The 121,896-nt window shown below is 51.8% G+C and overlaps 1 protein-coding gene across 11 annotated transcripts; it reads left to right on the top strand.

Moving 5' to 3' along the window:
* The first annotated feature begins 22,271 nt into the window (after positions 1-22,271).
* TRRAP (transformation/transcription domain associated protein) lies at positions 22,272-120,510 on the top strand. Of its 11 annotated transcripts, none has more exons than XM_077317189.1 (73): positions 22,272-22,402; positions 24,040-24,202; positions 25,304-25,353; positions 27,227-27,337; positions 28,400-28,504; positions 29,676-29,759; positions 30,509-30,565; positions 31,485-31,610; positions 32,019-32,096; positions 33,056-33,144; positions 34,460-34,556; positions 35,219-35,357; positions 35,550-35,628; positions 37,134-37,368; positions 38,165-38,492; positions 38,624-38,721; positions 38,971-39,165; positions 40,298-40,489; positions 42,605-42,770; positions 43,183-43,439; positions 44,726-44,926; positions 45,635-45,786; positions 46,509-46,708; positions 47,610-47,827; positions 47,921-48,118; positions 48,915-49,175; positions 49,541-49,702; positions 50,178-50,274; positions 50,649-50,770; positions 51,014-51,184; positions 51,660-51,728; positions 56,123-56,176; positions 57,887-58,006; positions 58,760-58,879; positions 59,946-60,110; positions 60,848-61,029; positions 61,985-62,183; positions 62,503-62,631; positions 63,461-63,727; positions 64,803-65,009; positions 65,102-65,260; positions 66,025-66,156; positions 66,260-66,370; positions 67,471-67,617; positions 68,998-69,211; positions 71,050-71,175; positions 72,516-72,662; positions 73,494-73,696; positions 74,931-75,052; positions 76,778-76,991; positions 77,748-77,927; positions 78,128-78,274; positions 83,295-83,414; positions 83,863-84,150; positions 86,210-86,347; positions 87,111-87,223; positions 88,076-88,211; positions 88,845-89,036; positions 92,171-92,366; positions 93,047-93,312; positions 93,918-94,018; positions 94,322-94,369; positions 96,553-96,754; positions 96,852-97,016; positions 99,788-99,878; positions 100,665-100,864; positions 101,908-102,169; positions 109,956-110,181; positions 111,633-111,850; positions 113,682-113,866; positions 116,318-116,521; positions 117,464-117,658; positions 119,042-120,510. In XM_077317189.1, the coding sequence occupies exons 2-73, from the start codon at positions 24,103-24,105 to the stop codon at positions 119,324-119,326; spliced, it is 11,613 nt and encodes a 3,870-aa protein (XP_077173304.1). In that variant the 5' UTR covers positions 22,272-22,402; positions 24,040-24,102; the 3' UTR covers positions 119,327-120,510. The 11 variants fall into 11 exon arrangements, with proteins under 11 accessions (XP_077173304.1, XP_077173301.1, XP_077173303.1 ...); XM_077317186.1 differs by having other exon boundaries at positions 66,260-66,397; positions 78,116-78,274; XM_077317188.1 differs by having other exon boundaries at positions 38,971-39,168; positions 78,116-78,274.
* The last annotated feature ends 1,386 nt before the right edge of the window (positions 120,511-121,896 follow it).

Below are 121,896 nucleotides of genomic sequence, written 5' to 3'. Positions count from 1 at the left end.
AGCTCTGGGTGGGAAAATCCCTGGAGTCTTTGGCGGTGGAGTTGAGAATAGGTCGGATGTGGGGCAGGGAAGGACCTCATTGGAGTACAATGCTGTGGAGTCCCCCCTCCAAAGCAGCCCTTTTCTCCAGGGGGACTGATCTATGTAGTGTGGAGATGAGCTTTAATTCCAGGGGATCCCCAGGTCCCACCTGGGGGCTGGAATCCCTAGTGGGGAAAAAAAGAGAGGAGATGAAAAACTTCTTGCACCAAGGAAGAGGGCCCTTTGGTGCTGACTCCCTGAGAGCAAACAGAACATTTCCTTTATAACTTTGGGTGCTGGTAGTGATTCTCTGTACCACATAGGCCTCCACTATCTCGTACATGTGGAAGGCTGGCAGTTGACAAGTGCCTTTTCCATCTGTGTTTTTTTTTTGTTTATTGTTGGATGTCCTGTTTTTAATGGGGTTTTATCTGGGTATTATTATTATTATTATTATTATTATTATTATTATTATTATTATTATTATTATTATTAAATTTATATCCCGCCTCCCCCTGGAGGCTCGAGGTAGGTTTTATGATGGACTATTGTAACCCGCCATGAGCCAGCTTCAGGAGTGGCAGGGAATAAATCACATCATCATCATCATCATCATCATCATCGATGCAAGCCCCTGAGGTGCTGGGAACACCTGGGACTGGGCAGGATGGGATTAGGCTTGTAGGCCGGGGCTGGGCCATTCCACCATAAGGTGACATCTTGGCAAACTAGCTTAAGCTACAAGCAAAATATCCTCTCTTTGCATATTTGGATGGTATATTAGTATACGGCATATGTAGACGATTGCCTGATCTCTTCTGAAGCTAAGCAGATTTGGTATTTGGATGGGTGGGACCACTGAGAAAGAAGAAAGCAATAACAAAAATGCTTCTGCTTAATCGCTTGCCTTGAAAACGCTCCAGAGTCACGATGAATTGGCTGCAACTCCACGTGACTTCACCCCTTCCACTATCAGGAAAATATACCTTTTACAAATAAGTAAAGGCATGTCCTCTGTTTTGCTGTTGGTACAAGCAGCCTGGAGAGTTTTGCTTCTCTGATTCCACAGGCTAGGAAGGCTCGTGACCTCTGAACCCCCGACAGGGGAATCAGGGTTCATTGCAGTCGGCCTTGGCCACAGAAGCACGTCTGTGTTATATAAGTGTTTGCAAACCTAATTATCGCATTTGCCCATTTGGAAGAGGTATGTTTAGATGTATTCTTACAGCAAACCTGAGGAGAACAGATTGTGCAGATGGAAAAAATGTGCAGGCAGAGGCATCTAGAAGGAAGGAAAAGAATAGAAGAGGGGGGCGGTTGACCTGACACATGACGGCGCCTTGGAGGAGTATGATTTTTGCTTCTCCACCTATACCGCTCTGCCATTCTCCACACATCCCCATTGCTAAGCAGGATGCATTCCCCCAAGACCCTTGCACGGCTGCTAACCGAGCACCTGTTGTGTTATCGCTTCAGGCAATCTTTCCTCAAAGTTGGCATCTCTCATGGAGAGCGGCTTGTTCTCAGACAAAATATCCTTTTATACCCAGGCTATTATGGGAGCAGAGTGTGTGATCATTGTGCCACTCTGTTCTGTCCTGTTCCAACCGCTGGAAGCCAATGTTCCCGTAAAGCTCTGGGGCCTGATGTACGTGCAGCCTCTTCTTAAATGGGATCCATGGACAATGAAATTCTCAGGGCTTGTCGTGGCCTGGTTCTAGTGGCCAAGGAGGTCCATGTCTGTAGATGTGCCAGTAGGTCAAGGGCAGGGATAGGCTCCTGATTGTAGCTCCTGTTGAATCTGTGCATGTAGATGGGCAATGCGTAACCTCTTGCTCAGCTCTGCTCAGAATGGGCTTGGAAGTTACTGAGATACCCCCCCCCCGTCAGCTGCCTAATGGAGACCAAATATGGTTTTCCAGGCAAGAGTTGTTCAGAGGCTGGATAGCCACCCAACAGAGGCTGGATAGCTGTCTGATGGAGATTCTGTGAAGGCTCCAGGGGGTGGCCGGTTACAGTGGATGAGCGACAGGGTTGTGAGTATCCCGCATGCATCCAGAGCTGGAAAGAAATGGGTGGTATAGAAATCTAAATAAATAAATAAAATAAATAATGGTGCAGGGGGCTGGACTAGATGACCCAGGAGGTCCCTCCCAACTCTATGATTCTATGATTCTATGATTCTAGGTGGTTTCCCATTGGCTGCCTCTGTGTCACAACCCCTGTACTTCTTGGAGGTCTCCCTACCAAACACTACCAGGGCTGACCCAAGATCTGACATGATCAGACTGTTCTGAGCTATTCCCATTGGGACGCTCTTTATTTGGAATTAAGGGGGAAAGTTTGCTTCCCAGGTTATGGTTTATTAATTTCTTTTTACAAAAAAAAAATCCGCCTACTTACTGTGTGGGTTTTATGAATGAAATCCATCACTCTTTACTTAGTGTATTTCCTAAGATTCATAATTTCCGAGCTCATGCAAAGCTGAAGAAAGTCAAGGGCAAATCACAGCTTCGGCATCTCCCCCACTCCTCCCCACTCTGGTTCATAACTCTGGGGAGGGAAATTCTTGGTGTTTTCTGAGTGGCATCTGGGCAGGGCAGAGCTTGAGTCATGAAGGGAGCTCGGCAGATCTGCACAATCCAGGGGAACAGAGTTCAGATGTGATTCCTAGAGAACTCCAGGCTTGTTCATTTTGCCAGATGGTTTCTTCATTCAACCCCCCCCCCCCCGCTCTCTGTTGGAGAAAAATTGTTTATTTTTTTTTAAAGAAGAGTTGGTTCTTATTTGCCGCTGTCCATTGTAGCTTTGTCCAGCTCTTCATAGGAGCCACCCAGCAGACAAAAAATGGCCGTTTCCACATGGCGGGAAAGAATGGGAAGTGGTTCTGAACCCGAAGAGGGTCTTTTCTCCAAGTACTTGGGCTGGGCTACACCTTCACTAACTGTCCCCCATCTGTTTCCCTTTCCGTCTTCTGTTCCTTGTGTTACGTGCTCCCTGAGAAGAGGGGGGGAGGAGTCTTTAAAGGGAGCAGGCACCTGGCTACCTTGGGGAGGGATTTAAAGGGAGCAGTGCACCAATCATCATCAGCTGTTTGGTGGGCGCACCTTTCTTCCCCTTCTCAGGCAGCCACTCCTGGGTTCTCCGGGGTTCCTGGACAGAATCCCTGCCCCAATTCCTCATGAAAAAGGCTGAAACAGGGAAAGGTTGATGGCTCCACGTTCTCTTTATTTCCCCCTTCCCTCCAGCATGCTCCGGGGAGTGGAGTCCGGCACACCGAGGACCGTACTAGGTGAGAAGGAAAAAGGGAAGGAGAAGAAGGGGACTTCTACGTTGAATCTCGCCAATGTGAACCATAGTTCATCATTTGATTCTCCACCTCAGGGCTCAATCAATCGCGATGCTCGAAGGAGGACAAATTGTCCTTGCTTGATGTCCCCGCCCAGGCCAAAGTTCTGGTGAGGCTTGCAATCAAATGGTTTCCCGGCCCACCTGCCTGACCCCACAAGTCCTGTGCCACAGCTTGAGGACGCAGAAAAAGGGGGCATCACAAAGTGAACCAATCAGGAGCATGATGCTAAATGCAAGGCCCCGCCCATCTAGATTCGTCTCCTGGACAAAACCCGATTTGTTTCTGTCGGCGCGCAGCGTTTACCCTGGCCGATCCATGGGAAGAAAACCGGAAGGACTAAAAATGTGCAGTGTGAACGCAAGGCGGGAGAATGCAAGTGACACCAAATCAAAAATCGGAGAAAAGCTGGCGTGGCCCCTTGTGTGCGGAAAAGCTCTTCATGTAATATTCTTGAAACTCCGTCGCCACTGTTAAGTCATCAAGTGAGGCCTTTATGGGGATGACTGGAGGTTTTGCAAATATTTAGAGTCATTCAGGCGCATTAACATTAATAGCACAGCAAGGAGCTTTCTGTGGGATATTAGGAGTCGTAAATTGTTGCGTTCGGGGGAAGACAGTTGTTAAAGGGCATTGCTCAATGTATGAGTGAGCTTGGGCTTTGGGGACTTTCAGTAGTTTGGCCTAATCACGGTGGGCAGATGTGCCACAGACTGGGAGCAGTTGAGGTTTATGCGCAGGTGGAAGAACGTGGCTGCAGAGTCCGCTGACTCAAAGCTCAAGGTAGGAGGTGTTGACAAGGAAGAAAATGATGTTGTGTGCAGGCTTCATTTGTGGTGAACGTTTCCCTCTCATTGGCCCAGTTTGTCAGCTGGTTCCATGCTTGGTTTTGTGCTGTTATGTGGAACATAAGAGGGATGATGCTGGATCAGACCAGCGGTCCATCTCACCCTGTATCCTGGCTCACAGAGTGGCCAACCAGTTCCTCTGGAGGTTGGACATCAGGTGCAGAGGCCAAGGCCTACAGAAGAACATCAGAAGAGCCCTGCTGGATCAGACCAGTGGAGGTCCATCTAGTCCAGCATTCAGTCTCAATCAGTAGCCAACCAGTTCCTCTGGAGGGCCAACTACAAGGCAAAGAGGCCAAGACCTTCATGAGAACATCAGAAGAGCTCTGTGGGATCAGACCAGGGGTCCATCCAATCCAGCATCCTGTATCACCCAGTGGCCAACTAGTTCCCTCACCTTGGGATACCAGAATTACATGTCATCTCCAGACTAAAGAGATCTCTGGGGAGAATTGGCTGCTTTGGAGGGTGGACTCCACTGAGGTCCTTCTTCACCCCCAATCTTGCCCACCCCCAACTCCACCCCCTGGGTTGGTCTTTGCCAACCCAGAACTGGAAATCCTACCCTCAGCATCTCCCAGCTGTGAGCTCCCAACTCTACCATCATTTTTGATGTTCCTACAGGGAATTCTTGGCCACTCTGTAGATCTTTCCTCCTTCTCCTTTGTTTCAAATGAATGGTGAAAACCGAAGGGTTTCTCTCTCTCTCTCAGCAAACTCAGCATCCTTAATTGAAGTGGTGATTCTTACTCCCTAAAGACTCCTGGGTCTCGGTTGACCTTGGGGATAAAAGAAGGACACTTTTTGAAACCCCCTTCCCATGATGAAGGAAGGGGAAGCTAACGGTTCTCCTCTAACTATCCATTCTCTGTGAAGTTTCACACACACAAAAAAAATCAATGGGGAGAACCTCCCTCCAGCAAATTGAAGATGGTAAAAAAAAAAGAAGAAGAAAAGAAGGCAGCTTGCCTATATCACACAGAAACACAGAGCTGGATGGGGCCTCAAGGGTCATCTAGTCCAGCCCTGTGCACAATGCAGGAAATTCACAGCAATCCTTCTATGTTTCTCCAGTGTCCAGCGGAAAGCAAAAAAAAATTCCCTCCTGACCCCAAAGGGCTTTGGCTGGAGAGAGCTGCCAAAGAGAAATTCTTCTTCCTCTCCCGTCCAATGGAACTGACGTTTCAGGATGTACACAATGACCCAGAGAGTAATCAAAAAGTAGAATTCTCTGCCAGAGGATGTAGTGATGGCCACAGGGATAAGCAGCTTGAAAAGGGGGCTGGCTGCTAGGTTCATGGAGAAGTCTATCCCGGAGCCAGAAAGGAATGGAAGGCCTTGGCCTATTTGCTCTGTTGTTGGCTTTGGAGGAAGAAGCGGAGTGGGTTGGCCATGGCCTTCCTCTCCCATCCAGGGACTGGACCTCAGTGTCTCAGAACTGACAAGATAGGCTTGTGCCATACCAGCTCCCCTCCCAAAAAACACAGAGTAAATTCTACTCCGTTTGGTCCCCCATTGACTTTTTGCCTTGCATGCCGGCGAAAATTAATCTTCATCACTGTTAATGAAAGCAACACACCATGTTGTTGTTGTTCTTCTTCTTGGCCTTGGCAGCCTTCCAAGGGATCCGTGCGCCCCTTCTCGTGTGGAAGAGATGATTGATCGATGGGTTTGGGCTTTCGCATTTGCAGCAGGGCGCCTCTGGTTTGCTCGCTGCATCTTCCCAGAATGCTAGAGGCTCGGCCCAGCTAGCGGTTTAGCTAGTGTGGTGTTGTGGTTAAGAGCGGTAGCTTCTAATCAGGTGAGACAGGTTTGATTCCCCGCTCCTCCACATGCAACCAGCTGCTTGACCTTGGGCTCGTCACAGTCCTGATAGTGCTGTTCTCACAGAGCAGTCCTGTCAGAGCTCTCTCAGCCTCACCCACCTCAAAGGGTGTCTGTTGTGGGGAGAGGAAAGGGAAGGCGACTGTAAGCTGCTTTGAGACTCCTTCAGGTAGAGAAAAGTGGGGCATAAAAACCAACTCTTCTTCTTCTTCTTCTTCTTCTCCTCCTCCTCCTCCTCCTCCTCCTCCTCCTCTCCCTGGGAACTGAGCTCTGTGATTCTTCTTCTTTTCCTCCTCCTCCTCCATGACTTCATAGGGCTCTTTGTATCCATCCTGTCATTTTATTCAACGGTGACCTTGATGTCTATTTATCCCGATTTTGTTGCAATAGTTTTCTAGGCCGATAAAGGATTTAGGCATTCCTTTCTGCCCTTTCAGGTGGCTGGGTTGGTGTGTCATTCCTGATCTCGGATGCCAAGTCGGCCTTGGCCATGGTTGCTGCCGCAAGTGAAGAAGAAGAAGAAGAAGAAGAAGGAAGAAGAAGAAGGAAGAAGAAGAAGAAGAAGAAGAAGAAGAAGAAGGAAGAAGAAGAAGAAGAAGAAGAAGAGTTGGTTCTTAGATGCTGCTTCTCTCTGCCCGAAGGAGGCTCAAAGCGGCTTCCAATCGCCTTCCCTTTCCTCTCCCCACAACAGACACCCAGTAATGGAGGTGAGGCTGAGAGAGCCCTGACCTCGTCCTTTTAACTAGAGACACTGGGGATTGAACCTGCAACCTTCCGCATGCTAAGCAGAGTCTCCGCAGTTGAACCACGGCCCTTTCTGCCACCCCCATGATCGAGAATGATAGCCTACCCTCCCTTTTGCGCAACTCTACACTCGGCAAACCACAACGAAGGAAATCCCGGAAAAAAAAAATTTTTCGAGCCTTCCGTCGTGACCAAGTATTACATTTCTAGGACTGTAATGTTCTCGTTGTGGGTAGCGGGGAGAGCTTTCCCCATTACGAAGTTAATAAGTCCATTACTCACGGAAGATTTAATTTGCCTCGACGTCCCCATTCGTAACCGTGTTTCAGAGCGACTTGGGTGTAATTGCTCCCGGTGAAAAATGTTTCCTTTCCCCAAGTCATTTGTTTTCACGCAGTGACAGGCCAGGCACGGGAATGCAGTCAGAGGTGGCCCCTGTCGCTGATTTCGGCTTTTGAGTCCTGAACTTCTCAATCGGCAGAAAAGAGCAGACTTCTCTGGATCTCAGTCACTACTGCATGTGAAGACCCTCAGGCAGCAAGGATTTATGTGTCCGGGACCGTTCCCTTTCCCACCCCTCTAGACATATCGTTGACCATTTTGGGAGGAGGGGAGCAGGTCGGCATGACTATATATCAGGGGTAGTCAAACTGCGGCCCTCCAGATGTCCATGGACTACAATTCCCAGAAGCCCCTGCCAGCGAATGCTGGCAGGGGCTTGTGGGAATTGTAGTCCATGGACATCTGGAGGGCCGCAGTTTGACTACCCCTGCTATATATGATCATATCGCCCTACAATTAAAAAAAACATATCAAACATTAATTAACCCCCACCCAATTGGAGAAGCCCAGATTTTCACAAAATTTCTGTTGAGGAAGCCTGAGGTGTCTCCTTCCCCCTCCCGGGCACTGCCCTCCCCAGCTGTCACTCCCCCAAATCCCCAGGAATTTCCCAAGCCTCGGTGGAAATCTGATCCCGCCACCAAGCTTTGTAGCTTGTCTCCACATCGGCTAACAAGATTTCCTTTCCGAGATGAAAAATTAGTCCCTGTAATTACGCAAGTCACCTAGAGCTGCCTGCGACGGTGGATTTGCACGTTGAGGGTTATAAGTAATGGGGTAAATTGTTTTGCAGTGTATTATTCTTGACAAACTTCCTATCGGCAATTAATTAAAAAGAAAAGGGGGGGGCGGAGAAGATTTAGTGGCACCGCTGATCTGATCCTTATCACGCACGATTCAGAAATAATGTGACACCCAGGGAAAAACAGACTCCTGGGAGTTGTCAGATATAAATAGGGTCTAAATAAAAACCCAGTTATTTTTCCCTCCGAGCAGGGGGGGGGGGCGAGGAGGTGTATGGATGGAGAAAGGTTGTTTCTCAAAATTGGGTGTGCAGTTGCCATTGTCTAGTTTTCACACACCGGAGTTCAGATCTTGCATTTATTCCCCGCATTTCCCCCGCCACGGATCTTTCTCCTGGGCGTTCATTCGTCTAGGGCCCATTCCGCACACATAGGATAATGCACTTTCAATGTGCTTTGGCAGCTGGATTTTCCTGTGCAGAACAGGAAAATCTACTTCTAAAGCGCTTTGAAAATGCATTATCTATTGTGTGCAGACTAGGCCTAGGTCAGGCTTCCCCAACAGGGTGCCCGGGTGAAGTGGAGCTAGCAGGCACCTTACCTGATGCCCGACAAGCATTTTTTAGAAAGTTGGCGGGACCCCCGCATGGATTCTTACTGGCCACTGAAGAAGATCTCATTTTGAAATTGTGTTTCTGGCAGCAGCTGAAGATAAGCTATAGAGCTAAGTGGTAGGAGTTTTGCTCAAAAACCAGGCTGGGTGCCGCGTCTCGCACCCGGCTCATTCCACCCCCAAGTTTGCAGAGCTTTCCTTTGCGGCCTCGCTGCCCACCAACGCTGCTTGCCCCCCCCCCAGCCCAAAACTGCTGTTGATGCATGGCAGCTCCTTCCAACTTAGAAGCTGGATTCAAGTCTTTTTCATTCCGTCGCTCACCTCCCATAGGATTGGTAGACTTTTCGAGCCCAAAAGCAAGACGAAATCACACAAGACCCCAACAGGGTACGACGGCTCCATTGAACAGGTGTCCCTCAAAGATTATATTTTCAAATTTTATGCCCCCCCTCCCAAACCTGATAACCCAAGCCTGTTTACAATATCCCAACAAATCTAATTGCTTCCTGGAAGAATTTATTTGCATGGTGCGGGCGCCAAGCAAATATTTAGAGACCTGTCAACACACAGCGGGTCCCTGGCGGGTGCCGTTCCTGGTTTTTCACAGCACCGAGTTTGTGGAATAAATTAGAAGAAATTAGAACAGATAAAAACAGAACTAACCGAGCTTGTTCCCTTTCTCTTCCCCCCCCCCCAGACTCAACCACCACAATATAATAAAGTTAAGCATGCTTAAATCTGGCGATTTTAGTGGCCATCAGTGTTTGAAACTCCGGAAGGGCCATAGCTGATTTGAACTTCCAAACAAAATAAGGGTGCTGGCGCCCAGGTAGATATCGTCCTCTATTACAGCTCATCTCCAGACGATAGAGGTTCAATCCTCGCCATCTCCTGCTGAATGGATTGGGTGGCAGGGCCAACCCTGCTGAGCTTCCAGGGGCTGAAGAGATCGGACCAGGCTGAGCTTTCCAGGTCAAGGCAGAGACCAACAGAGGGGGTCTGCCATTGCCTGCCTCTGTGGAGCAACCCTGGACATCCCCTCCAAGTCCTAACGAGAGCTCACCCTGCTTGGTGTAGTAGTTAGGAGTGCTGACTTCTAAGAACCAAGTCTTCTTCTCCTCCTCCTCCTCCTCCTCCTCCTCCTCCTCCTCCTCCTCCTCCTCCTCCTCCTCCTCCTTCTCCTTCTCCTCTTTCTCCTTCTCCTTCTCCTTCTCCTTCTCCTTCTCCTTCTCCTTCTCCTTCTCCTCCTTCTCCTCCTCCTCCTTCTCCTTCTCCTTCTCCTTCTCCTTCTCCTCCTCCTCCTCCTCCTCCTCCTTCTCCTTCTCCTTCTTCTTCTCCTCTTTCTCCTTCTCCTTCTCCTTCTCCTCCTCCTTCTCCTTCTTCCTCTTCTTCTTCTTCTTCTTCTTCTTCTTCTTCTTCTTCTTCTTCTTCTTCTTCTTCTTCTTCTTCTTCTTCTTCTTCGTCTTCTTCTTCCGAGATCTGACCACATCCCGAACCAGGATCAGTTAGAACCAAAATGTTTAAACTGAGTGCCATGCATGGCGTATTTCCCCAGCTCTTCCCTCCTGCACAGGAGAGTCCCCAATTTCCCCGTGTCCTCAGCTTGCTAAGGGTTTCTCCCCGTTCCTCCTGCCCCAGGAGGGTTCTCCGGTTTGAGACAGAAAGCATCTTTTATCGCTCGGTGTGACGCTCGGCGCCTGCCAAGGCTTTAATTAGCGCATTTGTTGCGGCGTTAACTAGCTTTGCGAGAAGGCATTTAAAAAACACAAAAGGCCCACGCATCTATTTAAAAAAAGGCAATTCGCTTTTGCCAGAATTGGATTTGCCGGGTTGGCTCATTAAAGTGAAAATGAGGTTCGGTCCCTAGAGGCCAGTGCCTCCTTTAAAGAATGGCTCGGGGGTCTGGGCCCGGCACTACAGTTTTGGGCGGCTCGACTGCCCTCTCTGCAAACGACAACGTGCAGAATGAAAACGGGATGGAAATATCTGGTCATCAATTGGCTTTCTCGATCAGCCGTTCTCTGCCAGGCCCCGGGCGCATTGGAAGGGGGCCACAAATAGGAAAATGTGAGCAGGGGATCTTAAGGTCCCTGTGGAGTTTGGGTTACAGTCTCATGTTCCCCAAAGGCCAGTGTGTTGGCACCGAAAAGCCAGCGGCTGCAACCTGGAGAGAAAGCGCACGTCCAGCCATGGGGATTAAGAAGAACAGCTGTTTTTATACCCTGCTTTTTACCACCTGAAAGGGTCCCCAAACAGCTTTCCTGTTCTCCCCGCACAATAACCCACCCCCCTGCAAGGTAGGTGTGTCTGAGAGAGCTCTGAGCCAGTCTGGTGTTGTGATTTGGACTGTGGACTCCTAATCTAGCGAACCGGGTTTGATTCCTCGGTCCCCCACATGCAGCCAGCTGGGTGACCTTGGACTAGTCACAGCACTGAGCAAGCTGTTCTGACCGAGCAGGAATACCAGAGCTCTCTCAGCCCCACCTCTCTCATAGGGTGTCTGTTGTGGGGAGAGGAAAGGGAAGGCGAATGGAAGCCACTTTGAGACTCCTTTGGGTAGAGCTTATAAGGACCAACTCTTCTTCTTCTTCTTCTTCTTCTTCTTCTTCTTCTTCTTCTTCTTCTTCTTCTTCCTCTTCTTCCTCTTCTTCTTCTTCTTCTTCTTCTTCTTCCTCTTCCTCTTCCTCTTCTTCTTCTTCTTCTTCTTCTTCTTCGAACCACACTGTGATTACACTTGTGCGAGAACTGCGAGGCCACCAAGGTCACCCAGCTGGCTGCGTGTGGAGGAGCGGGGAATCCAACCCGGCTCTCCAGATCACAGGCCAGCACTCTTTGCCACTACACCACACTGGCGCTTGGCTAACCAACGCACGCGCAAAGCAAAAGCATGTGCGTGCGCATTCACTGCGACAGATGTTCAGGGCTTGCGCATCCTCGTGTGACTTTCTTGAAGTTTCCCGGGGCTTCTGTCATACCTTCCCCTTTCTTTGCCAGGAACGGTTCATTCCCCAATGCTCATCATTGCATAATTAACATTACAGTGATGAAAAATGAAATGGATGCGCTCACGGTGGCCGCCATGAGAGCTCTCGGAAGTGGAAACCTTCTGTCTCGTCCTGGTCCCAAGGGAACGTGCAGAAGGCATTCGGGGATACCTGATCTCCACAAATGAGCAGGAAAATGATTTATTGAGCACCACGGAGAACTGTGGGTCTCTTTCAAACAAGGGAGGCCGCATGTTTTTCCAGGCGATGTCGTGGAATGCTTATGAAAGATGATCTGTTGTTTCTTCTGACGTGTGTGTGCCCATGAAAGACTACGCCTTGAAGAAAACTTGGGCCTTCAAGGTGCCACCGGATTCAGATTTTGTGCCTATGTGGCTACCCCCAGGACTGGATCTATGATTTTCTCATTGTTTCTCCAGAGAATCAGATTTCTCTGAGAAATTTAGGTTGTGGTGAAGTGTTTTTAATGCTCTTGTAGTCAATAGGCATGTGCACCAGGAAAAAACTGGAACCGTTTCAGATTCGGACGGAATCCGAACCAGCAAAGGGCGGTTCGGGTGATCGGATTCGGCCCGAATAGATTCTGTCCGGATCTGAAACAGTCCGGATTTTTCCCCCTATTGACTACAAGAAAATTTAAGATTAGTTCACAGCAACCTAACCCCCCCCCCCCCGGTTAGTGGTTATTTGGCGCTTTCACACTTGCGAAATAATCCCCTTTCAATCCACTTCAGCGCTCGTTTGCAGGGGGATTTAGCCATCTCTCGCAGGAGAATTCTCTTGCAAAGAGCATCAAAAGGGTATTATGGGAAAGAGCTGGTTTGTCTATCCAGCCACACCTACTTCTTCGGCAGCCAATGCAAGGTCGGGTTCAGGCAGAATCAACAATTGACATGGGAGGTGACAGGAAGGAAATGTTTAGTGCTGAGAATTAAAAAGATGGAGGACTTGGGCAGAGATTCTTGGGCTACTGCAACAACTCAGAAGTCCACTGCATATTCCTTCCTTCCTTCCTTCCTTCCTTCCTTCCTTCCTTCCTTCCTTCCTTCCTTCCTTCCTTCCTTCCTTCCTTCCTTCCTTCCTTCCTTCCTTCCTTCTCTCGCCTCCTTCCTTCCTTCTCTCACCTCCTTCCTTCCTTCCTTCCTTCCTTCCTTCCTTCCTTCCTTCCTTCCTTCCTTCCTTCCTTCCTTCCTTCCTTCCTTCCTTCCTTCCTTCCTTCCTTCCTTCCTTCCTTCCTTCCTTCCTTCCTTTCGTAGGCCGCTCTTCAATTCCTTCGGGCAATAAAACCCGGGGTACAAAAGACCGGCTCTTCCTTATCTTCCCCAGGGACTCCAGCAGTGAGGTCACCCCTTGCCACTGCCTCTTGCGAAATTCCCAAAACGGAGATTCCAGAGTCTGCCAGGTTTTGCGCATCCCCTCCTGGCCAATCCTCTGCCTTGGAGATCCAGTTGGGGGGGGAGTCCCCAGATGTTCATCTTGCTTTTCAGATATTCCAGCAGAATAGTCGCCCCTTCCCGTCGTTGTGGTGCCTTCCCAGAGTCTCTGTTTGCATCGACACTTGCGTTGGTCTGCACATGAGCAAAGTAACCGCCACTCATGACTCACCCAATTGCAGATGATGGGGGTGGGATGGGCTGGTGGGAGGGATGAGAAAGCGAGAGCAGAGAAAACCATTTTTGCAGTTCCTCAAATGTCACCCGGACCTGGGATTACAAGCATAAGAAGCTTAAAACTGACCTGGTAGGAATCTCTACGCAGTTTGGAGGATAAAGCTGTGCGTGAAAACCAGATTGCCTGGGTTGTTTATCAAAATTTGCCAAGTTATTTTGGGGGGAGAAGGGCTGAAATTCATCAGGGCACAATGCCACAGAGGCCCCCCTCCCAAGCTGCCATTTCCTCCAGGGCAAAACCGAAGATCGGAATTCACCCAGGAGATCTCCAAGCCATGCCTGGAGGTTGGCAACGCCACCTACCCCACAGGGTTGTCGCCGTTGCTGTTACAATAAAGCAGGAGAAGGGGGACTCGGACGCTGTCAGGTGCTTTCTGTACCTGCCTCGGGGAGAAAAACGGGGTTTTTTTTGAAAGAAAAGAACGTTAGCTCGGGAAATAATTAGTCTCCCAGGGACTCATTAACGAGCCTGCTTGTGTCGGTCCCCAACGAGGCACGACAGCCACAAGGGGAAAGCGTTCACATACCGGTGCCACCCCTGCAGGAACGGGCCTGGGGAGAAATGCCGCAAAACAAGGGGGGCGGTGAATACCGTGTGAATTGGTTGTCTCCTCCAGGCCTGATCTTTTCTAAGCAACCTGCTGGTGCTTGTGTATTTGAGACCACAGTGTCAAAGATCCCAGGAGAGAGCTGGGAAATTCCTGGAGGTTGCCTTTTCCCGCTAAATGCTGCTCGAGAGATTTAGGTGCAGTGGTCAGGACCACCCCGTCAGGACTGCGCAAAACTCTGCTATCTTAATCCAACGTTCAAATAGGACACCCCTCATTTCCCCGAGCCCCCACCTGGGTTCCAACCAGAAGTTGGGGAGGGGCACGGTGGCATGGGAAGGTCTCCGGTTCGAATCCATCGGGCTGAATTTTGTCGTTTCTCCCTGGCATCAGTTCTCCCAGGTCCACAAACAGGTCCAGCTGGAAGGGACCTCCAGGGTCCTCTAGTCTACCCCTGCCCAACGCAGGATACTCATAACTTCCTGCCCACCCACGGTGACCTCGATTCCATGGCCAGATGATGTGTCCCCACAAACCAGAATCTCTGGCCAGTCAAGCCTGGAGCAAATTCTCCTTCCAACCTGGCATGGAAGAAATTCAGGACCTCCTGCATACCAGGCAGTTGCTCTAAAGCTGAATCACAGCCTTTCCCCACTGCTGCTGCTGCCTGCCAATGGACAGCCACGTACAGGGGCTCTCGTAGCGTGAGAAGGAGCAAAAGGACTTTTTAAAAAGGGGGAATCTATTATTTATTTCCCCCTGATCCGTTCCTTTCACGCCCCGAGATTCGGGTTCTCCCTCCGCCGTTCGCTCTTTTAATAGTGTCATATTTTACAATGTGCAAACAGCGCATTAAACATGCATTAGGCTTAATCAGATCTAAAGTGCTTCCTTTCAGGGGGGCAGGCTTAATCGCCCCTATGCGATGCGGCTCACTGGGGTGTGTTGTGCACTAACGTGACACATTGGGAAAGATGTGCAGTTTGGGTCTTCCTCCCCCCCCCCAATTTTGCAAGCACAGCAAAGGGCAAATGAAGGCCCTCTTTCAAACTTCCTCCTTCCTCGGATCCTGCCCATGGGCTGGCTTGATTGACAGGGAGGGAGGGGACCAAGTCCAAAGCTGCCTTGAAGTTGGCACCCTTCATGTTCAGAGGCAGGGCCAGGAGGCAACCGAACGGGAGGAACCTCAGGCTTCTGTGGCCTGTGGTGGCCTTCCAGAGAAGCTGGTTGGCCACTGGGGGAGCGAGAGAGTGCTGGACTGGATGGACCCTGGTCTGATCCAGCAGGACTCTTCTTCTTATGAAGGTCTTGGCCTCTGTTGTTGGTCCTCCAGAAGAACTGGTTGGCCTCAGTGTGAGATGAAATAGTGGACTGTTCTGATCTAGCAGGGCTCTTCTGAGGGTCTTATGAAGGCCTCAACCTCTGTGCCATGTTGTCGGCGCTCCAGAGGAACTGGTTGGCCACCGTGCAAGATGGGAGCCTGGACTAGATGGACCCACATGGGTTTGATCCAGCAGGGCTCTTCTAATGTTCTAATGCTCAGCCACCATGCCCTGTTGCTGGTTCTCCAGAAGAACTGGTTGGCCTCTGTGTGAGACAGGAAGCTGGACTGGAGGGACCTCTGGTCTGACCCAGCAGGGCTCTTCTGGTGTCCTCATGAAGGCCTCCATCTCTGTGCCTCGTTGTTGGCCCTCCAGAGGAACTGGTTGGCCACCGTGTGAGAGGGGATGCTGGACTAGATGGACCCCGGGACTGACGTTCTTATGGGAATCAGCTTGTCCGGTCGAAAAGCATCAGTGGGGAGGTGATTCTGGGGATTTGAGACCCCCTTTACCCCTTCCCCTCCCCCTTTTAACAGATTCAGACTGAAAGGTGCATGTCTGCTAGCGAGACGCGTTTTAATTTGGCCCTGAGAGATGTCGAGGACGCTGGCCGCTTTCTCGACGCCGCCGGTAGAATCCCCTGAAAACAGGGCTCTTATCGCTCGGATCGTTGCCACGGTAACGGGTTGCCGAACCCTGCTCGGGGAAAGCATCTGTGTCTGTAGTAGTTGTTGTTGTTGCCTCCGCTTCGGCCGCTTCTCCTCGCACCACGTGACCCCGGTTCTCTAAAAAAAAAAAGTGGGTCACCGGTGACACGGTTCCACCCGCTCTCGGCTCGACGAAAGGAACGAACACTGCATCAGACAAATCTTCCCCAATCTGGGAGGTTGTGGAAACCAGTGGGGAGGCCAGTGGAACTGGGAAGGGAAGGCGACGCTGGGAAACAAACCGAGAAAATCTTGATTTTTCAAAAGGGGGGGGGGGCTGAGTCTCCCTTCCTGGTTCTCTGCTTGCCAACCTCCAGGGAGTGGCAGGACGCATCCCGGAATTAGGACTGGTCTCCGGATGATGGAGATACCTTGAGAGGTGTCGTAAATCTGGGAGATCCCCTGGAAACACCTGGAGATTTGGGGGAGGTGGGGGTTTGGGGAGGAGAGAGGGATGCCAACCTCCAGGTGGGACCTGGGGATCCTCTGTTATTACAGATTGTCTCTGGACGATGGATAGCAGTTCCTCCAGGGAAAGTGGATACTTTGGAGACCGGCAACCCTCCTAATGAAGGGCCCTTTCTCTGCCGTTCCCCAGTGCCGGCCCACTCAAAGCTCTAGCATGCTAATAACCTCACTGATTTCCCCCCCTACAAGATGAGCTCTGGGGGAAATCTTTTTAATGAGTGTTTCCCCGATCTTTCCTTTCCCTCGGGGATCGCTCCCCAGTCTGTTGACGTCGCTGTCCTTCTTGCTTCTTCGGTTTCCTCTTCGACATACAACGGATCCTTTGGAACGTCCTTTTCCTTTTAAGAAAAGAGAAGAAAAGCAATCCCAAGGGCGGCGTGGCGTGGCCCCCCGGCGCGAGGGTCTTCCAAAACAACGTGGACAAAACGGAGAGGGGGCAGAGGAGAGTGACGAGGATGATCCAAGGCCTGGGGAACAAGTCTTAAGTGAGCTCTGAGAGAACCATGCAGGCCTCATGGGTCTCCAAGCAGCTAAGAATCCCCTTCCCTTCCTCTCTCCACAACAGACACCCTGTGAGGCAGGTGGACCTGGGAGAGCTCTGAGAGAATTGTGAATGGCCCAAGGTCACCCAGCAGGCCTCCTGTGTCTCCGAGAGGCTTAGAATCACCTTCCCTTCCTCTCCCCACCACAGGCACCCTGCGAGGTGCCATCCAGGTCAATACAGAGACAACCAGGAAGGTGTGTGAGGAAGATGGGCCCAAAGCACCATCCCTTTCAGATGTAGAACCATCACCCCTCCATCGCAAGCTTACGGAAAGCCAGAGCACCACCACCCCCCTCCATCTGGCAGAGAGGAACCTGCTGAAACCAATTGTGAAGTCTTTTTTAGTTGCTAGTCTCTCTCAGTGGAGTGTGTCACTGGCTCCCTTGGGCTGCGTTTATCCGTGAAATTTTCCCCGCCAAGAATACCCCCTTCTGTGCTCAATTAGGCTCCGTGGTGGTCTCAGTCCCTTGAAAAATGGATCTGTCGCTAGGCTGATATACAGTCTCCTCTGGGCTCTGCCAGAGCTGCAAACCTCCAGGTGGGGCTGAGAGATCTCCCAGAATTTCTGCCCAACTCCAGATGGCAGCGATCTTTTGAGTCAGATTTAGGGAGTGGCCTCTATGGTGTTATGCTCTCCTCGCCTGAGGCTTCACCCCCAAATTTTCAGGAATTGCCCAACTAGAAGAAGAGCTGTTTTTTTCGCACCCCTCTTTTTCCTATCTGAAGGAGTCTCAACACAGCTTACGGTTCCTCTCCCCACTGCAGACACCTTGTGAGGGAGGTGGGGCTGAGAGAGCTCTGAGAGAACTGGGGCCGGCCCATCGCTGCCGAAAGGTTTCACTGTTTGAGGACAGGCTGGAAATGCCAGAGAGGCCTCGGCACACAAGACCCTTCCAGGTAAAATAAAAATGGTCTAGGGCAGGGGCGGTCAAACTGTAGCTCTCCAGATGTTCATGGACTACAATTCCCATGAGCCCCTGCCAGCACGGACATCTGGAGAGTCAGAGCTGGGCCGTCCCTGTTCTAGGGCTCTTCCAGACATTTCAAGTCTTGTTCTCCATCCTGGGTTGTATCTTCTAATGCAGGGGTGGCCCACCTGTGGCTGTCCAGATGTCCATGGACTACAATTCCCATGAGCCCCTGCCAGGGGCCCATGGGAATTGTAGTCCATGGGCATCTGGAGAGCTACAGTTTGGTCACCCGGACTGGTTTTGCTGGTTTATCCTTATGCTGGGTCGCCACCTGCTGGCCAGAGTAGAAAATACATGCACAATTATTGAGAATTGGAGTGACTGTAAATCCTGGGGCACCTTGAAGGCACCTTGATTCTGGTCAAAAGCTTTCATGTGCATCTTTGTGAATATCTTCTAAATGGGAAAGGTCTCCTGGCTCCTGCTCAGAATGAGACTTTGGTGGCCTTAAAGGGGGCGCTGGACTCAAAGTTTGTACAAATTTGGACCCCAGACCCCGGAAGCTATTCGGGGTCAGCCCTGGTTGGTCCTTGGATGGGTGACCTCTCACTGTCTCTTGCTTTGTCACATCTTTATCCCTTTTTCTTCCCTCTCCTTAAGGACCTCAAGGCAATGTACTGTATTTTCTCCATTTGAGCCCCACAACGACCCTGCGAGGTATACTAGGTTGAGAGGAAAGGACCGGCCGATCGTTCTTCAGGCTTTTCGTACCCTGCTTTTCACTACCTGATAGCAGCTTTCAACTGCCTCCCCTTCCTCTCCCCACAACAGACACCCTGAGAGATCAATGAGGCGGAGAGAGCTCTGACAGAACTGTAACTGCCCCCTCAGTCGCCCTTTGAAGCTTGATGAGCAAGTGGGACCTGAAGCCCTGGTCTTCGACTGTAAAGTAACTCCAATCCAGGAGTGGCCAAACGGTGGATCTCCAGATGTCCATGGACTACAATTACCATGAGCCCCTGCCTTGCTCAAGTCATATTGGGAAAGGTGGATTTATGTGACAGATGGTTGCCTTTTTGGAATCTGTGGTGGGATGGCTGGCGGAGGAGATGTCTGTGATCCAAACTGAAGGTTGGGCCCTTGTTCCGGCTCTATTATTAACTCCCCTCTTGGATCTTTTTGTGTAAGGAAGGAACACGGAAATTAAATGGGTAGCTGACATTTTTTTTTATCAATTGTATAAACAGCCGGGCAGCATTAGCTGATTTGCAAGGCTGATCCCTCGGATCTGGGCCAGGTGCCAGCCCAAAAGTGGCCTGTGAGGCAACCAGGTTGACCTTGAAACATCAAAACTATTTTCATTTAAAAACGTTTTAAGGGCAACTCGGCAAAGGGAAATTCAGGTCATTCGCCATGTGGGTCTGACGTAATACAGCAAAGTTTCAGATCAGTGGCACCGTCAGTCAAGTTTTACTCAGGGTGAGCTTCCGTGTCCACACAAGCTTCTTCAGACAGTGAAATGGAAACCGCCAGAAGACATCTATGAGGAGAGAGTTAATAAGCAGTAGACTAAAAGGTAAAGGTAAAAGTATCCCCTGTGCAAGCACCGGGTCATGTCTGACCCTTGGGGTGATGCCCTCCAGCGTTTTCAGGGCAGGCTCAATACGGGGTGGTTTGCCAGTGCCTTCCCCAGTCATGACCGTTTACCCCCCAGCAAGCTGGGGACTCATTTTACCGACCTCGGAAGGAGGGAAGGCTGAGTCGACCTTGAGCCGGCTGCTGGGATTGAACTCCCAGCCTCATGGGCAAAGCTTTCAGACGGTTGCCTTACCACTCTTTTAAGCAGTAGACTAGCATCATGAAAATATCTAACAGATACACAGCAGAGGGAAGGCGTTTAGCTGTAGATGTAGAGCCTTCCTAGAAGAACAAGCGGAGTTTGTAAGGTTACCAAATTATCAGTCCTTTGGGCTCCACTCCAGTGTGAAAAACATAGTACAGGGAATAAAAATGTCAAAAGCAGTTGATGGCTGATGTATTCCCAGTTGCAGAGCAGAGGAATTAAAAGAGACCGGTCACTAGCCCCGTCTACCTCTGCCGAAGCATCCCCACAAGGGACAAGCTGGGCTGAGGTTGGTCTCCCGTCTTAAGACCGTAAGCATGCAAGCGGCTACTGGCCAGCTTGGTGTTGTGGGTAGGAGCACCAACGTCTAATCTGGCGAGCTGTTCTGACCGAACAGGAATATCAGGGCTCTCTCAGCCTCACCCACCTCACAGGGTGTCTGTTGTGGGGAGAGGAAAGGGAAGGCAAATGGAAGCCGCTTTGAGACTCCTTCGGGTAGAGAAAAGCGGCATATAAGAACCAACTCTTCTTCTTCTTCTTGCAGCCACATAGCGCTGTCATATCAGTGGCCACTAGATGGCGTTACAGAACAGTGGAATAGAAGAACCTCCACCCTGAAATTACATTATTACAACGAGGATACTTAGGAAGATAGGATTAAGATCTCTCTTTTTTTTTTCTTTTCCTGCTGGATCTAATGAACAGCTTGCCGGAGAATTTTAGCCTGGGAGAAAGGAATGGCGGGGAGGGTTCACTTCTCCCACGTGGGGACGAGGGGGGATCACACCCCTCCCATGTGACATTACAGCGTTCCCAAATTCTTGCCAGTAGGGCCCAGATAATGGTGTCTGAGCATGGCAAAACTGGAGCTGTCCCCTGCAGCCCAATAGTTTTTAAGATCTGCGGCAGCAAGGAGCTTCTCTTTCTGTTAATGTGAACCTCCATTGAGTCTCTGTCCAGAGATTCTGTGTCCCAGGAACTCCATTTCTTTGCTGGGCTGGCTTCCCCTCCAGTTTTGCCTCCTGAGTTGCATAACGAAGAGGTTCACAGTGGCCGCTTTCTGCTTCTCTCAGCTTCCTTGCCTGTCTTTGCCCCGCCAAGCCTTTGGATTTAAATCAGCAATTTTCATCTCTTGAACCGAATGCTCCTTTTTTCCAGGTCACTGAACTTGAAGGTGAACGAAATCAGGTCTTCAGATGAGTTCCTTTTGCTTCATCCGCAGTTCATTTTGTAGCTCAAGAGATTCCTCCCTCTTCTTTTTCAAAAGACAGAAGGTCAAAAGCCTGCAACTTGAAATTAATGATTCCATAGATCAGCATTAAAAAATATTATATGCAGGAAAACCGCTTCTTCTCCTACTGGTCTGAGAGACGTAGTAAAAGGAGAGTTGATTTCTGTACCCTGCCTTTCGCTGCCCAAAGGAGTCTCAAAGCGGCTTACAATTGCCTTCCTCTCCCCACAACAGATACTCTGTGAAGTAAGTGGGGCTGAGAGAGCTTGGAGAGAACTGGGACTGGACCAAGGTCACTCAGCAAGCCTCATGTCTCTCCAAGTGGCTTGCAATCACCGTCCCTTCCTTTCTCCACAACAGACACCTTGTGAGGCAGGTGGAGCTGAGAGATGGACACCCTGTGTGGTAGGTGGGGCTGAGAGAGCTCTGAGAGATCTGGGATCGGCCGAAGGTCAGATGAGGTCAGAATTACTGGCGTTTGGTTGCTGGCATGATAGGCACAGGAAGGCAAACCTGACAAATGACAATTCCGTAGCCCAGGCTGAAACCCCGAGAGCCAGTTGAGGATTGCAAGATGATGAAAAGTCCAACTGCTTGATGGCTGTTTATGGGCCGAAGAAAGGAAACCCCAAATGTAAGATGACCACCCCAAACAATGCCAAATCTAGCATGCAGGGATTGCCAGTCTTAAATATGGAGCACCCCATGGCAGCCTAAGTCTCAAGTGGGAACCCTCTCTACGTTCTCCCTCTCTCGCTGCTTCTTGTGGGGGTGTATTGATGATGCCCCCCTGACCAGTGCAGATGGTGGGAAGGGACTGCATTTCATCATGTTTTAATGTGTTTATTGTACCTTCAACATTGTGGATGTGTTGGGTTTTTTGCAGGAAAGGGCGTTATAAAAACCCAAATTAGGAAGGAAGGAAAAATAGAAGGAAGAGAGGGAAAGACAGAAAGATGAAGAGAGAAGAGAGGGAGGGAGGAAGACGGAAGGAAGGAGAATTAAGAAAGGAAGGAGGGAGGATGGAATAAATAAAGGGATGGAACAGTTGATGGAAACGGATAGAGACTCTTTTTGTCGGCTCTTACTCCCGAGAAACACAGCTGCGCATTAACAGGATCCTTCCCCGTTGTTTCCCTGCAAGCCAGGAGGAGCTTCTTGCAATACAATAAATTCCTTTTTGAAACCGGGAGGGGAAAAGGAAAATCCTTTTCCAGCTCATGCATGCCTCCTCCTCCGACTTCCCCGCCTCGCTGGGCCAGCCTGGGATTGCACCGCTAGCTACGCCCCCTGCAAGGAGAAAGCTAGCAGCTACAGGAAAGCTGATTGACAGGCGGCTCGCATCGCCTGGAAAGCGGGGAGCATAGAGGGGGAAAGCCTAGAGCGGCGCACGGCGCCGACTTCCGGGAGAGGACCGGCCCTCCGTGGTCGCTCTGTGTCGTTGTTTCTCTATGGCGAGGCGCGCGCCGGCGTTCCGAGCGCCGGCGCATCACCGGAAATTAACCTCCGGCGGAGGAGGGGGACCGGAAGTGACGCCAGGCGCTTCCGCCGCGGCCCGGCCTGAGCAGGGAGGCGGGCAGGGACGCTTTGCCCATGCGCCGGAGTGGCCGCAGCGGGGCTGGAGGAGCGACAAAGGAGGGCAATGGGGCGACCGGAGCGGCCTGGGCAGGTGAGGCGGTGAAGAGAGGGGCCGCGGTGGGGGGCGGGGAAAGGGGGCGTGGCTCCGTTGAAGCCCCCCCTCGTTTTCTGCACCGCTGAGCGGGGAAAGCGGGAGGGGCGGGGCTATGCAGATGAACCGAACCGAGGGCGGGGTTATGCTGATCAGCGGCTCGGAGGGCGGGGCTATGCTGATGAGGGGGCGTGGCTCGCGTGTGGCCCTTGTGTTAAAGGGGTCTCGAAGGAAGCTTGGAAGGATTTGGGGCGTGGGGGCGTGGCCAAGGGGCGTGGCTTGGTGCGGGGAGGGGAAGCTGGTGGAAGAAGGCGGGGGGGGGGTCGTCTGCTATTTTGCATATTTATTAATTATTATTATTTGTAGCCAGGGTAGTCAAACTGTGGTTCTCCAGGTGTCTATGGACTACAATTCCAATGAGCCCCTGCCAGCAAACGCTGGCAGGGGCTCATAGGAATTGTAGTCTATGGATATCTGGAGGGCCGCAGTTTGACTATCCCTGATTTATAGTGACTCCCCAATTAGGCTGAAGGTTAGGGGTGGCCCAACGGTGGTTCCCCAGGTGCCCGTGGACTACAATTCCCATGAGCCTCTGCCTGCTGGGCGTCTGGGGAGCCACAGTTGGGACCCCCTTGCAGGGGTTTAATGCACCCACAAGGGATGTGCCTCCTTCCCTCTCCCTTGTTTTCCTTCTTTCACCAAATGAACCGAGAGTCAGACTTGGGATACGGTAGAAGAAGGAGAGTTGGTTTTTGTAGGCCACTTTTCACTACACAGAGGAGCCTCAAGGCAGCTTACAATCACCTCCCTCTCCCCACAAGGGGCTGAGAGAGCTCTGAGAGAACTGTCCATGGCCCAAGGTCACCCAAGCGGCTGCATGTGGAGGAAGAGCGGGGGATCAAACCCAGGTCACCGGATCAGGCTGTCGCTCTTAACCACAGCACCAAGCTGGTCAGCAACTTCCAGACGAGATGAAACATACAAGAATTTTTAAAAGGTCAAGATACTCAGGAAAGAATTCAGGATGTGTGTGTGTATATATATGTATGTTTCATATTATTGAAGAAGAAGAGTTGGTTCTTATATGTCGCTTTTACCTGAAGGAGGCTCAAAGTGGCTTACAGTCGCCTTCCCTTTCCTCTGAGAATTGAAATTGAAATTCCTCTGAGAATAAGAATTGAAATTTCTTATATCATTGAACTGTGACGCTAATTGTAACGCTGGTCTAAATGACTGTAAATCTCTCTCTCAAGAAAGGGAGCCAGCTTGGTGTAGTGGTTAAGAGCAGAGGCTTTTAATCTGGCTCCTCCATGTGCAGCCGGTTGGGTGACCTTGGGCTCATCACATCCCTGATAGTGCTGTTCTCACAGAGCTCCCACAGGTCGGGCTGAATTCAATGTGTCTAGTTCTCGGTGCACGGGTGTTGGCCAGGGAAACTAAGGGGCAGCGTGAAAGTTTAAGGGGCTGGCAGGTGACAGTGGATGAGCAAAAGGGTTGTGAGTGTCCTGCATAGTCCAGGGGGTTGGACTAGATGACCCAGGAGGTCCCGATCGAACCTGATCTCGGGCTCCCACTGTGTGTGCTGGACTGTTACATTTTATCTTGCCTTCTGTGTTTTGTTTCTTTCTTGTGGACAGGCGGGCTGCTGCTTGTGATCTCCGATCCGTTTCTTTTGAGTGCTGGCGGGATCCCAAAGAGAAATGGCGTTCGTTTCCACGCAAGGACCCACCGTGGTTGACCAAACCACGTTAATGAAGAAATATCTCCAGTTTGTGGCAGCCTTAACGGATGTCAACACACGTAAGTCTTTTTTTAGGGTATTCTCTCAAATATCTGGGGTTTGGCCTGCTACAGATGTGATGGGAGACCCCCAGTGGTATCCCCTCTGTGTCGTAGAAACTCACTGGGTGACTTGGCCAGCTACAGGCTCTCTGCCAAACCTACCTCACAGGGCTGTGATGGAGGAAAGACGAGTAGTGTCAAGTCATTTTGGGTCCTTGTCAAACTCTTGACTTGGAAATTGGCAGCCCGTCTTGGGTTCCCATGTCCGTCATGTGTGTGGATGCCCTGGGAGGTAGGTGAGGCTGAGAATGTCTCAGGATCACCCACTAAGCTTCCGTGGCAGAGTGGGGGTGCCGGGGTGGGCCTCCCGGATCTCCGTCCAACTCTTTACACCAGGGGCGGCCAAACTGTGGCTCTCCAGACGTCCGTGGACTACAATGACCATGAGCCCCTGCCGGCGCCGGCAGGGGCTCATGGTCATTGTAGTCCACGGACGTCTGGAGAGCCACAGTTTGGCCGCGCCTGCTTTACACTGATGCCCAGGCGTGTCTGTCGTGGATCAGAGCTTGTGAGTCCTGGTTTAAGAGGAGACAGAGTCGTTGTTAACCGTGTTCGGTGTTGGTGTGAATGCAGTGAACCGTGCCAAACGCCGCACAGCAGGGGGAAAATTCACATTCTGGAGGCAGAGGGTGTGTACGTGCCCCCGGGTGGCTGTGGGTTTTCAGCCCACTGTTGCACTGAGCTGCAAAATGTCGGCTGCCGCCGTCGTCTCGTGAGCCCCGCTTTTACAGAGAAGCAAAATGATGAAGACTACATTCTCGAACCCTGTTAAAAAAACCCGAACAAACAAACCATGTGTGTTTGTGCGTGAGTGAGTGAGTGTGTCTGTGCGTGCGTCTTGGGTGTGTTTGTGTGCGCGTAAAGATGTGCGATTGGGAATCCTGGCTCGGTGTGACTGCAGAGTTGTGGTTTTGTAGCTACTTCCCATTTTTTGGGGGTCGTGAGAGCCCGACTGATAAGATCTGATTGCTTCTTTGAGTCGGCTGACTGCTTTTGACTGCATCGCTCTTGAATGTTTATACTTGTCGGGTTATTTGTCTTTGCTTTTCTCCTGGTCAGCGGACGAAACGAAGCTGAAGATGATGCAAGAAGTCAGTGAAAACTTTGAGGTATCTAGACTGCTTTTCTGGTTTCAGGATTGTCCCCTGGGGAGGGGGGTGTTACTGGAAGGCTTGGTGGTATGCAAGAGGTTCAGCCACCCCCCTGGAAGCCCATAGATTTGGAAGGGCATAACTTGGAAGACGAAGGGGGTGGGGGCATGATAGAAGTTTATTAAAATTATGCACGGGGTAGAGATGGTTGACAGAGAGAACTTTTACTCCATTTCCTCAAATATTATAACTTGGGGGCTTTCAACGAAACTCATGGGCAGTAGGTTCTGGATGGAAAAAAGGAAGTACTACTTTACACAGGGAGGGATTGAAATGTGGAATTTGTTGCCAGAAGGCACAGTGTGTCCTGTCGTTGGCCCTCCAGAGGAACTGGTTGGCCACTGTGTGAGGGAGGATGCTGGACTAGATGGAACTTCACTGGTCTGATCCAGCAGGGCTCTTCTGATGTTCTCATGAAAGCCTTGGCCTCTGTGCCCTGTTGTTGGCCCTCCAGGAGGACTGGTTGGCCACTGTGTGAGGCAAGATGCTGGACTAAATGGACCCCTGGTCTGATCCTCTGATTTTCTTATGAAGGCCTTGGCTTCTATGCTTCTATGCATCAGCCTCCATGCTCTGTTGCTGGCCCTCAAGAGGAACTGGTTGGCCACTGTGTGAGGCAAGATGTTGAACTAGATGGACCCCTGGTCTGATCCAGCAGGGCTCTTATGTTCTTATCAGAGGAAGGCCTCGGTCTCTGTGTCCTGTGGCTGGTCCTTCAGATGAACCCTTTGGCCACTCTTTGAGACAGGATTCTGGACTAGATGGACCATTGCTCTGACCGAGCAGGGCTCTTCTGGTGTTCTTCTCTTGGGAAGGCCTCAGCCGCTAGTCCTGTGGTTGTAAATTCATTTACTTACAACAAACGAAAACTGCATGTATGTTTTAGTACTTATTGATTCCTGCCAAGTCTCCTCTGTTGTGGCCACAGCTGCGTGGCAGAGTGGAATTGTTTTGTGTGTCCCTGCAAGCAAAATCAAACAAAGGAAAACATAGCAAGCAAGTTTGTTTATGGCATTTGAAATTGTCCTGTTTCAGGCACCAGGTTTCCCCTCCCCCCCCACCTCTGTTGTTTTGGTAATTTTCCAGCCGTGTCTCCCACACTGTTGTAGCATTTTGACCACTGTGTGAGACAGGAGGCTGGGCCAGATGGACCTCTGGTTTGATCCATCTTCTGATGTTTGTTTGTTATATTTAAGGGTCAGGGCGGTTCACACAAAACATAGGAACAAAACAGAGAAAGTCGGTAAACATAAATAACAATAGAACAACAATAAACACTGTGAACAGTAAATTCACAACCAAAACAAAGAGGTGGTCCCATGTTTGGTTGGTTTTGGGATGTTAATTTCATGGGAAGTGTTAATTTTGGTTGGTTTTGGGGTGTTAATTTCATGATTAGTGGAAGATGTCGGTTCTGGTCAACATCAACCAAACGCCTGTCGGAAAAGCTCCCTGTTGCAGGACCTATGGAATTGTTCTAGTTCTGCTGGGGCCCTGATCTCCTCTGGGAGCTCGTTCCACCAGGTGGGGGCCAGGAGAAAGCTGGTTGAGGTCAAGCGAGCTTCCTTGGAGCCAGGGATCACCAGGGGAAGGCCTCAACCTCTATTCCCTGTGGTTGGCCATCCAGAGGAGCTGGTTGAACACTGCCCAAAACAGGATGCTGGACTGGATGGACCCTCACTGGTCTGACCCAGCTGGGCTCTTCTGAGGTTCTTATATTTTCCCTTGACCTCACAGGACGTTTGGGTAGGTTGAGGGAGAAATCTTTTCGAATCAGTCTGCAGAATGGAGGTTTTTGCTTCCTTAAAAGCCTTCTCTCCCCCCTTTCTAGAATGTGACGTCATCCCCTCAGTATTCCACGTTCCTGGAACACATCATCCCCCGGTTTCTGACTTTTCTTCAAGATGGAGAGGTTCAATTCCTACAGGAAAAACCAGCACAGGTACCTGGTTAAATCTTGCGGAGGATAGCACAGCAGTATGGCTGGGCAGTGAAGTAAACTGCGTGTAGAGTGCTGCAGAATTGGGATCCCAATAGATGTGTTTACCCTCTGCTTTTTAGCCAGCCTGCAATCCTTAGCAGAATCACGGTCATCTCTAGGTCCATTGTAAGTTAACGTGCCTACAATGGCAGAGCTCTTTGTAAGACTGCAGTGTTGGAAATTCCTTCCTTCCCCATTTCCAATCTCCTTCCTTCCTTCCTTCCTTCCTTCCTTCCTTCCTTCCTTCCTTCCTTCCTTCCTTCCTTCCTTCCTTCCTTCCTTCCTTCCTTCCTTCCTTCCTTCCTTCCTTCCTTCCTTCCTTCCTCCCTCCCTCCCTCCCTCCCTCCCTCCCTCCCTCCCTCCCTCCCTCCCTCTATATTAAACTCTACAATTCTTGGCATTGAAATTAAATCTCAAGACAGAATTATAATTCTGAACAGGCCGCCCCATCTCTTTAGAGCGTGAGGGCCACATAGGTCTATCTTTCGACCATCCGTGGTGTTGTTAATCAGTACGTTGTCCTAGCCTCTAAGATCCGGAGAAATCAGGCTAGCCTGGGCTAACCAGGTCAGCACACATGTATGTTAACATCGATTAAGTGTTCCTTTTTGGGGTTTTGTGGGTCTTATTTCCACTGCAGGAATATAAATTCCTTCAGTGTGTGTTGGATACACACTTTTCTTGGATGCTTTAGGATGCTTTGGGCTGATCCTGCATTGAGCAGGGGGTTGGACTAGATGGCCTGTGTGACCCCTTCCAACTCTATGATTCTGTGATTCTATAAATGTCATTTATTCTATGGTTCTGTAAATGTCAGGAGCAAAAAAGGAAAGATACGGCATAGTTTTCTAGATATTTTGCTCGCAGTAGCTTGAAAATTGGAAGGGACGCTAATTGTTGTACGTATCGGCATTTTGACTGAGCGCCAATGAGTGACTCTCTCTAAGGAACAGTCGCACAACCTCCCAGTATTCGATACCTATAATTGTGTTGTCTCAAAACAATATATTTCTGTCTCCCAAGCAACTGAGGAAGCTAGTTCTGGAAATAATCCACCGAATACCAACGAACGAACACCTTCGACCGCACACCAAAAATATCCTCTCTGTGATGTTCAGGTTTCTAGAGGTACCGTACCTTAAGATGCTAAATAGCTGCCGTTTTTTGTTTGCTTGTCTGAGGCAGAGATTTCCCTCCATTCACAGCTCCGTGGCTGTAGGGAGAGCTGGAAGTGCAGGGAAAACAATTAAACATCACTGCAATGTCTTGCGATTCTCATGCACTTGTGGGTATGGTTGTCTAAGTCTAATATGAGGCCAAGTCAAAAAGTATTGCTGCAAAATCATCATATAGAATAATAAACAGAAAGCAATTTCCAAGCTGGCGAAGGCAAAAAGCTTTTTTCAGTACGAATTCCTAGGTATAAAATCTCGTTTGCGTATTTTACTTCCTCAGTAAACCTATTTCTTAGTTGTTGTTTTTTTTCAGGGATGCAAACAAAATCTTCAACCCACTACCTTATATTTTATATACTTTATACTTTATATTTTAAGCCATGTAATTTGGATCTATTAATATCAAAGGTCCATGAAGGTAACTATCTTATAAATGGGGTCATTTAGAAGATAGTTACCTTCATGGGAACCAACTCGATTTTGGGAATAAGAGCTTTCAAGAGTTGTCAGATGCAGCGTTGATGCTCAAATGGTCATACCACCAAAATCTAGTTGGCCTTGTAGTTGAGAGCAGCGGCCTTTCATCTGAAGGGCCAGCTTTGATTCCTCACTCCTCCTCTGCATACGGCCAGCTTTCGGACCTTGGGCTAGTCACAGCTCTTGGGGCTGCTCTTGTAGCACAGTTCTCTCAGAGCTCACTCAGCCCCACATACCTCCCAGGGTGTCTGTTGCGGGGAGAGGAAGGGAAGGCAACGTTCAGCCACTTTGAGACTCCTTCGGGTAGTGGGATGTAAAAGCCAACTCTTCTTCTCCAAACGTAATTGGCTCCATCAAACCACCTTTTACCACTCTGAAGTTTCTCCCAATGCTGAAATCAGCCCTGTCACTTCTGCTGGTTAATCCCGTTTTAGTTTCTGGAGCAGCAGGCAACTGGTCCCCTGTCCCCTTCCATGGGAGAGCCCTTTTAGGGTGTGTGTGTGTGTGTGTTTCCCCATAATTGTTGGTGAGAACAAACCTTTCCTACTGGAGGCCTGAACGAATTTGATTTTCATGATGCATGTAGGTTGTTCGCAATTCAGTCCCGACCAAGTAAACCTTGTCTTCCTCCCCCGCCTCTCTCCTAGACCGAGAACGAGGAAAACGTACTGATCTGTCTGCGGATAATTATAGAACTGCACAAACAGTTCCGGCCGCCAATCACACAGGAGGTAAGTTTTTTTTTTTAAACCATAAAACCAAACCGGGGGGAGGGGGGATGGTACTGAACCACCTCAAATCTTTTCAGGCCCCACATCCAGTGCTGGAGTCTGAAATTTCGCCACCGTGGAGGAGATGGGGCAGGGTCTGAAGCGATAGAAGAAAAAAACATTGAATACATTTATGTATTTATTAGATTTTTATATCGCCCCTCCCTTCAGGCGGGCTCGGGGCGATTCACAACAATAAAAAGCAATAATAAAAACACAGTTTAAAACCAGTTCCCCTTCCTTAGTTACCCCAGAACGCGGTTTAGAATGTATGGGCAAGGAAGAGGGGAGTCATTTCTGTTTACATTCTGGGCTCAGCTATATGCCTGGCGGAAGAGTGGCCCTGCGGAACTTTGCCAGTTCCGTCAGGGCGTGGATTGCAACTGGCAGCTCGTGCGACCACTTTGGGTCCAGGGCTTCTTTGGTGTGTTATCATTACTGTACGTTTTCAGAAGTTCCATCTGACCAGGGGGACAGTAGCCTTGGGTTTCTTGAACAGACACCCCCCCTCCCCCTGAATGTGTGGAAATGATACAACATGGGCCTCTGCTCCTCTATGGTAAAAAGTCTCACAATCCACTGGGTGATGCCAGTCCCTTTGGGGTTGCTTGAAGCTGTGTTTGGATGTTTTCTCTGTTCTCGTGACATTGCTGGTCTTTGGACTGTACGTTTTTCCCGCCCACCAGTGTGTTTTTTCCCCCCTTCCCCAGATCCATCATTTCTTGGATTTCGTGAAACAGATTTACAAGGAACTCCCCAAAGTAGTGGTAGGTCTTCCTAAGCGTTTAAATCACGTTTTTTGTTTAACTGCATGTGGGCTTGTGGGAGTAGGTGTGTGTATCCATCAAAAGAATACCTCAAGCAAGGATGGCTTTTCCTTTTGAAACCTGCCCCCTGATGCAACCTTCCTCGACGTTTCCGATCCTTTCCCTTTAAACTGGCGTGTTAATAAAAGCCCAGTTGCCCTGTAGCTCAGGGATCCCCAATGTGTTGTGCATAGATGCCGTGTTCTTCCGGACCGTGGGTTCATTAGCTCTGTTTCTGACCAGCCTGTCTGGGATACTTCCTAGGGCTTTTCCTTAACATAGGGGCTCATGGGAATTGTAGTCCATGGACATCTGGAGAGCCACAGTTTGGTTGCCCTGTACAAGGGGTCCCCAACATGATGCCCGGAGGCACCAGTTTGCCCACCAGCACCTTTCCTGACATTCACAAAGTGATTTTAGAAAGTGGGTGTGGCCAGGTCAAGGCTTTTGATTGGCTGTGCAAATCAGTAGCTGCCACGTCAAGTGCAAGAATCTTCACTGTGTGACTGAAGGTAAACAGTGGGAACCATTTTGCGGGTGGCTCCACCTCCTACGGCAGCCATTTTGCATCTGTCAGACTACATCAGAATTCTGAAGGTGCCCCCAGGCTTCAGAAGGCCAGGGACCCCTTATCTAGTTTGACGTTTCTGTTTTCTTTGCCTTGGCGATATTTGAATCCGTTCCGCAACCCAAATCTATCTCCTCTTCTCCCCATATTGCAAAGGGGGCACTTGTACAGGGAGGGGTTTGTCCCGATTAGAAGCACAGCTCATGCCTTTCTAAACTCTCGTCGACTTATCCCCGAGGAGCGTTACTGTGCGTAGGGTGGCACGGCAAGAAGTCTCCTGGGCCCATAACCTTCTCCTGCCTCTCGCCGCAGAACCGATACTTCGAGAACCCACAAGTGGTGCCCGAGAACACGGTCCCGACCCCAGAAATGGTCGGCATGATCACCACCATCGTCGTGAAAGTGAATCCGGAACGGGATGACGGCGAAACGAGGACGGTGCGTGTGATAGCATGTGTTTGAGTGGGGAGATCCTTGGGGATCTGTTGGAAGGAGCCTGTAGTTTCCTAAAGTAGGGTGTTGGACAATCTTAGTATTCTTCTGGGGGCCTACAGGGAGAGACAGTCCCTTATATGTGTAAGGCCCAGACCCCGTAGGGCCGTGAAGGTCTTCTAGTGTAAGCAAATTTGTAATTTTCCAGTTCTGAGCATATAAAAAAGTCTCGCAGCCGTTATCCTGTACCTAAACAAGATATCGTGTGGAATTTCCAGATCATAATTAACAGGAATGCTTCTGGTCTCATTGTTATATTAGCCTTTAAAATCGGTTGCATGGAAAAGGCTTTCGGTACGTTATGAAACAGAATCGGCAGAATTTGTGAAACAGAATCTCGATTTCCCCCCACAGCATTCCATCATCCCCAGAGGCTCCCTCTCCTTGAAAGTCTTGGCTGAGCTGCCGATCATAGTTGTCCTGATGTATCAGGTAAGTACGGTCAGGCGAGAGCCTCTGTAGGGCAGGTCACCTCCGGTTCCTGCTGTGATTTGCGTGACCAAAGTCCCAGAACCCTCCACAGGATCTTGTCCTGAAGTGCTCATCCCCCCTGCCCTTCTGTTCCCATGCTCTGTGCCGTCTGGCTCCCTATTACGTGCCCAGTTGTTATAGCTGTTTTCTCCCCGCCTGAGGCTGTCACCTGTAGGCTGTATTGGCCTTTGATGATAAGAAGCGTTCTGTGTGAAACTGAATTGTGTACAGAAGAGGATTTGCCTCTGTAATTGCTTTTTGTTTACTTTTAACCTTGTCGTCGGCAATAGCAGAAGTCTTGTGTTGCCGTTTGTACTTTTCTGAATATAAACTACTGAGTTTCTCGCCAGAACTTGGCACTTTTATTGTATTGTTTTTATCTGTTGTTAGCGGCTGCGAGCCGGCAGGCCAGGAACGGTGGCCTATTATAAATAAAAGCCTTTTTATGAGGGAGTGAGCCCGAGCAGGTCTACTCAGAAGTGGATTCCATGTTGTTCCATGTTGTTTACTCCTGGGAAATAGTCCTAGGTGTTGCAGCTCAAACCCTTCCTCTGTCCCCTCCAAGAGAATCCCACCGTCGTCTTGGGCCCTTCCTCTAAACCTTTAAATCAAAATTCCCTCTGCTGCTAGAGAGAACAGTATGTCGGTTGCTGATTGTTATTAATGCTTTTGGGATGTATATTTTATAGTATCGGGTTATTTTTAAGGTTTTAACGTTGTCTTAATGTTGTAATTTTGAACTGTAGTAAGTCGCCATGAGCCAGCATTACCGGAAGTGGCGAGTTAGAAATCGAAAGAGTGGATGAATGAATGAATGAATGAATGAATGAATGAATGAATGAGGTATTAAGTGGAGGGGAAGATAACTTTTCAAAACCTGCGGAGTTGTTCGTTTCAGCCCTTGTTTTTGTGCCTTCCAGCTTTACAAGCTGAACATTCACAACGTGGTGGCGGAATTTGTGCCTTTGATCATGAACACGATCATCATTCAGGTCTCCACGCAAGCGAGGTAAGGCTGCGGAACAAAACGCCTTTCCGAAAGCCCCACTTTCCTTCTGCTGGTCGTATTTGGAAAGGATCAACCTTCCACAAATAATCCTTCTCCCAAATGCCATTAATTGACACCCGGGAACAGCAGTACTCATGAGAAACTCAGGAGGGGTAATCTTGCATGATCTTTTGCCGCTAGAATGACGGCGTGCCTTTGGGCTTTGTAGCGCCTCAAGGACGAGCAGATGTATTGGGCATAAAGGTAAAGGTCTCCCCTGTGCAAGCACCGAGTCATGTCTGACCCTTGGGGTGACGCCCTCCAGCGTTTTCATGGCAGACTCAACACGGGGTGGTTTGCCAGTGCCTTCCCCAGTCATTACCGTTTACCCCCCAGCAAGCTGGGTCCTCATTTTACCGACCTCGGAAGGAGGGAAGGCTGAGTCAACCTTGAGCCGGCTGCTGGGATCGAACTCCCAGCCTCATGGGCAGAGCTTTCCGACTGCATTACTGCTGCCTGACCACTCTGCGCCACAAGAGGCTCTTGTATTGGGGCATAAGCATTTAAATAAGTCTACAGATACTGTATATGTGAGTTGAGTGTGCGCGCCCGCTTTGTGTGAGGAAGCAGCCTGGTTTAAACAAGTTGCTTGGTGTTTGTGGGGGGATGCAACGTCACACCTGGCCAGCCTTCTGGCGTCATGCTTAATTTCAGGTCACTTGAGAACTGACCCCGTCAGATCTCGGAGGCTAATCAAGGCTGACCCCGGCTACTATTTGGATGGAGACGTCCAGGGATTTGGGTGGTAGATCCTCCAAGGAACACTAGGGGGCAGGGTATGAGATTCAGACATCCCTTGCCTGGCTGCCAGAGAATCCTCAGATCTGGCTACACCACCCTTGCCAGGTGATAGATAGATAGATAGATAGACAGACAGACAGACAGACAGACAGACAAAGTCCTGTGTTGCATGACATGTGCCGTGCAGCAGCGGCCGTGAGTTCAGTTTATTAAAAAAGAGGGAGATCATACTGTAAAACCTCAAGGTGGAGCTATGCCTCACTGGTAGAGCATCTTCTTGGGACAAAGAAGGTCCCCGGTTCAATCCCCGGTGAAAAAGGACCAGGCAGCAGGTGGAGAGGGACGGTGGCTCAGTGGAGCAGATTCTGCTTGGCATGCAGAAGGTCCCAAGTTCAATCCCCGGCATCTCCAGCTAAAAGGATCCAGGAGCTGGCGATGTGAAAAGCCTTCCCCTGTGACTCGGAAGAGATGTTTCAGTCCGAGTAAGCAATGCTGACCTCAGCGCAATCTTCACATTGCGCCGTTCCCTTTTCAGGCAGCACAAGCTGTACAACAAGGAGCTGTACGCCGATTTCATTGCCGCACAGATCAAAACGCTGTCGTTCTTGGCTTACATCATAAGGATCTATCAGGTAAGGCTTGAGGGAGAGGGGGAAGAAAGGTGCAAAAGATGACGTGGGAGCAGTGTGCGAATTACGGCCAGTGCAAACAGGGTCCCCCTGAGGCAGGGGCATGCTCCCCCCCTCATTTTCCTCCTTCTTCCTAAATCTCAGTGATGCTTAATAATGTTCTCTGACCTGCCACGTGTGTTTTTTTTGACGGCTGTTTTCGATGGGGTGTGTGTCCCATGTTCCTGGCATGTAGGCATGAGTGTTAGGGCTTGGGGTGGGCAGCTGGTGGACACCTTGAGATAGCCACCCTCAGAGGGACTCCCACGGTGCCTGTTGCGGGGAGAGGAAAGGAAAAGCGATTGGAAGCCGCTTTGAGACTCCTACTGGTAAAGCGGCATATAAGAACCAGCTCTTACTATTATGCTAGCTTTGTGATTTGTATCTTTAAACTGTGTATTCAGTGTTTTTATCTAAAAAAGATGGTGGGGAGTATAGCTCATATAGCCTGGGGCTTTGTATGGGGTGAGTTCGGTAACTAAGCTTTAGGTGGATCTCGCCCCTACCAGTTCATCATTTTTTTTAACAGAAAATTTAAGTCAGTTTCTCTCTCTCTCTCTCTCCGTCATCTATCTAACCCAACCCACCAACCAACCCTAATCTGGATTTATTTCTGTCCTTGGCAGGAACTGGTGGCAAAATATTCTCAGCAGATGGTGAAAGGGATGCTGCAGCTGTTGTCAAATTGCCCGGCAGAAACGGCTCACCTGCGCAAGGAGCTCCTCATTGCGGCCAAGCACATCCTTACCACGGACTTGAGGAGCCGTAAGTAACTTTTACGTTTTTCTTTTCAGGGGGGGAAAAAAGCTTCCCGGGTGGGAGAACCGGCTAAGGAATCACATGCCCTTGGGTGGCTCCGGCACCACAGCTAGCTCACCGTAAAGCGTGAGCTGTGTCCATCATTTGTGTTTACAGCCAAGCTCTCTTGTAACTTTTTCTTTCTCCAAACTATCCCAGAATTCATTCCGTGCATGGATAAATTGTTCGACGAGTCCATACTGATAGGCTTGGGCTACACTGCGCGGGAAACCCTAAGGTGCGTACTAAAATGCGTTGTCGGGCTGAGCCGTTACACAAACAGGGCCCTGGAGGTTCACGGGGATATTTAATGGGTGCGTTAAAGAGGGTGGGGTGGGGGATAGGCTGTTAACTGGGCGTTTATTTATTTTATTGTATTTATTTTCAGATTTATATGCCTCCTTTCCCGAAAGGCTCAGGGCGGCTCAGGGCATTCTGTCAAATACATACATATGGACCCTTTAAAATCAGTCCGGTTAATTAAAGAGAGCCAGCTTGGTGTAGGGGTTAGGAGTGTGGACTTCTAATCTGGCGAGCCGGGTTTGATTCCCCGCTCCTCGTCCACATGCAGCCAGCTGATAAAGGTTTGAATCCACACTCCCCCACCTGTAACCAGCCGGGTGACCTTGATCTAGTCACAGCACTGATAAAGCTGTTCTGACCGAGCAGTGATATCAGGGCTCTCTCAGCCTCACCCACCTGGAAGGAGAATGTAAGCCGCTTTGAGCCTCCTTCGGGTAGAGAAAAGCGGCATATAAGAACCAACTCTTCTTCTTCTTCTTCAGTAATCTCAAGGCTCTCTCAGCCTCACCTCCCTCACAGGGTGTCTGTTGTGGGGAGAGGAAAGGGAAGGCGACTGCAAGCCGCTTTGAGCCTCCTTCGGGTAGAGAAAAGCGGCATATAAGAACCAACTCTTCTTCTCCTTCTTCAGTAATATCAGGGCTCTCTCAGCCTCACCCACCTCACAGGGTGTCTGTTGTGGGGAGAGGAAAGGGAAGGTGACTGTAAGCTGCTTTGAGACTACTTTGAGTAGAGAAAAGCGGCATCTAAGAACCAACTCTTCTTCTAAAGTGATAAACTGTGTCACAGGGAAGGGCAGTTTAGAAATGTATATTTATTTTAGAGCATCTGTACTGTCCCTCACATCGAGGTCATCTCGGGGTGGGGCGCACCATGTACACGGCACAAAATACATTTGTACAAAACCAAAACGCATAAATGTTTGACAGAAACACAATCCAAGACGGTTTAAAATACACGTCGTACATGTGTTTTTATTGATGTTGGCTGCCCTGAACCTGTGTCCTGGATGGGCTGCGAATAAACCTAATTAATATAATAATAATAAAATAATAATAACACACTGACCCTATAAGGAAGGGGTAGTCAAACTGCGGCCCTCCAGATGTCCATGGACTACAATTCCCAGAAGCCCCTGCCAGCATTCGCTGGCAGGGGCTTCTGGGAATTGTAGTCCATGGACATCTGGAGGGCCGCAGTTTGACTACCCCTGCTATAAGGGGTGAAGAGCGGAGGGAGAGGCAGTCCCTGGTCAGATGTTCCAAGTGCGTTTCCGCTTGGCGGAAGAGCTCCGTCTCGCAGGCCCTTGCGGAACTTTCCGCCCGCCAGTTGAATTGAGGCTGATCTTTCCTCAGAATAAGCCGGGAGTATCTCAGCTGGCGCTGCTAATTCCGCCTCTCCCTCCCTCCCTCCCTCCCCGCCCCCTTTTGCGCGGGTCCCCAGGCCCCTCGCCTACAGCACGCTGGCCGACCTGGTGCATCACGTCCGGCAGCACTTGCCGCTCAATGACCTCTCCCTGGCCGTCCAGCTGTTCTCCAAGAACATCGACGACGAGTCGCTGCCCAGCAGCATCCAAACCATGTCCTGCAAGCTCCTGCTCAACCTGGTGGACTGCATCCGCTCCAAGAGCGAGCAGGAGAATGGCAACGGGCGGGACATCCTCATGCGGATGCTGGAGGTATTGGGGCGATTCGGGGCAGGCCGGGGAGGTGCCCATTGGGGGATCCCTCACCTTTGGGGTCCCTCCTCTTCTCAACTTCCCCAATGAACGTCCTGGGCGTTCTGGGTTTGTTGGGGCAGCGATACGAAGGTCGTGGTTCTTCTTGCTGACATTGGTTACGATCACCCCAAGGACCGGCAGACGTGGGTTTAAACTACAGAACAGGCTAGAAACCAGGAGAATGTTTTTTCCCAGTCAGAGTAGTTCACCGGTGGAACTGGCCGCCTAAGGAGAGTGTGAGTCTGGCGGTCTTCAGAGCCAGCTTGGTGTAGTGGGTAGGAGTGTGGATTTCTAATCTGGTGAGCCGGGTTCGATTCCCCGCTCTCCCACATGCAGCCAGCTGGGTGACCTTGGGTGACAGATAAAACTGTTCTGACCGAGCAGTGATATCAGGGCTCTCTCGGCCTCACCCACCTCACAGGGTGTCTATTGTGGGGAGAGGAAAGGGAAGGCGACTGGAAGCTGCTTTGAGACTCCTTTGGGGAGAGAAAAGCGGCATATAAGAACCAACTCTTCTTCTCATTCTATAGAGAACTGTGTTATCAGCCACTCCTCTCCGGGCGGGGAGGGATTGCTGATTCTGTGAAAGGCAGACTGTGCGTGGTTGGGCAGAAGGCATCGTGTTGTGTGTTTGGCTTTTGTGGCTCTTGTGTCATTATGGGTGGGCAGGTAGTTGTGAAGTCGTGCATTCTGCAGGGGGCTGGACTAGATGACCCCGGTGATCCCTTCCAACCCTGTGATCCTATAACTCCAGGTCTTCGTCCTCAAATTCCACACCATCGCCCGCTACCAGCTGACGGTCATCTTCAAGAAGTGCAAGCCGCAGTCCGAACTGGGAGCGGTGGAAGGAGCCCTGCCGGGGGTCCCGGCCGGGGGCGGCGCGGCCCCCGCCCCGGTCCCCTCCCCCGCTCCCACCACCCCCGTGGCCTCAGCGCCGGGCCCCGTGTTCGAGAAGCAGGGGGAGAAAGAGAAGGAGGACAAGCAGACGTTCCAAGTGACCGACTGCCGGAGCTTGGTGAAGACCTTGGTCTGCGGCGTGAAGACTATCACGTGGGGGATCACCTCCTGCAAAGCGCCCGGCGGTAATTTGGCACCCGATTCGATCGCAGGGCGTCTGGTCCGTTGTGGGGGGGAGGGCGGTGTAAACGCGCACGCTCCGCAGTGAGAACTGATTTTGGTTTGGGTCCCTCTCTCTCCCCCCCTTCTTTTTCAGAAGCACAGTTCATTCCAAACAAGCAGCTCCAGCCGAAAGAGACCCAGATTTATATAAAGCTGGTCAAATACGCCATGCAGGCCTTGGATATCTACCAGGTACGGCGCTTGACCGGGGTTACGATACTTGTGTGAAGGTGAGGAAACCGGGCCTTTCTCGGAAGGAAGGGGGTTTCTCCTCTCCCTGTTCCCCCCCCCCCCCCACAGGCCTCTTTTCCCCCTCCCTGGTTTGGCTCCTGCCCGATCGCACATTTCCCGTGACCTCACACACATTTCAAAGGAGTCTGGGAGCTGGAAACAGCAGGAGCCAGGCTTCGATCGGCGGGACCCGCCTTTCTCGTCCCCCAGGTCCAGATCGCCGGGAACGGTCAGACGTACATCCGCGTGGCCAACTGCCAGACGGTGCGCATGAAGGAAGAGAAGGAGGTGCTGGAGCACTTTGCGGGCGTCTTCACCATGATGAACCCGCTGACCTTCAAGGAGATCTTCCAGACGACGGTGCCGTACATGGTCGAGAGGATCTCGAAGAACTATGCTCTCCAGGTAGCATGTTTTGTGCGCTTGACTGTCGCGGTAAAAAAAAACCCTGCAGAGGCTCGAGCGCGCCGGGTTGGGGGCGGTGGGCGGAGTCTCTGTCCGGGTTTCTAACGCCCAGACCCTCACGAGATCCGGCGGGGTTTTGAATTCGGTCGGACGCTCCGGGATTGGAAGGGCGCACGCTTTTGAAAGGAAGCTTTCCCGTTAAATGGGAGGTCTCCTGCCAGCTGTAGGAGGTGGAGACAGGTTTTGAGAAGCTGCCGCTTGGGGTGCGGTGTTTTGGTTTTGGAAGAAAGGTGTAGGAGTGGCCACAGGTGTAGGTGGGGGATTTGAAAGGGGGCTGGACAGATTCATGGTCGGGAGGTCTATCAGCGGCTACATACCATGGTGGTTAAAAAGAACCTCCATGTTCAGAGGCAGGGCACAGGGCCAGGAGGCAACCTCAGGGGAAGGCCTCAGCCTCTATGTCCTGTTGTTGGCTACCTAGATGAATTGGTGGGCTACCGTGTGAGACAGGATGCTGGACTAGATGGACCTTTCCTGGTCTGACCCAGCAGGGCTCTTCTGATGTTCTCATGAAGGTCTTGGCCTCCGTGCCCTGTTGTTGGCCCTCTAGAGGAACTGGTTGGCCACTGTGTGAGACAGGATGCTGGACTAGATGGACCTTCCCTGGTCCGCTCCATCAGGGCTCTTCTGAAGTTCTCATGAAGGTCTTGGCCTCCGTGCCCTGTTGTTGGCCCTCTAGAGGAACTGGTTGGCCACTGTGTGAGACAGGAAGCTGGACTAGATGGACCTTTCCTGGTCTGACCCAGCAGGGCTCTTCTGAAGTTCTCATGAAAGTCTTGGCCTCCGTGCCCTGTTGTTGGCCCTCTAGAGGAACTGGTTGGCCACTGTGTGAGACAGGAAGCTGGACTAGATGGACCCTCCCTGGTCTGAACCAGCAGGGCTCTTCTGAGGTTCTTAACCAAGGATGGGGTGGAGAGAGATTGGCGAAACAAAGGCCACCCCATTAACAAACTATTTGAGAATAATTTCAGACTAACAACCGCACCTATCTTTGTTTAACCCTTTGTGTGTGTGTGTGTGTGTGTGTGTGTGTGTGTGAGCGTGGTACCTTCTAATTGTGGTCTCTCGACAGATTGTCGCCAACTCCTTCCTGGCCAACCCCACGACCTCGGCTCTCTTCGCCACCATTCTGGTGGAGTACCTCCTGGACCGCTTGCCTGAGATGGGCTCCAACGTGGAGCTCTCCAACCTGTACCTCAAGCTCTTCAAACTCGTCTTCGGCTCCGTCTCGCTCTTCGCCGCTGAAAACGAGCAAATGCTGAAGGTAAGAAGACAGACGTGTGCTGCCGGGAACAAAGGACCACGCTGCGTGGATTTGGGGCACGTGTGTGCACAGGGGGGGTGGGTTTTGGGGCAGGGGCATTCTGAGCATCTGGGCCTCTATGAAAACATATTTTTGTAGCATAAGACAACTGTGTTTCCTGCACACACAGACATCACACTGAGGTCGCGAGAATTTGCTTTGCAGTTCTATTTATTTTTTATTTATTATTTTATTACGTTGTGGCTCAAGGCGGCTTTAACATTCCTCCTGATTGGGGGAGCTTGGTCCGTTTAGCCTAGATAGGAGATGACTGAGAGGGGATCTGATAACCATCTTCAAGTATTTAAAAGGCTGCCATGTAGAGGATGGAGCAGAGTTGTTCTCTCTTGCCCTGGAGGGACGGACCAGAACAAATGGGATGAAATTAATTCAAAAGAAATTCCGTCTCAACATCCGGAAGAAGTTCCTGACAGTCAGAGCGGTTCCTCAGTGGAACAGGCTTCCTCAGGAGGTTTTCCATCTTTCAAGATTTTTAAACAAGCTAGGTAGCCATCTGACGGAGAGGCTGATTCTGGGAAGGCTCAAGGGGGTGGCAGGTGACAGTGGATGAGCGAGAGGGTTGTGAGTGTCCTGCATAGTGCAGGGGGTTGGACTAGATGACCCAGGAGGTCCCTTCCAACTCTGTGATTCCATGATTCCTGAAACATGATTAAAAAAAAAGAAGAATTCCACCCCACAGCATTCGTTCACCTGCCGAGAAGGCGTGTTGATTGGGCCTGAAGGAGAGCCGCCTGTTAAAGAAATTCCGGGGCGTTCCCTAAACGGCGCCCGACGCGCCCCGTCGGATCTGCCGGCGGTGGGACCGAGGTCGTTTTCATTTCGCAAACCGGCGGATCCAATTTAAATGGCGTGATGGACTGCCTTGGCCGCTCCGAGCCTGTTAAACTATTTGGGTCTCACGAACGGGATGGGCCGGCCTTGAGCAGGCCGTTTAATTTGAAAGATGGGAGCTCTCCGGCCCCAGTTGGCGATCAAGGCCTTGGGCCTTTCGGCATTAATCTCACGCATAATTATTTCAGAGCGCCTTCCTGGGATGAGTCAGTCGGTGCACGGGCCTGCTTCTCTTTGTCTGCTCTTGGGGTAACTTCTTCGAGGCCTTAAACTGTTTCTAGAAGATGTTACCGACAAGATAGTTTTAGAGAGGAGCAAACCAACTACGTCATTAGAAGGGAAGATAGGTAAAGGTAAAGGTATCCCCTGTGCAAGCACCGGGTCATGTCTGACCCTTGGGGTGATGCCCTCCAGCGTTTTCATGGCAGACTCAATACAGGGTGGTTTGCCAGTGCCTTCCCCAGTCATTACCGTTTACCCCCCAGCAAGCTGGGTCCTCATTTTACCGACCTCGGAAGGATGGAAGGCTGAGTCAACCTTGAGCCGGCTGCTGGGATTGAACTCCCAGCCTCCTGGGCAAAGCTTTCAGACGGCTGCCTTACCACTCTGCGCCACAAGAGGCTCTAGAAGGGAAGATATTACGGCTAAAGCTCACTTACTTACAAAACTGTGTTCAGTTTTGGGCGCCCCAGTTGAAGAGGGATGTAGAGAAACTGGAGCGTGTCCAGAGGAGGGCAACAAAGAGGGTTTGGGGACCAAGACGTAGGAGGAAAGGTTGGGGGAGCTTGGTCTGCTTAGCCTGGAGAGGAGACGACTGAGAGGGGATCTGATAGCCATCTTCAAGTATTTAAAAGGCTGCCATGTGGAGGATGGAGCAGAATTGTTCTCTCTTGCCCCAAGAGGGACAGACCAGAACGAATGGGATGAAATTAATTCAAAAGAAATTCCGTCTCAACATCCGGAAGAAATTCCTGACAGAGCAGGATCTACCTGGATTGCAACTGCGGAAATTCTTGTTCACCTATAGCAGGGGTAGTCAACCTGTGGTCCTCCAGATGTCCCTGGACTACAATCCCCATGAGCCCCTGCCAGCGATAGCTGGCAGGGGCTCATGGGAATTGTAGTCCAGGGACATCTGGAGGACCGCAGGTCGACTACCCCTGACCTATAGGCATCTGCCCTGTTTGATTTGTGTGTATGTGTGTGTGTGTGTGTTTTTTGCAGCCTCACTTGCACAAGATCGTGAACAGCTCCATGGAGCTTGCTCAGACGGCCAAGGAGCCCTACAACTACTTCCTGCTCCTCCGGGCGCTCTTCCGGTCCATCGGCGGGGGGAGCCACGATCTCCTCTACCAGGAATTCCTGCCCTTGTTACCGAACTTACTGCAAGGTCAGAGCCAAACCTCTCCCCCTCCTTTCTTGTTCTTTGTCTTCTCTCCCCCACCCCCCGAATTTTTTGGGGGGGGATTATTGGCTACAGTAGAAATGGAAAAAAAATAATTAAAAGGAAAAATAAAAAAAGCAAAGATAGATCTTTTCGCTTACGATTGCTCGAAATATCGTCGCAGGACTGTTTCGCTTGATCCACGGACCTCTGGAGACTCACAGTTCAGCCACCCGTGCCGTTTAGCATTAGGACTTTTGTTTTTTTGTTTTTAAAAAAGAAAGAAATTGCTCAGGGTCCGGTAGTAAAGGCAGCCTTGCAGAATTGTTAAAATACGTTTGAAGTGTGGCAACTTTTAATTTCTGTTGGGGGGAGGCTTTATATTGATCCCCCCTCCCTTCCCACTCCCGTTTCCCAGGTCTGAACATGCTGCAGAGCGGGCTGCACAAGCAGCACATGAAAGACCTGTTTGTGGAGCTGTGCCTCACGGTGCCGGTCCGCCTGAGCTCTCTCCTCCCCTACCTGCCGATGCTGATGGACCCCCTGGTGTCGGCCCTGAACGGCTCCCAGACGCTGGTCAGCCAGGGCCTGCGGACGCTGGAGCTCTGCGTGGACAACCTGCAGCCCGACTTCCTGTACGACCACATCCAGCCCGTGCGGGCCGAGCTGATGCAGGTGAAGCAGCCGGGGATCGGAGACTGTCCGGCCCGATGCCCCAGGGCTTGGACGCTGGGTGCATGCGCAGTTGTGCTTATGTCTCGTTTTTACCCGGTCGCAGTTGATTCCGTAGCTGTAGTTTTACGTTTTCTCCTGGTTGGGTCTATGACCGTAAATACAAATGGATCGTTTGGTTGATTGGAGCGTCCAATGGAGGTTGCAGTTGGCTTAGATTCCGTCGCGGATTCATTTCGGTGGCAGCCCTATTGTGAAATAGACAAAATTGGGGGGGTTTTCATGGACCTTTTTGGTAAGGAAGCAGGTGGTGGGGAGAAGAGAAGAGATGAGCTGGGTGTTTTATACCCTGGTCTTCACTTCTCAAGGGCGTTCCAAAATCGCTTACGGACACCTTTCCCTTCCTCCTCGTAAAAACAGACAGAGAGAGGAGATTCTTTTCTCCTTTTGGCATCCCCTCCCCCCCCCCTTTCTGCATGGACTCATTCTATTTATCGATATTTTATTAAAAACATTCCAGGGCTGCTTTCCCACCCCCGGTAAGTTCCCCGAGGCAGCAAAAAGGCTGAACATTTAACACGCCGTTTAAAATATTTAGGCTTCGATACAAACACGTAAACGTACAGAAACCGCGCAGCCAGGAAAGAGGGCCTGTAAGCCCTTTGCGAGCTGGGACTCCCAGACGTTTGACGGACAGGTCCCCTTGCATCTCCCGTTGAAGGAGGGGAAGGGGGAGAGATGTGGGGCTTGCTGGTTTGACCAAGATGAGCCAAGCTGGCCGAATTCTAAATGTTGTGAACTGGCTCGGGCCGTGCAGAAAGGCGGGGTAAAAATGTTTTAAGAAATGAGAGGGGCCATGATGCATTGCGAGAGCCGGCGCGGTGTCGTGGTTAAGATCCCAAGACTCTAATCTGGAGTGCCACCTGGGTGACCTCGGGCTAGTCACAGTCCTCTCAGGGCTGTTCTTGCAGAGCAGTTCTCTCTGGCGCTCTCTCAGCCCCACCTCCCTCCCAGGGTGTCTGTTGCGGGGGGAGGAAGAGAAAGATGTTTGTAAGCCACTTTTGGACTCCTTCGGGCAGTGAAAAGCGGGGTATAAAACCCCCAGCTCCTCTTCCCATTGCCATGCAGGGGGAAATTAACCTCCTGAAGACGTTTTAAGCGCCCCACAGTTGTTTTATTGCATCTTTCAAGCTACCTACAAGGAAGGGAGGGGGGATTTGAGGCTCTACCGGTTGAATTACGTGTCGCAGGCCGAGTTAAGCTTGATCCATGTCCCCCTCTTCCGAAAGGCGCTGTGGCGGACGCTCCGCAACCCGGCCGAGACCATCTCCCACGTCGCCTACCGCGTCCTGGGCAAGTTTGGCGGCAGCAACCGGAAGATGCTGAAGGAGTCCCAGAGGCTGCAGTACGTGGTGACCGAGATCCAAGGGCCCAGCATCACGGCCGAGTTCTCCGACTGCAAAGCGTCCCTCCAGCTCCCCATGGAGAAGGTCAGACTCTTCCTAACGTTGCCAGCGACCGAACCGCCCCTCAGAACAAAGGCTTCCTCTTGGACGCTGCATGCACGACGACGCTCAGCGAACTGCGTCACTCGAAGGAGGCAACAGCCCCCGGGAAAGCAAACCTGCTGCACCCGTGAATCATTCCGGCTTTCTTAGAACCCCCTCCTGGGGAGCTTTCAGGCCAGCAGGTTTAGTCCTGGGCCTAAGCTTCCGGTGTGCATGCACACCACCGTTTCCCACAGGAATAAACGGCTTTATAGGGGATTAGATAGATCCCTGGAGGATGTCCGCTAGCCATGGTGGCCGAGGGGAATGTTCAGAAGATGTAGGCAGGCAAGATCAGGGGAAGGCCTTGACCTCCGTGCCCTGTGGTTGGCCCTCCAGAGGAACTGGTTGGCCTCCGTGTGAAGCAGGACTAGATGGACCCCTGGATTCATCCAGCAGGGCTCTTCTGATGTTATAATGGCCTCCGTCTTTGTGCCCTCCAGAGGAACTGGTTGGCCTCTGTGTGAAGCAGGATGCTGGACTAGATGGACCCTCCCTGGTCTGATCCAGCAGGGCTCTTTTCATATTGTGTTAAAAAGTGAAGAGGGGAGGAGCCAGGTCCAAGCTGGGCTTGTGTGCATCCCCCCCCCTTCCCCATTCACAAACCGGACGTCTTTGTTTTGCTTGAGCCTGCGTTTTCTGGTTCTTTAGGCCATCGAGACGGCTTTGGACTGCCTGAAGAGCGCGAACACGGAGCCGTACTACCGGCGGCAGGCGTGGGAGGTGATCAAGTGCTTCCTGGTGGCCATGATGAGCCTGGACGACAACAAGCACGCCTTGTACCAGCTTCTGGCTCATCCCAAGTACGGTGGCGCTTCGGCCCTAAGAGTGCACATGTGCAGAGCATAGTCATGTCGGCCTGTGTCAGAATAGCCGTGCTCACGCCCAATGAGAGGAACGTTGACCTTTGAAAGCTTATAATCCCAAAATTGTGTTGGTCTCTTAGGTTCTTGAACGTAGCTCACCATCTGAGGTTGACCTCGTGTCGATGGGTGCCTAGCTGTTGACTTATTGTTACAATAAGTAGGACCACGTGGCTGTATTTTCTGCATTTTTTAGGCCAATGGTCAGTCATGGAGAGGGATTTGTAGATGCATTGTGTAGGAATTGATGAACTGTTGTAGATTGAGGACAGACAAAAGGAGTCTGATTGAGTGAGGCAGCATGCTGGACCAGATGGACCACTGGTCTAATCCAGCAGGGCTCTTCTGATGTTCTCATGAAGGTCCCATTCTCTATGCCCTCTTGTTGGCCATTCAGAGGAGCTGGAGAGGGGATGCTGGACTGGATGGACCACTGGTCTTATCCAGCAGGGCTCTTCTGATGTTCTTATGAAGGCCTTAGCCTCTGTGCCCTGTTGCTGGTCCTCCAGAGGAACTGTGAGAGGGGGTGCTAGACTGGATAGACCCCTGGTCTACTCCACCAGCGCTCTTCTGATGTTCTTAGGAGTTGTTTTGGTGGTTGACCTGGGAGACTGGAACCCCTGAAATCAGCGTCCTCTCTTGTGTTTTTGGCTTTCTCGCAGCTTCACAGAGAAGTCCATCCCCAACGTCATCATCTCCCACCGCTACAAAGCCCAGGACACGCCCGCCCGCCGGACCTTCGAGCAGGCCTTGACGGGGGCCTTCATGTCCGCTGTCATCAAAGACCTCCGCCCCAGCGCCCTCCCTTTTGTAGCCAGCCTGATACGCCATTACACGATGGTGGCGGTCGCCCAGCAGTGCGGTGAGTCGGAAACGCATGGCGATGGGCCGCTGACGCCGGGGAGAGGGAGTCAAGGAAACCCGAAAAGCCACCGGGTGTAACCTTGGAACTGGCTAACCTTCGTTGGCAAACTAGAAGCAGAAACTCCGGTTCCTGCCGTTTGCAGGGGGTTCTTTGAGTTAAATGTGGCTTGGGACAAGGCCTGAGTGGGCAAACTGTAGTTGTGACCGTCAGCTCTTTGGGACCGAGGAGGGGCCGCTCGCTTCCTCTCTGGCCCTCCTCAAAGGTTGCCAGACCCCTCTGCTCGTGGTGTCCCCTGCTTTCAGTCCATGCCTCCCCCCCCCCAATAGGAAGAATGCAGGAAATTTAGGCAAAACTCTATGGTTTGAAGCTAATTCTACCATAGAGTTCCACCAGGCTGAAAAAGACCTGGCCCTGATTGAGGCCAGTTGTTTATTATTATTATTATTATTATTATTATTATTATTATTATTATTATTATTATTATTATTATTATTATTATTATTATTATTATTATTATTATTATTATTAGATTTATTTCCCACCACTTCCTACAGGTTCGTGGCGGGTAACAATAGTCTTAAAATCCCCCATTAAAACCCCTGTTAAAAGACTATAAAAAGACCCAACATGGCGGAAAATACCACTCTCCCCTACCCGAACAAGGGCATTGGGGGATGGAGGGTGATGATGACTACTTCAAACCCGCGATGATCTCTGGGCGACGTAGTAGAAGAGGCAGTCCCATAGAGGCATGGAAAGGAAAAGCCGTTGCAAATGGTTGGTCCGCCAGTCTGCAATAATTCATTTTTTTGGAAGGATCTGAGTATTGACGCAACTGAAGGCCCCTCCCCCTCCCCCTGGCCCCGCCTCCCTTTCCCCGCCTCCGTGTCCATTCCAGGCCCTTTCCTGCTCCAGTGCTACCAGGTGGGGAGCCAGCCGAGTACCGCCATGTTCCACAGCGAGGAGAACGGCTCCAAAGGCATGGACCCCCTGGTGCTGATCGACGCCATCGCCATCTGCATGGCCTACGAGGAGAAGGAGCTCTGCAAGATCGGGGAGGTGGCCCTGGCGGTCATCTTCGACGTGGCCAGCATCATCCTGGGCTCGAAGGAAAGGGTAATTGGGGAAGGCGTCCTCCTTTGGTGGCGGGGTCCCCCTCCTGGGGAGATCACCAGCTGTGACGCCCATGGTTCTCCCTCCCCTTCCTAGGCTTGCCAGCTGCCCTTGTTCTCGTACATCGTGGAGCGCCTGTGCGCCTGTTGCTACGAACAGGCCTGGTACGCCAAGCTGGGGGGCGTGGTGTCCATCAAGTTCCTCATGGAGCGCCTGCCCCTCATCTGGGTCCTCCAGAATCAGCAGACCTTCCTCAAGGCGCTCCTCTTCGTCATGATGGACCTGACTGGAGAGGTACGGCATGCTGGTGGCAATGGCTTCCCCCCCAATCTTTCAGAAGAGCTTTGTTTTTCTGGGCTTTCCGAACGCACAGCCCTCTTCCTCTCCTCCCCTGCTGTTCTGGGTCGTGGAGAAATCCCGGGAGCTCGCCGAATGAGACGCTGGTGTCATTTTGTAGGGGTGTCCGTTGACCATCTCCCTCCAGGAACGCTTAAGAGCCCCATTCCTTTGCTGTGTTGAGCTTCTTATTTTCGCCAGCAATAAAGCCTGCCAAGATTCCAGGGGCTCTAGGGAACAGTGGCTGCGGGAGGGGGTGACCCGAGGGATGGTGGAGTCTGGAGGGGAAGGGGAGAGAGGAGACACGCGAGGCGAGGCTGCGTCTTCCCTCCACCAGCGAGGATCGCAAGGGGTCCTTAGACAGCCCTGCATCGCTCTGGCTGCCCTCAATGCCACACAGATAGATGCATCCCTTGCCTCGGTCGGTTGCAGTTAGAGGCTTCCTTCACAAGAGGCCTGAAGGGAAGGAATCCGGAGTAAGAGCTGCAGTTGGCCCTGCAGGTCACCAGTAGGAAGTATGCAGAATCATGACCTTTTACTCTTTCTTAGGGTTGTCATCTATGTCTTGGAAAATTCCTAGAGATTTGGGGAGGGTGCCTAGGGGGTAGGAAGGCACTGTTCCCCAAAATCCATGCTTAAGCTGCCATTTTGCGTTAATCCACCCCTGGATTGGGTGCTTCCAACCGTCTTGGAAGACTTTCTGCCATTGTTGTTGGGTTCCCTCATGGTTGATTCCTGTGCGCCGCCGCTCCAGGTATCGAACGGAGCCGTTGCAATGGCCAAAACCACCCTGGAGCAGCTCTTGATCCGGTGCGCGACGCCCTTGAAGGACGAGGAGAAGACGGAGGAGATCCTGGCGGCTCAGGAGAAGTCCTTCCACCACGTGACCCACGACCTGGTGCGGGAGGTGACCTCTCCGAACTCCACCGTGAGGAAGCAAGCCATGCACTCTTTGCAGGTGCTCGCCCAGGTCACTGGGAAAAGCGTCACGGTCATCATGGAGCCCCATAAAGAGGCAAGTCCAATTGGAATGTTAATTGCCCATTGGGAGTGGGGTGGGAATGCTCTCATAGCCAGTGCTGCACATTGTTAGCCAAAGTCCCTAAGTACTTTTTTTTAGGGCGCTCAGGTGCTTTGGGGATTGCTCATCCCATGGAACAAGCTCTTTGACATACGCAAATGCGGCAGCTGACTAAGCAAGGCCAGCTAACATAGTTTTGCCAGAGAGCTCACAGTGCATCTCCTTTGCATGCAGAAGGTCACAGGTTCAATGGCTTGAGCCCTTTAAACACAATGGTGTCTGCCCACTGGAAGGGGACCGGGGACTGATGGTGTGGCTCACAGGTGTCCCCCCTCCAATGGGTTCCCTCTGTCTTCCAGGTCCTCCAAGACATGGTCCCTCCGAAAAAACACCTGCTGAGGCACCAGCCTGCCAACGCCCAGATCGGCCTGATGGAGGGCAACACCTTTTGCACTACTCTGCAGCCCAGGCTGTTCACCATGGACCTCAACGTGGTGGAGCACAAAGTCTTTTACACAGAGGTAATTGGGTTCGAGATTTTGGCCTTCCCCTTTGTGGTCTGAGGGATGACCTCTCTCAATAATGCTCGCCAGATAGCCTGGTGCTCTAACCAACATCAATTTGTTGGTAATCCCTGGCCCTAAAGGTGTTTTCCTGGTCTCGACCTGAGCAGGGGCTTTTCAGCCTGGGCCCCAACCTAGTGGAATGAGTTGTCAGTCAAAATCCAGGCCCTGATGGAGCTGCCAGGCCAGGGCTGTTGTCTTTCAAAGAAGACCCTCTCCTTTTTTGTAGTCCGTCTTTCCCACCGATGTTCAAGGCGGATTACAAAGTTACGAAAAAATGCAGTAGGATACATACCTTGGGCGGGGAATAAAACGATGTCACAAAATTAGAGAACCGGGGTATTTTTTAAGCTGTTGGCAGTCTCCCAGGAGTCCTTTTGAGGGGCTTCTGCTAGGAGCATGCTTCAAATTCTCCCTCTGTCGCCGCTCCCAGCTGCTGAACTTGTGCGAGGCCGAAGACTGCGCGTTGATGAAACTGCCCTGCTACAAGAGCCTGCCTTCTCTGGTGCCTCTCCGGATTGCCGCCCTGAGTAAGTGCAAAACCAGGCATGTTTGCAGTCCCCTTGCGGCTGAGGAAGAGCGCTTGCGCTCAAAAGCTCACGCCTTGAATACATCTTTGTTGGTCTTCAAGGTGCTATTGAATTCTGTACATGGGCCTATCACCCAATTAATGTTCCACAGATTTAAAGAAATATATATATTAAAATTAATTAACTCCCACTCATTCAGGAAACCCTTCCCAGGCCATCAAGAAACCCCAGGGTTTCACCAGACCATGGTCGAAAAAGCCTGATACCTCGGGAAATCTAAAACAGTAGCTCTCCACCCCCTGCTTTGAATTCCGTGTTGACCAATGGCCGACCAATTCACTTGGATTTTTTTTTCCCCCGGGCTGTTTGGGCAGATGCCTTGGCCGCTTGCAACTACTTGCCCCAGTCAAGAGAAAAGATCATTGCCGCCTTGTTCAAGGCGCTTAACTCCACCAACAATGAACTCCAAGAGGCGGGAGAAGCTTGCATGAGAAAGGTAGGTGGCCCCCACCCAAATCTTTAGATCAGGGGAGGCCAAATTGAGGCTCTCCAGATGTCCGTGGACGACAATGCCCATGAGCCCCTGCCAGCGGCAGGGGCTCATGGGCATTGTAGTCCACGGACATCTGGAGAGCCACAGTTTTGGCCACCCCTGCTTTAGACCAACTTCGCTAGAAACAGGAATCAACGTCGGGCCCGTCCTTGACGCCTTCCTCCCCACCCCCAACTTCCTTGGCAGTTTTTGGAAGGCGCCACCATTGAAGTCGACCAGATCCACACCCACATGCGGCCGCTGCTCATGATGCTGGGCGACTACCGGAGCCTGACGCTGAACGTCGTGAACCGCCTGACCTCGGTCACCCGGCTCTTCCCGAACTCTTTCAACGACAAGTTCTGCGACCAGATGATGGTAAGCCTTCAGTATCAATGAAAAAAACCAGGAATCACAGACATTTTCCTTCCTTCCTTCCTTCCTTCCTTCCTTCCTTCCTTCCTTCCTTCCTTCCTTCCTTCCTTCCTTCCTTCCTTCCTTCCTTCCTTCCTTCCTTCCTTCCTCCCTCCCTCCCTCCCTCCCTCCCTCCCTCCCTCCCTCCCTCCCTCCCTCCCTCCCTCCCTCGATTTTCAGCCTGCCCCTCCCAAAAGGCGGCTTCAGGCGGGTGACAGATAGTCATTTCCTAGTAAAACCCCATTAAAACCCCACCAGTCAATTTACTGGGCGGCAAAACTCCCCTGTCTCCACCCTCCAGGTGATGCTTTCCATCTTGGGGTGGGGTAACGCCGATTACCTGAGGATTGCTGGTTGAAAATGCACCATGCACCACGTTTCCCACTTTTTTGGAGGACAGGTGCAGAAGAAAACTCTGACTCTTTCGTTTCCCCTCCAGCAACATCTCCGCAAATGGATGGAAGTGGTGGTGATCACCCACAAAGGGGGCCAGAGGAGCGACGGAAACGTAAGTTCAATGGGTCTTCTGGGCCCCCCGGGGCCAAATATCAACGGGATGAAAACGGGAGAAGTCAGGCCAGCCGCTAACTTCCACCCGCCTAATGACCGCTTGAGCGGATCACAAGCGAAGGACCGCTCAGGTGAGCGGCATTTGCCCTGGTTGACCATCGTCCTGCACGTGGGGCCACATGCTTGGTCCTGCGGAACTTTGGCGGAAGTGGGCGGAAGTGGGCGCCAGCGGGAACTGTTTGCAGCCTCTGTTTCTGTCTGGCGGTTCGCCAGTTCGAGTTAGGTGCCATGCAGATGCCACTGCTGAAGGAACACCCCCCCCCCCCCCAAAAAAAAAGGTCTTTGATTCGTGCCGGGGTCTCCCCACGGAACTAACACACCAGAAGTTCCGTCTCGGAAGCGAACAACGGCCGATGCTGTCCGTCCTGTAAACTCGCGTTCCCGAGAGGGAGAACGGAAGGCTGCCTCTTCAGCGGAGCGGTCCGGAAAAACGAGATGCGTTCCGCTTTCCAGCTGCCTTCCGTTCCCTTTGGAATTGCCCGCCAACCTGAGTTAAAAACAGAGATCCTCCGATGGCCATTGTGATCGGAGAAGGACGTGGCTCTACGTTGTCACTTTGTATTAACAGTTCCTTCATTCCGGGGCGGGATCCAGCTCTCCTGGTTAGCTTTGGTAGGCATTGTCTTGTGTGTGTGTGTGTGTGTGTGTGTGTGTGTGTGTATTTGGGGTGTGTGTGCCATCTAGCAGGCATTTCCCTAGCACAAGGCCCTGGGGCGGCAGTGTGTCGCAGTGGAAAAAGCGCAGGAGTCCCGCAGCCCCTCGAAGACCCACAAAACTTGTGGCAGGGGAGGAGCTGATGCGAATCACGGCTCACTTCTTCTCAAACAGGGAGCAGGGACTCCCAAAGGCCCCTCCCCTGCCACCGATTTTGATAGCCTTTGCGGTGCAGCCGGAGCAATGATAAATGCGCAGCCGGCTCCAACCCCCCCGTGCAAGCTGGAGGATTTGTGCGCTGTCTCATGTAGCCTTCACAACATGTTCCTGTCTGTGGGTTCTTAACAGTTGGCCTTTCTCAAATCACTTGTGTTTCAGAGCCTGTCTGTACAATATATACTGTAAAGCAGGGGTAGTCAAACTGCGGCCCTCCAGATGTCCATGGACTACAATTCCCAGGAGCCCCTGCCAGCGAATGCTGGCAGGGGCTCCTGGGAATTGTAGTCCATGGACATCTGGAGGGCTGCAGTTTGACTACCCCTGCTGTAAAGGACCTAAGGTTGGCAAAGGGGTTGAGGGGGGAGGGGGAGGCGCAGATCAAAATCCCGTTTTAGTCTTCCTGACTGCCAAACTGTTAGCATTTTTTAAAGTGCATTTTGCACTGCTGCCATGGGAATTGGAAGTTCCATCGCCCTTTGTTAATAAGCTCTTAAAAGTGATTATGGCACCCCTTGGGGTTTTGCTACTGGTCTTGCGGTGGCTCTGGGACGTTCAGGCCCGTAGAGCGCCATTGGCCAAGCGCTCCATGGTTGGAGCTGCCTTTACGCCAAAATGGTCGATCTTCACCCGCTCTGCCTTGACCAGTAATTGCCACCGTTGTCTAGGAGGGTGTCTCTAGAGCGGGGTTACCCTGGAATGTTCACAAATATTCTAACTGTGAAGGCGGTGGGGAAGGAAGCTCAAAGGCCTGTCTTGTCAGCTCAGCCAGACCGGCCGATATGGTCGTCTGGAACCGTACCAAGCCTATTATGGGAGGACCACAGGAAGAGAGCGGCAAACAGTGGTAACAGATTGGCAAGGATAGTTGTCTTCCCTCCCCAAAGCTCTTGGGGGCAGCGCTAACACGTGGATTAAAAAGCGCAGCTGAAGACGTCAGCTTGGATCCAGATTGACGATTCTGTTTTTGCACGGGCTTTTCCCTCCCTCGAAGCGTGGTTTATCCACCTTCCGTGGCTTCCCAGAATGCCCCGGAAATGCTGTTCGGGGGGACAGGAGAACAGAGTTTGGGGGGGACGACGACGACACACTTGGGCATGCCACAGGAGGGATGAAGTTGATAAACTCAGAGAGGGAGAGGTTAGAGCAGGGATTCCCAGCAGGTGTTCTGCAAGAGCTGCCCCAGGGTTCTGTGGTCCAGAGGCTGGCAACTCTAACAGTGCCGTTGTCACACTAATACATGTACGTGGGGAGGAGGTGGGGTCAGACACATCGGTTCAGGGGGTGCCGGAGGAGAGGGGGAGGCCTGACGACATTGCTTCCTGCAAGAGAATCGTACACAAAATTGGCTCTCTTGCTCGCCCAGGGAAATACCGATCGCCATTTTGGGGACAGGAGACGAATTTCCTCCAGGACAAACTGCCCAGGGATTCTGGTTGGGGCGGAGGGCATCGTCTGAGCATGGAATTGGGGTCACCGTGGGTGGGCAGGGAGTTGTGAATATCTTGCAGGGGAGGTGGTGCACGATTCCCCTGGAGGTCCCGTTCAACTCCATGATGATATGATGCGGCAGTAGGAGAGGCCCGGTCACATCTGGTGGGAGCGTCTGGGTGACGTCACTTCCGGTGCCGTGTCACTTCCTGGAGCGTGGCAGGGAAGTATGACCTGCTGACATTTCTGGGGGTTCTCTAAATATGAAAAAAAACAAAAACAAAACACAGTCCAAGGGTTGAAAAAAGCTGGTTTAGGATCTGGTAGACCCCGGTTTGAACCTTTGCTCGGGCAGGAAAATTTGCTGAGAGACCGTACGTTGCTGTCGAGCCTCATGTGATGCTTGTTTCAGTGCTTTCCGTAAGGTCCCTGTCTGAGCTGGAATTATGATTCACAGGCCAGGACTTTGCTGTGCACAGGGGATCAGAGTAGGTGGTAAATGGGGGTGTGGGGGGGTGGAGTCCAGTACGTATCAGCGTTTTCTTGGGAGTATGTCACCTGGAATAGACCTGAGTTAGGATTCGGAGTAGACTTACTTAGGATTTACTCCCTGTGCAGCTGGTCATGGGGACGGCGTTGAAAAGAGGTACTCCCAGTATCGAGCCACAGTTCCCTTGTTTTCCTCTCGGCGCCGCTTCTGTTGACTCCTCCGCCGCCATTTTAGTTAGGCGTTCACTCCTCCGCCTTAGCCTCCCAACAACCACCTGGGTAAGCGCGAGCGTGCCCCGAGGTTGGCCAGGGAGCTTTGGTCGGCTGTGTCGTGATTTGAACCCAGCTCACACTGGCTCTGAAACAGGACCTTGTGCTGTCATCAGAAAGGGGGGGCGAGGTTTGCTGCTTTCTTCAACGCAAGAAGTTTGTTTGGGTGGTGAGGCCTAAGCCCTCTGTTTTCTAGGGGAGCACCTCCCTTTCCAAATCCTCGGCATCCCCTGGCCTGCTCTGCCGATGCTTAAGTAATAGGAAGATAATATCTGGGGTTGCCAGAAGGGTTGGGGGCATGTGTGAGATCAGTGGTGTTTCTGTGTCACTTCCAGGGGAAACCTGGAAGAGACATAGGGTAGCTCTAGGAATCGTTGGAAACTCCATGGTAAGACGGTTTCGTCCCCTGGAAGTGATATGGAAATGAAGCCAACTTTGCCTTTTTAAAACTGCGTGGGTGGTGGTGGGCAACTGGGATTTAAGGCCTAGTACGAACGCTGTCATCGAAATGAAAAAAATAGTCCAGTAGCACCTGTGAGACCTACAAAGATTTATTCAAGGCGTGAGTCAGGTAGTGCGCCTGCACATGAAAATTCACGCCTTGAATAACTCTTTGTGGGTCTTAAAGGTCCTACGGGGCTCAATTTTTGTGATCCAAATGAAAAAATACAGCTTTCAAGATTGGGACGCCTTTACCCCAACGCCACCGCACTTTTCTGTATTTCAGAATTAACGTTTTATGCTTTTTTACTTACTGTGGGTGGCCTCAAACCAGGAAATTCTTTGTAGCGGGGCTTCATTGTCTATTTATAAGGTGTTTTTCATCTCTCTGCCCCCTTCTGCCTCTGCGTTCTCAATCGGTGACGCTCCTTAGGTTCAGATCTGGATCCACTTCCCCCCCGAAGACATGCGGTTCTTTCCCAGAATTTTAACCTTGCATTGATTCGTTCATTTCTCTACCCCCTCCTCCCCGGTTAGGCTCCTGCTGCCTCTGTGGGGGACAGCCTGTCTCCCAAGATCCTCGAACGCTGCTTCTTGCTGGTCTGGTCCATCACTAATCTAGCGTATCGCTAATCTCTATATACTCTGTTATCTCGTCCACCGCTAATCCACTTTATCGCTAATCTCTATATTTTATGTGCCGCTTTAAGCGGGAATTTTTTTTTCTTACTGGACGCTGAATGTAACCGGTGTGCGTTTGCTTGTGTGTGTGCGCGCGCATGCCAAGAGAAACAGCCGCCAAAAAAAGACCCTTTTCCTCCATGTCCTCAGGAGAGCATTTCCGAGTGCGGGAGATGTTCCTTGCCTCCCTTCGGTCAGTTTGAGGTGAGAACCAATAAACCCTACTCAAAGCCAGTCTCTCGACTGCAATCCGAAAGAATAGCATCTACACTCTTTATTTTTTTTTTCTCCTTCTTCTCCCCCCCCTCTCCCTTTTTATTGCATTTATGCTTTGGGGCTTTTTGTTCGTTTTTTATGGTGTTCATGCTGTGGAGTTTTGTTGTTTTGTTTGTTTTTTTGTATTAAAAAATTTGGTTCCGCCTGCTGTGGAAGGGGTAGAGGTGAGAATTTCTTTTTGTCCGAGTCGGTAGCCACGAGGGTGGTTTTATTTATTTCTTTGTGGGGGTTTTTTTGGCCCATTTGTTCTTTGTCTCTCTCTCTCTCCCCCCCCCTCTCTTTATTTCATTGTTTTTTTTTTTCTTGCGATGGTTTGTGGTAGCTGTGTATTTTGTTCCCGTGAACGGACAACATGCGTTGGCAGTGCAGTGCTGTGACTTGTCTCATGTCTGTCTGTGGCGGAGTGGTATGAGTCACCTTTTGCTATGACCTGTGGAGGGGTTTTGAAGCATGTTTCCCCTCCCCCTCCTTTTCGGGATTTGGGATTCCGTTTTCTCAGAAATGTGTTTGGAGAACGATTTCCAGCAGGCCCCCTTGCTTAAGACTCCTTTTTGGCTGTTATCCCCTTGGCCAAAGTTGCAAGTGGCTCTTCAGATGTCCATGGACTACAATAAGTTGTAGTCCACGAATATCTGGAGAACCACCGTTTGGCCACCCCTGGTAGGGAATGCCTTTTTATTTATTTTATTTTTTTACAAAGTCCATCTTCCTCCTTGCGTTCGGTGTTTCCGTACATGACCTGTAGCCCCGCCCCCTTTCCCCCATTTATGGCGGTCATTGTAACCTGACACGGGGAATTGTCCACGCAAGCCAGTTGATACAGAGACACAGGGAATGGCCCAGGTGAGCTAATAGACCAGGGGTGTCCAGACTGGCCCTCCAGATGTCCGTGGACTACAATAACCAGCGTGCGCTGGCAGGGCCTCATGGGAATTGTAGTCCACGGGCATCTGGAGAGGCACAGTTTGGCCGCCCCTGCAATAGACAGTAATCACCTTTATTGACTGGCAGGGCTGAGTTGAATTTTTTTGAGCCACCTAGAAATTTCAGTGCAGGAGAACCGAGGCTTGGAACACAACTCTTCCGGTAGGAGTTTCTCGCTCTGGTCACTTTTCATAGGCAGCTTCGGGCTTTGAACCGAGCCGTAGCTTGATAAACTCAGCACTGTGGGTTCAGCATAACCCACCCCCCGCTCCCTCAATAGTTACTCCAGTTATGCCTCCACCAAGCCCTTAAAACAGGGGTAATCAAACTGTGGCCCTCCAGATGTCCATGGACTACAATTCCCAGGAGCCCCTGCCAGCAAATGCTGGCAGGGGCTCCTGGGAATTGTAGTCCATGGACATCTGGAGGGCCGCAGTTTGACTACCCCTGCCTTAAAACGTCCCTCCCGAACCACACAAAACTCTCTAGAAAAGCCAAAAGATATCCGTTACGTGCCTTAGGTAAGTAGCTGTGGTTTAACTCTGGTTTTTAATTTTGGGGGGTTTTTTTTGGGGTTGAGTTTTGCCAGCCACGCCAGCGCCCTGAAAAGAGGAAACTAGTCCTGGTTAGGCTTCGGTAGCATGCAGGGGATGCTCAGACGCTGCCGCAGGAAGCCCCTGGGCGCTAGTTAATGCTTTCGCATCTTGCCGGCAGGAAATGAAGATCTGCTCGGCGATTATCAACCTGTTCCATCTGATCCCGGCCGCGCCCCAGACTCTGGTTAAGCCCCTGCTGGAGGTGGTGATGAAGACCGAAAGGGCCATGTTGATTGAGGTAACGCTCGTTTTAGGGGCTCGGTCGCCGGATTCTAATTGCACCCCCAAAGAAAATTACAAAATATTGATAACGATGACAATAACATCTCAGGGTGGTTAATTAATAGCTAATAGATACAGAATTAACAAAGTCATTAAAGCAATCAGAAATGATTCAACGGTTGAACAAATGGTGACATCCCCATTAGAATTCTTCTCCTTGGGGCAGGCGGTGAGAGCTATCTGGATTTTCTTATTGGATTATAATTGCATACCTCAACGTTATCTTTCAGCCGTCCCCCCCCCACCTTGTCTCCTTCCTTCCTTCCTTCCTTCCTTCCTTCCTTCCTTCCTTCCTTCCTTCCTTCCTTCCTTCCTTCCTTCCTTCCTTCCTTCCTTCCTTCCTTGTTTTCCTTCCTTCCTTCCTTCCTTCCTTCCTTCCTTCCTTCCTTCCTTCCTTCCTTCTCTCGCCTACGTCCTTCCTTCCTTCCTTCCTTCCTTCCTTCCTTCCTTCCTTCCTTCCTTCCTTCCTTCCTTCCTTCCTTCCTTCCTTCCTTCCTTCCTTCCTTCCTTCCTTCCTTCCTTCCTTCCTATTTATATACTGCCCTCCCCGAAGGCTCAGGGCGGTTTGCATAGAACAGCAACTAAAACTACACGTGGAACCATACATATAATAATTTTAACATTCACATTACTAACTGGTATAACTGGGTAACAGTATAACATAACAGTATAACAATATATAACATAATCATCTCTTCATTTCCCGCAGGCCGGCAGTCCATTCAGAGAACCGCTCATAAAGTTTCTGACGCGCCACCCCTCCCAGACGGTGGAGCTATTCATGATGGAGGCCACCTTGAACGACCCACAGTGGAGCAGGATGTTCATGGTAATTGGGAGGGGCAGCCTTTTCAAGGCGCTCTCCTCGAGCCAGCTTGGAGCTGTGGTTATGAGCAGAGGCTTCTGATCTCGAAAAGCGGGTTCGTTTCCCCACTCCTCTTTCCCATGCAGCCCGCTGGGTGACCTTGGGCCTGTCACAGTTCTCTCAGAGCAATCAGCCTTACCTACCTCACAGGGTGTCTGTCGTGGGGACAGGAAGGGCAGGCGATTGTGAGCCGATTTTGATCTGCCCAATCTTATGGTTAGAAGCAACCTATGCAGATGCCTTGGGAATTTTGAGACCCTCAAAAGAAGGGCGGACCCAGTTCAATTGCCTGTGTGTGCGACTCAGTGATTTCTGGGTAATGCGGTATATATGAGCATTAATTTAAGAACATCTGAAGGGCCTTGCAGGATCAGACCAGTGAGGGTTAATCTAGCCCAGTCTCACTCAGTAGCTAACCAGTTCCTCTTAAGGGCCGCAACAGGGCATAGAGGCTGAGGTCCTCCCCTGATAAGAACATCAGAAGAGCCCTGCTGGATCAGACCAGTGGTCCATCTAGTCCAGCATCCTCACGCCGTGGCCAGCCAGTCCCCTTGGAGGGCCACAACAGGGCAGAGAGCTCTAGGCCTTTCCCCAGTGTTGCCTCCTGGCTCCGGGATTCAGTGCCTCTGAATGTGCAGGTTCCCCTCAGCCGCCATGACTTGTAGCCACTGATAGACATATCCTCCACGCCTCTGTCTTTCAAGCAGGTTATTCCTGTAGTCATCATGCCTGGCGGTGAATTCCACATTTTAATAACTGTCTGCGTAAAGTGGTATTTCCTTTCGTCCGTCCTGACCCTCCTGCCCGTCGGCTTCATCCGACGCCCTTAAGGATTAGGGGAGAGGGAGAAAAAAGTTCTCTTTGTTGACTCTCTCCGCCTCGTGCATCGTTTTGTCAACCCCAATCACGTCCTCCCCTAAGCTGAAATGTCCCAGACTTTCCAGCCTTCCCTCGTGTGCCTGTATCCGGAGTCGCGCGACGTGTCCTGCCAGCGGACGACTCTCCTGATCCGGTCTCTTGCCCTCCCCAGAGCTTTTTGAAGCACAAAGATGCGAAGCCGCTGCGCGACGTCCTGGCAGCCAACCCGAACCGCTTCATCACGTTGCTTCTGCCCGGCGGGACCCAAACGGCAGTCCGGCCTGGCTCTCCCAGCACCAGCACCATGCGCCTCGACCTCCAGTTCCAAGCGATCAAGGTATGCTCTCCTGCCTTGCCGCGCCAGAGAGTCCCGCCATTGCTCTGGCTGTGATCCCACAGGATCTGCACCTCCGTAGCCGCTTCAGTTTTTTAAAAACATGATTGATGTTAATTAACACCTGCCTCCCTCGCAGGGTTTCAGGACGGATTACGCCAGTGCTATCAGGAAAATGGGGCATTGTTGTAAAATAGGACGGTGGCAGTCAACAAATAAATAAATATGATTACAAACAAGATCCGGTTAATTACCCTTGTTTCGGTATACTTCATCATCAGTATATAATGTAACAGTAGACGAAATGAGATACAGTGGCCACTGGCAAGAACACTGAGCATTTGCCATTTTATCTCATTTCCTCAGTGGATTGTGACGTTATATACTGATGAAGTTTACTGAAACAAGGTTAATTCACCAGGAGTTTGTTATTCTGTTGGAAATTGGCACAGTCCTGTTAGGAGGTTCCCTCGTTAAGCTGTTTATTGAGCCTGCACGGATTCATTTGGTGTTATTTGGTCAAGGCCAGCCGTATTTCTTTAAGGCCAGGGGCCACTAGCCTGTTGGAATTGGCTGAGCTCACCTTCAAATTGACCCAGAATGCAACTGGAAGCCAGTGCAGCCTGCAGGGTTTCCAGGGTGTGAGCTTTGAGCACTGTTTTAGTGGCGTGCGAGTGGGAAGGGAGATGTCGTAAGGATTCCACACCCACAAATGTCCCTCGTTTCGTTTCTCGGGGCAGATCATAAGCATCATCGTGAAGAACGACGAGTGCTGGTTGGCGAACCAGCATTCCTTAGTGAGCCAGCTGAGGCGAGTGTGGGTCAGCGAAGCTTTCCAGGAGAGGCACCGGAAGGAGAACATGGCGGCCACAAACTGGAAGGAACCCAAGCTGCTGGCGTACTGCCTGTTGAACTATTGCAAGTATGTCTGCCCAGGAATCTATTCCAACGTTCTTATTCCTTAACAGGGGAAGAAGATGACTAAAGGAAGGCGTGGAAGACTTTGAGGAAATCTTTGAGGGGTGGAGAAGTGGAGAACTTGCTCTCAATCTGGTTGTCTTGATCTCCAATCATGAAGTTGATGGGCCATAGATTCCAGAAGCCGTTCTTTGCCCCGGGAGGGACGAAACGGTGGAAATTCTCTGCCGGTGGATGTAGCAATAGGCAGGAACATAGATGGATTCAGAAGGGGATGAGACGGGTTTGTGGAGGAGATGTCCCTCCATGGCTGCTACCAATAGTGACTCAAGGGGACTTCCCCAACACATTAAATCCAGTGCCAAGAGGCAACATCAGGGGAACCCCTCGGCCTCTTTGACTTAATTGTTAGAGTTTCAAGGCAACTGGTTGGCCACTGGGTGAGGCAGGATGCTGGACTCGATGGATGGCTCTTCTGATGTTCTTATCAAAGGAAGGCCTCAGTCTCTGCCCTGTTGTTGGCCTTCCAAAGGAACTGGTTGGCCACTGTGTGAGGCAGGATGCTAGATTAGATGGGCCGCTGGTCTGTTCCAGCAGGGTTCTTCTAAGGTTCTTATGAAGGCCTTGGTCTCTAAGCCCTATGGTTGTCCTCCAGAGCAGGGGTGTCAACCTATGGGCCCCCAGATATTCATGGGATATGCACATGGGAATTGTAGTCCATGGACATCTGGAGGACCACAGGTTGACTAACCCTGCTTCAGAGGACCTGGTTGGCCACTCTGCAAGACAGGATGCTGTACTAGATGGACCTCTGGTCTGATCCAGCAGAGGTCTTCTGATATACTTCCCAAGGGAAGGCCTTGGCCTCTGTGCTCCATTTAGGCCCTCCAGAGGAACTGGTTGGCCGTCGTCTTCATTGAATGTGCCTCCTTTACCCTGCTTGTTTCCCCTCCTCGCAGGAGAAATTACGGCGACATAGAACTCCTCTTCCAACTTCTCCGGGCCTTCACGGGCCGTTTCCTTTGCAACATGACCTTCCTGAAGGAGTACATGGAGGAGGAGATCCCCAAAAACTACACCATCGCTCAGAAGCGGGCCCTGTTCTTCCGCTTCGTCGACTTCAGCGACCCCAACTTCGGAGACGAGCTCAAGGCCAAGGTACCGCTAATCCGGCGAGGGAGGAAACGGAGGTGGCATTTAGCTCTGGCTTCCTCGAGCCACGGAAACCGCTCAGCTTTAAAATGCCAGCCAGGACTTGCCAAGGCAAGACCAGTGAAAGTGACGGTGTTAAAATCGACCTCCTCGGAGAAGATCGCTTGACCCGTTTCGCCTGCAACCGTCTTGGGAGGGCGAAAACCGAATTTTCGCCGTAGATCCGTAATCAGAGCCGGCCGTCCCGTTCGCTTTGTGAATGGGCTCGGGTTACGGCGGTACGTTCGTTGCCTCATTTTCTTCTTTTTCCTTTTTGACTGGGCAGGTTTTGCAACACATCCTCAACCCCGCGTTCTTGTACAGCTTCGAAAAGGGGGAAGGGGAGCAGCTCCTGGGGCCCCCCAACCCGGAAGGGGACAACCCCGAGAGCATCACCAGCGTGTTCATCACCAAGGTACCTTTGAATGCTGCGTTTCTTTTCGTTTGATGTGAATAGTTCAGCAGTGGAATGGGCTGCCTAAGGAGGTAGAAGGAGGAGGAGGAGAAGAAGAAGAAGAAGAAGAAGGAGAAGAAGAAGGAGAAGAAGGAGAAGAAGAAGGAGAAGAAGAAGAAGAAGAAGGAGAAGAAGGAGAAGAAGAAGAAGAAGAAGAAGAAGAAGAAGAAGAAGAAGAAGAAGAAGAAGAAGAAGAAGAAGAAGAAGAAGAAGAAGAATTGGTTCTTATATGCCGCTTTTCCCTACTCAAAGCTGCCTCCAGTTGCCTTCCCTTTCCTCTCCCCACAACAGACACCCTGTGGGGTGGGTGAGGCTGAGAGAGCCCTGAGATTACTGAAGAAGAAGAAGAGTTGGTTCTTAGATGCCGCTTTTCTCTACCCGAAGGAGGCTCAAAGCGGCTTAGAGTCGCCTTCCCTTTCCTCTCCCCACAACAGACACCCTGTGGGGTGGGTGAGGCTGAGAGAGCCCTGATATCTCTGCTTGGTCAGAACAGTTTTCTCAGTTCCGTGGTGAGCCCAAAGTCACCCAGCTGGTTGCATGTGGGGGAGCGCAGAACCGAACCCGGCATGCCAGATTAGAAGTCCGCGCTCCTAACCACGACAGCAAACTGCTGACAAGCTTCAGGCAGATTGGGCGGGGCCTGAAAACCCGAGATCGGATTGGAGGCTATTTCTTACGTACGCGATATGGTTCTTTGGGTCCTGCCCCCTGGGCTGTCAAGCGCTCGACGTGAGATCTTACGGCCGTCCCTTCCATCTCCCCAATCCACCCTGCCCCCTTCCCCTGCCAGGTGCTTGACCCAGAGAAGCAAGCAGACATGCTGGACTCGCTCCGGATTTACCTCCTGCAGTTCGCCACGCTGCTGGTGGAGCACACCCCGCACCACATCCACGACAACAACAAGAACCGGAACAGCAAGCTGCGGCGTCTCATGACCTTCGCCTGGCCCTGCCTGCTCTCCAAGGCCTGCGTGGACCCGGCCTGCAAGTACAGCGGCCACCTGATTCTGGCGCACATCATCGCCAAGTTCGCCATCCACAAGAAGATCGTTCTGCAGGTATTTGGGACATTGGTGGCTGGTTCGGCCAAGGTAGTAATGGGCGGGGACACCCAAGGTGGGCCATGGGAGATATTCAGTTAGATCCAGGTTTGTTTTTGTCCATTAGAGTTACCTTCCCCTTCCCTTCCCCCCTAAACCTGTTTCTCTCTACAAAATGTTGTTCCAGGGGACCCTGAGGAATTCTAGGTATTGGGGAGGGGGTCTACAGCGGGAATTTGTTCATTTTTCATTCATTTATTTATTTGATTTCTGTACCGCCCTTCCATAGAGCCTCTTGTGGCACAGAGTGGTATATTCTCATAACGAATCTCTTGTTTCTTAATAAGTCTTCGAGTGTTTACATAGAGCTATAGTCCCTCTTGACTATATGAGCCTCTCATGGCGCAGAGTGGTAAGGCAGCAGACATGCAGTCTGAAAGCTCTGCCCATGAGGCTGGGAGTTCGATCCCAGCAGCCGGCTCAAGGTCGACTCAGCCTTCCCTCCTTCCGAGGTCGGTAAAAGGAGTCCCCAGCTTGCTTGCTGGGGAGTAAACGGTCATGACTGGGGAAGGCACTGGCAAACCACCCCTTATTGAGTCTGCCATGAAAACACTGGAGGGCGTCACCCCAAGGGTCAGACATGACTCAGTGCTTGCACAGGGGAGACCTTTACCTTTACCTTACCGCCCTTCCCTCAGGGCGGTTTACATACAACATGGGGGATACACGGAATTAATTAATACATAACATAAACAAATACAACAACAACAACAACGATCCAATAACGCAATTTCAGTGATCATAAACAAGACAACAGGAACGGAACCCAGCCAAGGCCCCCAGAGAGGTCAGACAGGTTCAGGCCATGGAGGGATGTCTAGGGGGGACCTGTTGACGGTCTCAGGCAAATGCCTGGTGTTGAATGGTGAATCCGTGGAAATTGCCCCTTTATGCTGCATCTAATGCAGTGGTTCTCAACCTGGGGGTCGGGACCCCTTTGGGGCAGGGCAAGCATTATGGGATTGGCTTCTCCTCCCGTGAAGCCCTTAGCACTTTCTGCCTTTTTGCTTTTTCACCGTGTTTCCCTTTTCAGGTGTTTCACAGCCTCCTGAAGGCCCACGCCATGGAAGCCCGCGCCATCGTCCGGCAAGCGATGGCAATCCTGACGCCGGCTGTGCCCGCCCGCATGGAGGATGGCCACCAGATGCTCACGCACTGGACCAGGAAGATCATCGTGGAAGAGGGGCACACGGTTCCTCAGCTGGTCCACATTTTGCATCTGATTGTCCAGCATTTCAAGGTATTTCGGGGTAGTGAGGGTTTGTTTCCAAGGGGTGAAGGGCAAGTGAGGGTCAGTGAGGGTCTCCAGGGGAAACATCTGTCCCTTCGCAGGTTTACTTCCCGGTGCGGCACCATTTGGTCCAGCACATGGTGAGCGCCATGCAGCGGCTGGGCTTCACCCCCAGCGTGACCATCGAGCAGAGGAAACTGGCGGTTGACCTGGCGGAAGTGGTGATCAAGTGGGAGCTGCAGCGCATTAAGGATCAGCAGGTACGGCCGTGCAAAGTTCTCGGCATTGCTCCGTAAAATCCGGACTGAATTGTGTCCCCTCGGGCTTCTTTTGATGGCCCGTTTGCCTCCCCTTATCCCTGCTCCGGAAACTGCAGTTGGATGGATGGATGGATGAATGAACAAACAAACAAATAAAAATAAATAAATAAACAAATATTTGCTATGTGTACTGCCCTGAGACATCAACAGAGAGAGGTGGTGTGTAAATTGCATGGAATGAATGAATGGATGGACGGAGGAACGAATAATGAAATTAATAAATATTTGTTATGTACACCACCCTGAGACATCACAGTGAGGGGTGGTATGGACATTGCATGGAATGGATGGATGGATGGATGGATGGATGGATGGATGGAAGGAAGGAAGGAAGGAAGGAAGGAAGGAAGGAAGGAAGGAAGGAAGGAAGGAAGGAAGGAAGGAAGGAAGGAAGGATGGATGGATGGATGGATGGATGGATGGATGGATGGATGGGAGGAAGGTTGGGAGGAAGGAAGGATAGAAGGAAGGATGGATGGGGTGGTTGGATGGATGGATGGATGGATGGATAGATGGATGGATGGATAGAAGGAAGGATGGATGGATAGAAGGAAGGATGGATGGATGGGGTGGATGGATGGATGGATGGATGGATGGATAGAAGGATAGATGGATGGATGAATGAGATTGATGGGATAGATGAATGAATTAATTAATGAAATTTAATTGAATGAATGAATATTTACACCTGCCTTGCCTTCCAGCCGGATTCAGATATGGATCAGAGCTCAGGCGGGGATGGGGCCAGTTCGTCCTCTGCCGTCAAGCGGGGTCTGTCCGTTGATTCGGGCCAGGAAGTGAAGCGGTTCAGAACGGCCACGGGAGCAATAAGCGCGGTAGGCATCCCTGGCTTTTCACTAGCAGATTGTGGGCAGCATTTCGTAGTTGAAACCCGGCCACGCTGAGACCGACCTTGTGCCGTCCGTTCTGTGCTCTCAGGTATTTGGACGCAGCCAGTCGCTGCCGGGGGCCGACGCGCTCCTCTCAAAGCCCATCGACAAACAACACACAGATACGGTTGTCAACTTCCTCATTAGAATCGCTTGCCAGGTACTGTGTGCCTCTGGGACGAATGTGGTAAGGCTTCGTTAGTATCCCAAAGTCAACTTTGCTTCCCCCATCGCAAAAGAGAGGGCCGGGGATAGCTATAGATAGGGAGGGAGAGAAATCTGAAGATAAGGACCAAGTCTCCTCTTATCCTGGAGGATTTTGGGTTATGGGGCATAATTACGGGTAGGGGCACGTTTACGGGGGATAGGGGTAGGGGCATGGTTACGGGTGCTAAAAGTAGGGGCATGGTCATGGATGCTATAGGGGCACGGTTGTGAGTGTTGGAGGCAGGGACGTGGTTGCGGGCATTAGAGGTAGGGGCATGGTTACGGGTGCTAGCGGTAGGGGCGCGGCTGCATGTGCTATAGAAGCATGATTACGGGTGTTAGTAGTAGGGGCATGGTTGTGAGGGTTGGAGGTAGTGACATGGTTGCGGGCGTAAGAGGTAGGGGCACGGTTACGGGAGCTAGCGGTAGGGGCGCGGCTGCACATGCTATAGGAGCATGATTACGGGTGTTAGCAGTGGGGCCATAGTTATGGGGAGCTGCCTTGCGATGCATGAGAGAGCAGGAGAGCCTAAGCAAGAAATAGTTAGGCTGGGGGACGTGAGGAGAGATATAAACAACATGGGAGGACGATTAATGGGGGGGATGACTTTTTGGGACCATCTGGGGCTCTTGTGCTGGGAGAGGAATGGCTAGCGCGTTCATTAAGAGCGTAAATACCTGCCAGAGCATGCACGAGTTTAAAATTTCGGCCCGGCCGGCACTGAAGTTTCCCTCGAGAGACATAATTAGGTGATGCTCCGGACAGAGCTCTTTTCTTACTTCCTCCTGGGGTCACCCCCATCCGGAACTAGCCCTTCTTCTTCCTCCTCAGGGGCCTTGCTACCTAGCCTCGCTCGCTCGCCTCCACTGCATGCGCCAACCAAACTGTCCTTAATTGCTTTCTCCGAGCCCTTTCCGCAGAACGCGGAACGGACTTTCCCCGCATACTAAGGGGGGGGGGGAAGCGCGGCGGCGTTAAAACCTTAACCCCTTCGGCAAGATCGCGGCGCTCAAACCGCCGGCCGCTCGGTAACTATCCCGGTCCATCGGTAGGTAAACGACAACTCCAACACGGCCGGCTCGCCTGGGGAACTCCTCTCCCGCCGCTGCGTCAGCCTCCTGAAGACGGCCTTGCGGCCGGATATGTGGCCAAAATCCGAGCTCAAACTGCAGTGGTTCGACAAGCTTTTGATGACAGTGGTAAGTGACTTAATAGTGCTTAATAAAAGATCCCGGGAGTTGCCGTCCTCGCGTGGGATGGCGTCGACTCATTGCCGAAACGTGAACAGCCTTGAGGGGGGGGGGTGTTCATGTGGTGTCGAAGTCCGCGGCGTGGCGCCAACCGCGGAGAACTTTTGGGATTGTCACGTCCGCGCCTTTTAATTGGCAATTTAACGCAGTGTCACGACTTGGCAAATGGGAATGGATTTACAGTCTCAAATCATTACGCCCGTCCGGGTTCTTGACATCAGGATTAGATTTTTTTTTCAAGAAAGGAAAAAAAAAGGGGGAGAAAAAGAAAGGAATTCAGCTGCAGGGAATTGGAAACGTACGCCGGTCGCCCTTTTGTTCTGAACGTTGTGCTTGTTTAGTTAGATAGATGCGTTGATTTGTATATGGCCATTGGCCTTTACAAAATATAAAATACAAATTTGCAAACAGTGCAATAGAGTAAAAGGAACTGTAAATAAAAATAAGGTTTTTGAACTCTGGTGCTGGAGAAGACTCAAACCGGTCAGTCCTAGAGGAGATCAGCCCTGACTGCTCTTTAGAAGGCCAGATCCTGAAGATGAAACTCAAATACTTTGGCCCCCTCATGAGAAGGAAGGACTCCCTGGAGAAGAGCCTGATGCTGGGAGCGATCGAGGGCCAAAGAAGAAGGGGGCGACAGAGAATGAGGTGGCTGGATGGAGTCCCTGAAGCAGTCGGTGTGAACTTAAATGGACTCCGGGGAATGGTAGAGGACAGGAAGGCCTGGAGGATCATTGTCCAGGGGGTCACGATAAGTCGGACACGACTTCGCACCTAACAACAACAACAACAACATATAAAAATATAAAATTTAAGACCAAAGAACTCTTAAAGAACTACGGTTGTAACGTTGGCCCTTCTCTTCCTTGCTGCCAAACCAAATAGAGCCGTTTTCTATGTTACATTATCAACCTGGTCCGCTAAAAGACCGATTGTCTTTTCAGCCACGGAGGGAAGGTTCGGGCCCCGTAAGATCTCACTGAGGAATTTGGCCCTGGGTGGAGCATCAAGTACACCGTCAAAGATGTAGTGGGGCAAACCCACCAGAGCTTGTAGAACACAAATCAAAAAACGCTGTTTTTTTGGCATGCAGCTCAAACGGCCCGCCGATACCTCTGTGGGGCGTTGTGCTTATTTGACGCAGGCGTTAACGTTTTTCGAGCTGTGCGGCGAGGCCGGGAAGAGATCCCGGATTCCGACACGGCCTGTTTTTGGAAGCGCCTTGTGCTTCCGTGCGCAAAAAGTAGATGGGATTTTCGAGGTTGACGCGCAGGTCCGCCCGGCGTCATCTCGGGCTCCGCTCTCCCCCTGCCCGTGTTTCGATTCCAGGAGCAGCCCAACCAGGCCAACTTTGCAAACATCTGCACCGGCTTGGAGGTCCTCAGCTTCCTCCTGACCGTGCTCCAGTCCTCGGCCATCCTGAGCAGCTTCAAGCCCCTGCAGCGGGGGATCGCCTCCTGCATGACGTGCGGCAACACCAAAGTCCTGAGAGCCGTCCACAGCCTCCTGTCCCGCTTGATGAGCACCTTTCCCACGGAGCCAAGTACGTGCGCCTTTGTACATCCCCCCACACACACATCTTTTTCTTTACTCCTGTCTGATAGGGGGTCCCCAGCACGGTGCACCGGGATACACACTATTGCCTTTTCTAGTGCCTGTCAGGAGTTTGTAGGGGGTGGGCGGGGCCAAGAAGGGCTTTCGTGCAGCAAGGCTCCTGATTGGCCTTGGGAGAGTTGATTGGCTCCACAGTTGCTTTGTGAGATGCCGCCTCCCCAGCGTGAGAATCGTCACTGTGCGACCGACGGTACATTGTGGCCGCCGTTTTCATGGCTGGCTCCGCCCCCTGCAGCCGCCATTTTGTTGCTGTGTATGCCACCATGCTGTGTCCGAATTCCAGATTCTGCAGGCTTTAAAAGGTGGGGGCCCCTGCTGTACAAGCTCTTAGGGAAGGAGGTGGCAGGTTATAGTTAATGAGCGAGAGGGTTGTGAGTGTCCTGCATAGTGCAGGGGGTTGGACTAGATGACCCAGGAGGTCCCTTCCAACTCTATGATTCTATAATTCTAAATTCTGTCTCAACATCCGGAAGAAGTTCCTGACAGTCAGAGCGGTTCCTCAGTGGAACAGGCTTCCTCGGGAGATGGATGGTTTTCCATCTTTGGAGATGTTTAAACAGAGGCTGGAGAGCCATCTGACAGAGAGGCTGATTCTGTGAAGGCTCAAGGGGGTGGCAGGGGACAGTGGATGAGCGAGAGGGTTGTGAGTGTCCTGCATAGTGCAGGGGGTTGGACTAGATGACCCAGGAGGGCCCTCCCAACTCTTATAATTCTATGATTCTATGATCGCTTCACTAGTCCATCTTATCATCAGTTCTGCGCTTTATGGCCTGTTATATTATTTTATCTTCTCTCTCTCTCTCTCTCTCTCTCTCTCTCTCTCTCTCTCTCTTTGAAACTTGCACTTTCATACCCAATTAAAAAGGGGGAGGGGGGAGGAAACAGTTGAAATAAGGAATCGCGAGTAATACATCATTATCCGGCGGCGTAAAAACTTAATAACCTGTGGCAGATATTACTTTGGCTCAAGGAAGGCCTATCGTAAATTTAATGTCTTTTGCAATTACTGTGTTTCTCCCTCTCTCGCTTTGAAAGTGCAGGGTTTTTTTTCTTTCTTCCCCCGGTTGTCGAACGCTGCTGTTCTAATAAGACAAGAAAGCAAAATTGGGCGTGAAGGCAGATCGTAGGAAGCGTGGAGGGGAAACGGAAGAGCCGGTGGCTGCCAATAAACGCCAGGGTAGAGAAGAGACCCCCCTTGCAGCGGGATACCAATTTAATTTGCAGTGCCGTTGGACTGCTTTAAAGCGCTCACCGCCGGGAGCAAAGCATCCCCAGTGATCTCCATAAGAAAGCAAAGAAAAATTATCCTAAATCAGCAACAGTGTTTCCCAATTTCCCAACACTCCGCCACTAAAAACCTAGAGAGCCAGTTTGGTGTCGTGGTTAGGAGTGCGGACTTCTAATCTGGCATGCCAGGTTCGATTCTGCACTTCTCCACATGCAGCCAGCTGGGTGACCTTGGATTAGTCACAGCACTGATAAAACTGTTCTGACCAAGCAGTGATATCAGGGCTCTCTCAGCCTCACCCACCCCACAGGGTGATACACGACATTTATCAAGCAGAGGTACAGGAATGGTTGATCCGATTGTGGGCTAATTGGGAGCGTTATTCTCACTGTAGGCAGCTGGGACACGGAATCTGGATTTCGGGCGTCAGTCCCAATGTAACGCCCTTGCGCTGTCGCGCCCTGGCAAAAGCCGCTGGTGTTAAGCGCAAGACCGCCAGCCTCTTTCATCTTGTAACCCTCTCGTTGTCTCCGGCGCAGGCACCTCAAGCGTGGCCTCCAAGTACGAAGAACTGGAGTGCCTCTACGCTGCCGTTGGGAAGGTCATATACGAAGGGCTGACCAATTATGAGAAAGCGACCAATGCAAACCCTTCTCAGCTTTTCGGTAAGTTTGTTCTCTCTCTCTGTCTCTCGCTGTCCCTCTCTCTCTCTCTCTGTTTGTCTCTGTTTGTCTCTGTCTCTTTCTCTGTGTGTCTGTCTGTGTCTTTCTTTCTCTGTCTCTCTCTGTCTTTCTCTGCCTCTCTGTCTCTCTGACTCTGTCTCTCTCTCTCTGTCTCTCTGTTTGTCTCTGTCTCTCTCTGTCTCTCTGTCTCTGTGTCTCTGTCTGTCTGTCTGTCTTTCTTTCTCTGTCTCTGTCTGTCTCTGTCTCTGTCTCTCTCTGTCTTTCTCTGTCTCTCTCTGCCTCTCTGTCTCTCTGACTCTGTCATTCTCTCTCTCTGTTTCTCTCTCTCTCTCTCTGTTTCTCTCTCTCTCTCTCTGTCTTTCTCTCTCTCTGTCTCTTTCTGTCTCTCTCTTTCTCTCTCACATAACCCTGACCATTGCACCACTTAGAGGAAACTCTGCTTAGTGCTGCACATTGCCCCATGGAAACATTATGCCCGCTGTCTGCAGTTGCGGACTGGCGCATAACCGTTCCATGCTGAGCTCATCCCGCAACCTGCTCATCTTGACATGCTCTGTTCAGATCCCCGCACTGGAAGGCCCCGAGGCCGCTCCCGGAATGGCCGTTGTCACTAGAGCCGGCCTGCGACCCCCTTGGCGTCTGGCCGGGCCTGCCCCTTTAAATGGCCAATGTCCTTCACTATCCTCCCCTGTGATCTGTGCCGACAGGTGTAATTTCACTTGGGGAATTGCCTATTTGTCAGGTGTCAGGCTGGGCTCTGGAAACACACTTAGCGAGAAAGATACTCCTTCTTATCATTTGTCCAGAACGCTCCCAAGGTGAGAGCAGGACCGAATTCTCCGGAGCCCAGTAGACGCTTTTAAGGGAAAACGTGTCCTTTTCTCTTTCCCCCCCCTTTTTTTAAAAGGATGCAAAACCTCAAGCACCTTTAGGGAAGCAGGAAGACGGGAGTAGGAGGGGGTTTGAGGTGGGGAAACGAACAGAGCCCGTTACCGATTCCCTTGGCTTCCGAAATTGAGAGCATCTGAATCGGGGATCCCTTGCTGTGCCCGTAAAAAGCTACTTTGAATTCTCACATGTGTCATCGCCACGTTTTTATCTTGCCCTTACTCTGAAAAGCTCAGGCCACCGCATCTGGTCTCTCCACACACACACAAACCCTTTTCTCCTGACAACAATCTCCCAAGGTCATCCAGGTGGCGAGACGGCCCCTGGCCAAGGGCACCCATCGAAGCTTTACGGCCACGCGGGGAGTTGAAACCGGGTGGGTTAACCACAGTGACACGCTTTCCCCCTTCCTTCTTCTCGCGGTCCGTTTTTAGGGACGCTCATGATCTTGAAGTCGGCGTGCAGCAACAACCCCAGTTACATCGACAGGCTGATTTCGGTCTTCATGCGCTCCCTGCAGAAGATGGTGCGGGAACACTTAAACCAGCAGACGCAAGCGGGGACAGCGGAAGCCAACACAGGTAACCCCCGCCCCGCCCAGCCGGCGTCCCGAGGCTCAGTTCCGCGGGGGAGCTCTTGTTTGCTTTTTTTTTATTTATTATATATCTATATCGCCCTCCCCTGAGTCTCTGGGCGGTTTACACGGAACGTCAAAATCAATCCACGCAGCTTATTTATTTTATTTATTTATTTTTTAGATTTATATACCGCCCTCCCCGAAGGCTCAGGCTTAGTTTTTCCATAGGATTTAAATAACTACAGTAATAATAATATTAACGTTAATAATGACTCTAGCAGAGGGAATGGACTGTGACATTGCAAACAGGTCCAGGAGCAGAATGCATGCGTGGATTTCCAAGGGGGAGAGTAGCCCTGTAGATGTCGCCGGCGTTTTCCGTCTCAACCAAATGCCTGGCGGAAGAGAGCTGCCTTTTGCAGGCGGAAACTGCAAAACTGTTTGCGGAACTGTTTTCGCTCCGTAACGGAAAGCACTTGGACTTGCTTGACTCACCATTGGGGCTTTCCTAGGCTGGGTTTAAAACCTAGAACTCCCAGTCTAGAGCAAAACATTCACGGACGCAGATGCTACAGTCGGCAAGTCAACTTGGGACTTGCGGAATTTATGGCTTTCTCAGACAGGGTTTCATGAATACCTGGGGCTTCTGGACAGCCCTGGGAGGAGGTTAGTTAAAAGCTTTTCCCTAAAAGGGGTCGCTTTGGGAATTTGCTTGAAACAAGCTCCCCCGCGGACACTGAATCAACCCTTCCGTCGTGCCCAGAGGGCTTACGCCGCCCGTACTCCCCCTCCCCCTTGCTCACGCTCCAAATCCGGTTCCGGATTTCCCCTCCAGCCGGCACGAGCGAACTGGTCATGCTGAGCTTGGACCTGGTGAAGACCCGCCTGGCTGTCATGAGCATGGAGATGAGGAAGAACTTCATCCAGGCCATCCTGACGTCGCTCATCGAGAAGTCCAATGACGCCAAAATCCTCCGGGCGGTGGTGAGGATCGTGGAAGAGTGGGTGAAAAACAACTCGCCCGCCACTGCCAGCCAGGTACGTGCCGGGGGGGGGGGGGACGAGAGAGGCTGCCCGCTGCGTCTCTGCCAAGCCTCCCGGGAAATGCTTTCCGTGGGGTTTTTTTGTATTAGTTTCTGCAGCAAAAATCTGTAAAGGGAACCAGTCATGGTTTTGAACCTTATAGCCCTCTATGGAGCGGATGCCGATCAATGACGAGCCAAGAACGAAGCCCGTTTTTCGGTAGTTAGAGATACTTGCTGTCAATCAGAGATTTAGAAAGTATAGAACCCCACCTTCCCCCCCAGCCACCGCCTAGGGATCGTTTTGAACAATGACGAATAAGTCGCCTGTCCCAAACTGGACTGGCCTTTGTCCGAAAACAATTTAAGTCCGGCAAGATGGTCTGAAAAGTCACAGAAGTGGATGGGTTAGTCTAACGCAGTGGTTCTCAACCTGGGGGTCAGGTCCCCCTTGGGGGGTCGAAGGACCCTTTCACAGGCATTGCGGCAGGGCAAGCAGCTCGGCCAGGGGCCACCATCCACACAACAGCCTTGCGGGGTAGATCGAGAGAGCATTCGTCTGTCTGGAGCAGTGGAAAAGGTCAAGATGGGCATGGTGGGACAAGAGGCAGAACTGAACTGAGAAACCCCGGGGGAAAAAAACCAATTTATCTCCAACCATGAACAATGGATCTTCTCGCCATTGGTCAGTTTCGGTTTAATTTCTATGAAAGACCACTTGCATAATGTTATCATTTTATCGTTTTATGGTTGGGGGTCCCCACCGCATGAGGAACTGGATTAAAGGGTCACGGCATCAGGACGGTTGAGAACCACTGGCCTAACGCAAGCCTTGCCCAAGTTCTCAGATGCCCCAGGTGGTGCTGTTGAGCTGCGGTTCGGTTTTAGAGTTTCTGTCCCAAGCTTTTAAAGCGATTCGGCAAGCCAACATCAAGATTTTCCGGTGCCGGTGAAAGTCACTTGGTCCGTTCTGAGCACGTGTCCTGTTTCAAGTTTCGCATTTCTCTTCTGTATCCATGGGCAATTATGGATCCATTAACCATACAGGCCTGGTGAACAGGCGCATTAGCAGCCAGAGGTCGAACATGGCGCATGCTTGGTAATCCATCAGCAACTCCCATGTTAGGACTGCCCGTAGACCAGTGAATGTATGAACTTTTTATTGTGCCTATTGGAAGTGAGCTGCCAGCTGCCAGATGGGCGAGCTAATTTATGTCCTTCCCCCCCCCGTTCCCGTTTTTTCTTTTCAGACCCCCACCCTGCGAGAGAAGTCCATCTTGTTAGTCAAAATGATGACCTACATAGAAAAACGTTTTCCAGAGGACCTTGAATTAAACGCCCAGTTCTTAGACCTTGTTAACTACGTCTATAGGTAATTATGGCAATTAATCACCTTTCCCCCCCCAGATTACCAGTCCATAATTCGGTGCCACTCCTGACCTTAATAAGACGCCATCCATCTTTTAAAGATCATTTAGGTTTCGGGAAGGGGTGTGTGTGTGTGTGGGGAGGGGGGCGTGGATGTGTGAAATCACTGTCCGTTTCCCTCCCCCAAGGTTTCTTTGAAGGTATCCACAGGCTGGCGCCTCCGGATCTCACACCTGTACCGCTAAGCGGAGAACAAAACACCCGCTGTGTTCGTTTTATGTGTGCTGACGTCTGGCCAAAAAAAAAACACAAAATTCCTTCTGCGCTATAAATAGCAATCGATTAGAGCCGTTCGTATTTTTAATTTCGTTTCATAACAGTTAGCTAAATTGAGATCTCGCCGTTGGCGTGCCTTTCTCTTTTCTCCCGCCCCTCCCCCTCCCCCCCAAATGCGTTGCTTTTAAATGCTTAATTGTTGTTTTGACAAAAAAAATGTCACCTGTCAGATTAGCGGCGCGGCTGGATTTCTACGTGCGCAGCTGCGTGGCATGCGTTGCCGCTTGAGCGGTTCGAACGTGTGAGCGCTGGGAAGTGCCGGCTGAGGCCGTCAAGGAGCCCCTCCTCCTTTCCTCCTACGCCTTATGTCCTTCCGCCTCGTACCAGTTTGGGTCGATAGGAGGGGCTTGGTGCAGATGCCACGGGAAACCCAGATCTGAGTCCTTTCCCTGCTGTGGAAGCTGGCTTGGGTGGCCTTGGGCTAGTGAGCTGCTCTTCTGCATAGCCTACCTCTCAGGGACGTTGTGAGGGTACATATGGAGGACAGGAGAACGTTTGTTGGCTCCTTTGGGTCCCCGTTGGGGAGAAACAGCAGCTTCAAGCCTGGGCACACCTTAGAATCAGGACCACGTTTATCGGACAGCCGTAGGCCGTCACCAAGTACGGACGGGTAGCCGTGAGCAAGAAAAGCAGACAATAGCACATGCGCCGGAATCCGTACACCAGACTATCTCAGCTCATACGAATCAGCCATCACCTCTGTCCTTAGACCTTACCTGTCTGGCAGCCAGAGCAAACAGACCCTACGAGAGACGAATGGGCCGTTACCCAATAGGAGAAACACCTTCTAGAATCTAGAATCCCCGGGGCCATCAGGTGTAAGGGAGCACCTTAGGGACCAAAAAGAAGTTGGTTGTCCAGTGTTTTTTTGCACATGCAAAATGAGAAGAGCCCTGGGCGTTAGTTGGAATTTTGCACCAGGAGAGGCCTCGTCTTGACGCCTGCTGTGAGTGACTGCAGCCGGGTGGGCACGAGCCCCCGTTTTTAGCCCTGGCTGGCTAAGCTTAAGGACTTTCTCACCTCTAGGCCCAGTGGGAGGCCGGATATCTTGGTGGACTCTTGGTCGTCACTCTGTTATCCCTTGTTTATTTGGTTCATGCTTTGGATTTTTATCCCGCCGGTCTCCGAAGACCCGTGGCGGGTTACACGAAGAGAGAATTAAAACCCCATTAAAACGAATCATAATCCTCGATGCCATTAAACCCATAAAATGGCAGGATAATCCCCCAATCTTTCCCCAGTTTACAGGACACGGATCGCAGGGTGGAATAGAACTGGCCAGAGGCCGTCTCTCACTCGAGGAAAGTAGCCCGTCTCGGCCCGCATCGAACGGCTAGAGGAGGGCTCGATCTTCCCTCTTTTAAAAACTTGATTCTTTTCCTTCCCGCCAAAGGGACGAGAGCCTCTCCGGGAGCGAGCTGACGGCCAAGCTGGAGCCGGCCTTCCTCTCGGGGCTCCGCTGCGCCCAGCCCCTCATCCGGGCCAAGTTCTTCGAGGTCTTCGACAACTCGATGAAGCGCCGCGTTTACGAGCGACTCCTCTACGTCACCTGCTCTCAGAACTGGGAGGCCATGGGGAGCCACTTCTGGACCAAGCAGTGCATCGAGGTGGGTGGGGGTGGGGGGGCAGGGGAGGGCAGGGATCGGCGGTCGGATGCGCCCTCCCTTTTCTTAGTCTTTAAGGAAATCCGGGCCGATTGGTGCTCTGGGGCAGGGGCGGCTAAACAGGGGCTCTCCGGATGTCCATGGACTACAAAGCAGGGGCCGGCAGGGGCTCATGGGTATTGTAGTCCACGGACATCCGTTTGGCCGCCCCTGCTCTGGATTCACACTGAGGCCTGGACTTCTCTCTGTTTTGAAAAAAGAAAAGCCTTTCCCTGGGACAGAACATTTAGGTTCATTCTGGTGACGGCTGTGCCTTTCTCCGGCGCTGGAAGGTGTTCCGCACCGTAAGAGGAAAAGAAAAATGCAGTTAGGGCCTCTAGGTTGGGCTAGCTGGTGTTTCACCGGTCCTATTTCCTCCCGTGCGTGAAGTGAAGCAAAGACCCTTTGCAGACATGCAAGGGAGACGTCCCTCACAAGCTTGACGCCTGCCCTAAAAATAACGTAGATAAACTTTTCCTAGTCAACTGAATCATTCCTCATCGCTGGCGTTGATGCAGAATAGAAGGCAGCGACATTTCAGTCCCTAGACCCTGAGCCAATGTAGATGTTTCCGTAATGCTCTAAGGAAGTATAATCTTTCCCTCCCTGCATGGTGCCGGGCGTTGACGGAGGGCGTCGTTGGCCCTCCTTCAGGCAGGGAAAAGTGGGGTGTAAAATAACCCAGATCTTCCCTTGTTTTGGGAAAAAATAAATGTTTAGCTCTTGCTGGCCGTGTGCGAAAGGAACTCCGCCATCGGGACGAGCTGCCAGGGCGCCATGCTCCCGTCCATCACCAACGTCATCAACCTGGCCGACAGCCACGACCGGGCCGCCTTCGCCATGGTGACCCACGTCAAGCAGGAGCCCCGCGAAAGAGAGAACAGCGAATCCAAAGAAGAGGTGACTTGTCGTCCCTTGCTTGCAACCGCCCCGCCCCACCTCCTTTTGCGTTCCCCGCGGGGGTCTCCGGCCGTCGGTCGGTGTCCCCCCCCTCGCTCCGGGGAGGAGCGTCCCGTGCTCCTGGGTGCATCGGCTTGACGGCGGCTCCCTTGCCAAGGCCGTAATCATCCTGCGCTTGTAACCGCCAGCCTCTCCCCCAGGACGTGGAGATCGACATCGAGCTGGCCCCCGGAGACCAGACCAGCACGCCCAAAACCAAGGAGCTGTCCGAAAAGGACATCGGCAACCAGCTGCACATGTTGACCAACCGGCACGACAAGTTTCTCGACTCCCTCCGAGAAGTGAAGGTGAGCCCGGTTTCTCTCCCCCGCTGCGTTTTTTTGGGATCTTGTGGGGGGGGGAGCGTCGGGGGTCTTCCGGACTGGCCGAGGTTCAGCACGGTTTGAGCGCCCCCCCTCCAAATCCGTTAAATCGGCATCTTTTTGTAAATAACTCAACGCCAAGCTAAAACGATCCCCAAATAAGTTACGGTTGTGAATTTCTTGCATAGAAGAAGAAGAAGAAGAGTTGGTTCTTATATGCCGCTTTTCCCTACCCGAAGGAGGCTCAAAGCGGCTTACAGTCGCCTTCCCATTCCTCTCCCCACAACAGACACCCTGTGGGGTGGGTGAGGCTGAGAGAGCCCTGATATCACTGCTCGGTCAGAACAGTTTTATCAGTGCCGTGGCGAGCCCAAGGTCACCCAGCTGACTGCATGTGGGGGAGTGCAGAATCGAACCCGGCATGCCAGATTAGAAGTCCGTACCCCTAACCACTACACCAAGCTGGCTCTCCATACTGCTGGGGGTCGGGCTGGATGGCCCTGGAGGTGTCTTTTAACTCTTGTGATCCTGTTAATTCAATAAACGGAGTGTTACAAGCAGTTTAAAAGCTGCTGCCTCATTTCCAAAATACATTTATGTTATTTATTTATTTTATATTCATTTATTTAGATTTTTATACCGCCCTTCCGTACGGCTCTAGGCGTTCTACATAAAACATTTGGAAACGTTTACATAGAACGCTCTCAAAGTCAGTATAACAATAGAACAATAACAATAACATACCAACAAAGAACAGTATTTTAACGATAACTTTGACACTCCCTCAGTAGGTTAGTCTGGGGGGGGGACCTGTAGATGTTATGGGTCAGTCGGCCCCATCAAATGCCTGGTGGAAGATATACCATAACAGAGAGGGGCTTTCCCAGTGTTGAGAGGGTTTCTTGGGTTGGAAAAGATTCTCGGGTAGGAAGGTCAGTTCTTTAGAATGCTACTTTCCTGGCTTTGACCGTAGGTCTGGTGGAAGGGCTCCATCTTACAGGCCCTGCGGAACTGTTTAAAATCCTGCAAGGCCCTGATCCTGTTTGTCTGGGTCAGGGGTAGTCAAACTGCGGCCCGCCAGATGTCCATGGACTACAATTCCCAGGAGCCCCCTGCCAGCATTCGCTGGCAGGGGCTCCTGGGAATTGTAGTCCATGGACATCTGGCGGGCCGCAGTTTGACTACCCCTGGTCTGGGTAATCGCCAGTCCAGGGCCAGGGTTGAAAAAGCCCTGTCCCTGATCGGGGCCAGTTTTACCTCTTTAGGGCGGCTGGATTCAAAGTCGAATGAAACTCTTTTCCCGTGGAGGCCTTATGTCTGTTGTTTTTTTCTAGGCCCCCCAAGGTAGATCAGTCGACCGGTGTGGCATGACGATTTATTTTTTATCGACGGTCACGGAGGCTCTTCCTAATCTTTGCCTGGGCCTTCACTCCACACCTCCCTAACTCCATTAGGAAAGGACCCTGCCTCTGAGCACGCCGTAGATGAGTTAGCAGAAGCATCAGAGGGCTCCCTCTGAACAATTAGCAATTGCTCAGTTTGCACCAAGATGTCTTTGAAGGCAGCCCAGCACTGGTTCGATGCCCCAGAGGGGGTTTTCTGTCCTCTTTCTGTTGCCATCTGCCATTTGCGGGCAAAGAATTTTCGTTTGCTTGTTTTGCTAAGGCATTCCCTTAGAGATCCGGTGTTTTAATTGCTGTTTTGATGTTTTGATTTGTATTTACCGCGGAGCTTCGGGAGAGGTTTACCGCGGAGCTTCGGGAGAGGAAGAGGGAGGTGAGACGGCTAGAGCGAGTGTGGCGGAAGACCCGCGACGAAGCTACAAGAACATCTCATCGCACGCTTATGAGGGCGTATGAGATGGCGGTGAAAGCGGCAAAGTGTGACTACTTTGCTGCGGAAATCGCGTCCGCTAGCTCTCGCCCAGCCCAATTATTTAGGATAGTTCGGACCCTTACTGCCCTCGAAGGAGGGCATCAAAATAGTAGTCAATTGGAACTAGGCTGCGAGGCTTTTGCGAGCTATTTTGCGGATAAGATCTTGTCGCTCCGTCATGACCTTACTGCCACAGTTGATACAGTTCGTGAACTAGAAGCTCCGTGGCCGTTGCGGGGGATCAGGTTTGATGGCTTCAGGCGGCTCTCTTTATCCGAAGTGGACAAAGTGCTAGGGTCGGTGAGGGCGACCACTTGCCCCCTTGATCCCTGTCCGTCGTGGTTGCTTAAGATCAGCGACCCACGGATAGGTGTTCCCCTGAGGGAGATTATAAACCTCTCCCTTACATCGGGAGAATTCCCTCAGCGGCTCAAGGAGGCAGTGGTTCGCCCTCTTCTGAAAAAACCATCGCTGAATCCGCGGGACCCCGCCAGCTACCGCCCGGTATCGCATCTTGCATTCCTGGGCAAGGTGGTTGAGAGGGCCGCCGCGGACCAGCTCCTAGCATTTTTGGAGGAAACTTCGGCCCTTGATCCATACCAGTCTGGCTTCCGTCCTGGCCATGGGGTGGAGACTGTGCTGGTCGCCCTGACAGATGATCTCCGGCGCCAGCTGGACCGGGGCGGGTCGGCCATTCTCGTGCTATTAGACCTGTCAGCCGCATTTGATGTGGTTGACCACGAGCTCTTGGTTCACCGCCTCGCTGATACTGGGATTGGAAGGGTGGCTCTTAAATGGCTATCCTCCTTTCTAGAGAACAGATCACAGAGGGTCGCTGTGGGGGAGGAGTTATCCGACTCCTTTGCACTCCCATGTGGGGTGCCACAGGGAGCGGTGCTCTCCCCCACGTTATTTAACATCTATATGCGTCCCCTGGCTCAGCTGGTACGGAGTTATGGGCTTGGGTGTCACCAGTACGCTGATGATACCCAGCTCTATCTCTTGATGGATGGCCGGCCAGATCTCCCCCCAGAAAAATTCGCCAGTTGTTTGGAAGCAGTGGCTGGATGGATCAGGAAGAGCCGCCTGAGACTCAACCCCTCCAAGACGGAGGTCCTTTGGCTAGGCCGAAGGGAGCAGGAACAGGAAGCGCGTCTTCCCTGCCTGGACGGGGTACAATTGTCATCTGTGCCCCAAGCCAGGAATTTGGGAGTGATTCTGGATGCCTCACTTTCCATGGAGGCCCAGGTCACTAAGGTAGCCCGGACGGCGTTTCTCCATCTACGCCAAGCTCGGCTACTAGCGCCCTACCTGCCCCCGGAACACCTGGCCACTGTGATCCATGCAACGGTTACTTCTAGATTAGACTTCTGTAACTCGCTCTACGCGGGCCTACCCTTGTCTCTAACCCGGAAGTTACAGCTGGTACAGAATGCAGCTGCACGGGTCCTCACTAAATCATCTTGGAGGTCCCATGTTCAGCCTCTGCTGAAGCAGCTGCACTGGTTGCCAGTTTGTTTCCGGATCAGGTTCAAGGTTTTGGTACTAACCTTTAAGACTATACGCGGCTTGGGTCCTGCATACTTGAGGGACCGCCTATCTCCTTATGCCCCCCGCAGGGCACTTCGCTCTGCGGGTAAGAATCTGCTGATGATCCCAGGACCCCGGGAGGCACGCCTGGCCTCGACAAGGGCCAGGGCCTTTTCGGTCCTGGCCCCTACCTGGTGGAATGAGCTCCCTGAAGAGCTGCGGGCCCTGTCAGAGCTCTCTGAGTTCCGCAGAGCCTGCAAAACGGAGCTCTTCCGCCAGGCGTTTGTCTAAGGCCGGGTGATGGCCCGGGGCTAAGATCGGACCCCTCTCCCCGGAGGGGGGAGGCCAGTACTAAACTGACCTGGTTCCCCAGAGTGTTCCATCCTATGCCCAATTATCCTCCGTTCCCTTTTGCTCATCCAGTGGGCCTGTACGGGAATAGTTTTAATCGCCATCATTGTGACTTAGTCATTGTTTTAATGGGGTTTTAATGGGGAATTTTAATGGTTAATATATTGTATTGTATTAAAATGTTGTGAACCGCCGCGAGCCGGTTTCCGAGAGCGGCGGTCATACAAATCAAATAAATAATAATAATAAATAATATTGTCACTCTGTTCTTGAATTCTTTCGAACGTGCGTTTGGGAACGGTGGGGGAGTCTTTTTGGTTTTAAAACGTGATTTTTTTTTTTTTTGTTCGGCGTGTTGTTTAAATCGTCTTCTGCTTCGGTGGCCCTTCCGAGGGGCTGGGAGGTGGGACATAAATTTTGGATATTAACCAATGCATTAACAGAATCCCAAGCTAGAAGCATCTGGCTCTGCGGAGTTTCTGGATTTTTTTAAAAGTTCTTTTTACTTTATTGCTACATTTATCTTCGAAGTATCAGGGCGGCTCACGGCGATACATAAAAAAATAAAATATTTTCATATTTCCTGGGCTGCCCTGATTGTCCTTTTCCATTCGTAAGTGTGCAACTCTTGAGATGGAAGGAGAACAGGCTGCTGGTTAGAATCCTAGAATCCTAGAGTTGGAAGGGACCTCCTGGGTCATCTAGTCCAACCCCCTGCACTGTGCAGGACACTCCCATCCCTATTGCTCATCCACTGTCACCTGCCACCCCCTTGAGCCTTCACAGATTCATCCTCTCCATCAGATGGCTCGCCATTTAAAAATGGAGGATAATTAATTGGAGTTAACAATTTAGTAAACTTTTATCAGGTGATATGACGGTATATAGTCATGTTGACCCCCCGCCGGCCAATGATAGGCCTAGAGGGGGGTGGGAAGGGGAGGGGCCTTGGGTGGGCGTGTCCACAGCTCTGCTTCCCAACCGTATTCTGCATGATCGTGCCACTTCTGGGGTTTCTGGAGCCTGAAGAATATTTCAGGGGTTTCTCAATGGTCAAAAAGTTGACGAAGGCAGCTCAAGGAGGTCACCTGTGTTCCCGAAACCGCCTTCCGCTTTTCAACCTGTGTATTTGCCCCTCTTGTTCTCCGCCCCATAGCTCAGTGACGGAGAGGACAGAACCAGCTTCTTCATTTAATGCAGCCCCCTCCCCCACTTCTCCCCACCCATTTCTCCCCTCTTCCGTTTCCAGACCGGAGCCCTGCTCAGCGCCTTCGTCCAGCTGTGCCACATTTCCACGCCGTTAGCCGAAAAGACCTGGATCCAGCTCTTCTCTCGTCTGTGGAAAATACTCTCTGACCGGCAGCAGCACGTAAGTCCCTGGAGCTTCGATATTTAGACCTTTGCATAAAGGGATTTTTGCTTCTTCGCTGAAAGACACAACACCGGCATCGCCTTGGGCTTCACGTTGCAACCGTAGGAAGAAGCTGCCTTAAAACTGACATGGGGAATGAATACAGCTGGGGGAAAGGCAGAGGCTGAAACTTACCGGGGAGAAATCAGCATGCTGGTCCCCTATTTCTCGAGGCCTGGCCCAGTCTCACCTGATAGGCAAGAGGACCTGCCAATCCCCCCAGGAGCGCGAGGCAGAAAGAGGAAGGGGCGGGCACTCCCTCGGAAGTCTCCCTCGTAAGGGTCAAGGAATCAGGCTTTGGGGGAACGGGGGAGCCCTCCTGATAGGGAGCCCTGACAAGCGGACCCCGGTGCTGACGGGCCGATTTGGTTCAATTCGGTTTGCGCTTCCCCGCCTTGCCTCGCAGGCCCTGGCGGGCGAGATCAGCCCTTTCCTGTGCAGCGGGAGCCACCAGGTGCAGCGGGACTGCCAGCCCAGCGCCCTGAACTGCTTCGTGGAGGCCCTGTCGCAGTGCGTGCCGCCCATCCCCATCCGGCCCTGCGTGCTGAAGTACCTGGGCAAGACGCACAACCTCTGGTTCTGCTCAACCCTCATGCTGGAGCACCAGGCGTTCGAGAAGGGCCTCAGCCTGCAGATCAAGTCCAAGCAGACGGCCGAGTTTTACGAGCAGGAGAGCATCACGCCGCCCCAGCAGGTACGGGGCAAGCGTGCGTTTGTGTGCTGTTTTGCGTGGCTTGCGTGAAATGACAAATGGGTGCAAGTTCTGCTATTTGGAGGGAGGGGGGGGGAAACACACAAAACCAAACCCCTCCAAGGTTAGCTTCAGCTCCGATTCACGCAGGCTAAGCGTGGTTCATAATTCATCCGTGCCGCGATGGAGAGGCAAGGTCAGGAAATAAGAGGCGTGCTCGTTCTCCCTCCCCGGATGCAAGGCCGTCGAATGGAAGACTTCTCTCTCTCTCTCTCTCTCTCTCTCTCTCTCTCTCTCTCTCTCTCTCTCTCTCTCCCGAAATGTGGCTTTGGAAATGGGTAGGCAGGTGCAGCCACCGTGGGCCGTTAAAGCCAATTTTGGGCTTGGCACAAATTCTCCGTCAGAATTTCCTCAAGTCAAGATGGGACTTTACATTGGCTCGGCAGCCCTGGGGAAACAGAGATTAGCTGGGGCTTAATTGGGTGCTGACAGACGGCTTGAGAACTTGTTGGTGGGAGGGAGAATCTGCCCCAGTCGGAAGAGGGATTGCGTAGGGGCTCTCATTCTCGATGACCGGTCCCCCCCCCTTCTGGAATCTCTTCCTTAGTATTATACAGCAGTGGTCCCCAACCTTTTTATCACCGGGGACCACTCAACGCTTGACAATTTTACTGAGGCCCGGTGGGGGGGGGTAGTTTACTCCTCTACTCTCAACCACTTCCCTAACGCTCTCTGATCGCTATGGTAATGTTTAAACATCCCTTCAAAATAAGATACAGACACGCCACAACAATGAACATAAGGAACATTTTATCTTCATGGAAATTTTAACTCATGACAATGACAAATCAATGGGAACCCTGAGCTTGTTTCTCTGCAACGAGATAGTCCCGTCTGGGAGTGATGGGAGACAAGGACACCCGAAGTGTGTTGTAAAGGGCTGGGGGGGGATGAAGTAAAGGACCGGGGGGAGGGGAGAAGGCGTCCTTCGGGGCCCACCTCCAATTAGTCGACAGACCACATGTGGTCCGCGGCCCACAGGTTGGGGATCGCTATTATACAGCATTCAATTTCAGTAGTATCTCCAACATAGAGAACTTCTGTAATGATCTCATTTCAAGTGCGCTCGGTAGTTCCCGGCTTGGAGTTAAATCATTAGATCTAGAGGAATCTATGTGTGCATCTGAAGAAGGGGGAATGGAACAAGTTCATAGATGGTGTACATGTCATACCTTATATGTCGAGAAATTCAGTTTTTAATTTACAAGCCAGATAAGCCTTGAGAAATTCAGTTATTAATCTTCAAAACAGCTGTGAATGAGATAATTTGAAAATGTACCTCAGTCAATTTTGATATTATTCTATAGAGTACTATATTTTACAGCTTATCCCATACACAATTTAGTATATTGCATTTAGTTCCGAGACCCTGGAGAACCACTGCTAGACAGAGGGCCAGGGGTCAGATCCAGGTTAAGGTAGCTTCAGTCCCTCTTCAGAGGTGTACCTCCCAGAAAGATGGATGGATGGATGGATGGATGGATGGATGGATGGATGGATGGATGGATGGATATAGATGGATGGATGGATGGATGGATGGATGGATGGATGGATGGATGGATGGATGGATGGATGGATGGATGGATGGATGGATGGATGGATGGATGGATAGATAGATAGATAGATAGATAGATAGATAGATAGATAGATAGATATTCTTATAAACCCAGTCTGCTTGTTACAATATAATGATAAAACATTTCAAGCCCAACAGAACCTAGAGATACGACATTTCATGCCCAACAAAAACCTAGAGATACAACATTACAAGCCCAACAGAACCTGGGGACTATTTGGCATCTTGATCATGGTGCCTCTTGTTCCAGCAGTCTCCTGCCCTGTTTTAAGACCTGGACCCAGCCAGGAGAACGGTCCTGTCGACAGGCCAAAAGCCCGGCAGCTCCGTTTTCCCAACTTCCATCCCTTAGGGCCCGATTGCCCACTTCACAGTGTCAGTGCTTGTCAAGAGGAAACGATCTTTGTTCCATTTCCCTCCCGTTAGGAAATCCTCGATTCTCTGGCTGAGCTGTACTCCTTGCTACAAGAGGAGGACATGTGGGCTGGGTTGTGGCAGAAGCGCTGTAAATTCCCCGAGACGGCCACCGCGATTGCCTACGAACAGCACGGCTTCTTCGAGCAGGTTTGATTTTTGACTTCACGGAAACAGCGCGGTTTTGCCAGCCTGACGGCACTAGGACAACGCGTTAAAAAAACGTCCAAACGTTGGCCCTGTTTCCCAGCTTGGCCCCATACAGCTTACTGGCAGAGCGACATTTGGTCAGGACGTCAGTAAATTTCATTAAGGGTTTTTCCGCAAGCTTGGGGTCACGAGGACAGCTTGAGGTCACTGGCAGTCTTCAAGCAAAGGTTGGATGTACACTTTTCTTGGATGCTTTAGGATGCTTAGGGCTGATCCTGCGTTGAGCAGGGGGTTGGACTAGATGGCCTCTATGGCCCCTTCCAACTCTAGGATTCTGTGATTCTAACTTGTGCAGTAATCTTGGCATGAAGCTTTTAAGGCATTTTCTGTAGGGGCAAGCCCTTGTATGCAGGCCGCTACAGTGTTCAAGCATCAATCTAGCATTCAAGGAGCTCCCAGCGAATTATAAAGTCCTAGGATCTTAAGATGATTGAAAAATTTTGAGCGTGTTTCCCAAATTGACACCGGACACCCATTTGCCTCAGCTGACGAGACCCATCTAGCTGCCACAGCTATGCATGTTCCAGCCGCAGAGATAATCCGAGTTCTTTTCTGAGCCCGCAGCCCCAATTCCCAGTTCTGACTTTTTGCCTTGGGTGTCGTGTGCACCGTCCCTCCATCTCATCGAACTGGGGCGGCAGCTGCGTTTGGGGATTTGGAGGAGGAGGGGGTCGGAAATGACGGGTTGTTGGTTCCCTTTAAGGCCCAAGAGAGCTACGAGAAGGCTATGGATAAAGCCAAGAAAGAACATGAGAGGAGTAACGCCTCCCCTGCTGTCTTCCCGGAATTCCAGCTCTGGGAAGACCACTGGATCCGGTAAGCGGTTTAAAATGGGTCCGGAGAATAAATTTGGGTGTTTTTCCCCCCCAGCCAAACAGCGAGCGCTCTTGGTTTAGGCTCAGGCTTAACCTGCTGGCTTGACCTTAGGCTAGGCTTAACCCGCAGTGCAGGAAGTAATCAAGGAATGGGAAATTTGGCCGCATCTCTGACCCAGAAGCCTTGAGTCTGGCGATAGGGTTTGCCCTGGGCTTGCAGGGGCTACTCGCCTTGGCTGAGACAAGCCATACTCAACTGGCAGCTGCAGTAGCAGCTGCCAGTTGAGTATGGCTTGCCTCAGCCAAGGTGGGTGCAGTGATGGAGTTTGGCCGTTAGGTGGCGCCAATGGCACCCTCAAGCCTTGCCTCGGAGCACCCTGGGAGGGAGCCGCAGAGGAGACTTCTGATTGGGCAAAGGGGTAGGGGGTTGGGGCGAGCCAGGAGAGAGGGTTGGAAGAGGGGGGATCTGGAACAGGAACTCTCCTGGCTCAGGAAGCACAGAAGAGCACAGGCTATCGAAAGGCAGAGATACGAGGCAGTGGGTGCGGCTCGCTCCCCTCTCCCCTCTGAGGCCTCCTAGGTCCTCCCCCTCAGTGGTGGTCGCCAGGGCAATTTAGGCTCGCCCAGGGGAAACGTCCCCTCTTGTGACGATGCAAGGCATCAAAGCAAGAACTTTTCAAAGCAAGAACTGTTCAAACGGCGGCCGGGAGGTGCGAAAACACGCAAGAATTCTTATCAAGTTTGAACCCCTTTGAGAAAGTTTTCTGGCCCGCACCGCAGTAATCAAAACGCCTTTTAAGAAACGGAGACCCTTGACCTTTTCTCTCTCCCCGTCCCCCTTCTCCTTCGGCAGGTGCTCCAAAGAGCTGAACCAATGGGAGGCCCTGACCGAGTACGGCCAGTCCAAGGGCCACATCAACCCCTACCTGGTCCTGGAATGCGCCTGGAGGGTCTCCAACTGGACGGCTGTGAAGGAGGCCCTGGTGCAGGTGGGTTTCCGGTCGCCTTTACAGCGTGGGATCCTGGTCTTTTCAGGGGGGTTGCAGGATTGCAGGTCTTTTTCCTGGCCTTCGGGGACTTGCTTGCTATTAAGGGCACGCAGCTAGCTGTTCTGCCAGAGCGGCGTGAGTCTTCCCAAGGGGTATTTTCGGAAGTTTCCCAAAGTGAATTCTTCGACAAACAAACAGCTGCTTGAGAATGCGTAAGCCAGGCCGACAGATGGTTCTCCCCCTGAGATTTGCTCTTGTCTCCCCCTGCGTCAGGGGAGCGTTGCTAGTGGAGGGGAGGGAATCCTGCTAGGGATCCCCCCCGCAAGCCCTCGGGAATGATCAGTCGACAGAACAAGCCACGGAGGGGTTGGCTGCTGAAAACAGCCAACCCACGACGCCTTATCGAACAGCCTCCTGGTTGTAGTCCGTGGACATCTGGAGGGCCACAGTTTGCCCACCCCTGGTGTAGACAACACTGGCCTCGTTTGACCTTTTGTCTGATTCACTGGAAGGCAGTTTTGTGTGAGAAAGTCCCTTTTGGTCATGCCCCATGGTGCGGATTTGGGACTCTGTGTGTCTCTGTGACTGTGTGTTTGCATGCCAACGACCTCCTCTCGCCCTCTCGTCCCCCAGGTGGAGCTGAGCTGCCCCAAGGAGATCACCTGGAAGGTCAACATGTACCGGGGCTACCTGGCCATCTGCCACCCCGAGGAGCAGCAGCTGAACTACATCGAGCGCCTGGTGGAGATGGCCAGCGGCCTGGCCATCCGTGAGTGGCGACGTCTCCCGTACGTGGTCTCGCACGTCCACACGCCGCTTCTTCAGGTGAGGCGAGGGGACCCCCCCGGGGGGTTGGGCTAGATGACCCTGGGGGTCCCTTCCAACTCTGTGATTTCTATACGATGGGGGAGGTTCGCCCCGAGGCCAACTTTGTCACCCGAACCTCTGAGCCAAGGAGGCGGATGAAAAAATATAGATCTGGGGGATCCCCAATCTTGTTGAGCAGGTGGGAGTTTTCTGGCTGCGGGCCCAGTCACAAAATGGCTACTGTGGATTTTCTGAGGCAAGCATGCTCCTGGATGGCCCCTTCTAATTCTAGGATTTTGTGTAGTGAGCTCCCCCCCCCTCACTGGTGGGCTTCAAGTAGCAGCTGGACAGATCCTTACCCTGGATGGTTTATGCTGATCCTGCACTGAGCAGGGGGTCGGACTGGATGGCCTGCATGGCCCCTTCCCACTCTAGGATTGTAGTTCAGCAGAGGAATGGGCTGCCTCAGGAGGTGGGGAGCTCCCCCTCACTGGTGGTCTTCAAGCAGTGGCTGGACAGATCCTTCTCCTGGATGCTTGAGGCTGATCCTGCACTGAGCAGGGGGTGGGACTGGATGGTCTGTAGGGCCCCTTCCGACGCTGGGATTTTATGATGCAAAATCCCAATGGGACCGATCTGTCTTAGAAAGAAACCAAGATCTCATTCCCATACTCACAGAATCACAGAACCATAGAGATGGAAGGGGCCACAGAGGCCATCTAGTCCAACCCCCTGCTCAACGCAGGATCAGCCCACAGCATCCTAAAGCAATACTGACTTCGCCCCTGTGGAATCCACTTGCTTTTTGGAAACAGTGCAACAGTTAAAAAAACAACAACACACACACAAAACCACCTCTTTCCTTTCTTCGAACAGCTGGCATCTGCCCAGAACATTTGAATCCTCCGAAACGTGTTTCCTTCGATATCCTCCGAAATCCATGTCGGATTTGCTCCGGGGAAGCCGGTCGCTCTCCCTAGGCCTGTTCCTCAGTTAGGAAAAAAAAAACCCCACAAATATATTGCTAAAGAAAACTCTTTTTGGTGCTTCTGGGCGTGTCGACGTGGCGCGTTTTAATCTCCCTGCGCGGTTCCTCCCCCCCCCCCTGCCCTCTCCGTCGCCAAAATACTCAGCCGGCGACAAAGTTGCAAACACGTCAGTGGCCAAGTCCTCCGCAGTAATTACTTTTTCCCCCCCCTGCATCAGATAGCGGGGTGATTAAATACCTGCTTGAAAATTAAATTTACATGATGAATGGGAGCAGGAGGAAGGTGAAGCTATCGTGAAGACTGATACCGGGGTGATTATTGGGGGGGGGGGTGTGGTGCGTGGTGGGGGGGGAGGAATATTACTTTGCTTAATTTATTTTTTTGTTTCGGGAGGTTTGTTTGTAAGCGCCGTGCCGACTTTCGGGCGAGGGGCAGCTATCTTGCGTGGCCGCTGATTAATGGCTCCGCGCCGCGGCGATCTCGCCGGAAGATTTGCAAGAAACGGTTGCGTCGGTTTTATTCTCTCTTTCTCTCTCTCTCTCTCTCGGTCTTTCTGTCCGCAGGCAATTTAAATCCTAGCAAAAGTTTTGCCGGCCCGTTTGGCGGCTTTCACCTAAGCCGCCTGCCCGCCGTCGTCATTGGAAGGCGAATTGTTGTGACCACTGAGTGACACAGAATGTTGGGCTGGATGGGCCATTTGCCTGACCTAGCACGGCTTGTCTTATGGTCTTGTGTGGGTCAGGGATGCTGTGTACTCTTGGAGCTTGTGGGTCACCAGTGGGAGGCATTAAAGGAAGGTTGCTGGAGTCCTGGACTTGCTGGTGGACCTCATGATGGTCCCTGGGTTTTGGCCACTGTGTGACACAGAGAGATGGATTGGATGGGCTGTTGGCCTGATCCAACAGGGCTTCTTGTACGTTCTTACATCTGGGGCAATGATGCTTTGTCTTCTTGGTGTTTGGGGGGAGGGCAAGAGAGAGAGGGCTTCTGGAGTTCTGGCCCTACTGGGGGACCTGCTGATGGCCCCCAGGTTTTGGCCACTGTGTGACACAGAGTGATGGACTGGATGGATCCTTGCTTGATCCAACATGACTTATGTTCTTATGTCTTGGGCAGTGATGCTCTGTCTTCTTGGTGATTGGATGCTTAGGGCTGATCCTGCATTGAGCAGGGGGTTGGACTAGATGGCCTGTATGGACCCTTCCAACTCTATGATCCTGTGATCCTGTGATTGGGAGAAGGCCAATAAAGAGAGGGCTTCTGGCGTTCTGCCCCTACTTGTGGACCTCCTGATGGCCTCCAGGTTTGACCGCTATGTGACAAAGAGTGCTGGACTGGATGGATCATTGGCCTGATCCAACATGACTTATGTTCTTATGTCTGGGGCAGGGGTGCTCTGTCTTCTTGGTGTTTGGGGGTAACAGCGGGAGGTTTCTGGAGTTCTGGCCCTGCTGGTGGACCTCCTGATGGAACCTGGTTTTGACCACTGTGTGACACAGAGTGTTGGACTGGATGGGCCATCAGCCTGATCCAACAGGGCTCCTCTTATGTTCTTTCCAAATTGGGAGCCAGTGGAGTACTGGGGCCGTACAGGCAAGCTTTGCCGCTGAAGACCAGGAGAAGCTGCCCAAGAGCATCTGAATGTATCCCCAGTGCTGTCAGAGAGGAGAACCCTCTTCAATCGCTGGAGAAGGAAACCACAGTGCCTCGTGTTTGCTTTCGTCTCCCGCAGAAGTGTGTGCTTTGTTTTCGCCATTGCCGACTAGGGAGTAATCCAGAGGTTTAGCATATCTAGTGTTTGCAAATATTTGCCACTTTGCATCTTAAGAGCTTCCTCAGAGGAGACTGGACTTGTCCGCTTCTTACATATGAACTTCCATCATCGCGATTCTCGGAAGGGAGGCGGGAATCAGCTCTCCAGTCTTAACAAAATGCAGGGGATAGCAAATGAACAGTCAGCATGCATGGGAAGTCTTACTCCCGGTCCGGGATTCAGGGCCATTCTGGGCTGGAAATTCACCCCAGTCTGGCCAGAACAAGCCAATGAAGGCACATGTGCCCAGAGATTGCGGTCCACGAACATCCGGCGATGGACAAAACCCCTGCCCAGTTGTCTCCTTCCCTTGCCTGCGGTCTATTCCTAACCCCCGTCCTCCCTCCTAGGCAGCGCAACAGATCATCGAACTGCAGGAGGCGGCCCAGATAAACGCCGGGCTGCAGCCGGCCAACCTGGGGCGGAACAACAGCCTCCACGACATGAAGACGGTGGTGAAGACCTGGCGGAACCGGCTGCCCATCGTGTCCGACGACCTGTCCCACTGGAGCAGCATTTTCATGTGGAGGCAGCATCACTACCAAGGTAGACACCGAGGGCGTGGCGCCGGCCGCCTTCCTCCGATGGAAGTGTGTGGTGTTGGCGGAAGCCTCCTTAGGCTGGTGGGAGGCTTCACTCTTTGTGGGAGGGACGGGAGTAATAGTCGGCCCGACAAAACCGCTTGGCCCGACATGTTGTTTTGGGAAGATGCCCATCCCCCACCACACACACACACCCTTACACATGACACACACTGCCGAAGCGAGTAGAGATGAGAAGGTAAGTCAAAACATATGGCTACTAGCAGGGTTGGCCAAACTGGTTCTCCAGATGTCCATGCACTACAATTCCCATGAGCCCCTGCCCCTGGCCACCCCTGGCTGCTTGGGTTCCAGTTCATACATGCCCAGGTTTGTTTGGACTGGAAAGGCTTGCAGGGCTTGATCCTGCAGGGCTTGATCCCGCATGGCTTCTTTTATGTTCTAACGTCTGGGGCAGTGATACTGGAGCGGGGGGCAAAAGTTGGAGGCCTTCTGTTGTTGTGGTCCTGCTGGTGGACCTCCTGAGGGCACCTGGGTTTGGGTCACTGCTGGACACAGAGCGTTGGACCAGATGGGCCCCTGGCTTGATCCAACATGGCTTCTCTTACGTTATTATTATCATGGGGACATCATAACGGCCCCCTCCTCATCCTCAGCCTTCTCTCTGCTCGGATTCCTTCCTAGCCATCGTCGGCGCGTACGAGAACAGCTCCCAGCACGATCCCAGCTCCAACAACGCCATGCTGGGCGTCCACGCCTCGGCGTCGGCCATCATCCAGTACGGCAAGATCGCCCGGAAGCAAGGGCTGGTCAACGTGGCCCTGGACATCCTGAGCCGCATCCACACCATCCCGACTGTGCCGATCGTGGACTGCTTCCAGAAGATCCGGCAGCAGGTCAAGTGCTACCTGCAGCTGGCCGGCGTGATGGGGAAGAACGAGTGCATGCAGGTATCGCTGCGGGATTCGTTATTCGCTTTAATCCTTTTATTATTCCTATTTTATTATTATTATTATTAAACTAGTATCAAAGTCCTTTTTCAAAATGGGCTTTGAACGGCTTCCCTTTGGGCAGCAAAAGGCGGTGAGAGGGCTTTGGAGGCCGAAGGGAAGGGATTGGGCCTTGCCTTGGACTGGCCACGCCCACTCTCCGCCCACTTTGCCCTTAGCGTATTATTATTAACAGCGAGCCCGCTGCTACAGATAGTATGGTTTGTTTAATTCGTAGGCCCTCCCCTCCCTGCGAGGCGGTTCGCAGCTTAAAAATCTCACTCATACCTAGTTAAAAAGGATCAAATCTTCATTCCAACGAGCATGTTCGGAGCGCTACTTTAATTTGTTAGAATACACCACGGTTTCACAGAGCATATGCAGACTGCCATGCATATGACCTCAGTCCAAAACAATCAAACCTATCCTGCAGGGAACGGTCTTTAGAAAAGTTCTCGTTCTATGTCGATCCTAAAAACAATCTTTTTTTTTTTTCCTTTTTCTTTTTAACCTGCCCATGACTTGTGTTTCGTGTCAATCTCAACGTGGAACGTTCCCTCTGCCAGGGCCTGGAGGTGATTGAGTCGACCAACCTGAAGTATTTCACCAAGGAGATGACGGCAGAATTCTACGCGCTCAAGGGGATGTTTTTGGCTCAGATTAACAAGTACGGACGGGGGAGGCAAGGCGGGAGGGCGCATCTGGGGGGAGATGCATTGTGCATGCATGGTGACCCAGAGGCCGGATAAACCTCGCGGAAAGGTGTGCGAAACGGCAGTCACAGAACGGGCTGTCGTGGTGGAATTTGGCACAGTACTGTGCACAGTTGTGTGTTGCGGTTGCCAGTGGCGGCCTCTGATCTGGAGAAGCGGGTTTGATGTCCTGCTCCTCCTCCCCCTGCAGCCTGCCGGGTGACCTTGGGCCATCCCCAGTTCTCTCAGAGCTCTCTCTGTCTCACTTCCTCCTCAAGGTGTCTGTTTTGGGGAGAGGAAGGGAAGACGATTGTGAAGAAGGGAAGGTGATTATAAGCCACTTTGAGACTCCTTTGGGCAGTATAAAGTGGGGTACAAGTGTAGGGGTTAAGATAGGCAGCTTCTAATCTGGCGAGCCGGGTTTGATTCCCCGCTCCTCCAGATGCAGCCAGCTGGGGGACCTTGGGCTAGTCACAGCCTGGATAGAGCTGTTCTCATAGGGCAGTTCTGTCAGAGCTCTCTCAGGGTGCCTGTTGTGGGGAGAGGAAGGGAAGTTATAAGCCGCTTTGAGACTCCTTTGGGTAGAGAAAAGCGACCAACTCTTCTTCTTCAGTAATCTCAGGGCTCTCTCAGCCTCACCTCCCTCACAGGGTGTCTGTTTTGGGGAGTGGAATATGATTGTGAAGAAAGGAAGGTGGTCATGGGCCACTTTGAGACTCCTTTGGGCAGTATAAAGTGGGGTACAAGTGTAGCGGTTAACATAGGCAGCTTCCAATCTGCTGAGCCGGGCTTGATTCCCCGCTCCTCCAGAGGCAGCCAGCTGGGGGACCTTGGGCTAGTCACAGCCTGGATAGAGCCGTTCTCACAGAGCACTTCTGTCAGCGCTCTCTCAGGGCGTGTGTTGCGGGGAGAGGAAAGGAAGGCGATTGCAAGTCTCTTCGAAACTCCTTAGAGCGGTGGAAAGTGGGGTCTAGAAACCAACTCTTTATCATCATCTACACCAGGGGCCTCCAACTTTTTTTCGATTCAACGTGGCGTTGCCCCCTTTCACGTTCAAACAAACCTTTCTGATGCCAGGCCTTTCCCAGCCCTCTCCGCAGCCGGGTCTGAAGGTCATTTGCACAGCCAGGCCCCGTCTCTTGTCACGGTCGGCCAGCTAGCGAGGCAGCAAGCGTCCATCACAGGCGCTGGTGACAGATAACCGCCGGGGCGTCGGAGAAAGGGAAGTCCGGAAGACAAATCCCGTTCGGGGCAGAAAGCAGTAACCAAGACAGCCCATTCATAAGCCTTCTCCTCCCGTAATAAGCCGTGCCAGGCGCACGGGTGAGGAAGCTGGGAGCGAAGAAACAACGAGGCTGAGTAATACCCCGGCTAATTAGCTGGTTAATAAGCTATTTGACAGAGAAGGTTATTTTCCATTGGCCGTGTTTTCTTCCGGGGCCCATCAGGTTCCCTCCCCTCCTCCCCATTTGCGTCCCTGCAGGCCGTAATTGTAAACTCCAAAACTTAAGTCAAACGGAGACTCCGCCGTGAGGTGCCTCATGCCTCCTCCCTTTCCTACCCTCCGGCCCGGGGAGTATTGTCTGGAAGGCACACCAGCATCCCCAGCAAGAAAGGAGCCGAGGCTCGGCTCAGCAAGCAGAAGGCCCCCGGTTCAATCCCTGGCATCTCCAGTTGAGGATGAGGCAGTAGTAGAAGAAGAAGAAGAGTTTGGTTTTAATGCCCTTGCTTTTCACTTCCCAAAGCGGCTTACAAATCCCCTTCCTCTCCTCTTCGGGGAGGTGGGCGGGGCCGAGAGAGCTCGGGCAGAGCTGTTCCTTGAGGAGAGCTCTAACAGAACTGTGTCATGGTTTAAAGGGGTCTCCTTTGGAAGATGTATGCCGTGGGGAGGCTGGTATTTCTTGGATTCATGGCCTGGCCTCAACCCTAGGCGTGGCGGAGAAGATCAGTTTTGCAGGCCCTCCAGAATTGGGTGCATTCCACAAGACAGGGGCGAAGGCCAAAAAGGCCCTGCCCAAGGCTGGTTTTATTTTGGGGGCCGGGGACTCTAAGCAGGTTTAAGCTACCTGATCTTCACTGAGGGCGGGTCTAAGGGAGACTCAAGTACTAGCCCCTGGATTCATGGGAATTGTAGTCCATGGACATCTGGAGAGCTACAGTTTGGCCACCCCTGTCCTAGCTGATGTGAAACACCTCTTGCCCCATACCCTTGAGAGCAGCCCCAAATCCGCACAGACCAGACTGACCTTGACAGACCTCTGAGTCGTATTTAAATGATCTTGCTAGGGGAATTGCACCCCGGCTTCTCTTGTCGCTCCCGGGACAAACCAAAATGGCTTCCGACATTATTACGGTTTCGATTACACCCTACGTTCAGGTGGAGGTTGGTGTGTTACCGCGGGGCATTTCGAGACTCCCCCAAGAATGGTTTTCTCACTCCCCCCCTTCCCCCTTGTTCTGTTGCTCCCTTTCCAAAATCACGAGCCCCGTCTCCTCTCGCCCCTCGCAGGTCGGAAGAAGCCAACAAAGCTTTCTCCGCCGCCGTGCAGATGCACGACGTCCTGGTGAAGGCCTGGGCCATGTGGGGGGACTACCTGGAGAACATCTTCGTGAAGGAACGCCAGCTGCACCTCGGCGTCTCGGCCATCACCTGCTACCTGCACGCTTGCCGGCACCAGAACGAGAGCAAGTCGCGGAAGTATTTGGCCAAGGTGAGCCACGGGGCGTGCGCAGAGGGCCGCGCGTGCAGGTCGAAGGGGAAGCCCGTCCCGTTTCTTCCTGTTTTTGAGTCTTGCTCTTTTGGTCTAGGTCCTTTGGCTCCTGAGTTTTGACGATGACAAGAACACCTTGGCCGAAGCCATCGACAAATACTGCGTGGGGGTTCCCCCCATCCAGTGGCTGGCTTGGATCCCCCAGCTGTTAACCTGCCTGGTGGGATCGGAGGGGAAACTTCTCCTGAACCTCATCAGTCAGGTACGATCTCTTGGTTGTGCAGCGCCTGACACACACACCCTGCCCTGCCCTGCCCTGCCCTGCCCTGCCCTGCCCTGCCCTGCCCTGCCCTGCCCTGACTTGCCCTGACTTGCCCTGACTTGCCCTGCCCTGACCTGACCTGACCTGCCCTGCCCTGCCCTGCCCTGCCCTGCCCTGACTTGCCCTGCCCTGCCCTGACCTGCCCTGACTTGCCCTGTCCTGTCCTGCCCTGCCCTGCCCTGCCCTGCCCTGCCCTGCCCTGCCCTGCCCTGCCCTGCCCTGCCCTGCCCTGCCCTGCCCTGCCCTGCCCTGCCCTGACCTGACCTGCCCTGCCCTGCCCTGCCCTGCCCTGCCCTGCCCTGCCCTGCCCTGACTTGACCTGACCTGCCCTGCCCTGCCCTGACCTGCCCTGCCCTGACTTGCCCTGTCCTGCCCTGCCCTGCCCTGCCCTGACTTGCCCTGCCCTGCCCTGCCCTGCCCTGCCCTGACCTGACCTGACCTGACCTGCCCTGACTTGCCCTGCCCTGCCCTACCCTGCCCTGCCCTGCCCTGCCCTGCCCTGCCCTGCCCTGCCCTGCCCTGCCCTGCCCTGCCCTGCCCTGCCCTGCCCTGACCTGACCTGACCTGACCTGCCCTGACTTGCCCTGCCCTGCCCTACCCTGCCCTGCCCTGCCCTGCCCTGCCCTGCCCTGCCCTGCCCTGCCCTGACCTGACCTGACCTGACCTGACCTGACCTGCCCCCCAGTTTGTTGTTCTTCAGGTTTTCCGGGGGCGTTGCGTTCATTGCACCAAGGTAGACAGAAGGCAGGATTCTTTTCAATTCCTCAAAAGGCACATTATGCCCGTCTTGTCTGTGATTCGTTTATTTTATTATTTTATTTATGTTTTTTTCGATTATTGTTACCCTGCCGTTCCCCAAAGGGATCGTACAGTAGGCTTAGTGGGGGGCTGTGGGTCACTAGGGGGAGCCTCTGCTCGGCACGCAGGAGGTCCCCGGTCCAATCCCCGGCATCTCCGTTAAAAGGACCAGGCAGTAGATGATGGGAAAGACCTCAGAGCAGCTCCTTGGCAGGCAGAAGATCCCGGGTTCAATCCCCGGCATCTCCAGTTCGAAGGACCAGCCAGCAGGTGATGTGCAAAGACAAAAGGAATTGCTTTCCGAGCTGGGGGGCCGGGGCCGCCTGCAGCGTCACGGCAGCATCTGTCAGAGGCTCAGCTGACGAGGGCGGCGACATAAATTAGCCAGACAGAAGCTTCAGCTCGGAAGAGGCAGGAAGAAGCGGGCAGTTAACTCTGATTGAGTTGCTTGGAAAGCTGTCACTGGGCACCTGGGCGGTAATCTCAGAGGCTGCCATCACCAGTTTGGGTTAATTTATCGCTGCCATTAAGTAGGCTTTTGAATTTTACTGAGTTGTCTCTTTCTTTTTTTTCCATCCCTTCCTCCCACCCTCCTTCCTTCTTCCCGCCCTCCCTCCCTCCCTCCGTTCCTTCCTTCCTTTCCTCCCTCCCCTCTGCCTCTCCCTCCTTCCCTCCCTCCCCGCTCCCTCCCCCTGCCCCTTCCTCCCACTCCCTCTCTACCTCCCTTCTCCTCCCTCCCTCCCTCTCTCCCTCTCCCTCTCCCTGCCCCTCCCTCATCCCTCCCTCCTTCCTCCCTCCCTCTTTCCCTTCCCCCTGCCCCTCCCTCCTTCCCTCCCTCCCCGCTCCCTCCCCCTGCCCCTTCTTCCCACTCCCTCCCTCCCTCTCTCTCTCCCTCCCTTCCTCATCCCTCCCTCCCCCTCCTCCCGCCCTCCCTCCCTCTTTCCCTTCCCCCTGCCTCTCCCTCCCCCCATGCCCCTTCCTTCCTTCCTTCCTTCCTTCCTTCCTTCCTTCCTTCCTTCCTTCCTTCCTTCCTTCCTTCCTTCCTTCCTTCCTTCCTTCCTTCCTTCCTTCCTTCCTTCCTTCCTTCCTTCCACCATCATGGCTTCTCATTCGTCAGTTGTCGGATTAATTTTACCCGTGAGGCTAATCGTGAGGCCTTGTGCTGGCTCGAACCTTCTTTTAACATAAACGCCCGTATTTTCATCCAGCATAACATCTCTAATTTTGCAGTGCATACTACTCAGAGCCCCTGGCCGCACGCCTACATTCGCTTAACCCATCTGCTTCCTTGGCTCTCAATCATCCCTTTTGCCTCTTGTGGGATGCGGTCAGCTGTATAGCCCCCTTCATTGAAGAGACCCCGACGCTTATAGATTTGAGGCCGAAACGGAGCGGCAGGGCCTCTTTGGCTGGCCTCGCTCTCCCTGTAGGAGTCACGAAACCTCAGCTCGTCGAAAGTGGGATCCCTTTACATTAAGTGGCTATTCCTGCTCGACTTCTCCCCGTCTAGCCATTACGTGGCATCCAGTTATACCATGAGAGGCCCGTCTGGCAAACAGCACACAGTTCTTTGGGAATTGTGGTCTCATTTCAACGCCGCAGAATCTCTTTCTGGGGCCGCTCTCCCTTCTTTTATCTGCATAAGCAGGACTTTTTGCCTTTCTCCGGCTCTTGCATTATGCAGATGCTTCACTCACCGAGTAACCCGATAGAGCCCTTGCCGGCTTCTCCTTCCGAAACGGCAAGGGCAAAACCGGCCTCCCCATCCCCACCACCCCCACCGTTTAACTTGCCGTATGTCATTGCTAAAGGAGCTTGATTTGGCCAGCCTAGAACAAGCGGGGAAGTTGGGTTGGATCGCAGCGCAGTCCTCGAAATCATTGGGTCTCCCCGTGTCTTTGGTCGCAAAACAGGTGGGCCGCGTCTATCCCCAGGCGGTTTACTTCCCGATCCGGACCCTCTACTTAACGCTGAAGATCGAGCAGAGGGAGCGCTACAAAAGTGGTGAGTGCGGAACGCCGCCGCGGAACGCGCTCCGTGGCCGGTCGTCAAACTCCTTGGCCGCTGGGATCGTGTATTTATTGGCCGCCGTGGCTCAGAATGGTGGCTTCTGATCTAGCGAGCCAGGTTTGATTCCCCAGCCCTCCTCCACGTGCAACCAGTTGGGTGACCTTGGGCCGGTCCCCTGAGAACTGTTGCATCAGACCAAAGGTCAATGTAGTTCAGCACAATGGCCAACCAGCTCCTCTGGACAGCCAGCAACAGGGCCCCAAGGCTAGGGTCTTCTGGAACAGGGCCCCGAGGCTGGAATTGCACAGTCAGGGTAGTTCAGCAGTGGAATGGGCTGCCTAAGGAGGTGGTGAGCTCCCCCTCACTGGCAGTCTTCAAGCAAAGGTTGGAGACACACTTTTCTTGGATGCTTTAGGATGCTTAGGGCTGATCCTGCATTGAGCAGGGGGTTGGGTAGTCTTGCTGGCAGGGGCTCATGGGAATTGTACTCCATGAACATCTGGAGGACCACAGGTTTGACTACCCCTGGACTAGATGACCTGTGTGACCCCTTCCAACTCTATGATTCTATGATTCTCATAGTGTTGCTTCCTGGCTTAGCAGAAATGATAATCTGTAACAAAAGGTTTTGGGCACGGTTACAACAGTAGCTTTTGCCGTCAGCGCCGTGGGTCGGTTTCATAATTTCTCGGCCAAGTTTCATCTCGTTTTTAAGGCCGCGGAACGCTCCTGCCGTATTAACGATTCCGTTCCGGGCCTTCGTCCCCCTTCTCCTTCCAGATTCCGGGCAGCAGCAGCCGAGCTCGGTGGGGAACCAATCCCATTCCTCCTCCGACCCTGGGCCAATCAGGGCCACCGCTCCGATGTGGCGTTGCAGCCGGATCATGCACATGCAGCGGGAACTGCACCCGACGCTGCTTTCCTCTCTGGAGGGGATCGTCGACCAGATGGTGTGGTTCAGAGAGAACTGGCACGAGGAGGTACGTTTCGTCACAACAATAAGTGTTCCAAGTGCCCACCCTTCTTTCTCCCGGTCTTGAGGCTTTCCCCTCGGGCACGAGCATAACCCAGCAGATGCTGTGCAAACCAACAGAGATGCAATGAAAAAAGCTCAATACTCACTCCAGAGGAATGGATGAAACGTCATGAGCCCATTTGGCTTAATATTATATGGGGGTTATCATGCTGGCCCGTTGCAGGTATGCGACAAAAACTCAGTAGAACCCACCCAATCAATGGAAAAATTCCAAATAACCAGTCGGCTGAACCAGTAAGCCGCTTTGAGTCTCCTTCGGATAGAGAAAAGCAGCATATAAGAACCAATTCTTCTTCTTCTTCTCCATCTTCTTCCTCCTCCTCCTTCTCCTCCTCTTCTTCTTCCTCTTCATCTTCCTCCTCCTCCTATTTCTCTTCTTCTCTTCTTCTTCTTCTTCTCCTTCTTCTTCGTCTTCCTCCTCTTCCTCCTTCTTTTCCTCCTCCTCCTCTTCTTCTTCTTCTTCATCTTCCTCCTCTTCCTCCTCCTTTTCCTCCTCCTCCTCCTCTTCTTCATCATCTTCTTCCTCCTCCTCTTCCTCCTCTTCCTCCTCCTCCTCTTCTTCTTCTTCTTCTTCTTCTTCTTCTAATTGGTGACTCATCCCAATGAGTTCTAGAAATCAGTGTTGGTCCAAGGATATCTGCCGGATTTTGTGATTAGTCCCCCTCTTATATCCCCAGATGCGGGATTAGTTTTACACGGTCAGGTGGGTCGCCGTGCAAAACTGTGCTACATGGCTGTGTAGCAAGGATCCCCAGTCGGGGACCTGTGGGCCACGTGTCTCCCACCGACCATTCCTGGCACCCACAAAGTGTTCTCGGGAAGCGGCTGGAACTTTTGCCCGGCAGGACAAACAGCTGGATCATTTGCGGTTGGCACCGCCTCCCTCGGCAGCCATTTTGTGCTGAGAGCGGCTGGGGCCCCCGGAGAGATGTATTTCACACGCTCGTACCCTTTTGATTCCCACACGCCCTCTCTTCTTGTTGCTAGGTCCTGCGGCAGCTCCAGCAGGGCCTGGCCAAGTGCTACTCGGTGGCCTTCGAGAAAAGCGGGGCGGTTTCCGACGCCAAGATCACCCCCCACACGCTGAACTTTGTCAAGAAACTGGTCAGCACCTTCGGGGTCGGCCTGGAGAACGTCTCCAACGTCTCCACCATGTTCTCCAGCGCCGCTTCGGAGTCCCTGGCCAGGAGGGCCCAGGCGACGGCTCAGGATCCCGTCTTCCAGAAGCTCAAGGGCCAGTTCACAACAGGTGAGTCCCTCCCCCCTTCTCCCCTCCCAATACAGCACTAAATTTGTTCTCGGCCCTGCTGGTCTCAGTGTGGCGTTGTTTCCTGCTCATTTTTAGTTTACATCATCATCATCATCATCATCATCATCATCATTATTATTATTATATTTTGATTTATTTCCCGCCTCTTCCGGAAGGCTCGAGGCAGGTGGCAGTAATCTTAACCCCATTAAAACCCATTAAAAACCCCATTAAAACATTAATACCAACATGGCGGCAAGGAGAAAAATACCCCATCCCTCCCCATACTAATATCAGAGATAATGGAGGAATGCATTGTACACTTCCTAACTCCGGGGGGGGGGGGAGGGTGATGTCCCGAGTTCACTGAGTTTCCAAAATTATTTATTTATTACATTTGTATGCCACCCTCCCTAGGCTCTAGGGCGGTTCACCTAGGACGTAAACAAGAACAGTACGTCAAAACTCGGTGATTGGAACGAACGACGGCTCACAATAATTATAATAACAATAAACTTAGAAAACAGCATTCTAACAGGGTAAACAATTTAACAAGCCCCTGGTTGGTCAGAACCGTCGTATGGGCTCAAGGGAGGGAGGTTCGAAGGTGTCCAGTAGATGTTGTTTACTTATGTTCGACCTCAACCAAATGCCTGGTGGAGGCGCTTCCTTTTGTGGAAGTTCGGGCAGGGCCCTGATCTCCTCTGGGAGCTCGTTCCACCAGGTGGGGGCCAGGAATGAAAAGGCCCTGGCCCTTGTTGAGGTCAAATGGACTTCTTTCGGGCCAGGGATCCCTAGCCGGTTGGAGGTGGCGGAGTGCAACGCTCTTCAAGGGGCGGACGCAGAGAGGCAGGCCCTAAGGCACGCTGGGCCCAGACCGTGTATGGCCTTGAAGGTAATCACCAAGACCTTAAGCCTGATCCAGAATTCGACAGGTAACTAGCACAGGTGTAGAACGGGCGAGACGTGGGCCCTCCATGGTGTTGCGAATTGCAGAAGTCTAGCCTAGAGGCGACCGTTGTGTGGGTTTTTCTCAAAAAATGCCCACGAGGTTTAATGCAGCTTGCTAGTTCAGGGCTCGGTTTTTCAGAACCCGAAATGCATCTGCCAGAGGGAGATTTGACGCCCGGAAGTGTCGCCTCCCAAAATCTCATGGGTTTCTAAGGTTCTGCTGGACTTGAATCTAGCCGCTCTCGCTAATTCGGGATAATAAGGGGTGTGCGGTAAAAATAAATAAGTTGCACAATAGTATAATGAATGAAACTGTTGGCGTTCAATTAGGCTAATTACCCCCACTTCCGCTATCAATGCCATGAAATTGCTTTTTGTCTAAAAAAAAGAAAAATAGTTTTGCAGCGTTTCGGCGAAAGCGTGTTGCGTTAAGCGCTTTGAGAGATTATGAAAAACCATTAGCGGGCTGGGGAAGGGAATGAATCTCTACGCCGCTCACCTTGACTGTTCCAACGTGGCACAGCGGGACTTTGGGAAGGGCGGCCGCTGGAACCGCTGGAAGCAGGAGGGGCAGGCAGATAGATGGTTTTGCAAAATCAGAAGCCCCTGTCTCAACCTGGGTGGTCCGGGCTACCCCGATCTGGTCAGATCTTGGCAGCTAAGCAGGTTGGTTCTTATATGCCACTTTTCTCTACTCAAAGGAGTCTCAAAAGGGCTTCCAGTCGCCTTCCCTTTCCCCTCCCCACAACAGACACCCTGTGAGGGAGGTGGGGCTGAGAGAGCCCTGAGATTACTGAAGAAGAAGAAGAAGAGTTGGTTCTTATATGCCGCTTTTCTCTACCAGAAGGAGTCTCAGAGCGGCTTCCAATCGCCTTCTCTTCCTCTCCCCACAACAGACCCCCTGTGGGGTGGGTGAGGCTGAGAGAGCGCTGATATCACTGCCCGGTCAGAACAGTTTTATCAGTGCCGTGGTGAGCCCAAGGTCACCCACCTGGCTGCATGTGGGGGAGCGCAGAATCGAACTCAGCATGCCAGGTTAGAAGTCCGCACTCCTAACCACAACACCAAACTGGCTCTCTTCCTCCGTTCCTCTCTCGCCTTGGGAACCCCACGGGGAGTAGCCGTAACTCCTTTGCGACAACGGCACTTTACGGATTCCCGGGGGGAGGGAGTGTCTCGGGGAGAGGGAGGGCAAGCAGACAACAGCTCAGCATCTCGCAGGGGCAGGGGAAGCCGACCTTGCGTCCTCCGTCCATGATCGCGGGAAAAGGTGGCCGCGTGGGGTTCTCGTGAAGGTCACCCCCTTGCCCTCCACATCAGAGAAGCGCATTATGCGCGGCGCAAACTCATCTCCGAAGCGCCACCGTTCCATGACAGCAGATAATGGAAGCTTTGAACCATATGATCAGATTTAACGCACGGTGGCCACGAGGGAAGAAAACGGTAGCGGGCCTGTTTTGCTTCTTTCCCGTTATCGGGAATTTCCAAGGGACCCGGCGGCAGCCGAGCCCGTGCAGAGAGCATTTTTTTGTGTTTTCAAACACACCTGGTGTTTTTTTCCCCCCCGTCTCCCCGACGCCTTAAAAGCCTCTCACAAAACCAGGATTTCCGTGGGCGCCTGTGTGTGTGTTACAAATACCTTAATCTCCACGTATTAACATTCGGAACGCCGATTCTCCCTTTGAAGGGATAGCGCGTTCCGTTTTGCGACGCCAATGAAAAGAAAGCTCAGGGGGAGGTTGTGGGATCGGCAGATAGAATTGAAAACTGATGGGCGTTTCGGCAACACGGAGGTGTCGCGGCAAAACCACGGCGAAGGAAGGGATCCTTTCCCGTTAACGTGCAAATTAAAGTGGTGGCCATTTCGTGTGTATGTGTGTATTAATAATAGGCTCCTAGAATCTTAGTTGGAAGGGCCCTCCTGGGTCATCTAGTCCAACCCCCTGCACTGTGCAGGACACTCACATCCCAATCGCTCATTCACTGTCCCCTGCCACCCCCTTGAGCCTTCACAGAATCAGGCTCTCCGTCAGATGGCTCTCCAGCCTCTGCTTAAAAATCTCCAAAGATGGAGAACCCACCACCTCCCGAGGAAGCCTGTTCCACTGAGAAACCGCTCTGACTGTCAGGAACTTCTTCAAAATGTTGAGACGGAATTTAGAATCCTAGAATCACAGAGTTGGAAGGGACCACCTGGGTCATCTAGTCCAACCCTCTCGCTCATCCACAGTCACCTGCTAATATTTTAAGGGAGTTGCTTTTCTTTTGAGTTAATTACTGCTTCCTGAAACGGCTGGGGTTCCAGGTTCAGCAATCCAAGAAGAAAACCACGTGGCTCAGCCACTAATACCTTCCAGTAAAGATTTCTACCACGTTCAATGTATTTATTTATATTTAGGTTCTTATACCGCCCCTCTCTGACTGGCCGTCTCTGGGAGTTGTGCAACAAATATAACGATTGCATCGTTGGCCATTTTGGGAGGGACGGTAGGATACGGTCATATCACCCAGTTGTGAGTGTCCTGCACAGTGCAGGGGGTTGGACTAGATGACCCAGGAGGTCCCTTCCAACTCTATGATTCTATGGTTCTAAATGTTGAACGCGTTTTAAAAGTACGTGAAAAATGAACTCCCACCCATGCAAGAAACCCTCTCAAGGGCGGTCAACAAACCCCAGGGTTTCACGAAGCTCTGGTTGGGAAAGGCTGGCCTGCACGATTTCAAACCACCCTTTGAGCCAGCGCTGGGTGAGACGGCTTGACTCAGCGAATCCTGGGTGTCATTTCGGAGTCGAAGGGCAGTAGGAGACGGCTGCCGTCAGATTGGGCAAGAAGCTGGCCTTTGGGGAGATTCGGAGTTTAATTCCATTTGCACAAAATAAGGGGCTTTTTAAAAAATTAATTTTGCACCGGTAGCAGAATCTGTGCTGTCAAATTAACAGCAAGATAATTACCACCGCAGACGCGGCTCAGAATGAATTCCCCAATTAGTGCAGCCTCTCGGCCTCAGCCGTTCTCCCAGCCGATGGCGTTTCAAGTCGTTGTCGAGTCTTTTGAAGTCCAGGAGAGCCGGCGTGGTGTCCGGGTGGAGAGCGACATTTTTAATCTGCATCCCGCCAGCAGACCCCGGGCTAGCCACAGTTCTCTTAGGGCTGCTCTTGCAGAGCAGTTCTCTCAGAGCTCTCTCAGCTCCACCTCTTTCACGGGGTGTCTGTTGCGGGGAGAGGAAGGGAGTGGTGTTTGTATGTTCCTTTGAGACTCCTGTTGGTGAAAAGCGGGGTGTAAAATCCCCTCCTCTTCTTGGGATCCAGCTTGGAATGGTGGTTAACAGTGGTGGCTTCTAGCCTGGAATCTAATATAAGCAGTAGCTGGGTGACCTTGGGCCACTCACAGCCCTGATAGGGCTGTTCTCACAGAGCAGCTATGTCAGAGCGCTCTCAGCCCCACCTACCACCCAGGTTGGGGGCAGAGGAAAGGGAAGGTGATTGTAAGCCGCTTTGAGACTCCTGGTAGAGAAAAGTGGCATATAAAAAACAACTCTTCATTTTCTATCTACTTATGTACTGACCAACCGACCGAAACACCTGTACTCCACCATTCCTCGTGGTTGGTGATGGCACAATTTTTTTCCTGTTAAAACAAGAATAAAAGAGCAATCACCAAATCTCTTCCTCTCCCCCCCCCCCCCCCCGGGCGCCTGCTGTTTAAACTTCCCCCGAAGCCCTAGCAAGCCAGCCAGCCTAGCCGTGCCCGGGGTTTCTCCTGCCTCTTTAGGAACCGTGCCCCACATAGCCGGAGACATGACGTCAAAGGCCTGGCCGTGGTCTAGGCCCGAAGGGCCACTCTTAGAGGGGTGACAGCCAACATAGCTGAATAAATAAATCTAAGTTCATTTCCCCATATCCTTTGCAGAATAGCTGAATAAATAAATCTAAGTTCATTTCCCCATATCCTTTGCGGAATTCGCCCCTCCTTTTGTCGGTTGACAACCACCGAAAAATTCCCTTCCCCAAATTCGGCCATAAATACACTCTTGTCCGAACTGGAGCTACCGAACTGCTCCGGGTTCATGGCTTTGAGTTAAGATTGGCAGCAGAGAGGGCTTCCATTTGCCCTAATTAAGCTGTCTGCGGCGTCGGGAAGCTTGACGGCGGCGTTCCTTTTGCATTGTCAAACCGCCGGGTTTACTTAGACAGGTGCTCCGCAGGGCGCCCCCCGCGACAGGAACAAAGACCGCTAATTAACCAAGCAGGCTCTGCCCCCCATCTGCCGCTCTGAGAAGCAAAACCAGCCTCCTCCCCCCCCCCCCCCCCGCCTCCCGAAAATTAAAAAAGAATTTCAAATCGGTATTGTCAGCAAACTGGAGAGATCCCTACAGTGAAATGAATGGCTTGGGGTTGTGTGACAGTAGGGTTTTTCCTTTATTTAGTACCTCTGGATTTCCCCCCTCTTCAGTTATTTGCATACTATTAGCAAGAATATTGTACTTGCAGTTGGTATTTTGCGGCACAAGGCACCAAAGAAGATACCACCGCTGGCTTGTTCCCTCCTTCCTCCTTCCCTCCCCCTTCCCTCCCTCCCTCCACTCCCATCTGTTCCTCCCTCCCCTCCCTTCCTTCTTCCCTTCCTCCCTCCCCTCCTTTCCTCTTTCCCTCCCTCCCTCCCTTCTTCCTTGCCTCCCTCCCCTCCTTTCCTTCTTCCCTTCCTCCCTCCCCTCCTTTCCTCTTTCCCTCCCTCCCTCCCTCCCTTCTTCTTTGCCTCCCTCCCCTCCTTTCCTCCTTCCCTTCTTCCCTCCCTCTTTGTGACCCTTCCTTCCTTCCTTCCCCTCCTCCCGTCCCTCCCCTTCCCTCTTCCCTTCCTCCTTCCTCCCCCCTCCCCTCCCCACTCCTCCCCTCCCTTGTTTCCTCCCTCCCTCCCTTCCTTCCCTCCCCTCCCTTCCTTCTTCCTTCCCCTCCCTCCCTTTCGTCCTCCCTCCCCTCCTTTCCTTCTTCCCTCCCTCCCTCCTTTCCTTTTTCTATTTTTGCCCTAGTGATTTACCCCAACTGTTCACTAGAGGGTAGGCTTGGAATTGTAATCAGGATTTTGGAGCATTGCAGATGCAAGAGGGTTTTGTACTGCCTGCGTCAAAAAAACAAACACAACTTCTAAGACTGTATATCTTTTTAAATCTTTCCCATTTCCTCTTGACCTGCAATATAAGTTCAGCTTGTCTTGGGTTTTTTTTTTTTTGTCACAAAAATTATACAGTCGGCATAATGTGTTGTTCATATATCTGTGTCTAATATACATATGAATGCATCTTGTCTAGTTGACGAGATATATCACGCTGAAAGGCTTTGCACATAAAATTGGGTCGAAGGCTCCTTTGCTATGAGTCGGAGGCCTGCTTAGGAATGAGAAGTACGGAGCAGGTTGAGGGTAGCCAAACCGTGGCTCTCCCAATGTCTAGGAATTGTACTTGCAGGGCCTCATGGGAATTGTAGTCCATGGACACCTGGAGGGCCACAATTGGCCACCCTGAAATACCATCAAAACTTCCCAACAACTGCCCCCTAAAGATCCAAACTGTGGGTGCCAGATGCACCTTCCTGAGGAGGTTTTTCCATGTGCCCATCAGACAAGCTTGTTTGATTGATGGGGCAATCAGGGAACCTTCTGCCATTTTGATTTCCACTCAGGAAGATATGGGAGAAAACAGCTCTTTGGACCCCCCTAGTCCCAAGCCATGTATCAGATCCCGCTCCCCGCATTTAAGGAATCGGTTTAGCAATTTGCTAGCTCACGCAACGAACATCGATGCATTTCCATGCTGGCGTCAGAGCAAGGCCGTTGCTTGAAAGGGAGATCGGCTTGTAAGCGTTAAAACCCCAAGATCACCACAGCAATTCCCCTTCCCCTCTTCCATTTCCTCTCTGATCTTGAGCGTAATGAACTCTGCCAGCTTTCACACGGGCCTTTCTACTAGATACTTGTTTATGGCCTCTTCTGAAGACTTGGGAACAGAATATCACAGAGCAGCTTGGTTGGGGATTGTATACATTAACATCCCCGCCACCATAAACGTTCGCATATTAAAACGTTTCCTTCACGGGAGCGCATAAATTGCCCTTCAGTAAGATTGGGGGGACATGCTTGAAAAGCAGCGGGCGTTGTCATTCAATCCGCGTCACTTGTGATGAATCGGCTTCCAGTCCCCCAATGCTGGGATGTTCTTGAGCATGGTTGAGCATCGTAGTTAAAATTCAGAAGGACAGTAGCGGGGTCTGAAATTGCTTTCTGCGGGTCCCTCTTGTAAATTAGTTTTGATGTGCCACGATTTCAGCACAGGAAGGCATATCTGCCCACGTATCCCTTCCCAGCAGGCTAGCTCGACTTAGGGTGGACTTTTTAATTAATAATAATTAAGCACTGTCTAGTTGCAACCAGCTTACAGTGACCCCTCCTTGGGTTTCCAAGGCGAGAGGTGAGCAGAAGTGGTTTGCCACTGCTGTCTTCTACATAGCCACCCTTGTTTGGTGGTCTTCCTTCCAAGCACGATCCAAGGTCAAACCTGCTTAGCTTCTGAGATTTGGTGGGTTCGGGATAGCCTGGTCCATCCAGTGGTGGTTTATCGTTGTCCTCAGCCCTGGACTCACTTGATAGCTTCCCATCCAAGTGCAAACCATGGCTGACCTTGCCTAGGCAGGTCCTGCACTGCTCAGGCAGTTGGACTAGATGGCCGGGATGGTCCCTGCCATACTCTATACTGGAAAGTTTGTCTTTCTGGCAGCTGCACTAGTTCGGGGTGTCCGTCGCCCCCGCTTCTCCCCAGCGTAATTCTGCTTGGCTTCTTCCAGACTTTGACTTCAGCGTGCCGGGCTCCATGAAGCTCCACAACCTCATCTCGAAGCTGAAGAAGTGGATCAAAATCCTTGAGGCGAAGACCAAGCAGCTTCCCAAGTTCTTCCTCATCGAGGAGAAGTGCCGCTTCCTCAGCAACTTCTCGGCCCAGACGGCCGAAGTGGAGATCCCCGGAGAGTTCCTCATGCCGAAGCCCACGCATTACTACATCAAGATCGCACGGTAACAACGGCGGCCGCGGCAAAGTGGCGGGTGGCGCCCGGGGAGAATGGGGTTCTTTCAGTTTAAGTTGCAGGTGCCAAAAGGCATCGGAAGGGGTTCCGCAGCCATGGTAGCGTTCGGGACCACAGGGTAGGGGTTTTCAAAATGGCGGCTGGGAAGAGTCCTCTCACACTGGGCCTGCTGTTTCCTTCTCCTAGCAAAAAGGAAAGGTTTTTTTTTTAATTTAAAAATATCTTCCCTTTTTTGGGCATGTTGACATCCCCCCAAAATGCCCAGTGATGGGCCTGGAGGGGTTGGGAAGGGGAGGGCCCCCCGGCCATGCAGACCTTTACTCAGGCTCCACTCATTTCCGAGGGACACGGCAGGCTGGCATCTCTTCCTGGTGCCTGTGAAACATTTGAGGCGAGGCAGCAAGGAAGATCGTGGCCCCCCTATAGGCGTGGCACCCCTCCACCAATTTTTATGGAAGAATTGGAGATTTGTGGAAGCCCTGGGGGGGAAATCCCATGAAAGTATTCTCTCTTAGGACAGGTAAAGTGCTCTTAAAGGTCATATGGGAAACAAGCTTAAATCCAAGGACCATTTCTGCACTCAGAACAGGGCACCCACCTGCACCATTCCTGGGGCCAAGTGTTTTTTAGAAAACAGGGAGGGCCAGGGGAAGCTCTTGCCATGGGAAATTTAATTCGTTTTGTAGATTTGCAGGAGCTGCCACCAATGCATGCTGACCTTCACTGATCAACTGAAAGGAATCTGCGGCTGCCATTTTGTGGCTGCATCCACGCCATGTTTTCAGATATCCAAAGGTTCCTGCAGGCTCAAAAAGATTGTGGAGGCCCTAATTGGGAAGGACAGCCAATCTTCTGGAGTGGAGTGGGCAGGGCTTTCAGTCTTTGTCTTTCCTTCTCTCTAGGGCAGGGGTGGGCAAAGCGTGGCTCTCAATATGCCCATGGACTACAATTCCCATAAGCCTCTAGGGGAGCTAGTCTCAGCCCTCATGAGATCAGTCGTAATAGCTTGGGGTCAGAAGGTCCCACTTGGGGATTGGAAACGTTATCCTCAGGGCACCCTTTGGGGTAGCCTCCGGCAGTCGGAATCTGAGCAGCGGCAGGCGAGCTGTCCCAAAGGGGACGCTTTTGTCATTCAATTTGGAGGAGACAAACCCGCAAGTCCATCTACCGGAGCTTTCCCCACTCAAAATCCCGACCTTGGCCGAGCCGCATAATGGACGACACTCTGGCTTAAAAGCCTAGATTTCATTATTTTTTTAAAAAATCATGAGGGATGTTATTTCCACGGCTGTCTGAGTTGCTAATAACACTTCCTTTTGTTAGCCGTTCTGTACAGCTTTTCAATTTTAAAACAACTACCTTGCTTTCATCATTGGGAAAACTCAGGTGCTTTTACCTCTCTCTCTCTTTTTTTCTTTCTTTCTCTCTCTCTCTTGATAGATTCATGCCCCGAGTGGAGATCGTACAGAAACACAACACCGCAGCCCGGAGGCTCTACATCCGCGGCCACAACGGGAAGATATACCCCTACCTGGTCATGAATGATGCCTGCCTGACGGAGTCCCGCCGGGAAGAGCGGGTCCTCCAGCTCCTTCGCCTCCTCAACCCCTGTTTGGAGAAGCGGAAGGAGACCACCAAGAGGCATCTTTTCTTCACAGGTACAGCCCCGGCGATAGCCAGAAAACGAGACAAAAGGGGCAGGGCGCCACCCACTTGCAGGATGTTAGGAATGCCACGGAGATGGAACCAAGCCATGGTTGACCCCCTGAAGTCCCACCTCATGGGGTTTCCAAGACCTGAGAGGAGTAGAGGTGGCTTGCAATTGCTTTTCTCGGCGTTGCAACCCTGCGCTTCCTTGGTGGGCTCCCGTCCCAGTGTTAACCATAACCCACCCAGTTCAGCTTCTGAGCTCTGACAGGCTCCAGCTCTTTGGGCTGAGGAAAGTACCACCAAGTGGCAGCCAGCTCTTGGTGGGCCACAGGGCGTTCCTCTGCCCTTCCTTGACATTCTCCAATTGTCCTGACCTCTGATGGGGTTGGGCTGGTCTCAGCTGTTAGGGCTGCCTTGACAAGCAAGAAGCTATGAAGAATGCCATGTCTTGAAGGGACCTCAAGAAACGGGTGGGACTGTGGCTCAGCGGAAGCACCTCTGCTTGGCACACGGAAGGTTCCAAAAGGTGACGTTTCCCCAAGAGCACAAACAGGGATGGGAATGTCCGCCCTGCAGCACCTATTTAAAATTTTTGTTTCCGTGGCGTGTTTCCCTAAGCGACCTCATCCGTGTTTGGGACATTTGGCAGGGGGTTAGCCAAAGGTTTTCAGGTGCTCCGTTCACCAGCAGAGGAGAGCCTTTCTTTTTTGGTTCTTGTTTTAAAAACAAGCTGCTGCGTTCCGCCCTTCTTTTTTCCGAGAAAGTTTAGAAGCTTTTTTTGGGTTCTCTGATACATCCATGGAACAAAGGAACGCAGCCCTCTTCTCTTCCTTTTATAACTTTGACCCCAAAAGACCGGTTACTTGGATACCGGTTCCCTTCTCCTCCTATCTTGTTACTTGGTAAACATTTTGCAGCGATTAAAAAAAAAAAAAGGAAAAAAATTAGCAGAGAACACAGTGGGGTTTCTGACTTTGCCGTCAACCGTTCATGCATCTCCGTTCCTGACTGTTATGCACGTGCTGTAAATCACACTTAAGTTGGGTGGTCTAGCAGACAGCCTGAGGATTGTAAAGGTGAAGGGCAAGCCAGAAGCAGCCCAAAATTCAGCTCACTTGCTTCGATGTGGTGCTCCCAGAAGGTCCTTGGGCAAGTCACAAGGGATGGAGCCATGGCTCAGTGGAAGAGCCCCTGGTTTGTACGCAGAAGATCCCAGGTTAATTCCCCAGCATCTCCAGTTTAAAAGGTCCATGCAGGAGGGGATGGGAAAGGCTTTACATGTACAAGGTCCCAGGTTCAATCCCCGGCATCTCCAGTTAAAAGGACCAGGCAGGAGGGGATGGGAAAGGCTTTACATGTACAAGGTCCCAGGTTCAATCCCCGGCATCTCCAGTTAAAAGGACCAGGCAGTAGGGGATGGGAAAGGCTTTACATGTACAAGGTCCCAGGTTCTATCCCTGGCATCTCCAGTTAAAAGGACCAGGCAGGAGGGGATGGGAAAGGCTTTACATGTACAAGGTCCCAGGTTCTATCCTTGGCATCTCCAGTTAAAAGCATCAGGTAGGAGGGAGGGGAAAGACCTGTAACTGAAACCTGGGGATTTCTAGGGCAGAGTGGGAGAGCCCCTGCTTTGCACGCAGAAGGTCCCAGGTTCAATCATAGAGAGGGCTAATGGGACTCTCCGAGGGGACCAAGCCGTGGAGATCTCTACAGCAGTCCTGGGACAGAAGGCAAAAGCGTCGGGTTCTTTCTCACTCTCTGGAGTGAGGAGTTCTCCCCAGTGCTCTCTTACCACCTTGGATCCTGTCCCTCATTGTCCCTTTCCCACCCTGTCTCTAGTCCCTCGGGTGGTGGCCGTCTCGCCGCAGATGCGCTTGGTCGAAGACAATCCCTCCTCGCTCTCCCTGGTGGAGATCTACAAGCAGCGCTGTGCCAAGAAGGGGATCGAACACGACAGCCCCATTTCCCGCTACTACGACCGACTGGCCACCGTCCAGGCGAGGGGGACGCAGGCCAGCCACCAGGTAACCGAGATCCCCAAACGCTCTTTTTACCCAGGACCGCTTAAGGGTCCTTCTCGCTTCCCCGGCCTCGTGCTCCATGCATCTGTTTCAGACTCTCCCCCCCCACCTCCCTTCCACCCTCCTCCTTCCTCCTCCATCAGCAGAATAGCATTTCAGACGTGAAGTATCAGAGGACGTAGAGAGCACCTGCACCGCATTAATATCATGGCCAGCCTCTGAGAAAAGACGAACCCTCCGAAGGACCTCATTACCGCGTGACCTTGCGTGATGAATAGGGTGTAATTAAGACAAGGTGTACGAGACAGCAGCTTTTATTAGATGGCCCGGGGCAGGGTCCCCGGGCCCCCCTCCCCATTTGCAGTCCCTGCACCTGGGATTCAAAACAGATTTGGAGTTGTCATGTGGGAGGAGGAAGCCGAACTGTTCCTCTCCAAAAGAGGTGGTCCTTCGTTTTGTGAGTTATCTTTGAGTTATCTTCTCCCCACTATGGGTTGGATCCTGCGGACAAACCCTCCCAGTGAAGTGCTTCAGCCGCTGTGAGAATAAGGGCCTCTTCTGCCACAGGAAGGCCCCTTCGGCTGAGAAAAGAAGAGTTGGTTCTTATATGCCACTTTTTAAAAACCCTTAATGTGCCGTTCTTTCTCTCAGCTGCATAATGAAATGTTAGTTCAAGAGCTATAGGTGGCAGAGTCAGATAGGATGCTGCCCTGTCTTTCCCAATTAACCAGCAAAAATCCAGGTGCGTGGATGTTCTTTATACCTGTAATAATAAACAGCCTTTCAGCCATTCGCGTATCATAAAGTAAAATTAAGTGACCTTGGATCTCTTATTTCTCTTTTTCCTTCCCCTTTTTTGTCCCCACCCCGCCTTTTTTAAAGCTCTTAGGTTGTATAAACTTTAGTTTTCTCCCCGTAACTTAATTTCAGCCGGCACGATTCTCCTTCCTTCCGAGCACGCTGGAGCGCTCCCCCCCCCCACTTTATTTCCCTTCCTAATTAATTAGGCGGGGCCACACTGTAGTAATTAAATATGGAGGTAGTTTGCAGATGTTTACATGTGCGGCACAACTCGGGTGCGGTGGGAAGCGGGCGCGTTAATGCACAGATGCTGGGAACGAATCGCAGGGCTTCTGCTGCATACTAAGTGCCAGGAAAGAGCAGACTATTCCCCAGAGCTTGGGAGACACGTCAGGAATACGGCAGCCACCCCAGAAAAGTAGGAACAAAGATTTCGGGGGTTTGCTCTGTCCCAGGTGCCACCTGGATTTAATCGTAGTGACCGAGGTTGTGCTTTCTTGGTGTGAGCACGTCCCGGCATATATTGGAAGTTTAATTAAAAGGGGTAGGGCAAAGTCTGAGTCCAGTGGCATCTGGAAGACCAACGAGGTTTCATTCTGGGCATACGCTTTTGTATGTCTGCACGGGAATGTGCATTTAATAAATAATGAAATCTTTAGGGGAAAGAAGCAAAGCATGAATCTAAGCAAAGCATAAATGGTGCAAGATTACATAGTAGAAGAAGATATGCCGCTTTTCTCTACCCAAAGGAGTCTCAAAGCGGCTTACAGTCACCTTCCCCTTCCTCTCCCCACAACAGACACCCTGTGAGGTGGGTGAGGCTGAGAGAGCCCTGAGATAACTGGAGAAGAAGAGTTGGTTCTTAGATGCAGCTTTTCTCTACCCAAAGGAGTCTCAAAGCGGCTTCCAGTCGCCTTCCCTTTCCCCTCCCCACAACAGACACCCTGTGGGGCAGGTGAGGCTGAGAGAGCCCTGAGATTACTGAAGAAGAAGAGTTAGTTCTTATATGCCACTTTTCTGTACCCAAAGGAGTCTCCAAGCAGCTTACAGTCGCCTTTCCCTTCCTCTCCCCACAACAGACACCCTGTGAGGAGGGTGAGGCTAAGAGAGCCCTGATATCACTGCTCGGTCAGAACAGCTCTATCTGTGCTGAAGCAAGCCCAAGGTCACCCAGCTGGCTACATGTCGGGGAGCGCGGAATCAAACCCGGCTCGCCAGATTAGAAGTCCGCACTCCTAACCACTCCACCAAACCGGCTCTGTGCTACCTTGCAGCCTATGCAGAAAACCCCCCTTACATAATCCAGCTTTGCATCGTTTGTGGAAAGCCAGGAGTGAGGGAACCTCCCTGAACTATGCAGAAAGACCATTCCACAAGGCAGGGGGGTCATCAGAGTGAAGCCACGCTTATGAGCAGTTCTTGATGGAATTCCAAAACAATTGACGGGAAGCAATTCTTCGATGTCACATTTGCGGCCTCTGGTTCCTGGGGCGACTTCTTAGTAGCACCAATCTCCATATCTGCCTAACTTGGTGCAACTCCATTTGGCCCGGTGCGTAATTTACAGACTCAACGGACCACTTGAAATCACCTCCCCTTCTCCAACGCTCTTGCGGGCAAATTGCGCCAATAATGCCCTTCTCTCCCTGCCAGGTTCTCCGAGATATTCTGAAGGAGGTCCAGGGCAACATGGTGCCGCGCAGCATGCTGAAGGAGTGGGCCTTGCACACCTTCCCCAACGCCACCGACTACTGGACCTTCCGGAAGATGTTCACCATCCAGCTGGCCCTGATCGGCTTTGCCGAATTCGTCTTCCACCTGAACCGGCTCAACCCTGAGATGCTGCAGATTGCGCAGGTATTCGGGCAAGGGCAGCGTTTTGCCGGAGTTGCAGCCTCTGAGAATTCGGCACGGGATTCCTCACTGCCACCCAGGGCCCCTCCCCTCCAGGCCCATCATTGGCCATTTTGGGAGGGGCAGGTCAATGAATGAATGAATGAATGAATGAATGAATGAATGAATGAATGAATGAATGAATGAATGAATGAATGAATGAGTGTTATATCCCGCCACCTTCCAGAGATGCACGGCAGCTTACAAAATAACCCTCCCTTATAACTGTGAATGAATTTTAGAATATTGTTTTAATTGGGGGTTTAATGGGAGATATCAATGTGTTATGTATGGATCTGTATTGTGAAAATTTAACCCGCTCAAGCCAGTTCTCTGAGAGCGGTGATTGTATAGGTCCAACAATGAATGAATGAATGAATGAATGAATGAATGAATGAATGAATGAATGAATGAATGAATGAATGAATGAATGAATGAATGAATGAATGAATGAATGAATGAATGAATGAATGAATGAATGAATGAATGAATGAATGAATGAATGAATGAATGAATGAATGAATGAATGAATGAATGAATGAATGAATGAATGAAATCCCCATATAAAACCCATTATATCCCAAATATTGGCAGCCTAAAATCCCTCCCTCAAGCAGACCTCCCTCGACGAACTCTTGGCCCAGGGCATTCTCCTGTGCCCAGTCTCTGCACTGGCTGATCAGAATTAACACACATACCTCAAGATCCTTGTTAAACCTGATCCCGCACCGGACTTGCCCACGCAGGAGGCCACGGGGGCTGGAGACCTATTGGGGAAATGTCCTTGCATTCAGCTCACACCTGGAATCCAGGGGATGCTTCCTAGAATGGCCCGGAGACTTACCTGTACCTTTTGGGGCCTTAACTTTGCGTGCATGCGTCTCTCTCCTTGTTTTTTCACTGCAGGACACTGGCAAGCTAAACGTGGCCTACTTCCGCTTCGACATCAACGACGCGACCGGGGATCTCGACGCCAACCGCCCGGTGCCGTTCCGCCTGACGCCCAACATTTCCGAATTCCTCACCACCATCGGCGTCTCCGGCCCCCTGACGGCGTCCATGATCGCGGTGGCACGCTGCTTCGCCCAGCCGAACTTTAAGGTACGCACCCGGCGGGTCCGTTGGATGGGCTTTGCACGTTGCGGAGGGGACATTTTGCGTCTCCTCCTCTACAGGACGCCCCTAACCTCTGGCGTGCTCCGGAAAGCGGCAGCTGGAAGTGAGGAGACCTTCACAATCAGGGTTGGACCTCGGTTTGCGTGGCTGGGGCACTATTTGACAAAGAAAACGGGGGAACATTGCTCTTGCGGAAAGAATCTTTAATATTGTTGAAGCTGCAATGCATATGGCCCAGTAGAGCTTCTTCATAGAATTATAGAATCACAGAGTTGGAAGGGACCTCCTGGGTCATCTAGTCCAACCCCCTGCACTGTGCAGGACACTCACATCCCAATTGCTCATCTACTGTAACCTGCCACCCCCTTGAACCTACACAGAATCAGGGGGAATCTAACTGCAGGTTCTCAATAGAATGTCACTTTCCCTTCCGAACGGCCTTGAAGCATGAAACGCATTATAGTTTCACAAATATTAAAGGGCCCTTCCCTACAAGCACCCCAGAAGCTGGGGGCTTGGGGAGAGGAGCCAGATGGGACTGGCCGCTCTGTCAACACCCTGCCTACCTTCGGGCAGAAGTCTCGCAGAAGCTTAACACGAGCTGGGCCCACAAGTCTCAGTCCCCTGGCAAAATGGACAGGCTGAAGCAGCCACGCTTTCTCCAGCAGGCAGTGTTGTGTTTATCGGTAGATGATGGGTTATCTGGAATGGAGGAGCAGTTTACTATTAGACTAAGGACGATGCTCTGGCTTTGCAGTTGTCGTGTGTTTGTGTGTGTGTGTGTGAGAGAGAGAGAGACAGAGAGAGAGAGCCCCGTCCAAGTGCTGTCCTTCTCTAGAGGAGACACTGATCCGGAGCCTGCCTTGCTCAAGTCCTGCTGAAGCAGGCAGCCTGACCAGAGGCCGTAGAGGAGAGAACAAGGGTTGCACAGCGACCCTAGAAAGCTCCTGCCAGTAGACAGTACAGACCTAGAGGGACCGGTGGACTGGTTCCGTCAAAGGCAGCTCCATCCGTGTTCACACGTGACCTGCCTTGGGGCCGTGACCTCTTCAGAACACAACAGAAAGACCGTCGTCCTTTGCCAAGTGGGGAATCACAGTCCTTTCTCTGCAGCCTCTGACTTCCAGTCCTAGAGGCTCCCATTGTCTGGTGACCTAGTTTTCCGCAGACAAAACCGCATATCCGTAGAAGAAATAACATCACATTTCATAAATCACGGCTCACGTTAAGCCCCGGCCACCCCGGAGAAAGATTTGTGCAGAGGGAGGCCGCAGCATGCGTGGCGTTATTGTTGTTGTTTTTTGACGATCACGGCTATGTCAAATCGGAAACTGCCTCCGTAGTCCAACGCCATTCCCTTCGTTCCAGGACGACGGCATCCTGAAGACGGTCCTTCGCGACGAGATCATCGCGTGGCACAAGAAGACGCAGGAAGACACCTCGTCCCCGCTCTCGGCCGCCGGCCAGCCGGAGAACATGGACAGCCAGCAGCTGGTCTCTCTGGTCCAGAAAGCCGTCACCGCCATCATGACCCGCCTGCACAACCTGGCCCAGTTCGAAGGAGGCGAGAGCAAAGTCAACACGCTCGTAGCCGCAGCCAACAGCCTCGACAACCTGTGCCGCATGGATCCAGCCTGGCATCCGTGGCTCTAACCCCCGAGGTGGAAGTCCACGATTTCCAGTGGCTTCGTGAAGTTCTTGTGGCGGAATGGGAGCGGGGAGGGGCACGGGAGAGAGAAAAAATGTGAAAAATTATCCCAATGCCGTGGCTTTCTCCGTCCCCCTCTACCGCCACTCTGGAACCCCCCTGGGACACCCCCCGACTTCGGTGTGATCATGTTTACAGAAGCACTGCTGTTTTTTCAATACCCTTTTGACGCGATTTCCCGTGCTCGTGACACAACCTTTTTTTTTTTTTTAAACGAATCGCTGGAAATCGGGGAAGGGGGCGGGGCTTAAATTCCGCACAGGAGAAATCTTGCTTTAAGTCTGACGTGAGGGTCTCAGCACTGCTTTTTAAGCTGACGAATCGAACGCCTTTGAACTCTTTAGGGCCTTCTTGTACACTTTGAAGACAACGAGCGTTCCTACGTGGTGGGAAGTGACTGTACGAGCTTTATTTTTTGTGTGTTTTGGGATACTCGGGAAAGTGTTTCCCTTCCTGTTTTGCCTTCGCGTTGTTACCGAGACGACTCAAAATATGTGTATTGATCCTGTCCTAAAGATACGTGAGCGACCGTGAATTTGTACAGAGATTCTTTTTTTAAAAAAAATGATGTATAGGAGAGACTTTTCTTCTTTCTAGTAGTTAGAGAAATGATCAAATTGCGTTAGGTTATCTCTTAAAATAAAAAAAAAAATTCCCCCTGTGGGGTGGGGGGGCCGACTGTACCGCCGAAAAAGACCAACCTGTGATGGACGTCGAGTTCGGTATTCGACCGATGCCTGAAAAGGGAATTTATACGATTGCCATTGAAAGATGTATTTGGATGGAGCCAGGGCGACAGTTTAAAACACAAGAAGTATAAGATATTCCAGTGGTATTTTTTTGAACTTGGACACATTTAAATGTCTCTCGGGAAAGTAGCTTCCTGAGGGGGGGGGGGGAAATCTTTTTAGCTTTTATCTTTGTAATTTAAAGAAAGAAAGAAAAATACGAAATGGCTTTTGTTTGCATCTGTGTTAGTGTTATTTTATATATATATATATATATATATATATACACACACACACACATATATATATATATATATAAAAACCTTGACGTGTTGAGAATGCTCTAGCTAAAATTTGTACAGGGTGACTTTTTCCCCAAAATAAATATTTTCTAAAATGTTTTCAAGGCACCCATTTTCCTCAAGCTGAGGGTACATTTTTGAGAAATTGGAATGAATAGGTAAGTAAGAAAGAAAGAGAGGGAGGGAGGGAAAGATAAAGAGAAGGAAGGAAGGAAGGAAGGAAGGAAGGAAGGAAGGAAGGAAGGAAGGAAGGAAGGAAGGAAGGAAGGAAGGAAGGAAGGAAGGAAGGAAGGAAAACAAAGACAGGCAGAAGGAAGGAAAACGGAAGGAAGGAAGGAAGGAAGGAAGGAAGGAAGGAAGGAAGGAAGGAAGGAAGGAAGGAAGGAAGGAAGGAAGGAAGGAAGGAAGGAAGGAGGCGAGTGAAGGAAGGAAGGAAGCCAAAGACAGACAGAAGGAAGGAAAACGGAAGGAAGGAAGCAAGGAAGGAAGGAAGGAAGGAAGGAAGGAATAATTGTAGCACTGTGATTTATCTCCAGCCTCCTTGGTTAGGTTTTCTTTTTAAAATTTTACTTCATTTATATCAGGGGCAGCCAAATTGTGGCTCTCCTGACGTCCCCAATTCCCATGAGCACCTGCCAGCAATTTGGCCACTCCTGATTTAGACCCCGCCTTTCTCTCCCAGTTGGAACCCAACATGCCTCAGTTTGTGCTCTGCTCTTCTATCCTCACCCTGTCCCTGTGAAGGGATCACCTTCACTGGTGATCTCCAACCAGCGGCTGGACAGATCCTTCTCCTGGATGCTTGAGGCTGATCCTGCCTTGAGCAGGAGGTGGGACTAGATAGCCTGGATGGCCCCTTCCCACTCTAGGATTCTACGGAAGAGAAGACAAGACGTCTTAATGAAAGTGACTGTGGACATCTCTTTACCAGTATAAATAATACCTTGTAGCCCATTCTCTTCCTAAAGATCTAGGTGGCAGTGCATTACAAAACTGAATATATCATTACAACTCCTGCCTTGCTCTAACAAGACTTCCTTGTGCCATGTTTCTTTAATGAATATAATTCTTAAGCAGGTTCCACTTCAAATGACTTCATGTCCCTTTCTTGTTCTGCAACTTCCTGGGAGCTTCATTTAATCGCCGTCCGTACCTTTATTTGGGATTCTCCACCACTCGTGTTTGGACATCTCGCGGTGTGGTTTCACGCCGATTGTCGATGAACGGTGAGGACCGACCACGTGTGTTAAATGGGCCGTCGCAGGACAATATATTTAGCACTTCATTTTATGTGTATGATGAGAGGGAGACTGGCAATTCCAATTGTTTTAAATCTGGATCATCTACAATCTACATGCATGTTTTTTTAAGGTAAATTGGTAAAGAGGATGCAAGCCATTACGAGAGGAGGAAGTGGTACTTGGAAAGACATGAACAGCCAAATTATACGTGATCTCAGAGTTCTTCTTGTGGCGCAGGGTGGTA

The sequence above is a fragment of the Paroedura picta genome, chromosome 17, assembly GCF_049243985.1.
Source record: "Paroedura picta isolate Pp20150507F chromosome 17, Ppicta_v3.0, whole genome shotgun sequence".
Classification (NCBI taxonomy): Eukaryota; Metazoa; Chordata; class Lepidosauria; order Squamata; family Gekkonidae; genus Paroedura; species Paroedura picta.
This window is presented reverse-complemented; position numbering and strand designations above follow the sequence as displayed.

Excerpts from the sequence above, each read along its gene's own strand:
- TRRAP (XM_077317185.1), top strand. The coding sequence starts at position 24,103 with ATGGCGTTCGTTTCCACGCAAGGACCCACCGTGGTTGACCAAACCACG. Across the intron at positions 77,928-78,115 it reads ACAGCGAATCCAAAGAAGAG|CCTCTCCCCCAGGACGTGGA; the intron begins GTGACTTGTCGT and ends TGTAACCGCCAG. Across the intron at positions 117,659-119,041 it reads TCGCCCAGCCGAACTTTAAG|GACGACGGCATCCTGAAGAC; the intron begins GTACGCACCCGG and ends CCTTCGTTCCAG.